The sequence below is a fragment of the Dermacentor albipictus genome, chromosome 2 (assembly GCF_038994185.2).
Source record: "Dermacentor albipictus isolate Rhodes 1998 colony chromosome 2, USDA_Dalb.pri_finalv2, whole genome shotgun sequence".
Classification (NCBI taxonomy): Eukaryota; Metazoa; Arthropoda; class Arachnida; order Ixodida; family Ixodidae; genus Dermacentor; species Dermacentor albipictus.
The window spans coordinates 152906196-153026011 of record NC_091822.1 but is presented as its reverse complement, the minus strand read 5'-3'; the positions used below and the strand labels follow the sequence as shown (position 1 = coordinate 153026011).

Below are 119816 nucleotides of genomic sequence, written 5' to 3'. Positions count from 1 at the left end.
TTGTCCAAGCCTGTGCTGAGCTTTCCCCCTACTGTTATAAAGTTGAAAAAAGCAGAATAGCTATGCATGCTTTAATTGGCCCCTAAACCACCTCAGACATTTTGCGCATGATTTAAATAAACATAGGCAATGAAAGCTTTGTTTTATTGTGGAACAATGGTGCTGCCTACTTATGACTGAAGTAAGGCATGTTGTTGGGCTAGTTGGTTCATAGATTCAGCAAAACTTTAAACTGTGCGAAGAAGACAGGATATGAACAGCAATGTGTGTGTGCACCTATATTTCTCTTCATGTCCTGTCTTGGTCGCACAGTTTAAAATTTTGTTGAATTCATGGCTGAAGAATGACCAGGAAACAGCTTGTTTCGATAGCATTGTTGCATTTTGCCTGTGTGGCTGAGAGCCCCCTTACATGGCTTCCGAGATTATTTACTCCACCAACTGCGCTGGCAATCTTGGAGGCCTTGCTTGTTCTTGTATCACGTCACAACCGCTAGGTAAGCACAAACCGGAGGACTCTAAAATTTAGCCATTTTGTCTGTTCCAGTTGGCTTACAGGGCATGATGTGCCCTCTTTGATTGGCTCAAAAGGTCAAGATGGCAGAATTTGTTAATGTGACTGAATTTAGTCTCCAAAATAGCACCAGGGGAGCGCTAGTCTGGGGTGTGTACTTATAACGGTTTGCTTTCTTTAGGAACCATTATAAGATCGCGCCCCCGGACACTGAAGTTCTGCCATATTGTCAACTTTGCTATCTTATTGACCCTGATTGGCTCACAGAAATGCCATGCTCTCTGATTGGCTCAAGGTGTGGACATGGCTGAATCATACATTGTCCGTGCAGACCAGCACCCCGGGTTTCCATGGGGACACAGGCCAAGGCCAAATCGAGTGCTCATTGCTCGTGTCTGAAAACATGTTTATTTCACAAGATCTTGTCATGCTGTCTACATATACGTTCCGTGTCTGTGCAAGACAAACCAATTCACGAAGTGAGCACAAACTGCAGTTAATGCATACAGTGGAGTTAAAAATACTTTGATTCATCTTGGAATCGATGTAGTCCACAAGACCTCACTGAAAACTGGGGTGAAAAAAACAAGGAAACGTGCTTGCTGCTGATCTACGTAATAGTAGTAGTAGTTAGAAACATCGGGCTAAAGCAGACACACCTCACAAAGATCGTTGTTGTGGCTGAGCATCTGACTTGCTTGCTCGGCCTGTCTTTTTTTTTTCCTAAGTTTTGTACAATATAATAATCTTTTGGCACTATCACAGATCAGAAAGACAAGACGTCACAAACAGAATCTCGAGCTATTAAAGTGCAACATCATTTTCATAACAAGCAACAAGCATACCATGTGAACACTGCTGTCACAACAAGAATCTACCTGCACTGTGCAAGAGATAATGGTGTGTAGTACTTACAGTCAACGCACATTAATTAAAACTACGGATGTGTACGGATTTTCGTCGGGATTATCACAAGTTGTCTAATAGGCGGTTCAAGACATAATTATTAGGTGCTTCTAGCAATCTCAAGGAATCAATCTGACCATCAAAGTAAAATGTGTTTCAATCTAATTATGCTGTTGTGCTGCTTCACCAGGCCACGTCACGTCACGTGACTGAGCGAGTGCCAAAACGTCACGATGTTCTCCTGCGACGTGACCGCCTTTTGCCTCATGACGTCATGACATACAGCCCCTTGTAAACGAAACCAAAAGTAATAATAAGAATAATAACTTTATTCGCATCGATAAAAAAAAGCTGAATTAACAGCTTGACCAGTTCCGTACTCTGGTTTGTAGAAAAAGTACAGTAAATTATTTATGCCGCTTCGAGGCTTGCCAATATATTTTGTGCTGTGTTGAGCTCCAGAACATTTATTTCACACAAGAACTAAAAAAAATCACAAAAATACACAACAATGTATTATATTTGAAATGTGGTGTCCCAATTGAAATTTGGGAATTCCTTTCAAACAGACCAAAATATTTCATCACTGTGGGTCGGCTGTACTCAGTTAAATCCATGAGTGCACATAGTTAGAAGTGATATTAGGAGGATGTATAATACAACAGCTGCTTGAAAAATGGAGTGAAACATTGTCTTTCTTGGAGCTTTTGTCCTGATACTACATTCAGATTGTCTTCAACTGCTTTCGACAGTCAACAAACTTTATTTACTTTTCTTTATATTAATATATTTTTTCATAATACAGATGCTTCATTACTCTAGTGCAGAGATGACCCTTGTTTAGGTGCTTCTTTAACCTAACCTTGTTAGTCCGAAACATGCTGTTTCGAATTTTTTCGTAAAGAATAGCATACATTATTATGAAGCTGTGTCAGCACTGATTGTCGAGAGGAAAGCAGTTATATTGTTTAGAATTAAGGAGTGACAACGTCCTTTCAAAATCTAGTAAGAAAAAAAAACATGGCTGTGTCCACCTCCTCTCTTCTATAGTGATCTTAATGTTTTGTAACTTACTTTCTATATACATGTATTGCAACAAATTATTTGAAGCGACGATACTGTGAAGAAATAATGTATTTGACAGCTGTGATATCTGAAATCTCAGAATACAATGGTTAAATCTAGTTTTACTTCAGAAGTCCAATTGCAGTGCCATATTTCGAAGAAATTAGTCATGTTTATTTTTATTCTCACCATTCCCGCATTCCAAGAAACTAATGCGAGCTATCATAACATCAACCACAGATCACGAATGTTAATTGCAGGTGAGCAAATGAACTACAATTGAAGCGATGCGAAGTCTACCGCTCTTACTCAGTTTACGAGTGGAAGTATCAAGAAAAGCTTGCAAAAATTGCTGTTTTCGATACCAAAAGTAAAAAAAAAACATGGCCGTTGCTGCTCACCAGGAGTGACACATGACCTAGAGCACGCAGCTCCTCAGCATGACCTCCAAGATCAGGAGGTGCGCGCTAGAAAATCTAGGAGGTAGTGAGCTGGGACTTATGTCATAGTCCATTGATCGCAACAACTACCAGTCTGCTTAGGTGCTGTTTGAAGGCTACTAATAAGAAAACCGCTATTAGCAGCTCCGCGGTCCTGCCAAGATTGCTTTGGTGGTATATATACCAACTTATAACAAATATAGCCAAAGTGAAATTTCATTGCATTGGCCTTAAACAGGTCTTTGTTTACTCAAAAGTCTGTACTAGCCCTATACATAGAAGGCGTGAACATTCAGCAGATGCAGCAGTGACATACAGGTGTTGTCTCAGTGGAGGTATAGCGTCAGGTCTTCGCAATGAGAGGGAATCGATCCCCCCAAAAACGCAAGTGACAGCGAACATGCAATAAGTATACCAAGTTGTACACACTCCTGACACATTTCTCTATAGAAAAAAGGTTTCTGAGCTCATAAACAGTGTAATGTAATTTGAGTATCTCTGGCGCAACAACATTCAACTTGTACCGTAATTCTCAGATAAATTGTCTATGACATTTCTCTATAACGGCTCTAAGACACCATGTTCACGGTTTAGAAGAGTTTAGTATAGAGGGTGGCTATGTCCAACAGCGGCTTTGGGAACTTTAGTGAAATGTGGCATAACGGCGCTCTTTTGAAAGTGGGGTACAGCGGCATTTAAATATATGCTGGACCACAGTGCAAGTTGATGCAGAGGGTGCCTTAAGAAGTACAGGTTTCACATGTGCGAGCGTCGGTCTTTGACGCATCCGGGCGCCATCTTGTTGATTGCGGTAAAGGCGGCAACCAGCACTGGGAGTGTTTTCTAACGGTCTAAAGCTCTAAGGTACAGTCACGAGAAAATGTCTGCAGACCACATGCATGCAGACCTAAGTCAAGTGGTACAGCCTATGCATGCCTGTTCAACCAACGCAATGCACTGAAACAATTCCATGTTGCACGGCTGAAATCTAATGTTCTTGCTGAAGCTGTGGTCTCTAGACATTTGCTCCCAACTTTATATACTACGTATACTGATCTGGCACTGACCAACCTTTTGCCATGATAGCAAGCATCTGGGAGATTATACAGAAGGTTACAAGATAGGTCGTTTCAAGCTCGTAGCACACATATCAATGAGAACCATTCGCTTCTGAAACACACACACATTCTTTTTCGAGTTAATTGACTCATATACGCATTCGCCATGCACTGTTTGCTACTGGGCGCTGAAGGCCAAAGTCGTAGATACGCAAGACACCGGTCGAGTTGATTGACTCCTCACAACAGTGCGTCGAGAGTGTAGTAAGGCCAAAATAAAGGGCACAACCACATGAACCACGTGACGTGGCAAAGACAGCGCACTAACGTACGCGAAAAAATTGTATATAGTATAATACGTGCAAACACAGCATTATCGTGAACAATTGAAACGCGAACAAGACCAATGAAATTGCGAGACCATGGCTAATTGGATTCAACTAATAGTGCAGTTCGTTTTACCGTATAGAATAAACTAGAGGGACGGAGCATGACGTCATGCGGTTAGCCACATCAAGGCAACAGCTTCTGACTCTGCTCTTCCCTCTTTGTCTCTCCCATCGGCACACTGACTCTTGGGAAACAAGCCTGCACATACTTGCCGAGCCTTTCAAGGCATTTTGATGCAGGCCGCTTTCCCGTGAGACTTCCTTTACATATTTATTACTAGGCACTAAAACATTTACGCGGCACTACAAAGAACGGAGTATGGCATATGGAATCTATATATATTGAGTCCACTGTTGTGTCTTCTATATACGGCAATTAAAACCTTGCGATTTTGCTTATGTAATCCTGTTGAGGTTCCATTTGTCCACAATAGTGCGGTGAAGCCTTATATAGGCTCTTCCGTCTTAACGTTGTCTTCCGAGTGTGCTGTGTACACAAAGTGAGAGATATGTTAGGGTTGAGGCGAGAAAGTGCCGTCTCAGCGCAAAGTGATGCTGGAAGACGAATCGAGAAAATGGAGGGGGGCGGTCATTTATTTAATGCTGTTTGACGTCGTCTTTAAGCGCAGACGTTCGATTAAGACATGTGAAGAAGGTGTCTGGAGTGACTAGGGCAGTTAATAAAACACTGTGTGTGAGTTATAAGTTAGTGTCCACGTTTCCGTCATGGTCTTACTGGGGACATCGCAGTTGGACATGCTCAGATCAGTGCACACGTCACAGGAAGCACATGGAATGAAGCGCATGCTTGTAAGCCAGGCCAGAACTCAAGTTTCTGCATTCCGCAACAACCCTGTATGTTTCGTCTTTGATGCGAGACCGTAGACTAGATCTTGGGGCCTGTATTTACGAAGTTCTTACACAGGAACGTTTAGTAACGATAGATGCTGAAAAAATGGAAATGTTGGTGGCATTGGTAGCGAAGGTGACCGGCAAATGGCAAGCAACACTCAGAACAAAAAACTTTGTGGATTCAGCCCCATATCCACGTTACTGTGCATTTGAATGTACATTGAATGTACAGCCACTGCACATTCAGCCATTGAAATTTCTTGGAACACTGTCGGAACGCTTTATTAAGGAATGGGCTAGTCTCACGGCTGGATATGTAAAAAGTAACGAAGCATAATATCATTAATTTTTTTCCTTTCTTTTCTTCTGTCCTCTTTACATGGCGGCAGCTCCATTTGTATATCCTGATGCGAACCGAATGCGCGTCTGTCGAATGTACGACGGTCCAGGTGCGGGCCTTGACAACCGTACGCTCACACGTCTGCGATATCGGTCGACTTCATCATTACTATCGTTTAAGTGTACTATCGTGGCAAAAAGAAAGAAGAATGGGTGCATAAGCGACGGAAGCGTGATGGTAAAATAAAAGACTTGCTTTATGTGAAGGAATGTGTGGAATTTTCTTTTCCTTTTATTTTTCAATGAAGTCGTCTGCTAGTAGTCAGTATACATCCCGCTATAGCTGTCAGAGAATTTCAAGGTGCCAGTTGTCGCCAGATTGTTTCAATTACACTTAATATATCTGGAGAAAAAGCTTTCCTTTCATTTTTTTTCTAGACAAACACGGCGATCTTGTAATTCCAACTTGGGTCACAGTGTCGCTCTTGTAGATACCCGTTCAAGGATATCACGTATTTGTGAGGAATTCCTCGTTCCTATAACGTCTCGGTAATAGGTATACCGATGTGCTTCTCGTTGGAATGTAGACGCAGCCCCTTGACGTTATTTGTCGTATGTTTGATGGGGCTGTGCTGTGTTTCGTTCAGTGTAAAGGGTGAGTACATGTTCGGAAAAAAAAGAGATAGAGAAAAAAAATAAGGGAGTTGGGGGGTGGCTCAGAAGATAAAGTTGATGACTCTCAAGTAATGGAGCACTCGAGAAGACTAGCGGCTGCACAGCAGGGAGAGAATAACAGATTGTCCGCGAACCATATAATCACGAGCGTTTGGAATGCTCGATTGCAGGGATCCCCAGGACGGGGGGAATGCAAGGGTTACTATGGAACGAGGACTGAGGACGGGGTGGGGACGGTGGGTTTAGACAGATGGAGGAGGAGCGAGGGGGAGTGGAGGGGGCGAACAAAGCATCTGTCGTGTAGAGCACTATGCATTAAAGAAATAAAATGTACTTTACAGTGATGTAGACGCGGGTTGCAGTGTGGGAGAATGTGCTCCTCGAGCGAATTGAAATTGACCCGCCTTTCCGTGCAGCTGAACACACACGTGCCATATATCAAACGCTCTCTGCTGGTGGGGGGAAAAGAGCGCGCGAACGCCGGAGTAAGAGACGTTATATCTAAGAAGTTTTAAAGAACAAGAAAATGCGGTAGGAAGAGAACGAAAGGTGCTCCCGTCTTACCAAGCCCAGTGCAGTGCAGCGAGCGATATACAGGTGCCATCCGCGAGCCTACAGAGTGTTCGCATCACGTGACGTACGCCATTTTGTAGCCCTATTCGCAGCTTCCACTACGCCGCTGAAGATAAGCGGACCTAGATTACGCGTCGCTTTTCACCGTGCTGGCTGTACTGCAACGTGGCGAACTCGATGACGTCATTGCATACCCATAGTACTGTTAATACTAGCAACTAGACGGGGCCTATTTACGACGTATATCGGGCGTTGCGTCACCCGCCGTCGAGCAAGGAGACTACAGATGGTTCGGATCGCGCGGTAACGACGTTGTTAGCGCGAGTGTACGCTATACAAGTGCGGCCGTTAAATGGGCGTGGCACGAGGCACTTGCGCCGACGATTTGTGACGCCACTGAACTAGCTCCTGCCAGGATTATGCTAGCAAGCGGTCACCCGCTCGACGTAAAAAAACTGACGCTACGCCGCCGCGCGGATGACGTCACGCAGGAAATGCGCGGCAAGCTAGAGGATGGACGTGCCCTTGACGTCGGTGCTGGGGGATAAGAAATCACTGAAAGTATGGACAGCCACCGACTAGCCCTTTTCGTCGCCCTTTCGTCCTTGATGTTCACGATTCTCGTTTCTACGTGGCGGACGCCTTTTCGGGAATTATCTTGCATGAAAAAAAAAAAAAACCTTCTGGTCGACTAGTGCAATTTACTTCTAACGATGTTGAAGATTTAGTAAAACTACTAAGACTTCATTTTAGACAGGCAGCATACTAATTAGCGGCGCCAGAAGGGCCGCCATATCAATCTTTTTAACAGGTACTTACAGGCCTATTGTTCATTCACGATTCATACAAAGCAGCGCACTAAAAGAAAGAAAAAAGCGGACGCATTTATAATAAGGACACGAATAAGCTCTTTTTGTGTGTTCTTATTTCGTGCTCGTTCGTGTCTTTCGAATGCCATATGATTGAGTGGGAACACATGCGACTGTACCGTGCGATCATGCGCGTGTGGATGCCACGCACATACGGGGTTTCATTGGACCTGATAGTTACGGAGCATATGGGATACTTCGATAGGGTTTCGCTGTCTGCTGCACAGAACTGACGAGAGGGAGCATATAGTCCTAGTTGTGTCGCTACGGCGCAGTATTGTATCCGTGCGGAGAAGACAAATGAACTGCTACATTGCTGGGCGGGTTGTAAAATCTGCGAAGAAACGTAACCTTTTTCTCTTCTTTCTTTATCTCCTACTTCGAACCGCGTCACAGAATCGTTACGAGAATGAAAAACGACTGACTCGCGCGCGCAAATCTGTAGATCGAACGAGGGCTCGAAAATTCGGGAAATCGTGCCCGAAAAAAAAGGGAAAGGAAAAAAAAAAGCAGGAAGTGGTAAACGAACAAGATTGCGAAGCTCTGAGCTGCATGAATACTGAACTGCGGAAACGATTTTGTTTCGAGTTTCTATTTTATTATTCATTTTTCTGTAAAATTTGAAAGGATATCTATATGGACGTGTCGGAGAAGAGCCATGGCAGGCGTTTCCCCTCAGGAGCGAATGCCCACCCTAAAGAAACGGGACAAGGTGCCGTTAATAGATGAAGTTAGTTTGGTCATCATCATAATCATCATCAGCCTGGTTACGCCCACTGTAGGGCAAAGGCCTCTCCCATACTTCTCCAACAACCCCGGTCATGTACTAATTGTGGCCATGTCGTCCCTGCAAACTTCTTAATCTCATCCGCCCACCTAACTTTCTGCCGCCCCCTGCTACGCTTCCCTTCCCTTGGAATCCCGTCCGGAACCCTTAATGGCCATCGGTTATCTTCCCCCGTCATTACATGTCCTGCCCATGCCCATTTCTTTTTCTTGATTTCAACTAAGATGTCATTAACTCGCGTTTGTTCCCTCACCCAATCTGCTCTTATCCCTTTGGTAGATAAGAGGATTGGTAGATTACGCTATCTCAAGTGCAAATGCTACTTTCGTCAGGAGAAGCTTTATAACCCCGTTAGGATGCGATCAAGAAACAGACAGGTGGCGACGCCTCCGTCACATTGCCGCACTGTCTCTGTGGTGACGTCATGAATTTCCGAAGCGCGACCGCTGAGCGCCGCGAAATCCTTCGTGAGCAGACAAGGATTGCATTGACGTTCTAAATATAGCGAAGTCTACTCACCAAGGCAACTTGACCTGGCAGAGAAAATGACCCGAATGCGCAAAAAAGAAAAAGCGAAACGTATGATGTCACGGGAGCTACAGTTTAAGTGAGGCAATAAAGACAAAATTTTGGCCTTCATTTTCTGAAATAAACTTATTGCTGCCTATGATACGTTTAAATTCAGAAAGGCTTACTGGTTACTTTACCGCATCATCATTGTGGTATCACCAAGCTATACCATAGCAATTGGAATTTTTCACTACCGATTAAAAAAAAATTCCAGTATTTCTTGGCATATACATATAATGCTTATAAGTTTCATGTGTTTATTGTTTAGTATTGAAAAGATTCTCTCTTTTGTAATTTCTAATCGCACTTACGCTGCATTCCACGCTTTTATTGCTTATATATAAATTCCAGACAACAGGTTCATTGCAGTCTTGTTTTCTGGTCTGGGACCTCCTCTTCGTTTAAATTTATGGTTGTACTTGTTTTTCTACCCATTAAAAAAATGCAGCCGTCTGTGTGATCGATTGACTCGCTTCACTAAAATCGAGCTTTTCCCGCCATGGAAGTACAAATACAACTTTTGAAATAGTACTCTGCTGTCTGAACTGACTGGGACGGTTTTCATTATAGTACCCCTTAAACGGATATAATAATAATACAATAAGAAATCTACAGTACAAATAGGCTGGAGCTCGGGGCCGCATTTCGGAATGGCTTTAACGCGGAATCGACCCGGGGGTACATCGCTTTGGGCGGTCAAAGAGAGGAAGGATAAAGAATGGAAGTGCGTGTATAGAACACAGAGAGGAGAGGGAGAGAAAGAGTGAGGGAGATTAGGGATGAGGAGAAAGGGAGAGAGAGGAGAGGGAGAGAAAGATGGAGGGAGATTAGGGATGATGAGAAGGGGAGAGAGGGGTGGGGAGTGGGCTGAAAGTGGCGACGGTCTTTTGTTTGGCTTGGACACCGCGGTCTCTTTCCTACCGGACGGTCTCTTGTGCTACGGTGTAACCGATCAAAGTATTCTATACAGAACGCACCCTCAACGGATGCTCGGGCCAGCAAGCGAGCGAGCGGCCGGTAAGTTCGATTTCGCGCACAACGGAGCGGTGTTCTCGTGCGCGGATGTCGTTTGCTTTTCGAAGGCATACGACTGTCGCTTGCATGCTGCACAGCCCGCGGGGATATCGTGCGATGTAGGGAAAAAAGGAAAGGAAAAAAGGAAACGCGTCGTCTTCGCCGTGGCTTTGTCGGTCAGACTAATTTAATAACGCGCCTAATTGGGAGAAGGGGGAAACGAGGAAAAATGAACTGTTCTCGACCTGAAAGAAAGAAAAAGAAAGAAAGGGACCGATGTCATTATCGCGATTCGATTCGCGTTGGCTTTTGTGAAAACAGAGGGATCGCGCGCCTCCGACTTTTCATCCAGATCCGGATTCTGCGCGCTCTGTGTTGAATACGACGCGTATAACGCGGGGAGAGGCTGCGTCGATTCCTTCTTTCTTTCTTTCTTTCTTTCTTTCTTTCTTTCTTTCTTTCTTTCTTTCTTTCTTTCTTCCTCTCTTTCGATTCTTTTCGCATGCGGGAGATCGTTTTGTCGCCTTGAAGCGATCGCGTAAATCGACAGCGACGCTTGCAGATTCGTTATCGACGATGATGACTTCCCGCCAATGTGGCATAAACCCGCACGCCATGAGGGTTAGACCAAGCAGTCGGGTGGTGGTCATCATCATCACCAGCCTATCTTTATGTCCACTGCAGGACAAAGGCCCCTTCCGGCGATCTCCATTTACCTCTGTCATGCGCTATCTGATTCCAATTTGCGGCTGCGAATTTGCTAATTTCATCGCCCCGCCTAATTTCCTGCCGTCCTCAACTGCGCGTGCGTCCCTTCGCTTGGCACCAGGGAGGTAGTAAGAGAACAACAACAAAAGAGGATAAATGAAACTACAAGAGAAACCGATCGTAAGTGAACTAAAGGAATGTGCAATACAGCAAAGTAAGCCTCGTGAAAGTGAAAGAAGAAGCAAATTGCCGTCGCTTTGATGGGTTGCCGAAAATAAGACTACGAGGAGAAAGATTTTAAAAAAAGATAGAGTTCGCACATTCCTGGAAACGAACATTGTCGGCTTTTTTCGGGAGCAAATCGTTTCGCCGGGGCGGTGGGAAGCTTCCCGTATACGCGACTGGGACGATCTACAGAGGCGCGGATACGATTTTGGTAGAAAATTGAGTGCCTTCGTTCTCTTCTCGCGAACAAACAAGAAAAAAAGAAATGGAAGTCAAAATTAACTCCGCACTGCGTAGCCAGCCGCCAGAGTCGCAACGGCGCAGACCCCAACGGTTTGGTCGATCGACAGCGATTGTCGCTTTGCGGCGTTAGCTCGCGCAGCGGCACGACTTTCCCTTGGTTGTGGAAGCAGCAAATGAAGTAACGCAAATGAAACAGCATTTTTGTGCAGGCTTGACAAGTTCTGAAAGCGTTCGCGCTGAGATTACTGCTCGCACACTTCACAGTATCTTTTTTTTTTTTGCAATGCACGGACATCCACATTTGTTTTGCTCAGAAATGCGTCTTGTTTTTGTGTACACCAAGAGTCAAATTATGCGTCCGCCGCAGTAAGCCCAGCGGATATATGGCATTGCGCTGCTCGGCTGAGGTCGCTGGTTCGATTCGATGTGGGCCTCGGTGGCCGCATTTCGATGAGGGTGAAATGAAATGCAAGAACGTTCGTATACTTAGATAGTAGTGCGCGCTAAAGAAACCTAATCCCCAACTGCGTCGTGCGGCGTAAACAAGAGCGTGGTTTTATGGCACGCAAATTTACCTCATATTTTCTTTTTACAGCGAAGTTGTATGTGGCTAGCCGATTCGTCCCTCTGTCTGTCGCCTGTCCGCCGAAAACTCCTCTGGCGCAACCCCCATGTGCATGCGCGAAGAAAAAAAAAGGAGAGAGGGAGAAGCGCACGATTGGCTGCGCCAGTAGTGACGTCGTTGCTCTCCGTCGCAGCCAAGCAAGCAAGCGCGCAGCAGTTTCTCTCCGGCTCCGTAATGGGCAGGCCACGCGTGATACGTACTTCTGAGGAGCAGGCAGCTTTCGATCAGCAACGCTGCGAGCAGAACCCGGAACGAGCTCGTCTACGCCGTACCGACGCTGCAGCCCGGGCACAAGAACAGGCTCGTGCAGCCGAGCGCAAGCAGCAACTGCGTACCGAGGATCCGGCAGTCGTCGTTTAAGGAACCGTCGGGATTAACCCAGTGATAAACACCGGGGCCCCACGTTTCAACTTCGCTGGTTAACCACCTGTAGGGAGTGCTTGGGCGGAGATATCTTTATTAAGTCGTATTATGGGGTTTAACGTCCAGAAACGAGGGATGCCATTGTGGAGGACTCCGGATTAATTTCGACCACCTAGAAACGTGCACCCAAAGCAAGGTTCGTGAGCATCCTTGCATTCCGTCCCCATTGGAATGCAGACGCCGTGGCCCTGAAACGAACCCTCGACCTCGCTGGTGCCCCCACTCAGAGTCATCAAATGGGACAACGCGATAGAGAGAACTTCAAAACGGAGTCAAAGATGAAAAACCTGTTGTTCGACGAGAACACAGTTTGTTTTTACGCATGAAGCAGTGGCGTAGCAAAGGGGTAGCACACCGTGCCCGCGCTCCCCCTCACCCCCCCCCCCCCGGAATATCTGTGTTGGATGGGGCCTGCCCATACTCCCCCTCCCTCACTCTGTCACTAGTCAAGTGACCAGCCACGCCTGACGAGATATTTAACTTTTAGTGCCTACACATTTCAAACACTGTGCCACGTACTGTTAGTCAAATGTTTGAGTTCAACTCGGGAGGGAAGCATATGGTAAATGACCCCACTCGACAGGAGGCATAACGCCGGCATTAATTATGACGACGTTCGCGGTGCCTTTCGCTATATAGAGGTGCGAAACTCGGCAAGTTCGTTCTAGACGAAACACGGGAGCACAAGAGAGAGAGAAAGAGAGCTCAAGGTTGATTGCTGAACTAAACCATAGCGTATTTCCCATCAAAATATTTAAAAAAAAACGTGAAGTCGCATATGCACATTCGCTTTTTCTTTTCTGTCTTTCACAGCATGACCACCTCATAACGATCAGAGCAGGGCGCCCTTTCTTCTTTTGTTTGTTTGACCCATTTCTGGAACACTCTTCAAACGCAGCAGCTATATAAATAGTCCCGACATTTATCAGAAGTCACCGAACTTTGTCCTTCGCTGAGACACGTCCGCTTTTTTGTCTTTTCCTTCTGCTTACATCGACCTCTCTGTCTAACTGTAATAACGACCTCTCGTCGTGTGTGTGTGTGTGTGTGTGTGTGTGTGTGTGTGTGTGTGTGTGTGTGTGTGTATGTGTGTGTATGTGTGTGTGTGTGTGTGTGTGTGTGTGTGTGTGTGTGTGTGTGTGTGTGTGTGTGTCTGTGTGTGTGTGTGTGTGTGTGTGTGTGTGTGTGTGTGTGTGTGTGTGTGTGTGTGTGTGTGTGTGTGTGTGTGTGTGTGTGTGTGTGTGTGTGTGTGTGTGTGTGTGTTCGCGCGCGCGCTCGCGTATGTGTGTGTCAGGGACGGGACAACGCGAAACAGTCTATAACATGTAGTGATGGCGATGCAGCTGCATGCGTCACTATAACGTCGTCGTTCCAGAGCACAACTGAGATATACATATATATATACTATTCGGACGGCGCTGTCGCGACAGGAAGAAACGGGGACGAAAGTTCGGCCCCTCTTTCGTTTTCGTTCCCCCCCGGGCTTCCCTCGGTTATTGCTGGTCGGCGGCGGCAGTCGTGGGGGTCGCCGGGGGGCGCTGGCTCAGCGGGTCCCGGGCCGTCGCGGCTCCTTCGGCGGGACCGCAGGTGGCGCGGCCCATGTCCGAATTGCGCAGACCGTTTCTTTCGCCGGAGGACGTTTGCCGGGGCTCCGGGGGAGAGGTAGGGAAACCGCCTTGGTTCTCTCCCGGTGACGCAGCAGTTCGGTTTGTTTTGTGCTCTGCGCAGGAAAACAGGGACACGATGATGGGTGGCAGCCTTTTGTATAGGATTACTGCGCACGTATGCACTTCTCGTGGCCCATCTTTCGACTATTCGCGTCTTTAATTCGCCCAGGTCATTCTATCATGGCGAGTTGCTAGTTCGTGTTAAAACTTGCAAAAGCGTGCTTATAGACGGGATAGAGGCGAAAAGAGATCGATGATTGATCAATCAGTGAATCCAACCAATCGATGGCAACGCAGAATCCATGAACGCGATATCAATAATTCATAACAGTCTCTACAACTCTGTTTAAGTTCATGACATAGAGTTCAGTTTACTCCGTTGCACCGTGGCGTCAAAAGATAGATGCAAGAATTCTGCGTATAGGGTCGTGTTAACTTCGTTAACTTGACGCTTAAGGGACGCGAAAATGAGCGCACTTTCCACAAAACACTGGGGGAATGCGCGGTAAGAATCCTTCATTTTTTATTATTTCTTTTTCCATGTAGGACGATCGGTAAACTTTGGACATACCACCACCGGTTTGAGGTGTCATGGTGGGTGCGTGTTCGGCAAATCAGTTCCGAGAGCATCACTTTCTGTGCGCTTTCATCGGGTAAACCAGCAAACAAGACGACCGTCGCTCCACTCGCACATCGCGCTGAACTTTACGTCACGGGAGGTTAAAAGTATCCTTTAAAAGTTATCGACGGAGAATACGGCGTCTACAGCTCTTGTTGTGCTGCTTTCCGGCACGATTTTCCCTACAGGTTTTTGTGTTCATAAAGATCGATAATTATGACAACTATAATGATTGTGACAGCTTGCCGCTTGCTTAAGCAAGTGAAACGGCAAACAGACGGCAACGGGCGTTTTTTCCATGTCGTGGTACGCTTAGCGCTTCGGTTACCTACTTCTTCGCGCGCTCCAACAAACTCCCAAACGTATCAGAACCGATCTCGAAACGTACTAGAGCTCGAAGAAATTGGCTGAAGGCTTAGCTTGGTTAAGCCTGGAAGATTGCGAAAGCAATACCCTTGGCTGCGCCTTGGTTCGGCTGATGGTGTGGACATGGTTGCCCTTTGTTTAACTTATGGCTATACATCATTCGAATAGCGCAAGGCAGCGCGCCGACCACTGCGAGGAGTCGAGCTGTAGCCCCATTTATCCTCCTAGCCTGACGTCACACCAGCGAGCGCCCTCTCTCGGTAGCGCCGCAGCAGCGGCGCGCAAGGCTTCGCCTCCACCATCGATGCCGCTAGCTGGGGCCCCGTCTCTCGGTCTGGCGTGACGTCACACGGTCACGTGACGCGCAGCTGCGTAAGGAGGCGCCACGACCACCGATGGGCCGAAAGTGCGAGCCGTATTGCTTACGCAATAAAAGGACGGGGCAGGCTGCCGCCGAACTAGCCTTTTTCGAGGCGGATGCGTGGCGGCCTCGCCGAGATCAGTGCTGGATGAAGACCGTGTCGAGCTCGGCGAGCCTCCGCTGGCTGCCCGGGTGACTCCGGTGCGAGGGCACGATGTGCGACACGATGCTGTGCGGCTGCAGCGCCAGCGGCTGCAGCGAGATCTTGGGCGACGGCTGCCGGGGAGAGCCGACCGCGGCCGCTGTCGGCAGCGGGATCTCCGAGGCGGCCGTCGAGCTGTGGATGCCGTACAGCAGGTACAGGGCCACGCCTGCGAGAACCAACCACACGCGCCATGTAGGAGGAGGAGGAGGAAGGAATAAACCTTTATTGTACTACAACCAGCACTTTACGATGACCGGACCTAAGCCTCCCACGAGGGGACGTCGAGGGCTTGCCTCGCCACCGCCTCGCGGGCGTGCTGGGTCGCCCATGGGTTTTGGTCGTCGAGGGCGGAGCTCCGCAGAGCCTCATGCAACCTCGACGAGAGAGTCGCGGTGTTAGTCTGTGTGTACTGTGCTGGGCACTCCCACAGCATATGCGGAAGCGTAGCCGGGTGAGTGTCACAGCACCGGCAGTTGGGGTTAGTGTAGACGTCTGGAAAGCGGGAGGCCTTCCAGACATCTTCCAGGCGGGAGGCGGGAGGCCGCGAATTTAATGGTGCCGCACGTGCTGTAGAGGGGAGGTGTTCCGTAAGAGTACCGCCTGGTGGACTATGCCCGTTTCGCCTGCTGCTGCTGAAGCGCTGATTGGCTGTCGCGCCTGCGTGGTTGCTGCGCAAGCGTAGTCGAGCCCAACCAATCAGAACTTCAACAGCAGACGAAGTGGACATGTACACTAGGTGGACGCTTGCGGAATACCTCCCCAGTTATTGATCGACATCGGCGCGAGCGAGCTTGCTAAAGGAGAAAATTATTTCAGCTGTGTGAGTAAATTAGACTTCTACAGTATCACAAATGGCACCCTTACTGCTGGAAGACGCTTGGTAAGCCATAAAAGAAGCATAAAGGAGAGACGGGTGGCGAAGCGACCTTTACGTTCCCGCAAGAGCATGTCGTGACGTCACATATTTTGACGACGTCTGTTTGGGCCTAAATAAATTTTCATCGGTAAAAATCGACTACCTATACAATGTTTTCTAAAGGAACCAAAGACTACTAAACGTTGAAGAGCTTTTACCAAAACACAACGGTCAAAATGTGAAGAAATACTCGAAGAAATTCGCGATGACCACTGACCCCGTCCCTAAGATTTCGGCGCGACATTTGAAAAAAAAAATGAAATTTGACCTACGTTTTCTCATCTAATAAACAACCCATCACCGCGAAATCAACGAAAATAGAGTTCTGTGCGCACACTTTATGAATATAAACTGATTTAGTGCTTATCTTTAGTGACCCTTTAAACGTGCTGCTCCATTGATTGTGACCCGATTGTGCGACCGACTGTGACTCTGTGACAACCTGAGGTGCTCTTTGCCTCAGAGTGGCACCTTGACAGGCTGCTTGAACGAGGGAAAGAGGTCACAGGAAGGTGTAGTCTTGAAGTGATAAGCATTCGTTAAAGAAGAAATGTAAACTTCAGCCTTGAACCAACGTTTTGACAAGGGGACTTGTCTTCGGCAGGGCTCCCTGACATAAGGGAATTATTTTGTCGAAACGTGTGCTCCCAGCAGAAGTTTCTCTTGTTCTGGCACTTGATTATTTCGGCAGACTGTGTGCCACAACTCCCACGTATAGCCCCGGACACCTTTCATCTTTAATGCCTCTATATACCAAATGGACAGGGTTGCGTAAAATGTTGCGCAATCCAACCTCTAATATACAGGGTAGCCATTCTGAAATGTTCTTCAGTTAGCATCCGTGTCTCTCCTTTCCTTATCACGTGCTCTCTTTCTTGGAAAGCTCCGCACCAGTGGACACGGGTATTACACGAAACTAGTAGCGCCGAGGCTCGTCTGGTTCAGATAGTTCTCGTAGTGTCAATTTTCAATGACCCCATGACCAGGACGTACTGGACAACTAATCTTGCACTCCCTCTGTACTCGTGGGCAAGCAAGCGGTTCTAGAACTCTCACTGTTCCGAGGCATTTTACATGTCATGATACTGTGTGACACGACCACTTCCCTCTAGGGTCTACCGTTAACGCCAACCTTGAGCAGCGTAGACTCATGCATAGTTACGGTAGGCCATGGAGAATCCTGGCATGTACCACGACTAAGTGAACCCGGAACCGATATTGCTCGAGAGCTGCTGGTGTCTTGTTGCCACGTTCGTAAATTCTTTTCTCCGAGTGCCCATCGACAGGTTCTGGAGCGAGAACGTTCTCAGTAACCTGGTACTGACCTATGGCCAGCCAGCAAACGAACATGAGCCAGGCCGAGACGAGCAGGTCGACCAGGAGGCAGACGTTCAGAAAGGCCCCGATGCAGGGCAGCCAGGGCACCATGGGCACGCGGAATGCCGCCCCCGCGTGCAACAAACTGGGACCGAGCTGGGCCTGCGGCTGCCGCGACAGCAGCACAAGTAGAGCGGCCACCGCGACCGCGCACAGCGTCGATATCACCGCGCAGACGGAGGTCGTTCGACCCTCGAGTCTCGAGCCGACCTCCATGGCCACCGAGAGGACCACGAGTGCCGCGACCACGCCCGAGACGGCCAGGTCCGCGCGCCGCGCCGTCGCCGACGTGGGCTCGCGCAGCGAGTTGCCGCCGTTTCCGGCCAGGAGTCCGTCGGTCAGCGCCGCCACGCGTAGTCGCTCGCGGTACTCGCGCACCAGGGCGTCGATGTCCTCCTCGTCCTCGGACGAAGACGAGCACGCCGAGGAGGTCGGGGAAGTCGTCGACGACGCCGGCAGCGAGCTGCCGCCGCCGTTGCCGGTGGCGGAACGTTCCTTGGCCGGGGGCGACTCGTCGCCGATCAGGTCGTAGGCAGTCCGGCTGGCCGGGTGGTAGCGGGCCAGGAGCAAGGCCACGCACACGGCCGCGTTCAGGGCCAGCGGCCCGACGGCCATGAGACCCAGGAGCCTGGGCACGGGCGCCACTAGCGCCGCCCCGGCGGCCAGCGCCCCGGCGGCCAGGATCGAGCCCACCGGTCGGCCCGCGTTCGACGTCTTGGCCAGACCGCGGAAGAGCAGCCCGTCGGCGGCCAGCGAGCGCACGGCGCCGCCCAAGGGAAGCAGGCCGTACAGGGCGAGTCCCACCAGGGCCAGGAGCGACGCCGCGCTCATGGCGGTGCCGGCCCACTCGGCCGAGCACGAGGCCAGCATGGCGGCCAGCGGGCGGGCCGTGTCGTGCCGCGCCTGGATGGTGACCACGACGGCCATGGAGAACGTGAGCAGAAACGTGAGCGCCGTGCTGAGACCCAGCGCCAGGGGGAGGTCCCGCCACGGCTGAGGGCTGTCGGGGGCGCGCCGCAGCGCCGTGTGCGGGCCGATGAAGGCGTACGTGCAGAGTGCCGCACCGGACAGGAGCTGGAAGCGAGAACGTACGCGGTCACTCATCTCTTGCAGCGAGAACGATGGGTGACTGCAAAGGCTGCAGACAACTATAAAAGAATGGCGGTAAGGCCGGGGGACGTAACCACGGGAGAGGGGGGTGCTCCCAGCCCGAAATTTATGTGTGCCGAATACCTGGCATTAGACAACACCCATGTTCACCTCCCACTACCTCCCCCCCCCCCCCGAAAGAAAAAATACCTTCTTGGATGCGCCACTGTGTGAGGCGCCATCAGAACTCTTGTGACAGCATTTTGAGTGCGCATGGAGCGCAGTTAATATAAGCTTCGGAGAAAAACTAAACAAGAGTTCGTAGGAGCATGGAAGCTCGACGTGGCAGAACAGTGGCAGAACAGGAACAGTGGCAGAACAGGAACAGTGGCAGAACAGGAACAGTGGCAGAACAGTGCTGAAGCTCCCCTGCTAAGGCTCTGTTCTGGAGGCTGCCCTTGTTCGGTCATTGTTGATCACCTGGACAGATGCACTCGCCTTCTTCCGAAGACGCATCTTCGCATCGCCTACAATGACAGGTCATGAGAGCACAGGTGGTTAGGCTTTTACTCAACTGACCCCCGTGGGCGCACTGTCGCTGAGCATGAGCATGGCGAAGCTCCAGGAGTTGCCCGGAGCGGCGGTGGCGCCCACGGATCCCATGGCGACGAAGAAGAGCGCCGACAGCAGTGACAGCGCGATGAGCGCCATGCCAAGCCACGTTGGCTCACGTGAGGAGGACAGCAGTCGGGGCGCGGCGGCCACGGAGGCAGCAACCAAGCCTAGCGCCAGCGCTACGGGGTCGTACGAGCCGAGGGCCTGACGGAAACGAATGAATAGAACACGCATTAGAATTACGTTTCCATTGGGTTGAACAGTGCTAATGAGAGAAGGTGAAAAAAAGAAACGTTCAAAGCAAACACTGCATCAAGCAAGGCTGTCCTACATTACCCTCCTGGTACTAGCTGAACGTATTGTTGTTTTTGCCTCAAAACATGGCTAGTACCTACAGGGGGGATTGGCCACACTGGGTCGATTGAAGAATGCATCTAATAAAATATCAAAAGCGAGTAAAGGCATACACTCAAAACGAAGCACTAGGCATGCCAACAGAAATTTATAGAGGGCATATATATATAAATTTACAATATAATGAAAATAAAGTAAAGCGTCCCACAGTCGGTACTCTAGCAGCGAAACCTTCCTGACGCTTCAATGAACTTGTGTACAGCAGGAATCATTGACCCTTGACTTGTGCCTAATTGACAGGCGCCGAAGGACAAGATGTCTGGTGTATTAAGCGCTAAGCTTAGCTTACTAGTTGGAAACAAGAGAAACATTCTGCGGAGGGCAGAGAAGCGGCGGCAAGAAAGAAAGAAATGGTCCATAGTATCATCTGGTTCAATGCAAAAAGAGCAGATGATAGTTAAGGACAAACCAGATCTATGGAGGTAAAAATTTAGGCGGGGAATTCTACAATGGAAGCTTGTTAATGTCACTTCGCATTGTCGTGAAAGGCATTTGCTCGTGTTCCATCGAAAATTTAGGTGTTGGAAATCATCTGCGGAAAGTAAGGATGACTCACTACAATTTCAAAATAACATACGTCTAAATCTAGCTCCTGTTATAAAAGTGAAACCAGGAATAATATTTAAGACTGGACCATTTAATGATAAGGATGCAAGCGAGTCAGCTTATTCATATAAAAAGATTCCACTGTGACCGGGTACCCAGACGAAGCGTATTTCATACAAAATGTTCGGGGCCAGCGTCGAAAATATGCTCAAAAGCTGTGACCGATTATTAGAAGTTAAATGAGTACAAACGGAGATCGCATCAATAACAACTATCACTTTAGAATTCTGCGGACCCAATTTTCTCATAGCTAGAATAATTGCCAGAAAGTCTGCAAGAAATATTAGGGTATAATCAGCGAGACAGAGAGCAAAAGATCATTAAGCTGACATGAAAAGATGTCAGCTTAATGTCGGCCTTCTCTAAATGTTGTGTTGCATCCGTAGAAATAACCGAGTGAGACGGAAATTTACTAAGATGATCTTGAAGAAGACCAAGTCTGCGCGCCGGAAGAAGTTTGGCGTGTTTTGGAAAAATGTCATAAAAAATCAGTTTCACCTTTAACGAATTTGTTTTTGAAGAAATCAGACACTGTAGCCGAACATCAAGTTTTGATAACAGCGTCTGAACAAAAAAACTTGTGGTTGTCGATAACGCCACCAATGTGTTCTGAAAAATTAATCGGGAGAATTGATGATGATGGATTGGAAACTGGAGAAGGGTGCATCGTATAGCTTCAGAAAGGTTAGCACAGTGAGTTGCTTAAATATGGACTGAAAAGGAAGAGTCCCTACCTCCAGATAAAGCACTTCGTTAGCCACAAAACGTGGCAGCCCAAGACATAGACGCAGGGCTTGCATTTCTATTAGTATTAAAGGTCTTCGCTTGTATGCAGCAAATCCTGAAAAAAAGAGCACAGCCGAATTCGAGAATTGGGTGGACGTAAAGCTTATAACTCATCAACAACGAAGCCCTACACATACCCGTCTTTTTATTACTGAAACGGCGCAACAATCCCATTGCACGTTCCCATTTACTTGTATTTGTTTCGATTTGCTACTGCCAGTTTAGCGTACCATCATATGCTTATCCCTAGTACTTCAACACTGCAACTTGCGGTGTCGGCTAATTTCGATAATGAACAGAAATGAAAACGGGATTTGCCAATGGAAACACAAGTAACGAGTATTTCTTGACGTTAAGGGAAAATGACAGTCCGTCCAACCAGGACTCGAGTACAGACAAACAAGAGTGCAAAATTTGGCGTAACATATTGATATCGCGCGAGGAGGAGAAAAATGCAATATCATCAGCAAAGAGATAAAGTTGCACATCCTGGTGAACTAAGATAGCCGATAACAAAATATTAGATAAGAGCGGAGAAAGAACAGATCCTTGTGGTACACCTCTCAACTGTTTATATGTACCCGATGTAACCCCATCTTTGAAGCAAAATAATTGTCTATCAAAAAGGAACTCTTCTATCCAGGCCACTAGATAGTCTGGAACAGCACAGCTCGCTAATCTAGAAATTCAAATTCCATGCTCGACACTGTCATTTGCTTTCGCAATGTCTAAAGTTACCAAAGCTGAAACTTCTGCTGATAGTCCTGCGAATTGAATGCGGCTTTCTAAATTGACGTGAGCTGACCATATGGAACATTGAGGCCTAAATTCTATTTGTCTCACGCACAGAATACCCTGGGAACAAGTGAATTCATTGAGCCGGGCATGAATTATTTTTTCAGATTTTTTTTTACTAGATTCGAAGTAAGGGCAATTGGCCAAATGTTGTCCAAGACATATTCGAGGTTTTGATTTTTAAGTAAAAGCACAATTTTTGTAATTTTCCAAGAGTCCGGGATTCATGTATATTGAAGTGAACAGTTGATTATATTCAAAAGCTCATTAGGGAAAGAGTTAAATAACAGTTTAATCATAGCTGTTGTGATACGGTCTGGTCCAGGAGCCGATCGGTGTCTTCAGTTCGTTATTTTGTTCATTTTTTGTTATTGCCACAGTTCTATTAAACAGAGCTGCATAGAGTTTATAGTCAATCATATTTTTTGGTGAATGATTATGTTGGAGACTTTTCCATGCTGCTTTTCTTCGCCTGTAAGCGCCTGTACATGCTTCATGCCACCAAGATGAGTTTGACGGCGAACTGCCAGACATAAACGTAAATTCAGCGGGCTGAATCGCAGAATTAAAAAGTAGTACCACTGAGTCAGGCCTCCGCTGATCATCATGAGTAGTCAAAGATGACACCCCTGAACTTATCGCTGACTTATAAATTTTATAATTAATGAGCCGTCTTTGCCGTACAATAGGAGCGTGACGTGAAAGCATAATTTCAAACGTTATGGGTAAATGATCGCTACTTGTTACATTGTCAAAGGTATCCCACGATGAAACAGACATCCGAGCAGACGAGAATGTCGGGTCTAATGCAGATGAGAATCGCCCACGTAGAAAAGCAATTCGACCTGAATTGTGACATTGAAAATGATTGTAATTCACCCAATTCCACGACCTTTTTTCCACAAACATCCGTTTTCTAAGCCCAAGAAGTGTGGTGAGAATTAAAATCTCCTGCCAGAAGCATTACAGTTGAACGAGTTACAGGTACAGCGAGTCCAGGTGATGAGTGCACTTGATTCCGTTCGGGAAGTACGCATTAACCACTGTAAACGCAGTGCAACCAGGCAGTAAAAAATCTAATCCGAATAGTTTGCAGTCTGGACACACACGTTTAAAAGAAACAGTTACATTATGATACATTTTTGGGGATGAAACTAAAGCTAACAGCCCTCCGCCTCTACCAGAGCGATCAAGAGGAAATGTTCGAAAATTATTAATAGTAAATCGCTGATGTGACGAAAGCCATGATTCCCGAAGTAAAATAGCATCTGGAATTAGCTTATGAACTAGATGAAGTCGGTCAACGTAACCGGAGGAGATGGAGCGGCAAATGCATTGAAACATTTTTACTGATGCAACGGTGATCCTAGTGTGGATGATTCCACAGCAGCACGCAACGCATCCTGCTTGTGGTGTTCATTGTTTTTTTTTCCTTTTTTCGCTTTATATTTAGGAGAATCAGTCGGAGACAGCGGGGAACTCTTGCATCTATTGTTAATGATTCCAAGCCTCATGTGTCCAAATGAGCGTATGGGTCCCGCAGTCGTAGATGGCGGAGTGCACAGGGAAGTACCGTACCCAATTCCTGTCGAACTGTCAAAGCTGGTTTCTTTTCAATGATGAGCAGAAATACCAGTTAAAGCTGGGGCAGCAGCAGAAGAGTGGGATTGTAGGAGGCTATTGAATTTGGCAGTTAGTATCTCGGTAATACCTTCGGCAAACGTATTGAAGAGACGCGCCATGACTATTGGCATTGCTTTGTCAACAGCTGCGGCTACAGCGGCCGAAACTGTGGCTTCTAGAGACGTGGACTGACGGGATGAAACGGCTGCGTAACCGACATCACGCTATTTAATTTCCGCTATTGCTTCCGCACGGGAACAATGGCGTTTATTGGCAATGTGAAGCACCTGAATCTCACGGCCTCGCGCAGGACAGTTATTATCCGTAGCCCTATGTGTTCTTTCACACAAGCAACGCATTCGTGCATCTACGTCGCAGGCTGATGCGGAGCGAAAGCCGCCACAGTTGCAGCATCTCACTGAAGATCTGCAGGCATTCGCACTGTGCCCATATCTCCAGCAGTTTCGGCACTACAGTGGTATAGGTGTCAACGCCTCCACGCGGAACAAATACGGCCATACATTCACCTCAGACGGGCGCGTTAAACCGGCTAACGATACAATAACGATCTCAGTTGGAACTCGGTTATCACCCACTGACCTATTGCATCTGTAGACAGAGACAGCACCCGCCGTAGAGAGCACCTTTCAAGAAAGCCTAGGGAGTGATATTGATGGAGTATATTGGAGTGATAATGCCCTTCACGCGTGCGAGGTGAGGTGGCACGAAAGCACGGACCGCGATGCTAGCGAATATCGTACAGTTAAGCAAATCGTTGAGGCACTGAACATTAGACGACTTACACAGAATGCCAGTCTTGCCAAAACGCCTCACCTCCGAGAGGTCAATGAAATGTTACGTCACAGCACGCAGCTCCTCCTGGAAACTTTCCGATTCAGTCAACCGAATGAATCGACCATCTGTGGGAACGAGCGCCACTAGCAAGGTGTTCACTCCATTCCGAAGGAAGCACCCCAATGGCATCGACTCAGTGGGACGGCTATCCGACCACTTAAACACACTCGACCAGACCATGTTGCAGTCTATGCCACAGGAAAGTGTTTCTGCGTCCGTACGTGAGGCAGTTAAGTTGCATTCACTTGTACGCGTGCCCCTCGAGTTTCAATTAAAAATATATATATATCGGGCCTTACGCGTCAAAAATCACTGTCTGATTACGAGGCACGCCGTAGTGGGCGACTCTGGATTAATTTTGACCACCTGGGCTTCCTTAACAAGCACCTAAATCTAGGTATACACGAGCGTTTTTACATTCCACCTCCGTCGAAATGCGGCCGCCGCGGCTGGGATTCGAACTGGAGACCTCGTGATCAGCAGCAGAAGGCCATAACCACTAAACCACCAAGGTGGGCCTTTGAGTCACTTACAATGGGCTTCATTTTCGGCATCATGACCCTATACAATCAGGTAGGGGGGGGGGGGAGGGCAAGCTTTCTGTTAAAAATTCTGTTCAGGACACTTATGAGCTCAGTATACATTATCCGCAGCATTGCAACTATAGCATGTTGTAAGGCATGTCGAACATAAGAATAGCAGTCACCGTATACAAAGTCAGCAGACGATTTCAGCATTGCGACTGCTTCTGACCGTTACCACAAGCGCACCGCACAACTGTATCAGCTTCGCACGCATAAGCACACATACTTGCACCTTGAGCGACTATGCAGGCAATGCGGGTAACGCAGGCAGACGGCCACGTCGCTGCCAGTATACGCAGGTCGGTGTTCTTAGGCTACAGAGCGTTCTACAAGAAAAGGAATCGCGACTCCGCGAACGTAAGAGAGAGAGAGAGAGAGAAGGGAAGACGGAAAGGCAGGGAGGTTAACCAGACTGAGTCCATAAGTTTTCCAATGGCACGCAGGGCATGTTTGTCGACGGGAGCGATTCACCTGCCAGGCCCTGGCGAGGGCGCCTCCGCTGAGTGCGTCGATGGCGCTGCTCTGCAGACGAGCCACGCAAGCAATGGCGGCCCCCTGGTGCAGGAGGGACAGCCAGCCGGCCGCAAAGGCCGCCGCTTCTCCCGCCCACCGGTAGAGACAGGCGTACAAGGAGTCCGGGCAGGGACGTTGCCACGTGACCAGCTCGATCAGGCACAGACCTGGTTGTGGGGAAGAGAAAAATAAGGAGAGCAGTGAATAAAGTCAGGCCTCTAAATAACGAAATCGGAACGGACACAGACCTGGCCGCGGGAAAGGGGAGCCGGGAAGGAGAGCAGTGAGTTGTCAGAGAGGGGCCTCTAAATACCGAGATCAGAATGAAAAGCGAAAAGGCTTCGATGTATGATACCCCCGGAATTAGATGTGCGCGAGCCAGGCGTCGGGCTGCGCCATAAACGGCGAGGGTAGAGAAACAGCGCTATATAGGATTTACTATCCATTATTTTTTTACGTTTCCCTTATCAGCCTGCGTTACCACCGGTCGGTCGCGGGTGCTAGAAGCTAGGAGAGGAAAGAAATCGAGAGAAAGGAACCGCTACGTTATGGTCGGCCAAAGAAAGCAGAAATCCGCAGCGACGAGGAACTGTGAAAGTTTTAATGACATTTCGCGAGCCAAAGTGCCGATGAAACATTTTAAACGGAAGCCGAAACATCGTCAAAATTTTTGCAGTTCTGGGTTGGTGCACATTTCTGCTTCCTTCTGCTTACGTGCTCCCTTTCCCCCCTGACAGACGTATTGCCGCCAAACCTCGCGTTTTATTTAATCGGCTGGTAGATCGCATATCTAGAGCCTGAAATATATGTCTCGAAAACAGTAGTGAACTGGGCGAGTTGATATCAGCTTGTTTTGGAAAAGGCTCGCAGATTGAGGGACGACGCTATTGTCGTTATCTAGTAAAAATATGGCTCATATGTGAGGGATTTGCCAAGAAATGGATGGATTATTCCAATTTATATGGGGAAAGAGTTTAGTTACTGATGTATAGAGTGAACGATTCCGTAAGGCGGTAAATTGCATGTAAAAGTTTGAAGAGTACAAAAAGAAAGGGGGGGGGGGAGGAATGATTCACACTTAACAAGTAAATCGGCTGAACTCAACAACGGACCGTTCAGCGACGGAGCAAGCATCCCTGTAACTCAATCCCAGCGTCGAGGCTCCATACGAGAGAACAGCACCTGTAAAGTCCAGACCAAGTCTATCAAGGGGTAAGGCGAAGGGCATATGCGCCGGTGTGCTGTCTTCCTTCTTCACATTGCGCTTCGATCCGCGCGCGTTTTCGCTAATTATTTACCTGTCTTATGGTGGCGCGAGGATACGGGAAACTGATAAGGACGTCCCGATAATATTCCCGGACCGTCTTTAGACCTGTGGCCTCACAGCTTTCGACAGTGTCTGTTCGGCACTATAGTTAGCTTCTTTCTTTCTTTCAAGTAGAGATATATTGGAAAGTGACTAAAAGCCCCAACCTGACTTTTCCGAAATGTTCCTGCATGAAAACATTTCCAATGCGCCAAAACATCGCTAAAATTAAAAAAAAAATTTAATGACGCCGTTGTGACATCGTCAGCGTGACGGTTTTGGGGCGAAATTCACGAAGAAAAAGTTTCGCCTCCGTTTTCGCCGCTAACGATCAACTTTGTTTCGACAAAGAGTTGGAAGGGTTTTCAAAGAACACTCTATCTGTCCGTACTATTTTATAGCAGTTCAGTTCGGCGGAAGCCCACAAGGTGGAGGAAGGTTCGTAAAAGAGAGAAATCGAGAAACTTGTTGTGAAAACTCTGTTTCCTTTGTAGCCTCGTGCAACACTCGGGTGGATGACAATTTATCCATTTCTAAACTGCTTTACGGCTTATCCTTAGTATCTTGCTTTCTTTGAAGTTCCCGCGCCAACTCCCTCTTTGACCTCACAGCGCCTTCTCGGCGCTCTCTTTCTTTTTAGTTCAACAAGCAAGCTGCCAAAAAGAGAGCGTTCTTCAGCAACAAATTGCAATTCAACCTCGCTGAAATAAACTAGGAAGAGAGCAAGATGAGTGTTAGTCGCAGCTCGAGGATAATTGCATATACTCTTTTTATGCGAAGCATATTACGAGAGCTCAACCCAGCTCCTCAGCCGCGGCGGTGTCGCCTTCAATGACCTTTGACCCATGCCATACCACGTGACACCGTGACGTCACGACAGAGGAGAAACGGGGCTCCAACTCGCGCCGTCGCCTTCAAGGCTGACCACGTGACGCCGTGACGTCACGACAGAGGAGAAACGGTGCTTCAACTCGCGCCGTCGCTCGCAGCGTCGCGGCGGTGTATAAGCAGCTGCGCTTGTTTCTAGGGCTTTGGCTCAACTCTTGCAAGATGGGCTGGGTGCGAATCGAACCAGGGTCTCCGGAGTGTGAGACGGCGACGCTACCACTGAGCCACGAGTACGATGCTTCAAAGCGGTACAAAAGCGCCTCTAGTGAATGCAATGTTGCCTTAGAAACGAGCTGTTTCTAAGGCTCAGGCGTGCGTCGCTTGCTCAGGCGCACATTGTGTTGCCGCGCCGAACGCTGCGTTGCTCGACGCTCACCGCGTCCAATGCGGGGCGCGTAGTCGCTGCGCCGTAGCCCATTGTCTTACACCCCTTGGCGGGTCGACGGGAACGCTGTCGCGTTCCACTCTTGAAGGCGAAGCAGAGTAACGCATGAGTTGTTTCTTCGTCTAGCCGAACCAAATATAGCCAAGCAACAGCAGTTCGATCACCAGGCTAAACAGTGGTTCAACAACTAAAATAAAGGCTAGTATGCTTCGCATCCTGGGCTTAACCTTAGCTAAGCCACAGCCATTTTTTTTCCTTTGAGGGGATTAGCCGCAGGCCACACGTAGTAAAAAATGACACAGATTTGACTTCAAATAAACGTACGCAGCCCTGTGGCACGCAGCTACTGAAACAACGAGTTTGAGCATTTGCGTCCTTTCAACGAGCAGTAGCCTGCAACATTAGTTTTGAGTCTGGCCTCCATGAGCATCTTGTGCCTGATATCCTTTGTCCCAAGGTACAGTCACGGCAGGCGATGAATGTTTGCAGTAGGCGCAGAGTGTTTCCAGAATCGTCCCGCATGTTGTTCACGTGTTTCAATATGTGTCATTTTCGAAAGAGCATTTCGAGTGTATAACGTACACCAGTGGAGCTTTGGGATACGGAGTAGACTTTATATGTACGAGGGCGAATCAGAGAGTCTTTGCCTCTATTTTTTAATTGCCAAATTACGGTTGTGAATGCAAAGCCAACATATCCATTCCCAGCGGTGGCCCTTTCTTTTACCGGCCTCGCCTTATCTGCCGATAGCTCCGCGCCACGGCGCTGCAGTCAATTCGTTGAAGATGCCGGTTGTGCTTCGCACGTCCACGGCGTACGAGCAGCGAAGTGCGATTCGTTTTCTATGGAGCAAGGGAACGAACGCCCACCGAAATCCACAGGGAAATGCAGCCCACGTATGACGAAAAGTGTCTCGCTTTGAGAAGTGTGAGGTGGCGGTGTTGTGAGTTCGCGAAAAGGCCGTGAAGACTTGCATGACAATGAGCGTTCGGGGAGGCCGCGTGCCTCGCCGACTGACGGCAGGAAGCACGTCAAATTTGGTGCTGCGACGGGACAAGTGTCTCAACCAGGTGGGGACTATGTGGAAATATGGTGCAAAAGGATCGACGAAGAATAGTGTGCATATTTGTAATTACCTGTATGTACCTTACTTTGACTAATAAAAACATAGGGGCAAAATACTTTCTAATTCGCTCTCGCATTCTCGTTCAGCTGTCTTAACAACTCTTAATACTCGTATATGTTGCTACATATACGCTCTCCGCATATACACTGCAGGAGACTCACGAGGCGGAATACCCGGCTTGGTCCTCAGAGGAACGCCCGTTCGAATCCGCAGAAAACGAACTCAATTAGTGCTGCACAAAGCACGTGGCATCCTATGCAACCTAGCTTGCGCATTACGCTGCAGTGCGACGCTGCAATGCCCAGCGCATCGTTCCCGTGGGCAGGCTGATATAAATGCGCAGATAGGATTCGTCAACTTTCGGTACAGAAGATATATTGCCGGTGTCGTTGTTGTCGTCCTTGTCCTCGTGCCGTCGTCGTCATACCGCACTCGTCGTGGTCGTCGGCGTCGTGCCGTTATCTGCTTTGCGCAGTATATATACGACTTTATGAGGTGCAGAGTATGTCTGTCTTTTTGTTAGGGTTGAGTTTTCTTTTGGAACTCACCCCATCTTGGACCCAAACTTGGACCCCAACTTGTATTAGCTTACACGTCAAACATGACACGAAACCAGTGACATAGATTATGGGTGCTAAAGGAAGAGTGAGTGAAAGAAAGAAAGAAAGAAAGAAAGAAAGAAAGAAAGAAAGAAAGAAAGAAAGAAAGAAAGAAAGAAAGAAAGAAAGAAAGAAAGAAAGAAAGAAAGAAAGAAACGTCGGGATATGTCCAGCCCTTGAATGCCGCGTCGCGTAAAAACTAACGTGCTCTCGGAATCATCTTAGGGACCCTGGACTGAGGGTTCCTCCCACACTGCTCTCGCCGTTCAAATATTAACAACAAAGATGTTTTACTCTCTCTCTCTCTCTCTCTCTCAAGAGCCAACGGCACCGAGCATTTCGCGCGTGCGCAATGAGTTGCCACATACTGCAACCTCATTCGCGTTCCGATCCGCGCGCCATGATTGGTTGGCCGCTGTGTCGGCTACCGACGACGTCAGACGCGTTGAATTCGCTCGGAAGTGGGTCGTTTCGAGGGATTGAACTGACGCGACCAGACGGCGGCGCGTTCTTGAACTCTGGCACAGATTGTCGTGCCGAGTTTGGCTACAGCGCATCGAGAGCTGACGCGCCATTCGGACCAAGGACGCGAATACTTAGCAGCACCTGCAGGCGCTCTGCGGGGCATAATGTTATGGCAGCTATTGCGAGAGGAAAGAAAAAGAAACACAGTCGGAAGAGCAGCAGCTGTTAGAGACAAAGAGGTCACTATGCATAAGAGCCGGTTTTAAAAGCATTGCGAATCAGACGTGCAAATAAAACGCAGTGGTCTCGCTATTTACGTGCTTTTTTTTTTAGATTTTCTATCTTCAAAAGATCTATGCACGCGGCCGCTCGGTTCGTTTTCAGTTATAAAATAGGGCAGAAAGTTCACTTCAATATGGCTGGCTGAGCGATTAAGTTGTATCAGTAGTGTGTGATGGCGACGATCTATGATTATTAATGGCATTCTCTTTAAATACGAGTATACCGACAAATAGTTAACTGAGCATCCGTGACATAGTCAGGTTTTAGTTATTGATATTTATCATTCTGCTAAATTACACGTGCCTGTGACTATCCCGTCCTTATCTCTTCTTGATTTTTTTTCTTTCCACAGGGACTCAAATCGCTGCCTTGCCGATATCCATCGCAGGCCAATTAGCGCTTCCGTCGACGCGAAACTATAGTGTACTAGATTAATCTAGTACACTATAGCGAAACCCAGCGCTTCCGATCGGCGGACGCTCCCTCCAGTACTGGCGACGTAGGCCTAACCTTAGCCGTTGCGAACGTTTGCTTCCCGCACGTTCTTGTCCTCGGGAAGGCAGATTGGAACTCGGAAAGCGATTGTTAATTCCCCCCCCCCCTCCGCCTTTGTGTTCACGAAGTGCAGCTTTGTGCTGCTATCGGGTGGATGACAGTTTTATAGATAGCCTTCTTTGGCTCTTCTGCCGCGTTTTGCGCAATGCCAGTTCCTGGCCGTTTGCTGCCAACTATACTGAGTGTCAGATATATATATATATATATATATATATATATATATATATATATATATATATATATATATATAGAGAGAGAGAGAGAGAGAGAGAGAGAGAGAGAGAGAATCCTTTAATGAAAGGCAGAGATTTTAGCCGGTGTATATAGAGCTTGCTACAATAGCCGCCCAAATAAAGTACCAGAGAAGTCGCTCTGTGTATGCTAACCCAAGTATGCCCACCTCTGTTCTGCGTAACAAAAAAAGAAGAAAAAAGAAAGGAATATTCTTCCCGAATAAAAGCTGGAAATGTAATGTCGGCTCACGGGTAACTCCGAACGCAAAGATCTGTTAATTTACTTTATTTTCGACGATTTAGCCATTCGGTATGTGCCAGGGGGTGGTGTGTGCTCGTTCTTGGCCAGTCCTCAAGAATGGGCATTGCCCCACATAAAACTCAAACCAAGCCAAGCCAGTAAACCAGTCATTGCATAGCATCAAATAGGCATCGCCAATAAATAAAGCTTTAATTCACGTAGACTCCAACTGGTGCGTCGAATTAATCGGCATACGATATTGACAGGCCCGGATAGAAGAGGTATCGGAGCGAAAAAAAGGAAAAAAACACGAATTTTTGTTGACAAATATCTCAACAACAGATAACGCTTTTAAAACCGCGTAAATTGCTCCTGCCTCCTGCAGCGTACCCCTAATTAAAATGCTAATTAATAAATCCTAATCCGTCAGCGAACGGAGTGCGACCGCTTTTCTACCATCCAGTGCCCGCCGTGCTGAAAGAACCAACAGTGAAAAAAGCACCATCGGATCGCTTAAATCCTAGTTTCAAGAAATCTGTTTCCGTTAATATGGATCACACGGTATACAGTTAAAAATAAGTGTTCGCTTAACCTAAATACATATTCACGAAAAAAAGGTTACCTTGTTTTTACAAAAAACATCTGCATTTTTCCAGGCTATTTATGTAAGTATACAAGAACCGTAGGGGTGTGTGTGTGTGTGTGTGTGTGTGTGTGTGTGTGTGTGTGTGTGTGTGTGTGTGTGTGTGTGTGTGTGTGTGTGTGTGTGTGTGTGCGTGCGTGTGTGTGTGCGTGTGTGTGTGTGTGCGCGTGTGCGTGTGTGTATGTGTGCGTGTGCGTGTGTGTATGTGTGTGACCTTAGCCACGGAATGCTTTTGCGTCGAGGTTTCGAAGCATGCAGCCAGTGAAGGTAGGTTGGTTAGGGTTTCATATTCCGGTGCGTACACAGCGAATGACTAGCATGTATGTACTACGACGCGCAGGAAAAGTCGCGCCCGTGTGTGCCAAGATGAAGGCCACATATACACGGCGACGCACAAGTCACCCCCGACGCCAGATCTATACAGCAGTATACTCACGACACCTGAACGACGCATATATATATATATATATATATATATATATATATATATATATATATATATATATATATATATATATATATATATATATGTATAGACAACACGCAATGCAGCCGTGCGGCCAAATCTGCCCCGCCGACTGCAAGTAACCCGTCGAACCCGGGATTACAAGCACCCAGCTGGGCCAGTTTTTGTACAACTCATTTCGTAATTGAATTTGTGCGCAAAAAAAAGACGAAAAAAAAATGCCACACTGAAGCGTAAACATAAACGATAAACTATAGCGATACACTCATGGAGAAATCGATAGGCGGGATTGTTAATTGTTGCAGGTACTTGAATATATGATTGATGTGACAAATCATTTCTTCGGAACCACGCTAGGTGAAGGAAGGTACATGAAAAGAAAAAAAGTGTCGTGCACCGGGCGCAGGCCACTACCACCCTGCGTCTGCTACGAACAAACATGTACCCTTCACCCGCCCGCCTCCACCTTATATTCCCAGACGTTTACACTACCCCAACTGCCGGTGCTGTGACACTCACCCGGCTACGCTTCCGCATATATGATGTGGGAGTGCCCAGCGCAGTACACACACGTCAACACCACGACCCTCTCGTCGAAGATGCGTGAGGCTCTGCTGAGCTCCGCCCTCGACGACCAAACCTGGGCGACCCAGCACGCCCGTGAGGCGGCGGCGAGGCAAGCCCTCGACGTCCCTCCATCATAAAGTGCTGGTTGTACAATAAAAGTTTATTCCCCACCCGAATGTAGCACTAAGCACAAAGGAAGCCCGCACAGGCCTCTCAGAAAGAAAGTTTCGCAGTAGAGGAAATATTCATCCTGATCCGAGATCCCAGACCAGAACGAACTTTTTTTACTGAATTGAGAAGCTTTCTTTCTGAGAAGCCCGTATACGGGTTTCCTTTGTAGCTTAGTGCTACATCCGGATGGATGACAGTTTTCCCCTTTCAATAATTTCAAGTATGTGCGTGAAGTTTTTTTTTCTTTCGCGGCAGCATTAGGGTGTAATTGGCGCGGCCTCCTATTCACCCGTGACTCCATGCGCCGCGATGACGTGGCAGTTGTGGCGTTCATGCTGCTCAGCACGAGCTCTCGGGTTCGTTTCCTAGTCGCGGCGGCCGCATTCCGTCAGGAACGAAATGCGAGAACGCGCCGTGCACTTGATTCCGGCGCACGCGTTAAGAAACCCTTGGGGGGTCGAGATTATTGCAGACTATGACCTTCGTCATAGCCGCAATGTTGCTTTGAGACATTAGGCCCCCGTAATATGATTAGATTTCTTCCCCCTCTCCAGCCACAGACTCAAACATTCTCCCCTTTCCCGCGTCATCAATCAATCATCAATGATATTTTATTATTTGACGCTAACACAATCGCAAAGTAAACGTAATACAGAAGGAGGTACCAAGGTAGGGCCAAGAAAGCCACATTGCTTGCCCGATTAAAACGTTTAATGCGTCAACCGAGTGTCGACGGTCGCCGCCAGGAGGCGTAGCGCGCGAGCGGCGGTGACGTCACGGGGCCGCAGCCGAACCCAACGTCTCGCTAGAAGGACTGCCAGTCGTACAGCTGGGTGGCCGAGCGCATCTGGTAGAGCAGCATCTTGAGCTGCTCCACGGTGTCGTTGTAGAACTCGGACAGGCTGGGCCGGCGCCGGATCAGCTCCATGATCCAGCTCATGTTCTCGTCCATGTTCTTCAGGATGTGGTTGGGCCAGTAGCGCAGGTCCTCCTTGGAGATGCGCTCCGCGCTGTAGTTGACCACCGTCGAGAAGTAGCAGTCCAGCTCGAGTTTCAGCATCACGTACCTGTGGCGTGTGCGCCGCGTGCCCGTTTTTACACGCAGATCGCAGTCTACATGCGTCTCTAAATAAAGTGCGCTTTTTCTAGCCAATTTACTGTCGTTCCAATTACATTTTTAACAAAGCTCAGTTTTATACACTGAAGCACAATAGTAACTGGACCGCCAATGTACTTCTTCGCAGAGATTGGAAACTGCGATGATCTAGAAACTTGCTTCATCCTGAGGATGCGTTTCAAGTGAATCCGCCTTGCGAAACTCCCCGGCTACAAATTGTATATTGCAAATACTTGTCGCAGTGTAATCATTCAAAAAAATTTGATTAATGAATTATTTTAAGTGGTCGATTATGCATTTCGGTTTCTCGTGCACGTCCGCCTCCACGAGTATAGAGGAGCTAAAGGTCTACAATTTGCGCAATCTGCCACAGGCGATTAAAAAATTACCGACGATTACGTTACTTCCTAATGCGAAATTTGAGCGCAGCAAATAAGCTGTTTCACCTTTTCGATAGATTGAGGCAAAGAAATCGAGCAACACATGTATGCGCTATCACAGAATGTTTTTTTTTTATTTTTCACACGTATTCCTTTAACAAAGACTCCACTAACAGTTCTTGACAGCCATGAAGGAAGCTTTGTGGTCGGAGAAATAGACTGATATATGTTCGACTTGGTACACCAATGCTTGATTCTCAAAGACGAGATCTATACAAGTGCCTCGCGAGGTTGTCACAGCCGTGGGACGCGTTACGATGGCTCTCTGATTGCCACCGCACAGGGCGAACGGCAGCGGCAATTTCGGCTCGGGCGGTCCACATATACAGATCCGCCGCCACCGATCTGGCTCTCTGATTGCCACCGCACAGGGGTTGCATTGGAGGAGGAGCGAAGAAAGGAATTAAGTTCGAGCCGGCGCTTTGACAACCGGAGACTCGCAGGAAGAGGGGGGAGGGGGGCGGCGTGTACACCCAGCGGCAAACGATGGGGGCAGAAGCGCGCGCAGCAAGCGGACAACACGATAAAGGGAGGAGGGAAGAGATAGCAGCGACTGACTGATGCCGCTGACGCCGATAGTGAGTCAACCCCAGCTGCGGAGTTGGTTTCAGGGACAACGCCGCCGATGCCGACACAAACAATATGATACCCTCGCTTCCGCAGCGCTAAGAACCAGGTCTAGCCGTGGGAAGGTGGTCACGTATTCGTCGACGTGCCGGGGCTTACGTGAAATAACCGGCGCGTCGGCAACTGAAGAGCACCCTATCCGCCACACAAGAACAGGGGGGGGGGGGACCCTTTCCTCCTCTTTCTGCATGGCGGCGACGGTGTTCTATGCAGTCACGTTATCTTGACTCTCTAGCGGCGTCAGCGGCATCCAGCGGTATCAGTCGGTCGCTGCTAGCGCTGGGGGGATGAAAGGGGGGCGGAGCTGGTTACGAGGCCGATGACAACGCCGACGACGACGCGAAACCCAGGAACGGACGCCAAAGAGCTGCACTCTAAAATGAAAGACTGTTTACCTTCTTCGCAGGGGCACCTGATATATTGGCGCTGCCAATAAAAATAATCTTTTACACAGCACAGAATGTAAGCACACGTTACTGCAAATACTACATGCTAGTCAATGACAGCATGTACGCTAAAAGAAAAAAAGAAGACACGAAAAGAACCGCTGCTATTTACAACTGCGTGACTCTGCACGATCTCGTCGCACGGTCGCGGTAGCTATATTGCAACACCCGCGAAGGCATGCACGTAGTGTGGAGGCCTCTCCCCCGGATCGTACCTCTTGAAGGACGCCTCGAGCAGCTGCGCCACCTCGGGCAGGTCCCGGGGCACGCGGTCTCGCATGTGCGCGATCATGGACTGGCCCTCGGTGTAGTAGCTGTACATGAAGTCCCGGAACTCTTCGAGCGAGCTGAAGGGAGAGTCCATGTTGTCGTGGGGCGCGCTGAACGCGATGGACGGCTTGCTCTTGGACGTCTCCCGCTTGTTCCCGTCGCTCAGCAGGCTGTCGTACATGTCGCGCGGGGTGCCCTACAGTCGGTTGAGGGAGAGTGAGCGGGTCATGTGACTGAGTGTAAGACTTTATCGAAAAACAGGGCAATAAGGTGGGTGGGCCTCGTGTTTAGGCGGACAAGAACCCCCGGGAGAAAGCTTTCAGGTGAAGAGGGATCGTGAATGGCGCGCGGAAACAGTGCAACACCATTAAGCATACTCAGTCGGAACGTCAGAGTATATATAATCTATCCAGCGACCAAGTGTGGGAGTGGTATAGGCTTGACCGAGGCGTTTGTTTTTGAGGACAGTATATAGGGGAAGCGTAAATGAAACTGCAGGTCCGTGGAGCCTATAGTGAAAGACTGCTCGAAGATTGGCGACACAAAGGAAGAGATAACGTACGTGTAATAAAGCGAACTTTCCTGCTGTGGAAAATGTAACTCACTTAAGTACACTTCAATATATTTCTATGCACTAGAAAGTCGGAAAGAGCAAGCTTGGTGGTGTTTGCCGCCACTCCGCTTCAAATAGGTTCTTCATGTAGTCGTAATTATCTTCGTATTGCTCGTGGCAATCGGGAAGAAACAAACAGTGAGCTGTGTCATTTGTCCGAATGTCGCACAGCACCCATCCAGAGTCAGCCTTCCAAAAATCAAGGTCTTCAATAATTCAATAAGACAACTCCAGCACGTGCCTCTGCGCATAAGCGAACATAAAGCTGAGACCTCGAACAACAATGATCGATACTTTAAAAATGGAGTGCGTGTGTCATGTTCGTGCGCAAGCAGGCTTAACGGACTTCTTTAAACTACTTTACACCACTAAAATACACCTACTTAGGGCAGGTGGTCACTGCGGATCCGGATCATGAGACTGAAATAATCAGAAGAATAAGAATGGGCTGAGGTGCGTTTGACAGGCATTCTATGATTATAACAGCAGGTTGCCATTATCCCTCAAGAGAAACGTGTATAATAGCTGTGTCTTACCAGCACTGAGCTACGGGGCAAAAACCTGGAGGCTTGCGAAAAGGGTTCCACTTAAATTGAGGACGACGCAACGAGCTATGGAAAGAAGAATGGTGGGCTAACGTTAAGGGGATAAGAATTAAGGGAGCAGATTGGGTGAGGGAACAAACGCGAGTTAATTACATCTTAGATGATATCAAGAAAAAGAAATGGGCATGGGCAGGGCATGTAATGAGGAGGGAAGATAACCGATGGTCATTAAGGGTTACGGACTGTATTCCAAGAGAAGGGAAGCATAGCAGGGGGCGGCAGAAAGTTAGGTGGACGGATGAGATTAAGAAGTTTGCAGGGACAACATGGCCACAATTAGTACATGACCGGGGTTGCTGGAGAAGTATGGGAGAGGCCTTTGCCTGCAGTGGGCGTAGCGAGGCTGCTGCTGCTGCTGATGGTGGTGACACCACTATTACAACGTTTTGGGCCGTCCCCAAATAATAATCGTCACCTAACTTGCATATATTTCCTATCTTTAACACCCTTCGCATGCTGCACAGAACACTAATCCAACTCAAATTACAGGGAGAGCCGCGCTGAACAAAGAAAATGCACGCAAGGTAGATGGCTAAAGTTGTTTGGGGACAAGGTTAGTTCCGACGGCTGCAAACTTTTCTTAAGAGTGTAGCTTTTGCAATTGGAGTGAAAAGGAATCGCCGGTGCCTCCTTTCTTAGTGTACCCATATGCGTTAACAAGGTAATTTTTGCGACAGGAGGGAATAAGACACCTACGGAGAGGTCTCCAAGCTTATAGCGATTACATCCTGTGTACTTACAATGCCCGCTTAGGCGCTCTAGTACCTTGGGAGGGTGCCACCTTCGCCCACGTTGAATACAGTTAATCCTTACAGTCACGGTAATCTATTTTTGTTGTTCGGGTACATTGGCGATATAAATAAACCTGTGAACACATATGCCTGGGCGTAAGAGTCACCTTCTGCAAATGAAAGAAAGACAGGGAAAAAAATCGTCATAATTCAGTTATCTGCGGCGAGTAGCGCCAAACAACGCTTTTTTTCAACAGACGCCTACCAGGTGTGACGAGAAGAGCGAAGAGTTTCTCTGCGTTAGTGCTGCTGACGGGTGTTCTTTCCTGTATCACGAGGGCCCTCTACCCATTACTAACGGCATATCAACTGGTGGCGAATATTTTACTGCTACTCGGGGAAATTAGTCTGGGAAAACGCCGCTGTCGCCGTGCACTCGTTTACACCAGCGCATCTGGACGCGACTATAGGCAGACATTGTCGAACAGAGACTGGAAAAACTACGACCGAGCCTTTTAGGCGCAGCGCGTCCCGGCGGCGATGCGGTGCATACGTTCGAGTGCGTGCGCATACCGCCTCCGTACCTGGGGAAGCTGTATGGACTCTCGGAAGTGGGTGCGGCGGCTGCCGGGACCCGCGCTGCTTCCACTGCCGCTGCGGCTGCAGCCGCGGGGGCTGGTCGTCATACTTGACGACGCACTGCTGGTGGAACGACGGACGGCTGCTCGGGGACGCAGCGGGTGCGAAGCGAGGCAACGCTGCTGCTGCTGCTCCTGCTGCCAACGATGACGATGGCAGTGGCCGTAACCCTTTGTCACTGCAGTTCGAGCGGCTACACAAGGATGATGACGGTGATTTCGATGCCGGAAAACGAAGTTTGAAAATGATGCGGATGCGCCAACATGGTGACACGATCGAGTCGAGATTTGGTCCACACAGTGCGAAGTGAAACTGCGTAACTGAGGCTGCATTTTGCGGGGAGAAAGAAAGAGAAAGACGATGGTAACTGATACGAAACCAGTGGAACTGGTATCAGTTACCACTGGAACTGGTCTCATCAAGGACATTATCATCATCACTGGAACTGGTCGTAAAGGTCTGTTTTTTAACGAAACTGCCGATTCACTGGCAATTGCATCACTATCCGGCCCTGTTCTTACAATTCTACAGCACAGATCACGGTGGCAAGATTTCGGATGCGATCAATAAGATTAGCCTTATCAAAGCCACATTTGACTGCTTCTCCGGAGTATAAGCACCTGGTATTTCCCTGGCACAGCGAATCCTGTGACACAAAGATGCTTGACGTCTGCCTCGCCAAATTACGCTGCCGCATTCCCTCGCTGAATTTCTATTTACACAGGTCGGGTTTGGTTCCCTCCCCGCTCTGTTCTTTTTTGTAATGAGGAAGAGACGATACAGCACTTTTTTCTATTTTGCCGCCGCTTTACTGCGGTGAGAAAAAGATGGTTGGAAATACCTTTTCGAAGAATTGGCGTGCACTTGACAGAACCTGCAATTCTTTCTTTCGGAGCCTCCACTTTGGGATTCAGCCACAGGGATGCATGCTTCACTGTCCAAACATTCCTTACAGAATCTAAACGAATGCACTGCTAAATTCTTTTCTTGTTGTTTTACATTTAAATTAGTTATTACTCTTTCAATATGACCTTCCTCATTTTATTTAACAGGTAATTCTGCGGTATTCAATGCTATCTCAATAGCTATTGAGAAAGTTATGCTCCATATTAATTTCGAATAATCCACCCATTTCTTGGCCAATCCCCCATCGTGGGTAGGAGCCACACGCTTCAAAACAACAACAACAACAACAACAACAACAACAACAACAACAACAACAACAACAACAACAACAACAACAACAACAACAACAACAACAACAACAACAACAACAACAACAACAACAACAACATCACTCCGGCCGTTCGGCAGAGCAGTTGTCTCTGTGATGTGCAGCGTGCTTTCTACGGAATAACTACTTGGCATATGACAAGTTGCGAATGCGAGGTTGTGACAAATCATGTAATATTTGCGGAGAATTGTCGTCGCCCTCGTCGTCCATATTTCTCGAAGAGCCAGATACCACCGCGCTGGGTTGGATCTCCAAACTGTTCTGCAAATGACCATCCGCAATCAGCGAGCGATAAAAATATTTATCGCTCGGAGGCCATGGTCGCTCTATATGAATGGTAGAAACGCTAGCAAAAGGGGTTTATGTTTTGAGTTTCCGCGTAGCAGAGTTTTGTTTCCTCGTATATTCAAATTGCAGTCCGCCGCTATCATGTCTGAACGTTGTGTGTAAGTCGTATTGTACGATTTCAACGCGATAGCGTAGCGGGCGCTATGTCGCGTATAATCGGGCGTCGTTATCCCGGGTCTAGCGTCAACCGTCGTTTCGGCAAAGAATCATTTCGAACGACGCATATCGAACCACGCAAGTCCTCCATGTAGCGCGAAGAAGTTACAGAAATAATTGAATTTATCAAAGTAACATACGTCGAAAAAATCGTAAAGTACGACTTGCATACAACCTGCAGACATGATATCGTCGGATTCTAATTTGAACATACGAGAAAACACAATTCTGTTACGCGGAAATTCAAACACAAACCCATTTTCCAGTGTTTCTAAAATTCATAGTGTGGCCATGGCCTCCAAGATTTGCGCGCGATGGCGGGCGCTAATCTCAAAGGCCATAAAGAGGCACAACCTGTTCTTTGCAACAGCACCAGATGGCACTCGCCTCCGCCGCCTCGCGGTCCACGCAAGAGGCCGCGCTTCTACCAGAATGCTCGCCTTCATCCGTAGCGTTCGCCGCCAACGTTCCCCGGTAGAGATTACGGTTACATAAGCTGCAGTTGCCAGAAAGCGTGCGAAGCAGTTTGGGATTATGATTGCTATCGCGTTCCACTCTTGAAGGCGAAGCTAAGCGTCCTCCACAATTTTTTTTCTCGCCTATTTTACCTTGATAATTCAATTAGTTCGGTAACCTCCTTGCGCTACATGGAGGGCTTGCGTTGTTGGGTATGCTTGGTTCGACATGATTTTTGCCGAAAAGCCGGCGCGGGACGCCGGCTTTTCCGCGACACGGGGCCGTTAACGTTATCGCGTTAAGAGAGGACTAGAATTTCTCTCCGCTATTGTTGTGCCATACAAGGTTCTATTCCTGACGTTTGCGAAGTCTTCTCCTTTGTTCTGCCACCATCGTCATCGTTACGCTTTCACCATCGCTGTCGTCATTCCTTCGTCGGCCGTCAAAGTTATGCCGTCGCCCTCGTCGTCCTTGTTTCTCGTCGAGCCAGCTATACCAACGTCCAGGGTTGCCTTTCCAGACTTTTTTTTGTCACTGACCATCTGTAATCCTCGAGCTATAAATACGACGTGTTACTTCTTCATCATCCTTACGAGTTCCAGTGGTGTCGTGTCAGTTACCCCTTCGTCTTTCTCTTCCTTTTTCCCCGCAAAATGCGCCTTCAGTTACGCAGTTTCACTTCGCGCTGCGTGGACCAAATCTCGACTCGATCGTCACCATGTTGCCGCGTCCGCATCATTTTCACTTCGTTTTCCGGCACCGAAATCACCGTCGTCATCCTTGTGTAGCCGCTCGGACTACCGTGACAAAGGGTGCGGCCACTGCCATCGTCATCGTTGACAGCAGGAGCAGCAGCAGCATCGCCCCGCTTCGCACCCGCTGCGTCCCCGAGCATCCGTCCGTCGTTCCACCAGCGGTGCGTCGTCAGGTATGACGACCAGCCCCCGCGGCCAGAGCCGCAGCGACAGTGGAGGCAGCGCGGGTCCCGGCAGCCGCCGCACCCACTTCCGAGAGTCCATACAGCTTCCCCAGGTATGGAGGTGGTATGCGCGCGCACTCGAACGTATGCACCGCATCGCAGCCGGGACGCACTGCGCCTAAAAGGCTCGGTCGTAGTTTTTCCACTCTCTGTTCGACAATGTCTGCCTAGTCGCGTCCAGATGCGCTGGTGTAAACGAGTGCACGGCGACAGCGGCGTTTTCCCAGACTAATTTCCCCGAGTAGCAGTAAAATATTCGTCACCACTTCACGTACCGTTAGTAATGGGTAGATGGCCTTTGTGATACAGGAAAGAACACTTGTCAGCAGCATTAACGCAGAGAAACTCTTCGATCTTCTCGTCACACTTGGCAGGCGTCTGTTGAAAAAAACATTGTTTGGCGCTACTCGCCGCAGGTAACTGAATTATGACGATTTTTTTCCCTGTCTTTCTTTCATTTGCAGAAGGTGACACTTACGCCCAGACATGTGTGTTCACAGTTTTATTTATAACGCCAATGTACCCGAACAACAAAAATAGATTACCGTGACTGTAAGGATTAACTGTATTCGACATGGGCGAAGGTGGCACCCTCCCACGGTACTAGAGCGTCTAAGCGGGCATTGTAAGCACACAGGATTTAATCGCTATATGCTTATATACTTCTCCGTAGGTGTCTTATTTCCTCCTGTCGCAAAAAAACTTTCATGTTAACGCATGTGGGTACTCAAAGAAAGGAGGCACCGGCGACTCCTTTTCACCCCACGTGCAAGAGCTACACTCTAAGAAGAATTTGCAGCCATCGAAACTAACCTGGTCCCTAAACAATAGCAGTCATCTAGCTTGCGTGCATTCCATTTGTTTAATGCGCCCCCAGCTTTATGTTGGCTTATATGCAGAGGCCCGTGCTGGAGAGATGTCTTAAACAAAATTGTTGAAGACCTTGATTTTCAAAAGGCTAACATTTACCTCTGGACGGACGCTGTGCAACACTCGCACAAATGACACGGCTCTCTGCTTGTTTCTGTCCGATTGCCACGAGCAATACGAAGATGATTACGACTGCATAAAGAACCTATTCGAAGTGGAGTGGCGGCAAACACCGCCAAGCTTGCTCTTTATGACTTATCTAGTGTATTTAAGAACTTTTAAATATCTTTATACTCGAAGTTACATTTTCCACAGCAGGAAAGTTCGCTTTATTACGAGTTATCTCTTCCTTTGTGTCATTAATCTTCGAGCCGTCTTTCACTATAGGCTCCACAGACCCGCAGTTTCATTTGCGCTTGCCCTATATACTGTCCTCAAAGCCAAACGCCTCGGTCAAGCCTATACCACTCCCACACTTGTCGCTGGATAGATTATATCTACTCTGATGTTCCGACTGAGTATGCTTAATGGCTTTGCACTGTTTCCGCGCGCCATTCACGATCCGTCGTCACCTGAAAGCTTCCTCCCGGGGGTTCGTGCCCGCCTAACCTCAAGGCCCACCCACCTTATAACCCTGTTTTTCAATAAAGTCAGTCACATCGCCCGCTCACTCTCCCTCAACCGGCTATAGGGCACCCCGCGTGACATGTACGACAGCCTGCTGAGCGACGGGAACAAGCGGGAGACGTCCAAGAGCAAGCCGTCCATCGCGTTCAGTGCGCCCCACGACAACATGGACTCTCCCTTCAGCTCGCTCGAAGATTTCCGGGACTTCATGTACAGCTACTACACCGAGGGCCAGTCCATGATCGCGCACATGCGAGACCGCGTGCCCCGGGACCTGCCCGAGGTGGCGCAGCTACTCGAGGCGTCCTTCAAGAGGTACGATCCGGGCGAGGCCTCCACACTATACGTGCATGCCTTCGCGGTGTTGCAATATAGCTACCGCGACCGTGCGACGACATCGTGCACAGTCACGCAGTTGTAAATAGCAGCGATTTTTTTCGTGTCTTCTTTTCTTCTTTTACGTACATGCTGTCATTGACTAGCATGTAGTATTTGCAGTAACGTGTGCTTATATTCTGTGCTGTGTAAAAGATTATTTTTTATTGGCAGCGCGAATATATTAGGTGCTTCTGCGAAGACTTCAAACTTTCACTTATTTTTTATACGCCTGTTGCAGGTTGCGCATTTCGAGTACTTTAGCTAGTCTACTTGAGGAGGCGGACATAAATGCATAAAGAAACAGAAATGCATAATCGACCATTGAAAAATAATTCAATAATCGGATTTTTTGAGTGATTACATTGCGGGAAGTATTTGCAATATACAAGTCATAGTCGGGAAGTTTCGCACGGCGGTTTCACTTGAAACGCATCCTCAGGATGGCACCAGGTTCTAGAACAGAGTTTTCTAACTCTGCGAAGAAATACATTGGCGGTCTAGACAATTTCGTGCTTGAAAGTGTAAAACTGCGCTCTGTTAAAAATGCGACTGGAACGGCATTATAAGCTCGCCAGAAAAAAGTGCGCTACTGAGAAGCATGCAGACGGCGATCTGCGTGTAAAAACAGGCACGCGGCGCACACGCCACAGGTACGTGATGATGAAACTCGGGCTGGACTGCTACTTCTCGACGGTGGTCAACTACAGCGCGGAGCGCATCTCCAAGGAGGACCTGCGCTACTGGCCCAACCACATCCTCAAGAACATGGACGAGAACATGAGCTGGATCATGGAGCTGATCCGGCGCCGGCCCAGCCTGTCCGAGTTCTACAACGACACCGTGGAGCAGCTCAAGATGCTGCTCTACCAGATGCGATCGGCCACCCAGCTGTACGACTGGCAGTCCTTCTAGCGAGACGTCGGGTTCGGCTGCGGCCCCGTGACGTCACCGTGACGTCACCGCCGCTCGCACGCTGCGCCTCCTGGCGGCGACCGTCGACACTCGGTTGACGCATTAAACGTTGTAATCGGGCAAGAAATGTGGCTTTCTCGGCCTGACTTTGGTACCTCCTTCTGTATTGTATTTACTTTGCAATTGTGTTAATGTCAAATAATAAAAGATCATTGATGATCGATGACGCGGGAAAGGGAGAACTGCTATGTTACCGCGGCGCATAAAGTCGTGGGTGAATGGAAGGTCGGGCTACAAATCCCCGAATGCCAGCCAATGCTGCCACGAAAGAAAGAAAGAACTTGACAACGGGATATAGCTGGTCGCACATACTTCAAATTATTGAAAGGGGGAAAACTCATCCATCCGAATGTAGCAATAAGCTACAAAGGAAACGCGTACGTCCTTCTCAGAAAGAAAGTTTTGCAGTTGAGCAAAAGATCCCTTCCGATCCGGGATCTCGGATCAGAAGGAATTTTTCCTCAACTGCTAAGCTTTCGTTCTGGGAAGGCCGTATGGGCTTCTTTTGAAGCTTTGTGCTGCATTCGGATGGATGATGATATTTCCCTTTCACGAGCATTCCTGCAGTTTGCGGGATTCTGCAGACGCGACTTGCCACTTCAATTATTCAAGCATGCGCAAAAAACAAGCCCGCCTATAAATTTCTCCATGAACATATTACTAGTTCATCGGTCCTTTGCCTTTGTTGTCTTGTGCGTGTATGCTTCAGTGTGGCATTTTTCTCATACATGGCGAATGCGCACCCCCTTCAACCCATTATTTTTCCACTGTTCGCTATGTAATAATAATAATAATAATAATAATAATAATAATAATAATAATAATAATAATAATAATAATAATAATAATAATAATAATAATAATAATAATAATAATAATAATAATAGAATTCACACCCTGTGGTGCTTATATATGTAGTCTCCAAACAATAAACGTCACCTAACTTGTGTGAATTTACTTATTTTTTTTAAATCACTCAGTGCTCGCAACTTACTCGGTTATCGAGAACGATATGCCACGCTGATATGCGCATGTTGGCGACCTAAATGTATCGAGCGCGCAGCGTTAGAGAAAGGAAAGACGGCCAAGATAGATAGCGATCGCCATCTCGAAGAAAAGATAAGCCGCAAAGGGCGCAAAGTTTTCTGAGAGTTTGGAGACATTATACAGCCGCAACAGAAGCTGCCACTGTAGAAAGGCTTTGTTTAGCGCAAGATGGTTATACCTCAGCCACACCCTACTTCAGGGCGATGTGACAGGGTGTGCGAGCTGAGCCAGTAATTACTTGTTTTATTTGTATTTTTTGTGGTATACACAATTAAAATTAATTTGGACGTGGCCGGATAGCGTGATTATAGTCTCTAAGTTGGATTACTCAAAGAGGCGGACATTTCCTGCACGAGGAAGCGGGATGCACAATCGACTAATTAACAGCAATAACAACACCACCCCCACCGAAAATCGCGAATTAGGTTTTTAAGCTATCCAGTAATTACTTTATAGAATACATGCTGCAATTTACGCATTGCAGCCGGAGAGGTCGTAAGGGATAACCACTGTACCGAATTTTCGGAATGACACGCTGGTTTCGATACACTCATTCCCCAACTCCGCAAAGAAATACATGGGCGCTCCAGTTAATCTTGTGCTTCCATGCATAAAACGGTGGTTTGTTAAAACAAATTAAGTGAATTCTCGTTACTCAGTCGAATACGCATCTTGATATTTTTCGTGCAGGTATAGTGAACGTCTCTTCGGGTAATTGGGCTCAACAACCTAGAATTGTGATATTGTAAACGGAGGGACACGGAGGACGGACGGACGGACACACACACACACACACACACACACACACACACACACACACACACACACACACACACACACACACACACACACACACACACACACACACACACACACACACACACACACACACACACACACACACACACGCACACACACACACACACGCACACACGCATACGCACACGCACGCACACACACAGGACGATGCGCCTTGTTCGCACAATCTGCGATGGCGTGGAAAAAAAGAATGAGCGCAAGGGGGATGCTCGACGAAAAGTCGATCGCTCATTCGAATGTCGCAGCCCTTTATGCACACGTCGGTAATAAGTGCCGGGAGGGGGAAAACGCACACAAAAGAAAGGAAGAGCTCAGAAAATAATGCAAACCTGTAACCAAGGGAGATCAGTCATGAGTTCAGCTACTGACGTTTTAAAACGTCACGCACTTTTTTTTATGGGACAGCGCGACTGGAGGTCGCAGCTTACCCGTGCGGTATATATGGGGACTACCTAATAGCACGCCTTTCGTAATAAACAAATCAGTCAAAACGGAGCGCTCGCCTAGTAGTCTGTTTCTTTCTTGTTCTTCTTTTGCCTCTGTATTTTTTTATCGCGTTCTTTTTATTTAAGATAAACAAGATCGACTAGCCTAATGGGACTCTAAAAAGCTACCCTATAAGGCTGTCCTCCAATAATCGCTGTAAACGGCTCGATAGACAGCTTAAGCGGACAGCGGCCATCTTGAGTCTCGTTATACTTCTTACAAAGTCGAAAAAAGACACAGTTTTGCGAACACAGTATCGTAGCAAAAAATGAAAAAAAGAAACGATGCAGGCTGCTTTGTTTGTCCAATCATGATGGCGGCTGAGGAGAAGGGTTGGGAAATTCGAAGGGCACGTATTTCTGGCTCACAGCAAAACGTATCCACGTTTTCAGATGCGCTTAATGTGTAAGCAATGACGTGTTTCTCGTACGTTCGCGCACGCAAAGTGTTAAAGCACAGCGATAAACTGTGTGCTTCTTGTCGACGCGAGGTGGCGTCATGTTCGGAGAGCTGGTTGCCCCAGGACAAAAACATGGCGGAGCAAATATTCCCAGCAAGATGAGGTATGTGTACGCTGCAGCAAAATATCCGGAGACCACTCGGCGCATCCTATAATGAATGCAAACAGATTAACCCAGTGAGACCTGTGGGCAACGCACCCTTTCCAGAAGCACTTGGATTTAATGTGGACGGAAGTATCAACCGATCGGCATTCGAGATAAGCAAGAGACCTTTAGAATATGGGTGGAAAGAAAAAAAAAATGGCTGTGGCTTAGGTAAGGTTAAGCCCAGGATGCGAAGCATACTAGCCTTTATTTTAGTTGTTGAACCACTGTTTAGCCTGGTGAACTGCTGTTGCTTGGCTATATTTGGTTCGGCTAGACGACGAAACAACTCATGCGTTACTCTGCTTCGCCTTCAAGAGTGGAACGCGACAGCGTTCCCGTCGACCCGCCAAGGGGTGTAAGAGAATGGGCTACGGCGCAGCCACTGCGCGCCCCGCATTGGACGCGGTGAGCGTCGAGCAACGCAGCGTTCGGCGCGGCAACGAAATGTGCGCCTGAGCAAGCGACGCACGCCTGAGCCTTAGAAACAGCTCGTTTCTAAGGCAACACCGCATTCACTAGAGGCGCTTTTGTACCGCTTTGAATCATCGTACTCGTGGCTCAGTGGTAGCGTCTCCGTCTCACACTCCGGAGACCCTGGTTCGATTCCCACCCAGCCCATCTTGCAAGAGTTTTGAGCCAAAGGCACTTCTCCTCTGTCGTGACGTCACGGTGTCACGTGGTATTCAAGGCGACACCGCCGCGCCTGAGGAGCTGGGTTGAGCTCGCGTAATATGCTTCGCATAAAACATGGCTGTGGCTTAGCTAAGGTTAAGCCCAGGATGCGAAGCATACTAGCCTTTATTTTAACGCGACAGCGTTAAGGAGCTCGTGTCGCAGAAAAGCCGGTGTCGTCGGCGTCGGCTCAGGCGTGCGGCGCTTGCTCAGGCGCACATTTCGTTGTCGCGCCGAACGCTGCGTTGCTCGACGCTCACCGCGTCCGATGCGGGGGGCGACGGCGCTAGTTGGAGCGCCGTTTCTTTTCTGTCGTGACGTCACAGTGTCACGTGGTATTGAAGGCGACACCGCCGCGCCTGAGGAGCTGGGTTGAGCTCTCGTAATATGCTTCGCATAAAAAATGAAGAAAGAAATAAGAACGAATCCGTTGCAAGCATAGGTAGCGGTGCAAGATAGATTTAAATGCATTATGTAACCGCGCAAACGACAACGGACGAAGAAGGAAACACACAGGACAAGCGCGGAACTCAGATTTACTCCAGGAAAGCCACACATTTATACACCTATCATAATCACGTAATGATACATGTATAAATGTTACATAATACATTCCAATATCGACCATCGTCTAGTCCGCCTCCCCTTTTAAAATGGTAGATTGAGAAGTTCTGAGGAAGTGACAAAAGATGGAGGAGACGTTTACGAAATTGCAAGAATGAAAAGCATGTACGGCATACCTGATTAGCTGAAGCAGGCTACGTGACTATTTGTCACAGCCCCGTTTTGAAGGGGATGCGAATAAATCGTCATGATTGTCTTCCAGACGCGGTTCCAGATGCTTTCCATTGCTTGGGCTCGAAGCTATCTTTTTAGCTGTCGACGTAAACTGCTGATACCACATTGGCCAGAATGGAAACACACCTTAAACCACTTTAGACGGCTAAAGTATCGTTTCAGGATCCGATTTTCGTTCACTTAGCGGGAAGAAATAGCGTGAATATTACTGTGTAAATAGAAATCCAGACTTGCCTTTCATGAATCACGCGCCGAAATATCAGCCGCAGAGTGGCGGAATGTTCTAGTAATTAAAATCTTACAGCGGAATTGTACGAATATGGAGTCTTGAAGAACATTCCTTTTCAGTCTGAATCGATTTAGTGCTTCTAATTAGTTACCACGTAAAGTCAGCTTTCCGTCAGAATGCATAAACCAACGCGTTTGCGAAGCAGGAGTTCAACTCGAATGCTTGCGCGAGCGCCTTAGCCATGTTTCCCAGCCTGTTCTCCATTTATTCGCGTATTCACGGTAACAGTTCCGTTATGTGCCGACAGAGGGCATGATGGGCGTCAAGCCCTCGCTATGCGTCACCGTTGCTCAGCTTACACATCATCCACACTTTCGTTCCGCGCTCACCGAGTAACTACTGTATTATAAGCTCCGAATGGAAAAAAAAAAAAAATGTTCGTGAGCTCCAAGTCTAGTCGAAATAAGTGAATTCCGAAGTGCAGCTTTGACGCGTCAAAACCTAGTTATGGCAATCAGATTGTTACTTGAGTCTAAGGCTACCTTTTTTGTTTTCTGTCGTTTTTCCTTGTCTTTGTTTTTTGCTGCTTACTGCTTTTGGTTCACAACTATAACGCCTCGTTCCTACTGTAGTTCAAATGCCCGGGGTAATAGTCTGCTTGAGGCTGCAGGGAGTTCCAGCAAGCAGCGACCTGCGCCAACAGCAGGGTGCTAACGAGTGGTACTGCAGCCTCATCTCCGTGGCGGCGAGCGTCTCTGTGACCAAGCCTTCCCTTGGAACGGCGCCACGGACTCGAAGTCCACTAGTCGGGAAGACGTCGGCACCGAAACCGGAGCGGCGGCACCGACCCCTTTGTTAGCGTCCTCTCAAACCGAAGTCTGGTCGCCAAGCGTTTGAATTCGGCTCGTTGCGGCTCGTTACGAAATAAAACGCGCCGCGAGCCTCGAGTGCACGCACAGGCGAGGCGCCGCAACGAACGTCCTTCACGACTTGTATACTATTTGCATAGCGCACGCGCGAGCCCTCTCTCTCTCCTCGTCGTCAAGGGTTTCCCAGAGTGCAGTTTTGAAAACGCAGTTGAGATAGAAGGGAGAAGTAGAGCAGGGCGGCCGCAGGTGCTTGTGCGCATGTATGTGTGCCTGTGTGTGTACACACATACATCATCCTGTGTGTGTGCGCGCGTGTGTGTGCGTACGCGCGCGTTGCGGCGCTTATGCAGCGAGGCGGCCGCTGACGTGGGAACACTTGCAGCTGGCAGCAGCTTCGCGGCTGCGACAGTTCTCAGCAGGCACGCCTGCATCGCGCCTACACGGCGCGCGGTTCGTGGCCGTCGTCGTCGCTGGCCGCGCGGCGGCGCGTTCGTCGGCGGGGCGGCTCAGCGCGCGCCGCACAGCTGGCGGCCGCTCACGCGTCTAGCAGCGCGCGAGCGCCTGCAACGTCACCCAAAAGCCACTTGTTGCGGCGCAGGCAGCAGCGGCAGGGCGCCTGTCGGCCGGACTAGGCCGGACCGGTTCGCGGCAGTGTCGCATGTAGTTACATGCCGTGCGGACGCCCGTAGCGAAACGCGCTGTACCGTCGAAGCGGTGCAACCACATGGAGCGTATTGCAGGCGTACTCTCGGCGTCGCCGGGCGTCGGCGCGCGTCCACCTGGCGGTTGCAAATTAATTGTGTTTCAGTCGTTACGGCGGCAAGCGAACGCGGACGAAGGAAGACACAAGGGCGTGCGCGCACTTTAAAAAAATTGTGGGGTTTTACGTGCCAAAACCACGATCTGATAATGAGGCACACAGAAGTGGGGAACTCCGGAATAATTTGGACCAGCTGGGGATATTTAACGTGCACCTAAATCTAAGCAAACGGATGTTTTCTCATTTTGCCCCCCCCCCTCGAAATGCGGCCGCCGTGGCCGGGATACGATCATGTGCGCGGATGTATCTCCAGGGTGCTGAAGTCCGGCGCAATCGCTCAGGCGGCTGTGGCTTTCTGCTTCCGAGCAAAAAAAGTCCACGGTTCGATTCCGGGCGCTACTGGCCGCATTTCTAGCACCGCGCCATTACGGCACCTATAATAGCAAATCAATCAATCAATCAATCAAAGCGGAGGAAGATGTACGAGGCAAAGCACGAAGATAGATATACTTTACGTCACACAGCGATAGTCATCAAAACGTTATCAGCTGATAATCGCCAACCCACCAATGCACTTAAACACATAACATGAAAGCAGTATATATATATATATATATATATATATATATATATATATATATATATATATATATATATACATCCTAAGAGAAAGAGTCGTTACAGTACTCACTGACGCAAACAGCTGCGACAGGAAGCAACCACGAAATAAAAACGCCTAGTCGAAGAACCTAAAGTCGGCAGCAACAAATGAAGTGTGATACAAGCAAGCGGCCTCGCAAATAAAACGTACAGGAAGAGTTCGGGAAACAGCAAAAGAACACACACTTGCGGATAACTGCACTCACGTAGACCGGCCTAGAAGCGACCGGACTTAAGTGCTCCTTCCCCTCGCGTCTCTGGCGCGTGGCTCCAGCCGTGGGCGCCTTCGCGGCGCCATACATAATTTCCTGCGCGACGCCAGGGAGCCTGCCGTGCTAAATTTCTTAGCGTCTCCGGTCCGTCTTTAAGATTCAAGGAGGCCTTCCGCGCTGAATTCTGCAGTACTGCGCCTCCGGTCTATGTTTAACTATTGCAAGCTACTTTGCGGCTTGCGAGCCTGACTGCTCGCTCAGGCACTCCATTTGCCACAGTGCCACTTTTTAGTGTGAGTAAATTCTTGATCTAACGATCGGCCGATTGATTGATTGACTAATTGATTGATTGACTAATTGATTGATTGACTGATTGATTGGATTGATTGATTGATTGGATTGATTGATTGATTGGTTGATTGATTGATTGATTTAACGTGCGCCATAATTTAAGTACACCAGCGTTCTGACACTTCGCCAACACATATATATGCTGCCGCCGCGGCCATGTGATGAACCTTCGGCCTTTCTGAGCAGCAGAGATTGCACTGTTGAGCTAAGAGTAGTGTATAACGGGCTTTTTTTGAGCAGGATCTGTGTGCAGAGACCGAGAATGCGCGTCATAAAGGGGCCGCGTGCTTGTTAAAAACGCTGCTCGGCTACCCCCTTCGATTGTGTGTACGCGCTTGACGTCCTTTTCCCTCTCTCTCTCTCTATCGCTCCCTCTCTCTCATGCACCTTGCTTTCTCTTCCGTGTAGGGTGCATGCCTAAACAGAAATAAATCTGGCCAGGCTCCGCGGCTTTTCTGTGCATCTTTTCTCTGTTCCCCTCTCCCGACGTATGGCAGCCAACGATACGATTTTCTGGTTATAGCGTTCCCTGGCTTCTGCCTCTCATCTCTCCCGCTCTCTCTCTCTCTCTGTCACTCGAACCTTTCCTGCTCATCGGTTCTTGAGCAACCTTTCGTCGCATCTGCTGCTTCGTGGCTTTCTCTCTTACGTTGTTGCGTCACTGAAGATGAAGTCCTCTATTCGACAGTTTCATCGTGTCGCAAAATGTAGTGCCTTCACAAGCACCTCCAGAAGGGCACGGTTGGACGGATGAACGGATATAGATAGGGTGTCCACGCTAACGTTGGCGAAGCTCAGCAACAATCAGAGAAAACAATAAATACAGAAAAATAAAGAACCAGATTAAAAAAAAACGCAGTGCAAGGTACGACTTCAAGACCTATACGGTGTTCGGTCGTCAGACCTCTGACGACCATACCGTAGGTCTTATAGTTGCATCTTGCAACGTGTCTGTTTTTTTTAATCCTTTTCTTTTAATTTTTATTTTTATTTCGTTGAACAGCTTGCTAACGTTAGATGCAGGAAACTCTACATATATCTGTAAACTGATAAAAGTGCAGGTGCACGTAGAAAAGCAAGTCCGGTCTTCATCGCTCTCGATGGTCATGGCCGTGCGTGGGGCCAACTAACGCATGTAATGCTCCTGAGGTTAGCCGTCTATTACACGTACAGCCGACAGTAAAAGTTTGAAGACCATAGATGGCGCCAAATACCTTATTATTTTGTTAATCAAGTTGCGCAGCGTACGCGTGCCTTTTTGAGCAATGTAAGGAAGCGAGACAATTTCACGGTTGCAAAGCTGTGCTGCAAGAAATTAAGAAGACAAAAAGATGGAGGAGGAGGAGGAGGAAAAAACTTTATTCTTGTCTTGTACAAGGTGCTGCCACCTGCCTGGCTAGTGCCATGTTGGGACCGGGAGGTCAAGCCTTCTAGCCCTATCACGGGCGTACTGGACAGCATGGACTCGAGGGATATGATCTGGAGATCTGATCATTCCTAAAAACCGATTCCGGAGATGTTCAAGCGTGCATATCTCCTTTTTGCATGCTTTGCATATAGTATATACAAAAAAATGGGCTGGTGCGGTGTATTGTAGACCTAGGAAACTGGACGGACTACCCAAGCCGCGCTGCCGCCGTAGAATTGGTTATAGAGGGTAGGTCACGTCATGCGAAGATTGTGGGTTGGAATCCTTCCGGCAGTACATTGTCTTTCCCCCCACTTTCATTTTCGTTTTCCTTTCGAACAATTTGAAACACACCGGAAATTTAACTCTCATTGATGAATAACTATGCGTCTTAAGAAAAAAAGTATATTTTGCTCTATTAACTTTCAGTTGTTCGTTCTAGGGTTCCCGCACTGCGAAAAAAAAAAAAAAACATTGAAGTTCGGAAAAAAGACCGAACAAGAAGAGCGACGCATTTCACAACACGTGTTGAATATGTATTCTCAGAAATGGTGCTACAGTCGCAATCCTTTTTCTAGAAAAACCTTACGCATTGAGTGCGTGGCTCGTTTCTTTCCTACAGTCGCCACGTGTCACCTAATTTCATAAATAAAAAAATATTTAGTGAAATGTACTCAATCGTGTAATCGCAATGACGATTATCGCGCCAATTCTTGCGTCCGCCACTGCTTATACACCAAGGCTTGATCAGCAAATATCATCACCTTTTCCCCAAATCCAATGAAATTATGGGGGTTGACGTGCCAAAACCACTTTCTGATTATGAGGCACGCCGCAGTGGAGGACTCCGGAAATTTCGACCACCTGGGGTTCTTTAACGTGCATCTAAATCTAAGCACACGGGTGTTTTCGCAATTCGCCCCTATCGAAATGTGGCCGCCGTCCCCGGGATTCGATCCCGCGACCTCGTGCTCAGCAGCCCAACACCATAGCCACTGAGCAACCACGGCGGGTTCCCAAAATCCAGTGTTTTTATTAGTGCAGTACAATCGTCGTAGAATTGCGCCGCAATCTTCAAGAGAACAAAAATAAAATATGATTGACAAGACTTAATCGAGAGGTTGGCGCGTCCGGTGGTGGCGCCGGTTGCTCCTAGTCGCAGGACAAACGAAACTAAGAGCGCAAGAAAGAAAAAAAAACTACAAACAAACAGGAAAACACCGAAGACAGGCAAATATCGCGAACATTTAATGAGAGCGCGGCATGGGCCAACTACAAAACCGTTGTCAAGTCTTCGCGAATTCCGCCGCAGGTCCATTTATTCTTATTTTTATTCGTTCTCTCAGTCTTTTATTTTAATTCCAATTTCCGCCCACTTTTTTATGCTCATTCAGCATATTGCAGCGAAGCATCGAATATGCGCCGTGCAACCGTTCTATGCACTTTTATAGCGCGTTCGACAACGTCTTGTTGCTGCTGCGCTGACCCTGCAGTATACGAGGCTTGGGGCAAGCGACAAAGCAGCAAGCGACGAAGTTCGCGTGCTGTGAAAAAAAAAAAAACGAAATCGCTTAACCCTTGCATTGTCCTGCGCTTTGACAGGGCGCAGCTGTCCCGCTCAAAAAGCGCGAACAGATCGGCCATCTCACCCCCTCTTCCCCGCTATAAACCCACCATTTCAGACCGCCCTCAACCCCCCCCCCCTTCTCCTTACTGTGCTCGACAGTACAGTGCTGCCCTACCGTTGTGCAACATTATGCCCGATGAAAAATACCCGGTTTATACGTCGGTCGATTGCGGGGAATCGAAACGGCGGCGCGGCTGAGTCCCTCCGGCGTTTTGTTCTCTGTGCGATCCTTTCCTGGGTCTTGCGAACCCGACTTACTTCTCTTTTTTTCAATTCTGCGTGGCATCTGTCCAACTGTCTTTGTCTCGTTGTTTCCATTTTTCCGGCCTTCGGTTTGGTCTTTCTACGATACTTGCGACTAGCGAGCTTACTTACGCCATTCAATCATTCCTTTTTTTTTGCAGAGTATGATTGTAACTTTAGTATATTTGACGGTCGTATCAAAGAAAAGCCCTGTTATATTTCTACGCGGAAGCCCAGTAAGAAGGAAAATATTTCACATTGGTGAGGCCAGCAAACAGGCATAAAAGTGGGTCGTCGATCGTCTTCGCCTATGCCTATGTATAACCTGTGCCTGTAACGGTTTCCGTTCTAGCGGATTCCTTCCCTGCGTTTTTACTACAAAAACTATAAACGCCTCTTGTTTATCTCAACTACCAGACCGGGTAATACTTCCATCCGCTTTGAATCCTGGTGCTTCTGGAAAGTGTACATTACCCACTGATCTCACAGGGTGAATAGGGCTCTTCGCATACCATTATATAGATGTGCTCAGTGGTTCCGGGAATTTTGCCGCAGCAGACACATGCATCATCCTGTTGCGCATACTTGCTCCGATATGTTTTTTTGTTGTTGTTGTTTTTGTCCTTCGGCAACCAGCTCGAGCCTCAAGTAGCAAGGCACTCCCCTTTACGTTATTTCACCGTCTATATTAGTAAACAAACTGTAACCCCAAAATATTGTTATTTCTGTTCTCAGTTTGTGTAAACTCGTGTATAATGTGTTAAAATATGTAACGTTGTGTGTGTCCGCTCACTGCCAATGAACTACCACTAAATAATGCATAATAAAAGCGTATATTGGGGGTACAGGGGCCCCTCTCAGGCGCTGTGCGCCTTTTGCCCCTGCACCTTTCTTGAAAGTGTATTCAAGATGAAATAAACATTCATTCATTCATTCACGTAATATTTCCCTCCCGATTTCTTTCTTGCCGCTTTTTGTAAATATCCATGGTCTTTTTTTTTGTCACCGTCCTTTGTATCCAATTTACATTCTCTGTTTCTCTCGTTTTCTTTCTTTAAGACCACTGGTTGTCCGTTTACACTTTCCATTACCCTGTACTTGGTCGCCAGTTTTCTTGACCTCTTCCCGGATGGATGTTATGAGCGTCCCCTTTGGAACGGGGCGGTGGGTTGCGCCACCAAGCTCTTGCTATTATACTGCCTAATGTCCCACCCAAGTTAAAGAAAAAAAAAAGATTACAAAATATATTTTGGCATCGTGACTCTGGATAACCACAGGCGCCGTGGTGGCTCCTTGGCCTTGGCATTCTGGTCGCGGGAGCGACTCCCGGCTCTGGCGGCCACATTTCGCTCGGGGTGAAACGAAAAGGAAGAAAAGAAAAAGAAAAGAAGGAAGCTTGTGTACTTAGATTTAGGTGCAAGTTCAAAGAACCCCAAGTGGCCGAAATTAAACCGGAGCCCACAAGTCTACATGTCTCTCAGAGTCTCAGTTTTGCTTTGTTGGGGCGTTGAGATTCCCATGAGTAAATAAATCGGTCGCTTTGGAAGCAGTTTTTTTCTTTTTACTTTTCTTTATGCCTCTGAATTATGGTATTGACGCATTAGCGAATATTTTGCATGCTCACGTTTTAAGAGATTCCTGGGTGTTGTCAAAACAAACACAACACTTAGCGCTGTGTTTGTTCCAACAGCACCCAAAAAAAGATATTTAAACGTGAACCTGTATAATAGTGAAGATATTGCCGAAAGAAAGAAAAATATACAACGGACGCCTGACATCTATACGCGACGTTCTTGCTGTAATAGGACGCCGCTCAGGTTTGTTTGTTTGTTTGTTTGTTTGTTTATTGATCTATTTATTTATTTATGAGTACTGTCAATCGGATAGTAGGATGGTCATCGTCAAAAGAGTAAAAATTCAGATTATGTGGAATGCAACGTTAGGAATTGCGATAGGGTGTACAAGTGTAGAAGCGTTAACTGCAACGACGTATACAATATCGAACTATATGATAAATTAGAACATAATGAAAATATGTAGTTATATAACAAAAGATACAATACAACATCGGTGCACTTCTAGAAATTGCAACATAAGTGAGCGTAATCTGTCCTCAGCTGTTGGAGAAAGTTTTCTAGTGTTGAGCTGTCAGTAATCGCGTCGGTAAACAGTTGTTGCATTGTCAGGGAAAATGACGAATGCTTGTAACGCTTTGTGTCAAACACCTGTGTTTATTGAACGTTCTTGGGCGTTTATGGCGTGACTCTCTCGTTTATGATTTATTGATGCGCCATGATCTGTTTGTAGTTTAGGTTAGATTAGGCGCATCAGGCGTATGTTAAGTGTATGTTATCAAGCGATCGATCGATCAATCAAATCAATCAATCAATAAATCAATTATTCAATCAATCAATCAATCAATCAATCAATCAATCAATCAATCAATTAATCGCTCGACCAATCAATCAATCGATCAATCGGTAAATCTTTATTTTCTCTCTATCAGAAAATATGTCTACGTTATGATACGGCTATTAGGTGCATGTACCGTGACTTCTTTGAGTTTAGGTTAGGTGTGTGAGTTGGTACATATGAGTTTGAAACCATTTGTGGAGCCCGATGCAGCCAAAATTTTCAACTTCTAAACGCACTTCTCGCAGTCGCCTGGAGCTGTGAAATAGCCTCCTTGCTGGATTCATTTCTCGCGCTGCTATAATGCGAAAGGAACAAACGACGGTTCCGCGCGCAGCAAACCCTAAAACACCGGACACACGCATTATCGGTCGCAGCAGGACGCGAAGCACGAAAGTTTCGCCATAAAAAAAAATAATAATCACAACGACAACAACAAAGAAAAATACGAATTCCTTCTCAGCCAACGCATATACGCTCGGCAATTGAAAAGTGCGCAGTGTGTATATACAGACTATATACGTGCTCTTGCACTAAGCAGCGCACATCTTGAATCCAGGCAGCGCGAAAGCTGGTAGTAATTTTATAGCCTTTCTTTAATCCTTTCTTTTTTAATGGCAGTTTACCAGCTCCGCACGAGTTTGCCGCCGGGTTACAGAGACAGATTGTGCGCCTAGCCCCTATATTCACAATTCCACGCGCGCGCGGGGGTCCGAGTGCATGAAATATTTTACTGTTCCCGTTTTTCGCCTTCAGCTCCCCGCAGATCTGCCGGCTGTCCTCCTTTTCGATCTAACTGCACACAGGTGGTGCGGTATCGGCTCCGCATTTTCGATTTCCGAGAGTCTCGTATCTGTGAATACCTCCTGCTGTAAATACACTGTGCACCGCGTACGGTAAATAAGAAAATAAAAAACGAAGAGTACTGCGAAACAAAAATACAAAATTGCGTCGTTCCCTCTGTTTGCCTGCGCGTGCGTGTGCATGTGTGTTTCTGAACTGCAGAAACTGTAGCTGTTGCTACAGAGGATACGTTTAATAACTATTCAGAAAACCAAGCTATCCACAGAGAGGAGCGACAGAACGCTTCCGGACGCTCGCGTCTAATCGGCTGTTCGTCAGCCCGCAAGTGTTTTACAGCGGAGCGAGCAAAAAAAAAATAAATAAATAAAAAAAGTACGGGACAAACATACGGATGATGATGCGGGAGGAGAATGACCGGATCCAGTGCAAGAGAATATATATATATGTACAAAACAGGAAGTGATTCGAGAAGTGATAAAGCTGGCGTATAATAAAGGCAGGGCAGAAACAGCGCAGTCGGGCGCTGAAAATAGAAAAAAAAAACACGCAGGAACACACGCGTACCCCCCCTTCCCCTCCCATACAAAAGCACAAACGCACGCAGACACGCGGTCATAAAACACACAAATATTTGGCAGTCTTATCATGTCCGTCGTGTACATATTGCAGTTTAGTATAACAGTAGTATAACACCGCAAGCTTGGACGGCAGTAGTGATAGTAACTACATCTTGCGGTGGTATGTTGAACAACAAAGCCTCAAAAACGGTTTTGTTTTCAGTGTCATTTCTCGTTGGGGGAAAAAAAAAAGAAGCCACGAGCCATTAATGCTTACCTCACTGCAAACGCCAACAGCTAGGTTAGAGGGAGCATGTCAGTGCAATTTGTAACTTTATGCGCTCCGGCTGAACTCAGTGAACAAGCTTTGCCGTTGACCGCCACGTCACTAACATTTGGGTATTCTGGTGATAGTAGTACGCTTGTGGGAAAGCTAAAACTCTCCGTTACAATCATAGAGAAAGAAAAGAGGAAAGAAAGAAAGAAAGAAAGAAAGAAAGGAAGAAAGAAAGAAAGAAAGAAAGAAAGAAAGAAAGAAAGAAAGAAAGAAAGAAAGAAAGAAAGAAAGAAAGAAAGAAAGAAAGAAAGGAAGAAATGAAATGAAATAGATAAATAAGGAAAGAAAGAAAGGCGGTGTTTGATTCTGAAAGCAGCTGCAGTAATAACGATGATGCGGGCACACATGCGGAGCGTTCAAAAAAAACGAGAGCGCCTGTCTTGTTTCACTAATCGCACGAGATATGCCTATTTCTTTTGTTTCTGTTGCGCCTGTACGTCTGCTCGCGGAACTTGACATGTGGCACTGGAGTTGCACGCGGGAGCAGAAGAGCCGAGATTTACGCGAAGCGGTCGACGCCGCCGGTTATGTGGCTGCAATGTGCAAAGCTTCGTGCTGCGCGTAACGTATACAGCGTCGCAGTTTCAGGATGCAGCGAGCGACGACTGGAGTCGAGCGAGTGTGCGAGTCATTGTGGCACGCGGAGCTACGGATACCCTCCATCCAGCCTCCGGTACCGCAGATTATGGAGCAACTTAATGTTGTACGTTATAGGCTCTACACGTCGGGCTTCTTCCCGTGTTCAGAAGTCAAGTCGACAGTAGTGCCGTCACATGACGATGTTGCATCCTAACCGAACCGCCACCACAGTTCGCGCCAGACCAATGTGCTCTGTCTCACTGCGTAAAGCATCGATCAAGAGGGACCGAACGAGGGAAACCTTAGAAAGCTGTAGCCTTTGCGCTACGGGCCGGAGTTGTCTTCCTCAGCGCCCTGTTCCGTGTTCTATTCTTGTCAATCAATCAATCAACCAACCAATCAATCAATCAATCAATCAATCAATCAATCAATCAATCAATCAATCAATCAATCGATCGATCGATCAATCAATCGATCGATCGATCGATTGATCGATCGATCGATCCGTTGCTAAATCGTTTGGCTAGAGCCCGAGGTTTTCTCTGTTCTCCCACTACTGGCGTACACATTAAAGTATTCATGATCCTGGGAGAACCTTCCTCGCCTTATTTGCGTGAAGTTTGTTGTTATACGACGAGACCGCGGGAAGGTATGCCGCCGAAGGGCGCGGTCTACATACCAATTATTAAATATAAACTCCCGCGATTAAGGGATGCAGAAAAAAAAAGAAACACGAAAAAAAATACGAAGAAATCGCGGAGGAATATATGGAGCATCACTTAGGTCTGGCATACACTGCTATACAGAATGTATATGATCAGAGCTCCCTGTATCAGCGACGTGCGAACGTCCAGTCACATAGCGTATGTTGCCAGAGACGATTTTCATCTGAAAAGTCGTTGCATGAAAAGCAAAAGACAGCGAAGGATAAAGCAGGCGACAAAACTACAGCGCAAGTTCACATAATCGGACGCGAAGTCACATACTGAGCACACTGGCAATAGATCGTCTTTCAGATGAATTGCATAAAGTCACTGTCTATCAGAAAGTCACGAAGAGTTGTGACGGTGTACGTAAAGGTGCATAAGGCATCGATCATTATACAGCAACGCAAATCATAAGGTAAATCATCTTTTACTGAACCACAGAAACAATTATGGGTGGTGCGTTAATTTGGGATAAAGGTAACACCGTCAAGGATGGCTTGGTGGACTAGTTGGTATAGCTGTCTTAAAGGGTTAACAGCGCACACAAGACGGGGACTGAGTAAGGAACAACAGGACACGTTCAGCGCTGTGTCCTGTTGTTCCTTACTTAGTCCCTGTCTGTGTGCGCTGTTAACCCTTTAAGATGTTATACCGAATTGAAAAGAAAAAAGAAAAAAGTTGTAATCAAAGTGGAAGTAACTAACCTATAGCTGGTGGGAGTTGAACCCACGACCACTGCACAACGCGTGAGGCGCTCGCTCTGCATCATTCCGGCTTTACGGCTACGGCTGTGCTCCCGTGGAAAGTGTAGCCCGGTATATAGTGTGTGTGTGTGTGAAAACTTTTATTGTACTGAGGTCCGGAGGCTCGACTTCTCAAGCCAAGGCGGGCCGCTCCCCCGTTGGCGCTGTCAGGCCAAGCCTTTCAGCGACATCATGGGCCCTCTGGACTGCCCTTAGTTGGTCCTGAAACAATGGGCTTTGAATCCTTTTCTCCCACTGTGTCCATTCTTCAACGAGGTTGGGGAGAGTCGCGGGACACCCCGCTAGCATGTGTCTGATTCCAATGATGCCATTACAATCATTGCAGTCCATCTTAATCTCCCTCTCTGGATATATTTTATTAATGGTATACGGTGTGGGATATGTACCCGTTTGCAATAAGCGCAGTGAGACTGCCTGAGCCCTGTTCAGTTTTGAATAGTGCCTACACGCATTTATAAACTATCCTCGTATGGATGGATGGGTAGATGGATGTTATGAGCGTCCCCTTCGGAACGGGGTGGGGGGCTGCGCCACCAAGCTCTCGCTATTAGTATACTGTCTAATGACGCATAGGAATGTCAGCCAGCGCCACTGACGGTCATGGCGGGAACTTGGCGACCGGCGACGTAACGAAGCGCCGCATCGATTATCCTTAATTTCCACGTTGCCTCCGATAGGCGCGGGCTTGCTACGGTCGCGCAATGTTTGAAAATTAGCGAGGTTGTAACTCGTGAGGCCTTTGGCGCGCGCCTTCGTTATAGCCTGCGCTCCTTCGCTCGTTCGTTTGTCTTCGCGCCGCAATTCCGTCGATTCTGAGGCCGCGTTTTTTTTTTTTTTTTGCTTGAGCGTCAGACGCGCCAGCCAACAGCTTGCGGAGTCGGCAAAAAACGTTAGCGTAAGGGCAAAAAAACAAAAAAAAACAACGGATGTTGCCACAGGCTTTATAACGATTTCTCCAGCCTCTGGCGTGTATACACACGTGAGATGTGCGCAGTCGGCGGCGCCGGCAAACTTCACGAGCGCTAAATTTCCTGCCTGTCAAGCGGGCGCCGCTAATTCGAGGGAAAAGAAGGGACTCCGCGAGTCGCTATTAATCAGGGCTCCTCTGGGTCGCCGCTTTTTTATTTTTCTTCCTTTTTTTTTTCGAGCCGTGGCCCGACACAATTTATGTGTTGTAATATACTGGCGCCAGTAACAAGGACCTAAATTGCAGAAAAGGCACGCGAGCGCCAGCAGGTTTGCCTTTGTTTTGTTGCATGCTGTTGTTGACTTCCGTTAGTATTTCAAAACGGGCGCAGACTCGTACCGGAAGGCCGGCGGGTGGGGGGGGGGGGGGTGCTGCTGCTGCCAGGGTGCTGGAATTTATGCGATTAATTTTGCGCCGTTGCGAGTAGGGGCCTTGAGGTATATATATTATTAAACGAGCAAGTCGATGGGCCCTGTCTAACCTTTTATATATGTGCTCTGATTACGTTGAAGCTGGCGTGCACTGGTGGTGCGGGTGTCCCGTACCACCTAGCTGGGAAAGAAGGGGGCGCGCCCTTAACCAACGCGCTGCCTCTTGTATGTGGGTATAGCGCGTCAAGAAATAGCGTGCGCTTTCTTTGTGTGACAGAGAGAGAGGGGAGGGGGGAAAGGGGACGGTTGGCTACTCTACGCTGGGGAGAGAGGGGAGGGGGAGGTAAAGTGGTAACAAAGTAGAGATAAGGAAAGGAAGGAAGCACGGGATGCTTATATAGGTGACTTGGGCTGCTTTATAGAAAGATTGCATCTCGCAAGATGCCAGGAACCCTTATTGCGCAAAAAAACAGATGACCGTGCTCTAGTGAATTAGCGGGAAGGTTAACGTGCGAATGGAAACGCTGACAGGAGCGGTGAAGCGAGGATCGGGTTAAGTAACCAGGCACTGGCGACATTTCTCAATACAATAAGCGTGTGTGCGTGTGTTTCTTTTTTTTTGTGTAGCAGCCATTGTCTGGGATTTCGGGGCTAGACATGGTTGAACTTTGACTTTTGTTTGCATCTATAGTAGCACTTTATGTGGTTCGGTAGGCCCGACCGCAAATGCTGCCGTAAATTGTACGAACTTGTTTGAAAAAATAAGTTCATTCATTCATTCATTCATTCACTCATTCATTCATTCATTCATTCATTCATTCATTCATTCATTCATTCATTCATTCATTCATTCATTCATTCATTCGGCGGAAATTCTAATTAAATGGATATGAGTACGTTCGACCTAACATAATGTAGTTAGGACAGTTTCCCATTGTTTTCTCTGTATGAGAGGATTTAGCCCCGAAGTGGAATAATTAGACTGTAGATGACGACAATTGTAATAATTGTGACGGCGATGATGGTGGAGAGAATGAGAACGTGAAGGAACGTGATTATTGGAAGTAATTGTCTAGGTTTCTCGCGTATGCTGACATCAGCAGACTTCACCCACATATCTCCCCGCATTTATAAACAGTGGAGACTACCCGCGAGATTTGAGCCGGAGAGGGTGAACAGACAGACGTCTTGGTTAAGCAGCGCACTTGAAAAAGAAAAGGAAGAAAACATGGGCGCGCAAATATGATTAGGACATACAGAAGCGGACAATAAGCGCTTGTGTATGTCCTCATCATTTCTGTGTATCCGCGCTTCTTTCTTTATTTGTAAGGCACTGCCTAATCTTTTCAGGAATTACAAGCTAGCCGATCAGCAGTTGCTAAGGAAAGACACGCAGTGGCGATATCATCATCATCATCATCATCCTGGTTACGCCCACTGCAGGGCAAAGGCCTCTCCCATACTTCTCCAACAACCCCGGTCATGTACTAATTGTGGCCATGTCGTCCCTGCAAACTTCTTATGGCGTTTTTCACTGGTCGATTTGGAGCAGCCGCCTGAATCCTCGAGCGAGCGCTCGGCTTTCACCAATCCGAGTCTGCCAGTGGAACGCACGAACGCTCCGCGGGAGATCACACAGGAAGTCTGCGTGCACGTGACACAAACCGGTTCCGCAAACTATGCCCAACACAATGTTGTGCGATGGTTGTGCGTACCGACCGGGTACCGATTTCGCTTGAAGACGGAAGTGACGCCATGTGACGCATTCTATTTCCGCCCGAATCCGCGCCTCGGCGGCGGAGCAAGTGAGAGCGATCCGGCGCGGAGCGAGTTGATCCGAAACGACCAGTGGAACGCGCGAACCCGCTCCAGATCGACCAGTGAAATTCGGATTCGTTGCCGCGGAGCAAAAAATCCTGCTCCGAATCGACCAGTGAAAAACGCCATTAATCTCATCCGCCCACCTAACTTTCTGCCGTCCCCTGCTACGCTTCCCTTCCCTTGGGATCCAGTCCGTAACCCTTAATGACCATCGGTTATCTTCCCTCCTTATTACATGTTACATTACAGTGGCGATATATAAGCTGCAAATGGGAGAGCGAAGAAGGGGAAAGTTAGGCAGATCACAAACAGTGTGGGGGGATCAGTGTCACAAACGAAGCGTTTTACAGGTAGCCGTCTATCTAGCCTCGTGTGGGGCTGCGAAAAGTGTTTTGCCAGATGGTGCAACGTGTCCGTGTGATGCGAGAAATTGTGCGCGATGTGCGTGACCTGCGTGGGACAAGAAGATCACGGCGTGAGTGGCACTCTTCTGTTCTCCCAGCCTGCCGGCTAGACGCGGCTAAGCCAGGCAGACAGACGCCTAACGATACCATACCGCGCATCGCTAGAAGTCACCAAAGACGTTTCGTATTAAAACGCTTGTTTTGGTCAAACCTCAACAGCTGCGCGCATAATAGCATTTCAGCATATTGCGACGCACGTCACTTTCGTGCGCCCACACGCCCACTCAATCTTCAATGGAAGAAAAGAAAAAAATAAATAGAGAAATGTAAGAAAGGAGGAAGGAGAAATGGGCAATCAAACAAGCGCGCGTGAAAACAAGTTTGCCACTGTTAGCGCCAGCTACGAACATGGCCGCATGCTGTACAAAAAAAAGGAAATAACAAGAGAGAGCTAGAAAGAAAAAAAAAGAAGGAAACAATCAGAGAACCAAACAAGCGGTGCAAGCACTTTCCACGGCGTACTGGCTGCAATGAAGTCGACGTTCGCCGCTATTATCGCGCGGGCAGGAACCAAATAGGCCAAAAAACGAGAGAGAGAGAGAGAGAGAGAGAGAGAGAGAGAGAGAGAGAGAGAGAGTAATAAGAGGACCATCACTCAAACAAACAAGCAGGCAAGCACACTCGCCACGGTTAGTGGCCTCGCCAACAGAGGCTGACTTTGCACGGTCGCGCGGGCAAACAAGGCGCGGTATTTTGGCTCGCGAACAAAAGCGGCGCGGAATTGGTTTAACGGCGTACGCGGGAAGGCGACGGGAAAGCGCGCGCAACACGTTACGGCTGCGCCGGAGCGAGCGACGAATTACGCTCCACCGCGACAACTCCGCGCAGCGCGGGAAAGGCCACGGGTCGCGTCGGACCACTTGGAGAGCAAGAGAAGCGTTATGAATTAACCCCGGAGAGCCCGAAGCATGATTTTTTTTTTTTTTGGTGCGCTGAAGTTGGCTGCCTCAAAATCCTGAACGAAGCGCGGGAAACTGAACGCAAGACCCATAGTGCTGTCTTTGGCACGCTGGATCAACGTTTCAGTTGTGGATAGCTCGTCAAACGATGCACTAATCGGTTAATTATTTAATATACTAATTAAATAATACCCAAAGCAACATTTTTTTTTGTACGAATGCGTTTTCCGTGGTGAAAAATAAAGATGATCAAGTTTAGTAAAGCAACGAACGGGGCTAGTTGGTGGACGTTCAGGATTATGTTGCGCTTTGCATTACATTGACGGAATAACTAAGAAACCAACATAAAACAACAAAAGTAGACGGGCCACGTACGTCTACTTTTTGTTCTCTTATGTTCATTCCTTAGTTCTTCCTTCAGCGTAATACTATACGCAACACGAATCGCGCATAATACAAGTTGCTCTAATTTCCGTTAATCTGGAACGGTGTTTCGGCTTTGTGGGGTTAAGAGTCCCCTCCTATGTGAGCCTCATATCGCACTCCGCGCGACCCCTACTGTGTGTAATGAAGCTTCACGGAATGTCGGTTCACTCGCAGGTCTTGGCAAGCGCACAATTTGAGACACGAAAAAAGAAGGTACGGGCACTGCACCAAGCACTATTTCCTTTAACATAAATAATAAGATATGGGGTTTTACGTGCCAAAACCACTTTCTGATTATGAGGCACGCCGTAGTGGGGGACTCCGGAAATTTTGACCACCTGGGGTTCTTTAACGTGCACCTAAATCTAAGTACACGGGTGTTTTCGCCCCCATCGAAATGCGGCCGCCGTGGCCAGGATTCGATCCCGCGACCTCGTGCTCAGCAGCCTAACACCATAGCCACTGAGCAACCACGGCGGGTCCTTTAACATAAACAGATCGGCAAAACGGCGCAAGCGAGCCACAAACATTAGAGAGCTTTAGTTTAGGGGACGCAAGCGGCTTGCGCACGCAAGAACTAGGGGCGTCGGTACTGCGCATGCGCAGATGTAGGGGCCTGAGCATGCGCTGTACCCGTCGCCCCTAGTTCTTGCGTGCGCAAGCCGCTTGCGTCCCCTAAACTAAAGCGCTCTAATGTTTGTCGCTCGCTTGCGCCACCTTCTGAGGCGTTTATATCAAGGATGTTGCCGTACTAACTACAGCTTGGATTCAGAACTTAGTGAAGCGCTTTCCTATAGCGCTGGTCCCATGTTCGATTTGTTTCCCGTCTCGCCTTAAGGAAACACTGACATAAGATTATCGACTTCTAATATTCTTTTTCCCGTTGATTGAGAGTTCTATAGTCGGATACAACTTTAGAAAAAAGGGGAGGCCCCGCCCAGATGACCGAAGCGGCGAAGTCACCGGCCGTCCGGCGCATGACGTCGGTCCAGAATGCGCGCCCATTGGTGCACCCGCCTCGGAGGAGTAAACGCCTCCTTTTTTCTAAAGTTGTATCCGACTATAGACCGCCAAACTCCCGAACGAACACTGGCAAGCCTCAGATCGCGTAAATAATTGACCGTATAATAACTTTGCTGCAAAGAAGTTGCAGTTTCCTCCCAGGAGGTGTATTTGTCGTGACGCAGAACGTGGGTCAAGCGGGAGCACAACATCGTGCACGTTTGGGCGCTCGCTCAGCCGTCTGCTATACTGGACCGCAGCAGGCAGACCGAGAGAGAGCGGGAGCTACTGCCGAAACGTCACGATGTTGTGCTGCGGCGTGAGCGCCGTACGCCTCACGACCTCATCACGCGTACATGCATCCGTACACTTCCTAGAAAAGGAAGCTAAATTTCGTTCGTGGAAAAGCCATTTCGGGCACTACGAGGACTTCCAGTGTTTATTCTAGGGTTTGGAAGTCCAGGACCTTATGCCAACAAAAAAAGGAAAAGTGCTCGCTTGTTAAAACCTGTGGGCGTGAACCGACTGTATCAGAAATACGTTCCAACGCTCGTCCTGCCTTCTCTGGTGCATACTGCCGCCTCTCTCGTTAGTGATTGGCCGACGCGAGCCTTGTAGCCTTAGCTGCACTGCATGGAACTGCACGGTGAGGACAGAGTATAGGAAAACAAAAAACAAAAAAAAACCCCAAAGAGGCCAAAGAGAACCGTCCTCTGTCAACATCCGCGGCCGCCGCCACCAAATCGCTGTTTTCTTCGAGCAGTGGGCGGGGCGTAGCGCTGCGGCACCGCGACCAGCCACAATGAATCCAATTAACATGGAACGCGCAAGCACCGTCGAAAATAGGAACCAAATGCTGCCGCGCGGGCGCAGTGCGCTCCCCTCATTTTCTTTTTAATAGAGTCGCTCTTTTTTTTTTTTTGAGTCCCCGTTCGTTTTCCTTAGAGACACAGAACGGAAGAGCAATTTCCCGCCCGTCGATGCAGCCATGCCGTGAAACGCGAACGAATTTGCATTGGCCCGCTGCGGAGCGTACGCGTTTTTTTGGTGGTGGTGGTGGTGGTGGTGGTGGTGGTACAGCGTCGGCGCCGCCACGGCGTTCGCTGGGTTGCGCGCGGTCACCCCTAAGCATTAAAACTTCTTTCTGGGCGAGTTGGTGCATACTTGACATAAAAACTGTTACAGCGCAAACACATGCGACCACAAAGTATAAAGAACAGGACACAAGCGCTTTCAGCGCTTGTGTTCAGCGCTTGTGTCCTGTCCTTTATACTTTGTGGTTGCATGTGTTTGCGCTGTAACAGTTTTTACACCCCTAAGCACGCCGCCGTCGCCGTCGTCGAAGTTCGTGCTAAGACCCAATCTGATCGGCGCGCCGAACGACGTTGCTTATTACTTCGCCGTCTCTGTTGGCCGCGCCGAAAATTGCGCGTCGTTTGCGGAGTGACCAGAGATATATAGGAATACGATGCGGCGACTAAAACCAAGAAGAAAAAAAAACGGTGCTTCGAAGAAACATTTTTTGTTTATTTTATTGATTTACGATAGCTGCAGTAGCACAGAGAGGCATATACAGCAGAGGGGCCAGTAGAAACTGCGCAAGATTGCAATGAGAAACAGCAACGTGAGCAAATACAGGTACACCGCAAGAAGTGCGAAAGGCGCACATTATAGATTGAGCGACTTTGTAATATAGAGACGGTCTTTTCTATCTGTCTAGTCTGTTTTTTTAACCTGACTTCATAATTCACGATCGCTTGCGCCGACTCGATCATTCTGTGTAACGGAGCTCGTTACCTGGCCTTCCTCCACCAGGAAAAAAAAAAAAACACTACACATTGTGTCACTCACGTACATCCAGGTATTGCGAGGCTCTGTGGTTGCTCAGAAACCCTAAACTCCTTCCACGCTACTGCCCTTCCATCGGAGATAAAATATATTTGAATATATTACAATAGCCTATGGGAGAGTCCCGAAGGCTCTGTTGTGAAATATTCAAATGTCAAGTGTGAAAAGTTGCATCTCTTAAAGTACGGAGCAGGAGAACATCGAGGCACCCTAGCAACAGCCTCCGGAGAAGAACGACCCCTCCCGCCTCACCTGACGTCACTTCCTCGCGCGCGACAGGAGAGGGCACGCTTCCGGTCCGCGTTCCTCGCTCGCGCACGCGAGATGAAACCGCGTTCGGCTCACGTGACATCGCACGCTTTTCACTCGCACACGCAGCATGCGGCGCGCAACGACGATTTTATCGCCCTAAGGCTTTATACGGGACCTCACGGCGACGGCAGGAACGCGCCCGGAGTCTCAATATAATCGCTATAGCAATAAAAAAAAAAAACTGGCTGTGGCTTAGCTAAGGTAAAGCCCAGGATGCGAAGCATACTAGCCTTTATTTTAACGCGACAGATTTAAGGAGTTCGTGTCGCAGAAAAGCCGGTGTCGTCGGCGTCGGCTCAGGCGTGCGGCGCTTGCTCGGGCGCACATTTCGTTGTCGCGCCGAACGCTGCGTTGCTCGACGCTCACCGCGTCCGATGCGGGGCGCGTAGTCGCTGCGCCGTAGCAAAAGCCACCTAGAAAATCAGTCTCTGTAGCACGCCGCAACCTTCGCTTCTCATTCCAACTAGCAGCTCTGTCTCCAGGAGGCATCTCACCTCGTGAGTGTCTAGCTGAGGCAAGCGCAGCTGCTTATATACCGCCGCGACGCCGCGAGCGACGGCGCGAGTTGGAGCCCCGTTTCTCCTCTGTCGTGACGTCACGGTGTCACGTCGTATTGAATGCGACACCGCCGCGCCTGAGGAGCTGGGTTGAGCCCTAGTAATATGCTTCGCATAACAAAACACACAATAAAGGTTGACGTGTTCAGAGTGCATAACTCTTCATTCCCGCGAAAATGCGCGCAGCGCCCCATAATTTACCTTCTCTCCGTTTCTGCACAGGACGGTAGTTTATCTGTTTCATTCTGGGTTTCCGCGCGGTCTGTCCCGCGCCGTTGCAGCAGTCGTCGTATGTATAGCGTGTATACAGCGCAGTGCAAAGGCGCCCGAGTCGGCGACGGCGCCTGTGCGAGAATGCGTATGCAATACACTTCACGGCGCGTCGACGCGCATATAAAGGCCCGCGCGTCTCCGGCTACGCGCCAGCCGCGGACAGATGACGCCTTCTCGGATTCTCTCGCACGAGACACACACATGGAATGGGGAGAAGAGAAAAAGGAGAGGAGAAGGAAAAAAGACACACACACACGCAAATAGAAGCGAGCCGCGCTGCGTGTGACACGACGACGCACGGCACGGAAGACGATTACACGCAGCCGCGGCGCGAGAAGATGAGTCTGAAATGCGCCGGTGCCGCACATTCAAAGACAAACACAGATCACGCCACCCACAGAGCGAAATAGACAGACAGACAGAGGGAGAGATAGAGAGAGAGAGAGAGGGAAATAGAGACGACGACCTATTCACAACGGCATCAGTTCAAGCCGTGCAGGCACATCGACTACATCGACCACTCCACTCTATCGGTGCACACCAGAGAAGAAAAAAAAGAAAAGGGGGGGGGGCGTGTAAACGACGGTGTTTGCATGTGTGCGCGTGCGCGTATGCACAGTCACCGCATTTGCGGAGAAAGAGAGACGCTGCATCGACGCGGCGCGACCACAACCGTGTCGGCCAGCGTCAACCGCATTAACACTGCGTACTGCTGCTACACGCTGGTACTCTTTCGCTCGCGCGCTCCCCACCAGCCTCCGCGCAAAAGTTCCAGCAGTAAGACAACACCAAAGGGACTAGCAAGGAGTGGAAGGGATGCAGGGAGGGGTACGGGAGGGAGGGAGGTGCAAGGGAAGCGTGCGCGGAAGAAGTGGGAGCAACGCCAGCGGTATTATAGCGGTGTCTACAGCCGCGTGGGGATGTAGTTCGCCGACAGGAAAGCCGACTTCCGGGGTGAGGAAGGCCGGCGAGACGCATAACCTTCACGGCTTCCCATTGTTCACGCACTATTGAGCCGATCGGTAGCGGGCGACGGCTTGCGAGAAGAATGGCGACGCCGGTGGGCAAAGGGGAGGGCGCATTAAGAGCAACGTGAAAGTGCACAAAGAACAACATACAAGCGCTGGGGAGGTATAGGCGTGGCCTCGACGACTACGTGGTGGCGGTTGGTGGCCGAGTGGCAAGATACAGAAGCAGCAACAGCAACAATAAGAACAACGACGACAACAACAACAGCTCTCTCTATCTCTCTCTCCTACTCGAGTGGCCTCTCTCGTTCGCTATTTATTCTCTCTTTCTCGGCATCCGCGAAAAGCTTGTCTGGGAAGGCGCGGCAGCAAGTGTTGTTTGCGTTCTTGCTGCTGTGGGTGCTTTGAGCACAAAGACGCTCTGCCCGACGACGTACGCACCGTTACCCCCCCCCCCCACTTCCCCTTTCCCTCGCATCGTCGCCGCGGCGGCGTTCGAATCGTTGGCTACCGCGATCCCGGCATCTCCGGCCCCCAAGCTCGGCGCCGGCTCTTGTTCGACGAGATAGCGCGTGGAGTACGCGAGAGCGACGGAAGCAAGGGTTGGCTGTGGGGTTGGCTGATGGGGGGGAGGGGGAGGGGGGTGATGTAATTCGGAGCGAGGAAAGGAATCGAACGCGCCGCGTTGTGTGCGATCTGTAGGGTGCAGCGCTGCGGAGAACAGCGGAGAGATGGCGTGTGTACTCGCAGTAATGCGGAGAATCAAAGCCCGAACAGCTGTTCGCGCTCGTTAAAGCGCCTCGCGGCTGACTGACCATTGTGTGTCGCGTGTCTCTGGCTGTCCTACAGCCTATAACGAGCGAACGCGAGAGGAGCTCTTGCATGGCTGATCTTGGGCCCGGATGGCTATGCTCTGCGTTCTGGTCACTTCCTGCAGTTTAAATAGCTCGACTGTTACGTGTATAAGCTTGTCGAAGTTTTTCTTATGTTCAGGGGAGCTCTTGTTTTTTTTTTATATTCGTGACTTCAGGTTCTTCTTACATAAGAAAGACCCCCAGGATTCAGAGAACAAGAGTGATGTGACAAAAATAGAAAAAGAAATAGTCCTGGTGCGGTGACTCGCGAGATATAGCCTTGTGATCTGTTCACTCTTCTAGTAACCATTGATTGGCTGCCTTAAGTGTCGATCATTCTAATGCATCTTTCTTTTAGGCGCGTTCACAATACGCAAGAATCGCCCGGTACGATTTCTGTCTTTAATTTGTGCATGGGTTTTGTTTGCCTCCCTATTTTCTGCCTTAGTTGTATGCGTCTCCTCGTTGAACCTGATCGCTGTTTACTGCATACCTTCCTCTGTCATGTGTCACGACGTGTTTCGTTTTGCTGTGGCGTGTTGCGAAGAACCAAGGTGTTTTAGCAGCAAGCTTTATTCCCCATCGTTTGCAGCCGCCGTCGGGTTCTAAACCACAACACGCCTGATTCCTTCACTGGTCGATTGACTAACCGATTGGTTAATTGTCAGTGTTTAATGTCCAAATGCGACAAAATGGTTACGAAAAGTTTCGTCGTGGAGCACCCGGGATTGATATCCACCACCTGGGGTTCTACAAATGTTGCCCCGTGCTCAGTACACGACAACAACATGCATAAAAAAAATAACTGTGAAGTGGAAATGGAAGTGAAGCCGCACAGCCGCCATCGTAGGAAGGACACGGTAAAACGTTATATATTATAGTGGAAAAGAAAGAAGAGCTTTCCTCACAGTCGCCACAAGCCTTCTCTCTCTCTCTCTCTTATTTTTTTAACATCTCCTTCTTTGCCTTAGCCGCCTTCCCATCATCATCATCATCATCATCAGCCTGGTTACGCCCACTGCAGGGCAAAGGCCTCTCCCATATTTCTCCAACAACCCCGGTCATGTACTAATTGTGGCCATGTCGTCCCTGCAAACTTCTTAATCTCATCCGCCCACCTAACTTTCTGCCGTCCCCTGCTACGCTTCCCTTCCCTTGGAATCCAGTCCGTAACCCTTAATGACTATCGGTTATCTTCCCTCCTCATTACATGTCCTGCCCATGCCCATTTCTTTTTCTTGATTTCAACTAAGATGTCATTAACTCGCGTTTGTTCCCTCACCCAATCTGCTCTTTTCTTATCCCTTAACGTTACACCTATCATTCTTCTTTCCATAGCTCGTTGCGTCGTCCTCAATTTAAGTAGAGCCCTTTTCGTAAGCCTCCAGGTTTCTGCCCCGTAAGTGAGTACTGGTAAGACACAGCTGTAATAAACCTTTCTCTTGAGGGATAATGGCAATCTGCTGTTCATGATCTGAGAATGCCTGCCAAACGCACCCCAGCCCATTCTTATTCTTCTGATTATTTCCGTCTCATGATCCGGATCCGCCGTCACTACCTGCCCCAAGTAGGTGTATTCCCTTACGACTTCCAGTGCCTCGCTACCTATTGTAAATTGCTGTTCTCTTCCGAGACTGTTAAACATTACTTTAGTTTTCTGCAGATTAATTTTTAGACCCACTCTTCTGCTTTGCCTCTCTCAGTGAGCATGCATTGCAATTGGTCCCCTGAGTTACTAAGCAAGGCAACATCATCAGCGAATCGCAAGTTACTAAGGTATTCTCCATTAACTCTTATCCCGAATTCTTCCCAATCCAGCTCTCTGAATACCTCCTGTAAACATGCTGTGAATAGCATTGGAGAGATCGTATCTCCCTGCCTGACGCCTTTCTTTATTGGGATTTTGTTGCTTGCTTTATGAAGGACTACGGTGGCTGTGGAGCCGCTATAGATATCTTTCAGTATTTTTACATACGGCTCGTCTACACCCTGATTCCGTAACGCCTCCATGACTACTGAGGTTTCGACTGAATCAAACGCTTTCTCGTAATCAATGAAAGCTATATATAAGGGTTGGTTATATTCCGCACATTTCTCTATCACCTGATTGATAGTGTGAATATGATCTATTGTTGAGTAGCCTTTACGAAATCCTGCCTGGTCCTTTGCTTGACAGAAGTCTAAGGTGTTCCTGATTCTATTTGCGATTACCTTAGTAAATAGTTTGTAGGCAACGGACAGTAAGCTGATTGGTCTATAGTTTTTCAAGTCTTTGGCGTCTCCTTTCTTATGAATTAGGATTATGTTAGCGTTCTTCCAAGATTCCGGTACGCTCGAGGTCATGAGGCATTGCGCATACAGGGTGGCCAGTTTCTCTAGAACAATCTGCCCCCCATCATTCAACAAATCAGCTGTTACCTGATCCTCCCCAGCTGCCTTCCCCCTTTGCATATCTCCCAAGGCTTTCTTTACTTCTTCCGGCGTTACCTGTGGGATTTCGAATTCCTCTAGACGATTTTCTCTTCCATTATCGTCGTGGGTGCTGCTGGTACTGTATAGATCTCTATAGAACTCCTCAGCCACTTGAACTATCTCATCCATATTAGTAATGATATTGCCGGCTTTGTCTCTTAACGCATACATCTGATTCTTGCCAATTCCTTGCCGCCTTCCCGTTTCCTCTCAATATCCGGCGTCAGCAGCTTGAAAGTCAGATAATTAAGTTAATTAGCGTCGAAAACACAATCGCAGAGAGAGGAGGACATAAAACAGGACGAGCGCTTAACTTTCAACCGTTTATTTTTGCAAACAGTGAGTATATATAAAAGCTATTCTATTTTTGTTTGATTCAGGAATTCGTTACTACATCAACTCAAGGCTGTCCAGAAGGCCAACGACGCGGCAGTGAGGCTTGGCCTTCCGCCCCTACGTGGGAGCGGCCCGCGATCCTCCACCTATAAAGCAGAGCGGATTCCTTCAGGACCTCAATAAAGCGCTCTCTCTCTCTCTCTCTCTCTCTCTCTCTCTCTCTCTCTCTCTCTCTCTCTCTCTCTCTCTCTCTCTCTCTCTCTCTCTCTCTCTCTCTCTCTCAATCAATCAATCAATCAATCAATCAATCAATCAATCAATCAATCAATCAATCAATCAATCAATCAATCAATCAATCAATCAATCAATCAATCAGAAATTCGTCGACTGGAAAGTGTTAGTTTTGCTGGTGTTAAGCGAGGTACGAGCACGTGTACAATGCCACCGCATGCGTTGAGGAAATAGAATAACATTTATATATGCCCACTATCTGCAAAATTAAACAGTTTAATGTTAGGCGCTCGCCCTATCTTTATGTACACTCCTCTCTGTGATCGTTTTCTGCGCTGAATTCATTATTATTTGACAAGCACCAACTAGGTGAACAGCAATTGCACTACTACTATGGAGCCTGCAAATGTTTGCGAACGCAAGTTGGTCAACGTGCAACCGAAGCGGCGAGTGAGGAGCCAGAGGCATCGGAACTGCTTCGATTGCCCGGGTTTGACGCAAATAACCTTTTGGTTCCTCGTTTTCTTTTGTTCATTCGTCCTCTTACGCCATCGGAAAAGGACTTGAAAGTAAGTTTAAATAAGGTTTCTTTCGCAAGGCCGGGATGGCGAGTTAGTTTTCTCTTGTGATCTTGCAGAGCTGTTCGCCGGAGTATGCAGTCGCGCTTACTATATTGGTAAGCTGTAGAGTATTATCAGTGCGTCCATACAGCTAGTTTACACAAAAACAGTGTCACCAGAGGATTACGATGACTGTCATCGATTAAGCGCCGTCTTGATAGCCTATAGTTCGTGCTTGGCAAACGCAGGTGAACATTCGCACCGTAAGGATCTTAAGTTTCCTGCCTTATGTTTCCGTCACCGGTCACCACCGCCACCAGCGCTGCCACTTGTGTCAAGTTTCGTCCCATGACGTACGTGTCAGTGTCACGTTTTACGTTGTCAGTGCCAGTGTCATGACGTACGTGTCAGTGTGTTCTCCATCGCCTTAAGCCTTATTCCATCTCGCCTGGCTGTGGTCATTCTTACTGATAGCACTGATAGCAGAACAGCATAGGTTTCAATAAAGAACAAGCTCTAAACAGGCATCCAAACCATCAATACAACATTTCAACCCCCCCCCCCCCACCCCCCACCCTTCAGCAGTTGCAGTGATGGTTTTGCAACAGCTTCGCTATAGATTAACTTTCGCAGGGCCAGCATGGCGAGTCAACTTTTTCTAAAAAATGAACAGACGTTGTCACCATTAACATAAACTTGTCGATGGTCACAAGCCCGCTTCTGTCATTGCATTGTAGACGTACATGAAGCGTTGTTAACTAAAAGCAAAAAAATTGGAACATTGAGATGAAATAAGCTGTTTGTTCGCGCATTTAAGACTCTTCGATGGGTGTAAAGCGTTTTAGCCAGAAAAAAGTCTGGTTCCCTGAGCAACGCACAGCGGGCGCCATTACGTAACTTCTCGTGCTTTACGTCCGCTACAGCGGTCGGGGTTACATTTATCTCACCTTCGGCTTCAATTTCATATTCAATAACGCGTAGCCGACGAGCTAGGATATTCGAGAACGTATTCGTAAAATATCCGCGTTAGCGAATATCGGCCATTCGGTGAGAAGGCCTAATCGAATCGGACAAAATTCGATCCCTTCTTCAAAAGTTTCGAATGTTCGCAGAACCGGCTCAATTGCAACGTAAACGACAAAGCGAACCGTTACAAAATACAGCCTCAGCCCTTTAGCTTTAGCGACGATGCGAAAGGTGTGGTGAGAGGGTCTATACTTGTGGTGGCCGCTTTGATTATTTCTTCTGGTGCTACGTAACACGAAATGACTGGGAAAAAGAATTGATGTGGCGATGTATGCGTGAATGTCGATGTATGTTAAAGCGAATCTCCCTCACTTGAAAAAAAAAGAAAGAAAAAGCAAGAAAAAGAAAGAAAGAACAACGACCGACATATACAAATGGTGCGCAAGATTCGTCTGTCCGTTTTTCTTTCTTTTTTCTTTTCCCAGTCGTTTCGTATTATGCCTATAACGCAAGAAGAAAGGATGTTCAGCAGCGACGTTTCGGCGATGCAGACGACGGGACAGTGGCAGAGAATATATGGGGTGGGAAAGGGGTGGCGTAGTGAGAAGAAAGTAAATGGCGAGGTGGAGGAGAGGGATTCCGCGAACGAGAGAGAGAAAGAGTGAAATATCGTACTGACAGACGACGCTGTAGCTCAGCCAGCGGAACATGTAGCACGTATGGCGGTTCTTGGCGCCGCCAGTCGCTGCACCACTCGAACGCGTGACGGGGGCTTCCGGGCAGGAAGGAAACGAACCGAGAGATTAATGGGCGGAGAAACGGAAAGGAGGGAGGGAGAGAAAGGCTTTGTTTTCCTTCAGTTTTCATTGATTTTTGCGTCCTTTCTCTCTCGGTTAAAAGGGAGGAGAGAGACAGAGACGACCCGGGCGTCTCCTCGCCGGCTTCGAAGAGGACGGAGATGGCGGCGCTGATCGTGAAGGGAAAAGATAGACCCCCCGCCCGCCCTTTCCTTCCAGAGTTCGCGTTCGATGGGGTGACGAAGTGTCGCTGCTCTATGACCTTTGGAGCTCCTGTTCATTTGCTGCGTGGCCATGCAAAACGTGAGGCAAAGAGACGGCGAAGCGCGGCAGTCAAGGTATACCTCGGTCGAGCGTAATTTTTTTTTTCTACACGGCGGACTCGTTGGGCGACTGAAGGAAAATGAAGAAAGAGGGAACGAAATCAGGGAACACAGAGAGAACGATATAGGTACATGTAAGGAAAAAGAGAAAGATAGAGACAGGATATATGGATAGAAGGAGAGAGGCGTAAATGTACATATACATCGTTGCCTTATGTGCGCAATTCGGTGTGCATGAGAATTATTAGGAGCGAAGATAAAATGAAAAAAAGAAAAGCTTTCTTCTTTTCTTGTGAAGTAAACGAAAGAAGAAAAGAAGACACAGAAATAGTAAAACTTAGAAAGAATAGTGTACACGGATATAGGGAAGCCGAACGCAAACGACGCGTGACCGAGATATTCGGTGGGATCGATGACGGCGTTAAGCTAACATCTGTAGAGGAAGGTTGCTTTCGAATGGGGCTTGACGTCATAGGCGGGCTCTAAAGAAAGATGGTGATTTGAAGCAAGGCGGCTTGCCGCAGCCCGTGTCAGATCGAAATTTGAAATCAATTACAGTGACGCTTCTAAAGAACAAAGCCTGCAAAACTAGACTGAGAATATACAGATATATATGGACTGGGGGCATAAACTGCATAGCCACCCAGTATGGTTATTCCGTCTTTATATACATAAAGCATGGACATGCAGCTGACGATGGTTGTTTAAAAGTTTGAGGCCCTAACGCTATTAATTGTTTATAGGAAATCTACAGACTTACGGCGCCATAACCTATTTAATTTTCATTCGCATTTCATTTAACACATTTATTTTCTGAAAGCGCCCAAGAACAGCTTCCTTAATATTGGTGCACTTGAGTTACACAAAGAATATGAAACCGAAAAAGAAAACATAACGATCAGAATATAGCTTATATAGGCAGAATATAGTGATCGCTCGTAGGTAATCTATCGTTTTCAGATAAATGTTTGTATAGTGCCGAAACATAACATCGCACAAGGGATAAGTTTTTGTAAAAATATTCGAAGAGTTTTGCCATAGGCCTAACATGTAGCAATAGGAACTAAAATTTTTAATAAAGATGTAAACGATAGCCGATGGAGTGATATTTACGAGAGAGAATGCACACGGCTAATAAAAAATAGAAACAGGCTAGAACTATCTATCGACAATATAGGGGTTGTGGCCCGTGCCGAAAGGGCTAGGGTAATTCCGGAATGGGAATGGAAAGAATGAGCACATGAAAAAAAAAAAAAAGACGGAAGGCAGTTCGCTACCATTCGTCAGAACATGCCTATAGTCCAACTGGGGCACGGCGAGGTTGGGGAGAAAATGTGTGGGAAAAGGGCTCGTTAGCTCCAGAACCTCAGATCTCACTTAAAGCAACGGGCCTCGTACTCTCTATGAACGAACAGAGCTCTTGAGAAGTTAGCGCTTCTTTGTACGGACTAGCAGCCTACCTTTTAACCACATTTTCGGGAGTTTTTCTGCTCTGCGATGTGCGAGTTTGGGAAACCTGCTCATGGCCAAACTGAGAGCACGTATTTCACAGGGGAGTGGAACAACTCGTAGTGATGAAGTTGAATACAGAACGAAGCAGCGTCTCCCGCTGAACGATTTCAGCAAATCTCTCTGTCCGCAGAGTGTGAGACACTCCAGGAGAGACAGGGAGTTTTCTTGCTGTGCGATCGAGTACGATCACCCTACTTGTGCGTGCCCACACCGAGTGCTAAGCTGCCTTTCTGCTGCGGATCAGAAGGGCACCTGTAGATGGAGTTGAACATGCAATGAATATAGAGCGAGTAAAATGCTTCCCGCAATTCCTTTATGCTTATAGTGTAGGAGAGAGAGAAGGAAGGGAGGAAGGAAAGGCAGGGAGGTTAACCAGACTGAGTCCAGTTTGCTACCCTGCACGTGGGGGAGGGGAATGAGCGAGTGAAAGAGAAAACACGAGTCTGTATCGCACTTTCACATGCACTAAGTTAGGTGCAGGATGTCTATAGCCGGACACCACTTACGCCTGTTGCCTTCAGGTAGCGAAGGAGCACTGGAATTGCACTGCTGGAATCTATACCGCGAAACTGCGTTGGAGCGCCACAGGAAGAGTTCCTTCCGACGCCGCATCGACCAACTTAGATGCTAGTCGAAATTCCGGCTCACATAAATAATGCTGGCAGACATAGAGAAAAAACAACAACATCGTTTTGGTCTGCCGCGAACGAGCGTTCTGTACACGCTGTCGCACCGATCGGCGCTTATGATACACCCGGCGACAAAAGTTTACGGACCACGGCATCTCCGAAAACGTTCGATTCCCGAGCAGCCTGTAGCAGTAGCCAGTAAAACTGCACACGACAACGTCGTTAGCATACTCTAGTCGAGGTCCGATATGCAAATACCAGACTGCGTTTTGAGGTTGCGGAGATATTAAGCTTTTTCTCAGAGTTCACGGTCCGTAATATTTTGTCGCCGGGTGTACAAGTGCCGCTGGCGTACGCCTATGCATCTGTGTCCTTTCGATTCTGCACTCGATCTTCGGACAGCGACGATTAGTTGTCGCACGGTTTTAAGCGAGCATCTTTACTTCCAAATGAACCGTGCCTCGAAGCTCTTGTTGTATACTCTGGACAAGACTTGAATCTAGCTCTCTAACTTTATATATCCAAGGCTGCTGTCAACCTCACGGCGTTGTCTCGCGAACACCACGACCGTACACACGAAAGCTCCATTTCTGGTATACAGGCTGCGGCCAAGCGTACGGACACGGCCGGTTCACGTGCCCGATTCGTGAAGAGAAGGCACCCTCGATAACGTCACTACGCGTCCAGCAGGCGTGACGGGGTGTCTCGCTGAACGTGTAGAATAAGAACAGAAAGAAAGGTGAGAGGAGAGCGAGACAAGTCTTTTGACCTTTTTAAAATATTACGGCACGTGTATACCCCCGCTAACCGCGACTTTTACAGGCCCCATCCGCGCAGGTGCGTGCGAAGGGCGTCGACGTTGAGTTAAGTTAGCTCATCAGCGACTTGCAAGCGGTTAACCGCTGACGTCACGTACAGCCTCTCTCAGTCTCTTTTTTTTTTTCTTTTTACGCAGGACACCTCTTACGACATTTCTCTCCTGCGCAAGACAATCGGCGTCATCAAGCGCAACGGGGAGCACACTCGCGCTGTAGTTTCGCGCAGTTTTTCTCACCCGCCGCGATGGTTCGGTGACCGCGGGTGACGCATCTGCTCGCGAGCCAGAAGGCCGCGGGTACGACTCCCAGCCGCGGCGGTCGCACGTCAGTTGGGGGCGAGATGCAAAAGCGCTCGCGTATACCCAGCATGAGTATACGCGTTAGCGAACCTCCTGGTAGTCCAAAATAAGCCAGAGCCCTCCCCGCCACGGCACCTATCACAGGCCAAGCGTCGCTTCGGAACGTTAATTAAACCTCAGGAACTGACGGATCAAACAACTTTCTGCTTCGAACTTCGCGTCCTTACTAGCGCTGCCGCTTACGTAAACTACATCTATATGACGCTAGGGTTGAGGATGGGGCGAGTTGGTATCGCATGGTAAAGCTGGTACAGCGCAACATAGAAAGGAAGAAAGAAGCCCAGCCGGCCAGATCAAAGAACAGAGTTGCGTTCTATCATCTGGCCGGCTCGGCTTGTTTCTTCCTTTCTGTATCGAGCGTGTGTGTGTGCGTGCGTGTGCGTGCGTGTGCGTGCGTGTGCGTGCGTGTGCGTGCGTGCGTGCGTGTGCGTGTGTGCGCGCGCGCGCGCGCGCGCGCGTGTGTGTGTGTGTGTGTGTGTGTGTGTGTGTGTGTGTGTGTGTGTGTGTGTGTGTGTGTGTGTGTGTGTGTGTGTGTGTGTGTGTGTGTGTGTGTGTGTGTGTGTAATGTCCTCCTTCAGTGCAGATACACGCGTTAACCCTGCGCCTAGCAGACGCCGCACTAAGATCCATCCCGTCCCGCGGGTAGCTGCATGTTGCGGGAATTTCTAGGTGGCTTTGCCACGAGTCCTCGGTTTTCTTTTCTTTATTTTTAAACCTTTTCTGGCTTATCATGCTTCAAGTTCATGATAATGATGACCTGCTTAGTATTTCCGTGAGCGTAATCTGCATAACTGTAGCGCCACTCATCGTATTTCCCTCTACATTCAAAGCTTTGTCCACGCGTTACATTGGTCGAACATGCACGCGTGTGCTACACCACTTGATTTTAATTAATTATGGGGTTTCACGTGCCAAAACCACTTTCTGATTATGAGGCACGTCGTAGTGGGGGTCTCCTGAAATTTCGACCACCTGGGGTTCTTTAACGTGCACCTAAATCTAAGTACACGGGTGTTTTCGCATTTCGCCCCCATCGAAATGCGGCCGCCGCGGCCGGGATTCGATCCCACGACCTCGTGCTCAGCAGCCCAACACCATAGCCACAGAGCAACCGCGGCGGGTTCACTTGATTTCAGCCCGCATACCCAGACTACGACTAAAAAAAAAAATCGCGGCATATGTAATTCGTCTCCAGTCTCTTGCTCGCGACTGCAACGCATTCTTGCGTAGTTACCATGCATGGTGAATGTATGCATCGTCCGCGTATATTAACCAGCATTTGCGCTCGTGCCCAACATTTTTTGTCCGTCGTCCGCGAAGACCCTTTCTTACCAGCGCAACCGGTCGCTCTGTTTTCGGAGAGCACTTGCGATGCGCGGGCATTCTCGTTTGTAGCGTCGAACAAACGCCAGCGAGGTGCAAATGCGAGCAAGTTGGTGACACTTCCGTCTTCAGTCCGTTGCGCATCCTCATGAATAAACGCGAGCGTGCGAAATTACCCTGCAGGCGGCTCTTTGCCACTTTCCCTGCAAGTTGGACGCATCTGCATTTTTTTTTTGTGGAACCTCGCTATACGTGCCGCCGGCTAACGTTCCGAGACAGCAGGACGAATTAATTGTTCTTCTTTCTCTTTCTTCTTGCGCGAGTTTCGACTCCAGGGACACAACCTACTCGACAGTATACACACCGCCACAACTCTGTGACGTGGCGTGACTCCCGTATGCGTGGCTGATGGTCGTTGTCATGCGCTCTCTTCCAAGTTCCTCAGCCTGTGCACCAGCCCTCCCCGCTCTTCCTTTTAATTGTTGCCATTATTTTTTTTATTGCCGCTTTCCTAGGCTGAGCGTGATGCAAAAGGATAGAAAGTTGGGCGAGTTGGTACGGTAACGTGGTCTTGGATTGTAGCGCGAAGGGACACGGACGCAGACTGGAAGTCCCGTCCTGTCTGCTTTTAGTTTGTGTCCCTTCGCGCTACAATACAAGACCATGAGTGTGATCCCCATAAGCCGCAAGACAGAAAACGGGATGCCAACAGTTATTCCCCATATCGTCGGCGTATGTATGTATGTATGTATGTATGTATGTATGTATGTATGTATGTATGTATGTATGTATGTATGTATGTATGTATGTATGTATGTATGTATGTATGTATGTATGTATGTATGTATGTATGTATGTATGTATGTATGTATGTATGTATGTATGTATGTATGTATGTATGTATGTATGTATGTATGTATGTATGTATGTATGTATGTATGTATGTATGTATGTATGTATGTATGTATGTATGTATGTATGTATGTATGTATGTATGTATGTATGTATGTATGTATGTATGTATGTATGTATGTATGTATGTATGTATGTATGTATGTATGTATGTATGTATGTATGTATGTATGTATGTATGTATGTATGTATGTATGTATGTATGTATGTATGTACGTACGTACGTACGTACGTACGTACGTACGTACGTACGTACGTATGTATGTATGTATGTATGTATGTATGTATGTATGTATGTATGTATGTATGTATGTATGTATGTATGTATGTATGTATGTATGTATGTATGTATGTGCGTTCGTGCACGTACCTGTTCGCGTGTGGTGTTTGCGTGTGTCCTTCACGGAACACGTTCACGTGCCTTTTCGCGACGACTGCGTGGGGAAAGGGCGTAAGGATAACGCCGAGTTCCACGTTAACCGCGGGGAGCGCTAGCCTCGTTTCGCTCGCGTCTGCGCTGCTTCGTTTTTATTAGACCACCCGATGTGCTAATACGCGACGAGCCGTAGTCCCCGGAAATGCTTCTCTTCGCGAAAGAGATGCGCTTCTGCTCAGTCGGCACGAAGCACTAGGGAGAGCAGGAAAGCATTAATGGTGTGAAATGGGAAACATAAACACAATCAGGTATAAGATAAATGGGGGGGGGGGGGGAGTAGACGATTCGACGTTGCTAAAGCTACGTCAGAATGGGCCACGGCATGTATGTGGCTGCCATATCTCCAGAGACCGAGTTTCCAATACGAGTCGATGCTCTCCTTTGTTTGTTTGTTTTCTTTCGTGGACCCTCCGGGGAAATTTGGCCGCCAATGTTTACAGACCGGAGACTCCTCTCACGTACGCACCGATGGGCCGAGAAATAAAAAAAAAAACAAGAATACATACTTTCAAAACAGAAAGACGGAACTGAAGAAGACTGCCCAAACAGAAATGAAGTTGCGAGAGAAGAGTTTCGGGAAAGATTAACAATGTTGCTGGAACAAGCTAAGTGAATTGCGAGCGTGCCGGCGACAGCGGTCACGAACGAGCGTGTATCGTATAATTCACGTTTAACTTCCGAACGCGGAGATGGGCTCCGGTCTTTACGAAACCGACGGCGCTGGTTGGTTCAATACAGCAGCGTATACGCATGCACTTACGCATAATCGCGGCCGCCAACTCGATGTAGACAATACGATGAAGGAAGTGCCGCGTCATCACGTTACGCTAGCTTTGACCCCGGCTTTTTACGGACAGCCGGAGATCTCCCACTGTCTGTGTCACACGTGCTATAGCTCGGCGAGAAACGAAAGAAAGTCGCAGTTTCACCCGAAAGGCGAAGCATCATTTGCGATAGCAAATCAGTAGACATCCATACGAAATAACGATAGCAGTTTTATTGGCCGTATATAAGCTTGTAAACATTCGCTTACTAACTAAATTAACAAGCATGGCGTCAGTGCGCACAGGCAGGCGTGCACACATCACACTCGATGACTGCGGACACTCGCTGTCAGAACGTTGGCGCGAGGAAGCGCGGCAGCAGTAGCGAGCGCGCTGTCTATCGCTTCAACGCAAACTCAGCGGCGAGAACACAGCACACGCAAAGCTACGAGCCGTCGGCCCATCTAGACTCTGCCCCCCAAAGAAGATCGCTTTCAAGGTAAAGGCCGCGCGCAATCGCGCGTTGCCGTCGAAGTACGACGCCTCCCGCACGCCCCCTCTCCCCGGTTTCTTGCGCGTGACGGAAGACGGCGCACTTCCTCCCCACTTTCCTCCCTTGCTTGCGCGAGATTGAGGCGCGATCGTCACCTCACCCTCGCACCCTTTTACTCGCACATGTTCCGCTTCTCAGTCTCTCACGCTCTCTAGAGAATACGGCGTACAGCGACAGCGTTATCGCGCTAGGATTTTATACGGAACATCACGGCGGCGGCGACGGCAACAGTGCGCCTGGAGTGTGCATATTATTGCTATCGCAATAAAAGCCGAGAAACTCAGACGCCCCCAACGTGACATAGCGGCGGCGCTATTCCCGCTTACACGACTGCGCAACATTCAATGACGGGCGCAATGCTTCCTAGCGATGTTCAAGTCGACCCGCCATCTATGCGAAACGTCACGACTCTCCCACTGACCCTACCGGGTCGGGGAAGCTTCCACGAAGGTTTTGCATGCAGTGGTGTTACAACGTGGGGTCGCGGGAAAAGAGGATGCTTGCGCCCTTCGGGTATACAAGCGTGGCGTCTGCTCCGTTTAACGCCTATAAGAACATCCAGAATGGGAAAGTGGGAAACAAGGTTGCCTTTTTTTTTTCTAAGGCTTCGCAATCGAGCGAGTCGATCGGTCTCCGCGAGGCTCTCGGACGGGATTGCAACAATCAATGGCGCCAGAGGACGTTATAGGCGAAGTCCACGGAGCTCTCGTTGGAAAGGTCTCTCCTCATCGACACACAGAGAGAGAGAGAGAGAGAGAGAGAGAGAGAGAGAGTCGGTGCTGCCTCTCTCGTCCGCGCTATAATTCCGAAGCCGCGACGGCAGCGTTCCGCTCTGCTCGGAAAATTACGCCGCGGACCTCGCAAAGACAAACACACACACACACACACAAACGCGCACGCAAGCAGGACAGGAGGCGACCGTGGGAATAAAGAAAGGGGCGGAGGTCGCTCGATCGCTCAAGGCAGCGCCTCCCCGTTACTCTCGTCATCGAAAACAAAAGGGGGGTGCACGACAACGACAGTCGATGGACGGAACAGTCGGAGCGAAAGGAAATAAGCACTCGGTGTGACCCGAGTGCAAAAGCATCACTACACTGGTGCGCGCAGCTGCCGCTCTCCGAGCAGCCCGCGCCGGGAGGTTGTACGTATGGTTTTGTAGTCCGCACGCGTACGCGCGGTTGCGACTCCCCTCCCCCTCCCCCCATCGTCCTCCCTACACACACAGAAACCATCATCTCAGGCTTTCTCTCTCTCTCTCTCTCTTTTTTTTTTCTGGAATGCTCGCCTTTGGGAAGGGACCCGTTACGAGCTAGACGTGTTCCGCGTACCAACGCTGTTCCCCTTCGCGTTGCTTATAGCTTATTTTTCTTTCCCGTCATTGGCTCGTATACACGTGCCTCTCTTCTTTGTTCTTTTATTTGCAATTTCTGAAGGCTGCAGCGGCCCCGCTATCTTGCCACTCTCCGAAAAAAGTCGCGCGGAAGAAGAGCGATTTCTCCTCTAAGCCCCGTCTCAATGTGTTTTCGCTTTCAAAGTTTCGCTTTTTCGCAGTATATATATGTATATATATATTTATCAACCCTGTATAGTGTCAGTATAGTGGGACTCGCGTGAAATGACGATCGCGGTACATAATATAAATCGATGACGCTGTCGTTCTGCCCGAAGTGCACTACGCCAATGTTATAGGGCGCGTCGAGTAACGCACCGGCATTTACGAATAGCGACATGAAGCCGACTTCTAGACGCAATTCTCTTTCTTTCTTTCTTCTTTTCTTTCTTTCTTTCTTTCTTTCTTTCTTTCTTTCTTTCTTTCTTTCTTAAAGGTCTACCAGAAGGGAGACGAATGACGTCGTAATGGCGGCGTTGTAGAATGTCGAACGAAAGGGAAAGAGAGAGAGAGCGCGTGTTTGTATCTGTAAACGCGTAACACAACTGCCTCGGCGGTATAGCTATCACAGCAAATGGAAGGAAAGAAGACAGTCGGGGCCCGCACTCACGACGCGGTCTTTACGTTAGATTAGGTCGTACGAACAAGCACTAGCCAATAGTGGAAGCGAACGGATCTCTAGCGAAAGCCAGCCAGGAATGACAAGCCGTATACTTACGGACGGAAAGCTTTGGGAATTCGGCCTCTGACGCGTTCTGTGGGAGAAGGCGTATGGCAAACTGCGGTACGGGCGACAGAACGAAAAAAAAAACGAGAAAGAACAACAAGAACAACAACAGAAAGACGATGGAGTAGGTAGCGTTTTCAAACATGTTCAAGTCTGCAGTGGTTCGACCAGGGAAGTAGAAAACCGCTTGCATGCAGCTACGGTTAATGACTCCAGAGTATTGTTTTTTTCCCCGGCGATACTAGTTAACATATTGTACTAAGGCAGTAAAAATCGAAATAGTGAGTGCGTGACAGGATTTTATTGAAACGAGATAACGGGAACGGGAAAGCACAGGTATGTTGGTCAAGTAGGAGAGCGAATCCGGTTAGCTACCCTACATAGGCAGTAAGGCAAGGATAAACGGAGTAAGGTGGGCGGAGGATGGGTATAAAAGAATGCAAACTGGAGAGCACAAGCAGCTGCACTCGGTCGCCAATGTTTTCCAGCGCACCAGACATGGACATAGTAGAAATGACACAGCGCTGAACTAACTGAAACGTTGTTTTTCTCAGCGCAAGTATATATACACGCTTCACATCAGGGGGAAACAAAAAAAAAAGGAAGAAAAGAGGAAGGGGTGAAATCTGCGGAAGCAACCCGCCGCACGCGACTGTTGCGGCGCGATAGGAATACGCACTGACACACCTGTGACGATCATTTCTCTGGCGAGTCTTTTGTCTTTTTGCTTTCGCGATTACATGCGCTCGATCGAAAAGGGACTGGCAACCACCATCGCGACACTGTCGTGCCAAGACGCCCACTAACAATATCATTTCGGCATTACGTGCACCTACATATATGTCGTCGAAGTCGTTCGTTTAGACATCGACGAAGTTGCCTTACATACTCACTCTCGGCCAATAATGGAACAGTGTAAACGATACGCGCCTTAGCCACGCGCCACGAACCTGTCTTTACGGTCAGTTTCACAACCTGAAAATTCCAGTACGGAGCTTCGTCCACAGAACCGCACTGCACCGTTCCAGCCTGCGCTTCTGCGCTTCGGAATAACTGAGCAATTTATTTGAATGAAACGAGAAATGTCGGCAACATATTGTGCCGCGTGGCTAATCTACAAGCTATAAATTATTCGATGATCAAAGGATGACGTGACGTGATGTGAAATAAAAAAGACAATAAAGCACATTTCGTAAACTTGCTTTAACAGCCAATCCACACAGAGAAAAAAAAAGCAGCACGACTATTTGCATTAGGCACGCATGTCAGTCGATCAAATCAATCAAATAATAGAAAATAAATTTACAAAACGCACAACGATATACTAAGTTACAATTAGTGGTGGAAAAAGGAACGTCGCTGGAGCCTAGTATACGGTTAAACAAGGAGACTTGTCCTTCATCGCCCTGACGATGACAAGTTGCTTTGTCATAATGTTTACTCCAGCGACGCTGCTTGTTCTACAACTATTCATCACTTGAAGCCTCCACCTTCCTGCCAACTTCTATATCGTAAGGACATACTAAGTATTACATAGAGAGAGATAGAGATACAAGCTTTAATGATACTCTAGAATGCGCTCTGACATGCTACTAGACAAAACATCACATTCCATAGAGAAGTACACGGACATACCCCAACTGTCAATACAGAGGTACGATATATGGTTCCCCGGGGGACTCCGGTATTAAAAGAAGGTCGCCTACGCCACGACGTCACCGAAACGAGCGAACGCTATTGACTGGCGCATCACTCCAAGTTCTTCTTTAGAGCTCGACAGAAGTGTACTTACTGCCACTACAATCTTAATTTGTCACCGATTCATAGATCGCATGAAGTGCCTTGACCGACTGCTGTTGCGAAAGCCGTGCAAACAATATACATGTTGGAAAACAAACAAACAAACTTTCCTAAACCTGCCAACTACGTCTCTCAATCTCACTTCTGAGAATGTGTCGATAGCGCCGCTGCATTTTCGTGACGTCATGCTCTGAAGCAGGCTCCACGAGCAACCGGCGGGCATTGAAACCAAATAACGCGGTCGCGAGCACGGTAGTGAGCACTCCATGGTTGAGAGCAAGGAAAACGGCAAAGAAGGTGCTCGACGGCTTTTCTCGCGCCTCAGAAGTCACAGGTGGCGCTGTTGGCCATTACGATATCCGACGCAGTAGGCGAAAGCCCATTTGTAAGACGTCGTTTCTCAAGAACGTAGATGTTAAAAAAGACGCCGCAGAGGAGCGTTTCAGACTAAAGGTCAACTGCAAAGAAATTTCACTCTTGCTTAAATGTGTAACAAATTAACATAAATTAGCGTCTATTTTGCAAGACTCCGTCTTCAATCTACGTTACAATATATACTACCGAAACGATCTTGCCGAGGCTGCAGTGCGGGTAACTGTTTAATTATTTTATTAACAGCCTTCAAATTGCGGCTTAGCAGGCGATACAAGTATTTGGTAGTCAGCGGCAAAAGAAAAAATAAAGAAAGAAAGAAACTAGGAGGGAGGGAGCGTCACGAGATAAAATTGATGCCAGAAATAGTCGGTCCAGCGGCGCTCTGCTGAGAAGGCAAGGGGGTGCGACAGGCAACTTGCGGTTTCCACACTCACACGCTTGCAGCAATGGCGATAAACGTTACACGTAGCAATAAACGATCACGCAAAGTCACGCAAGCCCGGTCGTTCACTCCCGCAGCGTTAAGATTCGCACCGGAGCCGCATTGACGTCAGCTGCCACCCGCCTATGCGCCCCTGACCGCCCGACCAACCAACCTTCGGCGCGTCTTGTCCTTGCCGTCCTTCGCCCAGCTGCTCTCACACGCACGCTGGGCCTCCTGCGGGGTTGTCCTGGACTGCGCTCACCAAGGCGCCACTACCTGTCGAAAGTGGCGCCCCGCCTGAGCTGCCCACCTGACTGCCATCCTTAGGTCTACAGTCCACACCATGGGTCTACGCTGAGCTTCATTGAAAAGACCGTCCTAAAAGATGGCCGGTATTAAGCGACTCGAAAAGCGGAGCCGCAGACTTTAGAATCAACCTTGCAGCACGGACCACACGAACAACTGGTGTTCGAGATCAGAGAGCTCTTGCATACCTTAACGGAGAAAGGGCATTATGGCATTATGGGTAATGAGCACGCCGATAACGCCGCTCGAACAAGCTCTTCAAGACAGGACGCAAGAATTGACACCCATGCCCCGCTAAGATGCAGCTATAGTAATACTTCACGTGCTGGTATACGAGACGTCACGCCATCCAAGTGGCACGAACGAAGTTTTGAAAACAACCAACTGCGCCACTTCGACTCTTCGCTCTGCCTTTCCATCCTCGCAGGACTCCGCCGACGCGATGTTACCCGGCTTTGTCGGCTATGCATGGTTATAGGAGTTGCCTTTGCAAAATATTGTTACGTAGGATGACGCAGACGAAAAGCTATGTACAAATATATTTACAAGGAAAATACGCTGCGCAAGGCCAAGAGGCAACAGCCCGCGCTAGCATCTAATCGTCGTCGTCGTCTTCACACTGCTGGCCTTTCGTGATCGCACATATTGTGCCGTAGCACTACCCCCGGCTGCAAAAGCGCCGTCCCGGAGCGACTAAAGATCGGACTCGGAAGCAGTGTAGTAGGCCTTGAGCCTACTGACGTGTACGACATCACTAGATGCCACAGGAGAGGACGAGGTTGAGCCCACAGGAGCAATTTCGTAAGTCACAGGCGTCACCTGGCGCAGCACGCGGTAGGGCCCTGTGTATCGCGAAAGAAGTTTCTCTGAAAGTCGGACGTGACGAGAGGGAGACCACAGGAGCACGAGCGCACCAGGTGAAAACTGTACGTCACGATGGCGGGCGTTGTACTGACACTGCTGAGTGGTCTGTGAGGCCGTAAGTCGAGCACGGGCAAGCTGGCGTGCATGGTCGGCGAGGGCGATGGCGTCGCGCGCATACTCGCTTGTTGAGACCGCAGCATGAGGAAGTGCCGTGTCTAGGGGCAAGGTAGGTTCGCGACCGTACAGGAGATAAAAGGGAGAAAATCCGGCGGTGTCGTGCCGGGAAGAATTGTACGCAAATGTTACGTAAGGAAGGGCAATGTCCCAGTCGTGGTGGTCCTTGGAAACGTACTTGGCCAGCATATCGGTAAGAGTACGGTTTAACCGCTCTGTCAGGCCATTGGTTTGAGGATGGTATGAAGTAGTCTGTGTTGAATGGAGCAGGAACGCACAATGTCAGCGATAACTTTCGAGAGGAAGTTTCGACCACGGTCAGTAAGCAGCTGTCGCGGGGCGCCATGAAGCAAGATAATGTCACGCAAGAGAAAGTCCGCGACGTCAGTGGCGCAGCTGGTAGGGAGAGCCCGAGTGATAGCGTATCGGGTGGCGTAATCAGTCGCGACGGCTACCCATTTGTTCCCAGAGGATGACGTGGGAAAGGGACCGAGCAGGTCTAATCCAACACGAAAGAACGGTTCCACAGGGACGGTGATCGGCTGGAGATGACCGGCAGGTAGCACCTGAGGTGGCTTCCGACGCTGGCAGGGATCACAGGCAGCAACATAGCGTCGAACGGAGCGAGCGAGACCAGGCCAATAGAAGCGGCGGCGGACGCGGTCGTACGTGCGGGTTACCCCAAGATGTCCTGCAGTGGGTGCGTCATGCATCTCAAAGAGCACAGCCTGTCGTAGATGTTTTGGCACGACAAGAAGAAGATCAGCGCCATCAGGGAGGAAGCTCCTTCGGTACAGAATGCCGCCCTGGAGGACATATCGGCGAACGGATGCGTCGGTAGGTGTAGAGCGCAGACGCTCGATGAGTACGCGCAGCGATAGGTCTCGGTACTGCTCATCGGCGATGTTAGCGAAGGCAGACACAGAGAAAATGCCGTCGGCGGTACTACTGTCGGCGTCGTCAGGCTCGTTTACCGGGTAGCGAGAGAGGCAGTCAGCGTCCTTGTGTAGTCGGCCAGATTTGTAGGTGACAGAGAACGAATATTCTTGGAGGCGTAAGGCCCAGCGACCAAGTCTTCCTGAAGGGTCTTTCAATGAGCATAACCAACAAAGCGCGTGATGGTCTGTGACAACGGAAAAGGAGCGGCCATATAAGTATGGGCGGAATTTCGCAACCGCCCAAACTAGGGCCAGACACTCACGCTCAGTGATGGAATAGTTGCGCTCCGCGGGTGAGAGGAGCCTGCTGGCGTAAGCGATAACACGGTCGTGACCACGCTGGCGTTGTGCTAGTACTGCTCCAATTCCGTGACCGCTGGCATCAGTACGGACTTCGGTAGGCGCAGAAGGATCGAAATGGGCCAGAACGGGAGGCGTTGTGAGAATGTCGATGAGATGAGAGAATGCAGAGGCCTCGTTATCGCCCCACTGGAAAGGAGAGTCTTTTTTCAAAAGGTCGGTTAGTGGTCGTGCTATGGTGGCGAAATTCCTCACGAAACGGCGGAAGTACGAACAAAGGCCGATGAAGCTGCGCACATCCTTGACACACGTCGGAACAGGGAAGTGCGTAACAGCATGGATCTTGCCTGGGTCCGGTTGCACTCCGTTCGCGTCAACGAGATGTCCAAGGACGGTAATCTGGCGACGGCCGAATTGGCACTTCGATGCGTTGAGTTGCAGACCGGCTCGCCGAAAAACGTCCAGGACTGCTGAGAGGCGCTCGAGGTGCGTAGCGAACGTTGGGGAGAATACGATAACGTCGTCCAAGTAGCACAAGCACGTGGACCATTTGAAACCGTGAAGAAGGGAGTCCATCATGCGTTCAAAAGTGGCAGGAGCGTTACATAGGCCGAACGGCATCACCTTGAATTGATAAAGACCGTCGGGTGTCACAAAGGCAGTCTTCTCGCGGTCGAGATCGTCCACGGCAATCTGCCAATAGCCAGAGCGAAGGTCAATAGAGGAGAAATAGCGAGCACCGTAGAGGCAGTCAAGGGCGTCATCAATCCGAGGTAGGGGGTACACGTCCTTTTTGGTAACCCTGTTAAGGTGCCGATAATCCACGCAAAAGCGCCACGAGCCATCCTTCTTTTTTACCAGCACAACCGGTGACGCCCAAGGACTACATGACGGTTCAATAATGTTCTTGGCAAGCATTTCGCGAACTTCTGCGTGAATAACTTGACGCTCAGCTGGTGACACTCGATACGGGCGGCGATGAATAGGAGGGGCATCGCCGGTATTAATGCGATGTTTGACAGCTGTAGTTTGGGCTAAAGGACGATCGTTAAAGTCAAAAATATCGTGGTAGGAAAACAGAACGCGGTAGAGTTCACGAGCGTGCTCGGAGGGCAAGTCGGGCGCAATCATTTTCCGTAAGTCAGCGATGGAACAATTTGTCGACTGCGATGGTAGAGAAGTATCGGATGAAGTGTCGTCTACTGCAATGGATGCTACTGAGTGATCCTCGAACGAACAAAGCTGGGCCAAAGACATCCCACGTGGCAGCACTTGTGTCGTCAAGCCAAAGTTGACCACTGGCAGGCAGACGCAATTCGCCGTAATAGATAAAACTGTATGGGGTACTGTGATCCCGTGTGTAAGGAGGACGTCTTGCATAGGAGCCGCGATGTAGTGACCGTCGCGGACTGGTGGGGATGACACTAGGTCAACGTAGGTCAGTGCCGAAGGTGACAAGCGAACGAAGTCGGCGGAACTGAGGCGACTGGGGTGTGGTTCAGTAGGATCCAGAACAGGCAGGTCAAGGCGGAGAGTACTGGCGGAACAATCGATGAGAGCAGAATGTGCGGAGAGGAAGTCTAAGCCGAGGATGATGTCGTGGGGACAGTGGGCGATGACTGTGAATAGCACGATTGTTGAGCGATCGGCGAAGGAGACGCGGGCGGTACACATACCAATTACGGGGGCTGTTCCGCCATCGGCGACACGGACAACAGGCGTCGTGGCGGGCGTGATAATTTTCTTGATGATGATGATATGTGGTGTTTAATGGCGCAAGGGCCAGGTTTGGCCAAAGAGCGCCATGACAAGTGGTGATGTTGACGATGTATTATGGAGATGTGACTTGGCTGTAAAGTGGCCTAAAAAATTGTCGCTGTAAAGTGCGTAAAGTCTATGTGCTATAAAATTATGGCGATGACTAATGACGAATACTCTAAACACTAAAATCCATCGTAGAATAATGATGCAAAATATAAAATATATAAGATGGTAAAATTACTTGGAGCACTGCTGCCTCGCCTGTGCCCTTGAACCACAAGGGCCTAGAGACATGTGCTATTTAAAATAATTATCGCAGCGGCATCCTCTGGAGAGAGGACCCGCTACGAACACGTGGGGCTAAAAACATGCAAGACAACATCTTTCAGAAAGCTTAGTACTGCGTTGGTGTCAAATAAAGGTTCTGGGCCGAGTAACATAACAGGATGAAGGGGGATGTGCTGTCGGTATGCTAAGGGAAAATGTTTCTTTCTTTCATATTCGGCTTCCCGACACTCCAGGAGGACGTGGAGGACGGTCAGCCTCTCCCCGCATCTACCGCAGGTTGGAGGCTCGTTTCCCGTGAGTAAAAAGTTATGTGTGCCAAAAGTGTGTCCTATTCTTAGGCGACAAAATAGGACATCTGTCCGGCGGGATTTTGTTACAGGAGGCCAGAAACCTAATTGTGGTTTTATTACATGGAGTTTATTATTTATTTCTTCGTCCCACATGCGTTGCCAGTGGCTTCGTAGTTTCCTTCTTAAGAAAGGCTTCAGGTCTGTGACAGGGACCGAAGCAGTAGGATTAACTGCATGCAATGAGATTGATGTGGCCATCTGGTCAGCTAGAACGTTTCCCTCGATGCCCCTATGTCCAGGCACCCAGCATATGATCACAAGTTGGTTAGACATATATGATTTGCACAGTGCGGAGTAGAGCTCATTAAATACTGGATTTTTGTGATTACAGAAAGACTTCAAGGCCTTCACAACACTGAGGGAGTCCGTGTATATAACTGATTTCTGGAGTTTTGATTTATTTATATGCTTTACGGCCGACAGCAGTGCGTAGGCCTCAGCCGTAAAGATACTAGTTTCCGGGTGCAGTACGTCAGATTCCGAGAAGGATGGACCGACGGCTGCATAGGACACCCCGTCGTGTGACTTTGATGCGTCTGTGTAGAACTCCGTGCAGGAGTATTTGTGCTGGAGTTCCCGGAAATGCATTAGGATTTCAATCTCTGGAGCGTGTTTTGTAACTTGCATGAAAGATATATCACATTGTATGAGCTGCCACTCCCACGGAGGCAGTAGCTTGGCTGGATGCATTAGGCGAAGCTCGAGGAGTGGAACGTGCATTTCTTCGCTAAGCTCCCTCACACGCAGCGAGAAAGGCTGTCTTACGGAAGGACGATTACGAAATAGTGTGGCACGTGTCATGTCATTAATGGTGTTAAAACAGAGATGTTCGGGATTAGAGTGGACTTTCAAAAAATATGTTTGGCTGATGTATGTTCTCTGGATATGAAGTGTCCACTCATTCGATTCTGCATATAAACTTTGTATGGGACTCGTTCTGAAAGCTCCTGTGGCTAAACGGATACCCAGATGGTGAACAGGGTCCAGCATCTTTAGTGCGCTTGGGGCGGCAGAGTGATAAATGACGGCACCATAGTCTAGTCGCGATCGAATGAGGCTTTTATATAGATTCATTAAACACTTCCTGTCACTACCCCACGTAGTCTGGGATAGAAGTTTCATTATGTTCATTGTTTTCAGACATTTTTCTTTAAGATGTTTAATGTGGGGGACGAAAGTGAGTCTGTAGTCGAGTATGACACCTAGAAATTTGTGTTCTTTGTTTACAGGTATCTGTTGTCCACACACTTCTAAGCAGGGATCCGGAACCAGGCCTCTTTTCCTTGTAAACAAAACACAAGAACTCTTATGAGGATTGATTTTGAATCCATTTTTCTCTGCCCACCCTGACACCTTGTTCAAACCATGCTGTACCTGTCTCTCGCACACTGCGAGGTTACAGGATTTGAAACCTATTTGAATGTCGTCCACATAGACGGAATACAAAATGGCCGGTGGTAAGGAAGTACGAAGTGTTGTCATCTTAACAATAAAGAGTGTGCAACTGAGCACGCCACCCTGGGGTACACCGGTTTCTTGTGCAAAAGGACGTGACAGCACATTGCCTACTTTCACCCTGAAGGTACGATTGGACAAGTAGCTTTTTATTACGTTTAGCATATTACCATGAATTCCCATTTCTGACAAATCTCTCAAGATTCCGTAGCGCCAGGTCGTATCGTACGCCTTCTCCATATCGAGGAATATCGATAAGAAGAACTGTTTGTGTACAAACGCGTCACGAATATGTCCTTCAATACGTACAAGATGGTCGGTTGTGCAGCGCCCTACTCGGAAGCCACACTGAAAGGGATCAAGCAATTTGTTTTGTTCAAAGAAATGTATGAGTCGCCGATTTATCATTTTTTCAAATACCTTACACATGCAGCTTGTGAGGGCTATCGGGCGGTAACTTGCCACTGAGGAAGGGTCTTTCCCTTGTTTCAAAACAGGGACCACAATGGCTTCTTTCCATGCCGTTGGAAGGTACCCTGCATCCCAGATAGTGTTGAAGAGTGTAAGTAGTGTAAGTTGCGTGTCATTGTGTAAGTTTTTGAGCATTTCATACATGATTCTATCGGATCCTGGTGCGGAACTCTTGCATGCGCTCAAGGCCGCTTTCAACTCGGCAGCACTAAAAGGGCAATTGTACGGTTCATTCTGTCGGCATTTATTGGTGAGTGGCTTGCATTCTTCTATGTGTTTATATTTCAGGAATGATTGCGAATAATGATTTGAGCTTGATACACTTTCAAAGTGCTCCCCTAGTGAGTCTGCTTGTTCAAGTAGGGTATCGCCTTGTGTGTTTACCAGGGGGAGCGAATAAGTTTGTCGTCCTTTTATCCTGTTAACCCTGTTCCAGACTTTTGATTCCTGTGTATAAGAGTTGATGCCCGATAAAAACTTTTGCCAGCTTTCTCTTCTGGCCTGACGGCGGGTTCGCCTGCCTTGTGACTTTACTTTTTTAAAGTTAATAAGATTCTCCGCAGTGGGGGAGGCGCGTAGCAACCCCCACGCTTTGTTCTGATTTTTACGTGCGATCCTACAATCGTCGTTCCACCACGGAACACGCGGTTTGCACGACAGGCCATTTACTTGTGATATACATTTAGATGCGGCATCTATTATGAAGGCTGTAAAATATTCGACAGCAGCGTCAATTTCTAGCGAGGACATCTCATCCCACGAAATACAAGATAGAGTTCGGAATTTTTCCCAGTCGGCAGTGTCAATTTTCCACCTAGGAGCCTGTGGTGGATATTCCTTTACTTCAGGTGTTCTAAGCAGGATTGGGAAGTGGTCGCTTCCGTAAGGATTCTTGTTAACTTGCCATTCGAGTTCAGACAGAATTGACGGGGAAACTAGGCTAAGATCAATTGAAGAAAAGGTTCTGTTTGCGAGACAGTAATAAGTGGGTTCCTTCTTATTCAGCAGACACGCACCGGACGAAAAAAGGAATTGTTCAACGAGACGACCTCGCGCATCGATACGAGAGTCTCCCCACAAACTGCTGTGTGCATTGAAATCACCCAGAACAACATAAGGTTCTGGCAATTGATCTATAAAGGATTGGAATTCATGTTTCGTTAATTTGTGATGTGGGGGGATGTAAAGAGAGCTAATAGTGATAAGTTTGTTTAGAAGAACAGCTCGAACTGCCACTGCTTCGAGAGGCGTTTGTAGCTGTAAACGTTGACATGCAATGCTTTTATGGATGACGATGGCAACGCCACCCGATGATGCGACACCATCATCGCGGTCTTTGCGAAAAGTTATGTACTGTCGGAGAAAGTTTGTATGTTTTGATTTTAGGTGTGTTTCCTGTAAACACAGCACTTTTGGATTGTGTTGGTGGATGAGCTCTTGTACATCATCAAGGTTTTTCAGAAGACCTCTGACATTCCATTGTATGATTTGTGTATCCATATTTAAAGTCAATTTGTGCTGTGTTTACGGAAACGGAAGTGATGCCTTAGATTACAGAGCTCTTGCGAGGCCCTGTAACCGGGGTTCTGCCTTTTTTGGAGCGTTCGAGGGAGCCTCGCCGCTCCTTGGGCGCTTGGGGCGCCGTGGGGATAGGTGCTGTGTCCATTGCCTCTTGTGAGGCGCTGGACACGCGCTCTTGAGAGCGAGAAGTTTTTCGAGAGAGTCTCACCTCGGAAGGAGAGACCCCTGCGCCCACCATCCCGGAGGTGGATGGGGCTCCTTGCGGGATTTGGCTGCGCCGGCTGTTGCCAGCGCTGGAAGGGACCTGGGAGGTTGAGGCAGCCTCGGCTGCGCCCACCTTCGGGGTCGATGATGCCTTCTCCTCGGTTGACGGAGCAGCGCTAGCTGCAACCGCCGCGGGGGCAGATGGCGTGACTGCCGACTCACTGTTTGCGAGTCGGATAGCCGCCGGAGGCCGTTGTGGCGCTGCCCCCTGACGCGCCACTTCGGCAAAGCTTTTCTTTGGCAGGTAAGCTACCCGCCTTCGTGCCTCTTTGAACGATATGTTCTCTTTTACTTTTATGGTTACAATTTCTTTCTCCTTCTTCCAGGAGGGGCACGACCGCGAGTACGCGGCGTGATCCCCGTCACAGTTTACACAGTGGAGAGAGTTATCACAAGCTTCAGTGGCGTGTTCAAGGGCACTGCATTTTGCACATGTTTGGCGGCCCCGGCAGCTCTGCGAACTGTGGCCGAAACGCTGGCATTTGAAGCATCTTAGGGGATTTGGCACATATGGTCTGACGCGGAGCTTGATGTACCCGGCCTCTACAGACTCGGGCAGAATACTTGAACCGAATGTAAGTATCAGGTGCTTCGTTTGAATTTCTTTACCATCCCTTCTTATTTTAATTCTTCGGACATTGACAACATTCTGCTCACTAAAGCCCTCCAGGAGCTCCGCCTCTGTCAGCTGAAGCAGATCGTCATCCGAGACAACGCCGCGGGTGGTGTTCAGAGTGCGGTGTGGAGTTACTGTCAATGGAATATCCCCAAATGATGCTAGACTGGGCAACTTTTCGTATTGTTTCGGATCATGGAGCTCTAACAGGAGATCACCACTTGCCAGCCTTGATACCTTGTAGCCTGGACCAAGGACGTCAGTTAAGGACTTGGAAACTAGAAAGGGGGAAATGTTTCGTACTTGTTTATCAGATTTTTCTGAATGGATCACATGGTAACGTGGAAAGTTTGGTCTCTGACGTCCAAGGAACTGGAAAACTTCATCGGTGCGCCCTCTTTTGTGAGGGCGATCAGGAAGTGGAGGGAAAGAGGTTGCCATAAAGGGATTGAATTTTCGGTAATAACGCCAGCCACCCACCGTGGAGTCCTACAAGGGGACGCTACAGGGACTGTAAGAACATGTCCTGCAAACGCCAGCTGTACGTTATCACTATAACCAAATATGAGATAACCTAGGTTGGTTATTCACACAAGGTTAACCCTTGCTGCCTGGAAAAATCGGAAGTAAGCGGAAGCTAGGAGAAGACAGGAAAGATGAAAAGTGAGAGAAAGACGAAGACTAGAGCAAGAGAGAGACAGGAAAAGGCAACTACCGATTTCCCCCGGGTGGGTCAGTCCGGGGGCGCCGTCTACGTGAAGCAGAGGCCAAAGAGGTGTGTTGCCGCCGCCGGGGGGCCGTAAAGGTCCAAACACCCGGCATTGGCTCAACCTCCAGGATCCCCTTTTCCCCGGACACGGCTAAGCCGCGCACGGCTACACGCGGGAGGGTCCAACCCTCATGTGCTCGGGTCCGTGGTGTCGCAACGCACCAAACGCCTGCTGACGCAGACGCCCCTGCGGGGATAATTTTCTTGAGCCGGTTACGAAGGTCAGCGCTCATTACGGACAAATGTGCCCCAGTGTCTATGAGAGCAGACACGGAAACACCGTCGACGTGCACGTCAAGAAGGTTCAGATGAGTGGGCAAAGTCAGTAGAGGATTTGGCGGCGTAGGGGGCAATGCAGCGTCACCTCGAGGCGCTGCATCGTCTAGTTTTCCGGCTGGGAGCGGCGCCCAAAGGGAGTCGGCGAATAGGAGCGACGGGGCTGGGGAGAGCGAGATTGTCGTCGTTGGGGCGAAGGCGAACGAGAATAGGGGCGGTTCGTTGCAGGAGAATCAGTGGCGGCATTATCGGAGCGTGCGGCATAGGGACGAGAAGGGCCACCTGAGGGGTGAGAGGAGGCAGTATAAGTAGACCGGATCGGGGAACTCCAGCGACTACGACAGTGCCGAGAAATGTGCCCGATGCGATGGCAGTGGAAACAAATAGGCTTGTCGTCAGCAGTGCGCCACTCAGATGGGTTGCGGAAACGTGGTGGGTAAGAAGATGCGGGACGGGGCGAAATCGAAGAAGCCGGGCGGGTATCAGGGCGATGGGCCGGGCGGGTATCAGGGCGATGGGCCGAGCAGATGGTGTGAAGACCCATGTTTTCAAACTCCTGGCGGACAACTGCCTGGATCAGTGAGACCGTGACTGCAGATGTGTTGGTGGGACTGGAGTCGAAGGCAGCCGGATAGGCGGCCTCGATCTCACGCCGGACGATCCTGGTAACATCGGCAGTGTTGTTGGGACGAGGAGCGTCGGCACAGGAAGATGTCGCTGGGGTGTTGGGCAGACGGGCAAACTGCTGGTCAATACGTCGGCTTTTGGCGAGTTCCAGGCGGCGGCACTCTTTTATAACAGCATCCACCGTGGCTACGTTGTTGCAAACGAGCAAAGTTGAAGGCGTCATCGGCAATGCCTTTGAGGATGTGGGAAACCTTGTCTGACTCAGTCATGTGGGTGTCAACTTTGCGGCACAGAGCCAAGACGTCCTGAATGTATGTGACATAGGGCTCTGTTGACGTCTGCACACGGCCGGAAAGCGCCTTCTGCGCGGCAAGTTTTTGACCGTAGGGGTTGCCGAACAAGTCTCGAAGCTGTGTCTTAAGTGAATCCCAACTGGTGAGCTCATCTTCGTGCGTGCGATACCAAACTCGAGGTGTGCCACCGAGGTAAAAGACTACGTTGGCGAGCATAATAGTAGGGTCCCACCGGTTATTGCGGCTGACGTGTTCATAGAGGCTGATCCAGTCATCGACGTCTTCCCCATCGTGGCCCGAGAATACGCCAGGATCACGGGTAGCGGGGAGAGTGATGTAGGTCGTCGAAGGGGCAGCAGGTGTCGGAGCCGGCGGAGTCGGGTTGTCGTCGCCGGGAGCCATGAAGGAAGGCTCGACGTACCGTCCACTGCGAAGCTCCGTGACGAGGTACAGGGAACGTCCACCTTCACCAGATATGTTACGTAGGATGACGCAGACGAAAAGCTATGTACAAATATATTTACAAGGAAAATACGCTGCGCAAGGCCAAGAGGCAACAGCCCGCGCTAGCATCTAATCGTCGCCGTCGTCTTCACACTGCTGGCCTTTCGTGATCGCACATATTGTGCCGTAGCAATATGTTGCACTCTGTATTAGAATGGCTGACAACGCTGCCTGCGATAACGTGTGGTCTCGAGGAAACACTTGAACACGTCTTGCGCGACTGTCCTCGACGCCGTGTACATGAGACAAACCCTCGCGGCTGCCCTGTAGCTTATACCGACAACAGACCGTTGTCAGAACGAATAAGTTTAGAATACCGACCTCACAAGCCGCCGCAGCAGAGGGCCACGAATGCCTTGTTGCAGTTCTTGCGGAAAACAAACCTACACGAGCGACTCTAGCACTGGCGAGTGTGTTAACTGTTGTGCTGTGCTGTGGACGGCAGTGATTGTGTGCGTGCACTCACTTTCTCTTCGTTTGCAGCATATTTTTCTAGTCTCATTTTGTTATAATAAATGTTTTGCGAGCTTTCACGATGTCTCTTCTGGTATATTTATTTCAAAAGTAAAATTTTCGCTATTTGAAACGAAGTTCTTCACTCAATTCAACATTCCGTGCAGTTGGGCCCTTTATCAGCCACCTGGAGTTCAACTATGCGCCCCGGTGCTGAGTGCACGAACAAGCGCTCTACCAGAAAGCAGTTCCTGGTGAAGAACCAGAGACGACTCGTACAAAGCAAATATAGCTTACGAAAAAATTTGCGACGGTTACTCAGATAGTCACTCGCGTGTAGTAGCTGCTCCACTGTACTCGTACGTTGATGCAGATACGTGAGTTCGACTCCCAGGGGCGGCGGTACATAGGTAAATCTTTATTGTAGACGTATGGTGAGGTTATATGATGATATAAGTTGATTGGATACATAGCATGTAATATATGAAGAAACTGCTAACTGCAGCACCGTTCTTTCCGTGAAATGGCAACCCTGTGCTCCCACGAACACGCTCGGCAACGTTGTCTTGTTCACCTCAAACCATAGAGTTTCTATGCCTCAAACGATTCAGTCACTTCTTTTTTCGCCCACCATAGTGCCACAGTTTACCCAGCACAAGGTAGCCAGCCGGTACTTACACTGGCTAACCTCCCTGTCTTTCCTCCCCTTTGTCTCCTTCTCCTCTCCTTCCTCCTCACATACATAATCATTTATAGGATGACGTGAACATGACCCTGATCATGACCCTGGCCATGATAAGGAAATTTACAGAAGAATAAAAGTGGGTTAGAGTGCATACGTTAGGCGTTACCAAATCTTGTCAGGAAGCCTACCACTGTCGTTGAAAAGGAAAGTGTACAATCACTGCATTCTACCGGTGTTAACATGTGGGGCAGAAACGTGGGGGTTAATAAAGAAGCTCGAGAACACGTTAAGAACCGCGCCAAGGGTGATGCAACTAAAATTGTTAGGCGTAACGTTAAGAGAGAGGAAGTGAGCGCTGTGGTGGTGGTGGTGGTTATAAACTTTATTGAAAGGGGGAAGGGTAAAGAGGGACGTGGCTGAGGGTTAGGGCTCAAGTAAGGCCCTGGGCCTGCTTGGCCTTTTCCGCCCAGTCCACCAGTTCAAGTTGTCGGTCGACGTCCCCGGAACTGAGCCAGGCTGTCCAGTCAGTCTCGCTGCTGACGGGGGGATGAGAGAACGGGAGCGAGGTGCATTCCCACATTATGTGTGCGAGTGTTCCTGTTTCCGAACAGAGCCTACATTTGTCGCTTTCCCTGCCCCCTGTGATTTTGTTGATGTATTTTGGGTGTGGGTATGTATTTGTCTGAAGTCGCCGAAACGCGACCGCTTGCGTTTTGTCGAGTTGCTTGGCCTGTGGACCAGAGAGAAAACGGCGATAGCAGATATTCTAGATGACATTAAGAGGGGAAAAAATGGAGCTGAGCAGGCTATATAATGCGTGGGGCAGATAACCGGTGGACCATTAGAGTTGCAGAATGGGTGCCAAGGGAAGGGAAGCGCAGTCGAGGGTGGCAGAAAATTAGGTGGCGCGATGAAATTGGGAAACTTGCGGTCGCGAGTTGGAATCAGCTAGCGCAAGGCAGGGGTAATCGGAGATCGCTGGGAGAGGGCTTCGCCCAGCAGTGGACACAAAAAAAGAAAGGCTGCTGCTGCTGATGATGATATAGGATGGTATGATAAGGATAATAAAGGATATAAACTAACGACGACCACTTGACCACAGCTTAGTGGACAGGACAGACTCCCACAGGAGACCCGGTTTTCTCGCTATTAATGGATTTCGCACGTGTAAAGCAACGCAGCTAAATGGCTGCGCACATCATGCTAAAGCGAAATAGCGGTGATGGTAAAGTTAATGGCAAGCAAGGAAGGAAGCACTACGTTTAATAAGTCAGATAACTGCCCTTCTTCGCCCCAAGTTAAGTTTCTAGCAAATAAACGAGGGCGAACTAGTCCTTCAATGAAAATACCGAGCACTTGCAGTCAGTGCCTCTCGACTTGTTTGCTCACGCCGAAGACTACAGACATGGCTGCTCCGAGTTTGAGATTCGAATCAGTTCAATACGACTCGATTCCGTTCGGCCCCGCTTAATTCGATTATACGCGTCGACTGTATACAACGGCCAAGTTGGACATACTGTGCGCTGCTGGCGTGGGCTGAACGCGAAATCAAATACACGGACGGTCTACACATGCGCTCACTTCGCATTTCACTTGGACTTAGCTATACATTTGTTCATTAGCTAAGTGCACGGTCTGATTTATTGTGCAAGTAGTGCCTAGTTCTTCAATTAGTCCAGCTGGAGAGGCAAACTATCAACGGTTAACACACACACACACACACACACACACACACACACACACACACACACACACACACACACACACACACATATATTTATATATATATATATATATATATATATATATATATATATATATATATATATATATATAGTCATATCATAAGAAGCCAACAGACACTGACACCAAGGACAACATGGGGGAAATTACTTGTGCTTAATAAATGAAATAAAGAAACGATAACTTAATGGAAATTAAAGTGGATGAAAAAACAACTTGCCGCAGGTGGGAACCGAACCCACAACCTTCGCATGCGAAGGTTGTGGGTTCTTATGATATGACTAATAAAAATCGGGCCCCTCGGTTAACCCCCTTTCTTCTCGTTATATATATATATATATATATATGTGTGTGTGTGTGTGTGTGTGTGTGTGTGTGTGTGTGTGTGTGTGTGTTAATAAGTGCCAAAGAATAAGAAAGAATGAAAGAAAACGCTTGAAATAATTACAGCATGCAAAGCGGTGAATCTATTCATTGCGTGAAGCTTCGACTTCGTAAAGAATTGCGGGCTATCATTGCCATAGTTGCCTGTGATTTGTGTCCGATCTTTTGTAACTTATCGTAAACCGAATGAAAAACATTGTTGCGTTAGGGCCGTCGACAAAACGTTGCCAACGTTTTTGATGTGACTAAAACATAGATCAAATCAAATTCCAGAGCACAGCGCTTAATTTGGAATTGTCATAGCCACGACTTTTCTGCGGAGCTTCCGTAAAGCGGAGGAAGAACACAGGAAGGACACATTCAACGTTAGTTCCGCGTAAGGTCACGACGCAATAAAAGTGACGCTAAAAATAAGCTCATTTACAGGAACCCTACAAAAACGGTGCCTAGTTCGCTTGTCGGGCAGATATGTATTTTTTTTTCCTGTTGGAGTCATGTAAACGCTATAACCGGTACCGTTAACCCCCCCCCCCCGCCCCCCCCCCCCCCCCCCGCCCGACCACGTCGAGTCCGACTGTCTCAGCCCGACTGCTTACCCGACCCGCTCCTGTTTGGGGTCCTGTATATGTAGCCGACGAACTCCTGTTTATGCGGACGATTCGTACCCATTTAACACGTCTCCGTTACATGCGTGGAGGTTTAATCTACAACTACTTACAATCTAGAAATTGGCAACGCCGCTACACTGTTGTTCAATAAAGTGCCACTCATTAAGTTATTTACTAAAATTCAATATTTTAGTAGTTGCTATCATACAATTTTGGATGTCCACCATCGGCACGAATTTTCGCCAGCCAGAAGAGTCTATCGTCTTGCCTGAAATTCCCTGTTCTTTGGATTTTTCTTTGTTTGCAGCAGACAAGGTGTCTAAATAAATGAAATAAAGTAACTAAATAAATTAATTACTTTTAAATGGAGTACACGATATAATGCTTCCTACAAGAATTCCTACAGGAATCTCTGGCGTCGGTGTTAACGGGAACTGCAAGTATATGTCGGTTCAGCCAGCGTCGAATTGATGGCTAGTATACGTGAATTTGCGCTAATTTCATCCTTCTTGTTTCAAACTGCTTTGTCAAAGGTGATCACCAAAGAGAAAATATTTCCTCATAAATGCAACAATTAGGAATGATTATGCGCGTGTGCAAACTTACTGTCTTCGTGCGTTTAGAAGAAATACGATTTCTTGGAGATTCCTGGAGACATTTCTTGGAGACATTCCCATCATACAGGGGGCGGCAGAAAGTTAGGTGGGCGGATGAGATTAAGAAGTTTGCAGGGACGGCATGGCCACAATTAGTACATGACCGGGGTTGTTGGAGAAGTATGGGAGAGGCCTTTGCCCTGCAGTGGGCGTAACCAGGCTGATGATGATGATGATGACATTCCCGTCGTAGATTTACGATCGCGGCGTCAGGGTTCCTTCGAGAAGAGAGAGAGAGAGTAATATAGGAAGGCAGGGATGTTAACCAGTCAATAGTCTGGTTGTCTACCCTACGCTGGGGGAAGGGAGAATGGGAATTTCGTAGGGAACTCTATAATGCAGAGTTGAACCCATTTATAATCGAACGGGCTTATGCGCTAAAGAGCAGCTCGATATGTAAGGTAATTAGATGCATGAAGCGAAGCTGCTCTATAACGAACACGTAAACTAACTTTGGCGATGCGTTCGTTTTTATTCCGATTTATTAACTACGGTGGAGAGAAGAAGCAAGCGAGAAACCAATTTATCGATAACAAAAACTACGAGCAGTAGGCAATAATTTTTTGCCTGTGCCTTGCAGTGGTCTTCAGTGTCGCTATGGATGGCGTGCAAGCGGCTCTATGGCCCTTTATATATATATATATATATATATATATATATATGTATATATATATATAGTGTGCATTGTATATACAATGCACAGTTCGTTATAATGAGTCACTTCACACGAGTACCGGTGAGCAAGTTTTCACGTGTTCGAGATAGAGAATAATTCGCTTTATCCGGGTTCGACACATTCGCGTTCTCGGGCGAGACGACATGTCGCCAGCCCCTACAACAGGCGCGCACAGTAACCACGGAGCCCGTCACGTGTGCCTGACGGATGACCAGGTGCGCCTGCCTGTCCGGCCTGGAAATGAGTCTTTCGTGCGGAGTACTGACATCGCTTGACCGAAGCTCGTGTGTTCGACCGTGGTGGCGCCTGCGCAAGCAGAGACGTCGCGAAATGTCACCGGCGTGTCAAGCGAAAGTGACGGCCATTCCGCTTCCTCACTTTTTAAATCACCCCCCCCCTCCTTTTTTTTTGTTACAATATCTCAGTCACTATTTTTTGCGAACGCGTTCCACTGTGGGTGCCAAGCTTCAAACGTCGTCGCAACTTTGATTCGTGGCTCTTTTGGTATAGACGAGTCGAACCGACAACCACAGCTTCCTTTCGGCATTGGGCGTCGGGGCCTTTTCAAGCGCAAGAATGCATAGGTCGGTATAGGCTTTGTCGGTTGCGATTGAACACGACACAGTTTCAACACGGCGCCCTTTTAGTTGCAGGGAGCAGAAGAAAACAGCCCAGAAACGCTATTCGTTTTACGTCTGAGTGAAGAGACAGCGAACAATAATCGCACCGAGCGCGTTTAACATTACGGTTGCATAAATGTTGGGATGGGCGGTTCGCGGCCTTTTGAAAGATGCGAGGGTGGCGAAAGAACAAAGTGTCGGAGACCTGGCGAAAGACCGCGTGTATAGCAGGAGTTGTCAGTATGTGTTATAAGTCATGAAATTGATCGTTTGACGACATATCGTCTGGTCGGGTAGCAAATTCACGTCACACGGCAAAGAACATCGTCTAGTATTGACACCTCTTGACCGTCGTCTTTAATTTTTCTTGTGACGTAAATCTGCCATGGTGGCTGAAAACTACAACGTAAAATGTCGTCGTTGCTGGACCTCGTCCGGCAAGTTACATTGAAGGCTGAACCACGTATCCACCATATAGTCGATGACTGCAATGGCAATACACTGGCTGTCCCAACTCAAAGATAATTTGTACAGATGCGGCAGCCAATCGCGTTCGTTCGTTTCCGTGACGTAGTGACCGGAGGCGATCTTCTGCTCGGACGTACACAGCGCAGGTGGATTGCGTGGGCGGAGCTTGTACCAGGTTTCTTACATCAGGTTATCGAACGTTCTCCACTGAATGTAAACCTTCGAATGTTTTCCGCACACAACGCTCTTTCCAGCGATGCCTTACGCTAAAGAGGGGAAAAAAATAACATAGAAACAATGAACACGACTGTGTTAAAAAAGAACGTGGCTCAATTTCTACGCTGTCACGTGCCTAGCGCACGTACGTGCTAACACTCGCGTCTGCTCACTCCCGCGGCAGCTTGACCACTGTTCATGTAAACAAACGCAGCTCGTTGGCAGCACCTGTCACAAAGGCTGGGCTGAACTTTCGTCGCATTGGCGCGTCAGCAGTACGGATTGTTCTCTCGATAGCCTTTTACGAAAACGAAGAGCGATGTTGCGCCCATGTCATAACGACATTCTCAGCTTGCGTTGTATGACTAAGGAGAAATATAGGCCTGCGACTAAATCACGGGCTGAAATTTGTAAGTTCCACCTCCTATTTCGAGGACGTTTGCGAGCAATTAGATGACGAATAACGAGAGACGTGAGGTGTGGGGGTAATGTCCCCTACAAGCTGACGCGCCTGTTATTACAGTACTGTAGATGTAAATTACTCAAGCTATTCCATGCATTTCTTCTCTGTGCCTGACCTTTTGGAACATTTGCACATTTAATTCGGTGCCTCAGTGTAATTGGCGTCTAAGTTGATGTTTGCTTCAACTTGCAACTCGCTTGTTACTTTCCCCAGTAGCTTTTTAATGACCACACGCCAGCCATGATGTGGACTTAGTGTCGCATCTTCTGTCGCACCATGGGGTGACTTCCATCGCGCCATGGACCGTTGCGGGATTGCTTTTGTTGAATCCACACCGGCATCTGCTCAAAACGGGCGTGTAATTTTTATTTATTACTTACTTATTTACAGGCCTTCGAGAAGGCATTGTGTAAGGGGGGAAATACGGTAACATATTAGTATGGAATCGGGAAAAAGAAACATCAGTATAATGAAAGGAGTATGCGCGCAACATGGAAATACGATGTTTGTCTTTTTTTTTTCAGAGAATCGCAGTAGCAGACGACACGTTCACGCCACCTGTTTCTAGATCGTAGTGCTGGTTAATGACGGCAGTAACTACGAAGCGGACAAGAGCTTAATTCGTGTCGCGTTACTGTGCCAAACGTTGCTTCTATGCGCATCGCGAGAGACAGCGGGTGAAACCGTGTTTTCGATCGAAACTTGTCTCACGGCATTGCAAAAGAAAAAAAAAAAGTATGTTCTTTACGTCTGCAAAAAAGAAAACGAAAGGAAGATGACGTCTTTTTTTCTCTCTTTTTTTTGCTTCATCACAGTCTTCTGCTTACGGCTCGTCCTACTTCTGGCTCAAGTGCGTCAGACGATTGATTGCACAGCTCTACTACAGCTGGTGCGAGCAACGCCTGGACACTCGAAAACGAAAGCAGTTTATATCCCGCTCACGCGCGTCGCGTCGCGTATAAAGTTCAGCGCGTGACACAGTTTACAAAGGAAAGCCACCTGATTAGTACTCGTAAGAAATTTGCCTACGCGCTCCATCATTTGCGTTGCATAAAAACAACATGCCAGTACGACGTGTCGGGCGAGATGTCTATCTTTTTTTTTCTTTTCTTCAATAACGCTAGTCCGCAGGTCTGTTCCGAGCTATAAATTTGAACTCACTTGCACTCACTGCTGCAATAGCAAGAGCCGTTCTGTCTCCCGACTGTGACGCCCACAGACAGCAACAACAGCAACCGAAAGAAAAACGATGTCCGAGCTTACCGGCCAATAATGATGCCACGGCAGCCACGAGCAGGGAAGGTACCACTGCCCCCGCGGACACTACGGCCGCGGCGTTGCCCACGACGACGAAGACACCGAACGTCAATCCCGGCGCAATCGCCGACACTATGAGGCACAAACGAGCCCGGGACGGAGACTTGGACGACGACGCGTTGGACGATGACGACGACTTTTCGCTCGACTTCTTGGAGGAGGCTTTGGATTTCACTCCGGCCGAACCGTTCTCGGTTCCCGAGGAAAAGCGACGCACCTGAAAACTGTGCGGCGACTTTATCCGGGTCATCAGCGACCACAGGATCTCCCTGTTCCGACGACGTGCCATTGCTCGGGTTCCGCGGATCGCTTCGTCGGCGCGTATCTCTGTTTTGCCTAAGACATGCTAGAAACACGCACAAACACGCAACCGAACTTCTTCTGCTAGCGCACGCTGAAAAGAGCTGCTACTACGTTAGCGAGGCAGAGCGCAGCGCGCTGGTGACGCGAGCCGAAGAAAGCGCGAGTTCATGTTGTGTCCGGAGCGAACTATCATCGCTGCTGGCGGAGCAGCTGCGTCTGCGGCTCCTGCGGCGGCAGTGGCGGTGGCGGCCATCTTGATTTGCTGCGTCGTCTGCCAGTCGAGGGGAAATTTTTCGTCTGCTTCCGGCGCCATCCAATCGTGCTTCCGCACCGGGGCACGTGACTTGCCTCTCTCTTCAGGGCGAGGAACGAGAGAGAGAGAGCAAGTGAGAGAGCTCGGGCTCGCGCTGGCGAGCGTAGATCGATACATACACGTCGCTGTTTCCTTCACATATTTCTGTCATTTTTTATTTTTTGCCATTATTTTTTCATACCTGTTTTGGCATTACAATTTCTAATTTTTGTTTTTGTGTACAAGCCCTGGCCTAGTCCCGTTGGAAGCCGCTTTGAACGAAGAAAAAAAAAAGATCAACTGCAGAGAGCAGTTGAAGCGCCTCCTTGTTTGTAGCTTCGCGCTTACCGGGATTCCCCGTAGAGTGGTAGAGTTCACCGAGCCTGGTGCCGCCATCTGTCGATCGAGTGTAAAACGCTTTCGTTGTAAGACGCGCTACGCGAATGGTTCAGCGCGCGTCAGAGAACTGTGCCATTTTTTTCCCCTTCCATCATGGCAACTTCAAGCGCCGAGAACAGATGGAGAGGGGAAATGTTCGATACCTGCCGCGCAAGGTTCTAGGACACGGCTTGGTACTAAAGTTCTCCCAGCATTCGCGTCGTGGTGTTATTGTTCGCGTTGTTTTCATTTCTTTAGCGCAGCATAAGCTTGGTTGTTTTTTTGGCTCGATGAAATACCGCATGCTGGCTTGAATATGTCGGCAGTTTCTCAGGTGTTCGTATAATGAACTCCCAGGCTTCAAAAGCGAAGCAGCCTTTCGTGACATTAGAACCAGTCTTTGTTTATTCGTGAAGCCTTTCCGTTCGAAATTATTTGTTTTATCGTCTCACGTTACACCGACGTCGTGCCTCGATTGCTGCGCCCACTTGAACTGAATAACACGGCCTTGCTTTTATATATCTATATATGTACACATATACATGCCGACGAAAAGTAGCATTGCAATCCAATGCGATTATTCATCTCGGGAGCACAGCGTGGTGCGTCGTATCGTCATGTTCGCAAACAGCGCGTAAGAACGGGACGTGCAGAAAGTCGACGCAAGAATGCGCTGCACTATCGATTGATTTTAAACGCGTAAGCGTTTCTGTGCTTACGAGAAAACCGTCCGTCACGGTAACACGATCGCTTTCGAGACGGAGCCCGCAGCAGCGAGCTACTTGACCTTCGTGCTGCCTGTCGCTTCAATATGCGAACGAATCGGCTGGAACACAGCGCTCACGAAGCTCTTTGCAAACAACGGTGGCGCCGACATCGTGAATGCCCATCATGCTTGGGACGCTAGATGGCGGCGTGACGTGCGGACGTGTCTGCATCAGCTCCGCCAACCGAAGTTGTCCTACTTGTTCCAATGTACTTTTTCCTCACGATTTCTGCTGCAACGACTCCGGGAAGTTACAAGGAGCAATTGGATGGCGCATCTAACACGGTAGGTCCACTGAAACCTTTTTTGTGTGTCCTTTCTCCGACACCAAGGGTTAAGCCTATTTTGGCTTGGCACGACATCGGTTCCGCCGTAGCGCGGGAAGGTGCGGCCGCTCGCTGAGCCGACGCCCAAGAGCGTTCTAAAACATTCCGCCATGCCTTACGAGGCAATGGTACAGGGATAGCAAATCTCCAAAGAAGACGCCGAGTCCAACGGCTGGATTACCGCTCACAGAAAGCGGAACGCGGACAAAACCTGCGTCGAGAACGAGACGCGCAAGGCAACGCAAAAAGGCACCCGCGTTGGCGCCAAACAAGCCAGCCAGCTAAGAAAGGTTGCCGCAGCCTCCAGGCTACCGCGCCTGCCTAAATCCCACTTTCGAGTTGTCGTCCGCCCGGGGGGAGGGCTGGACGTGCGAAAATGCAGTCAGATCAAAGTCACGAACGCCATTTTAATGGCGGCCAAGCTGCCCCCGGTGGCAGCCGAGGAGGATATTGTGTGTGCGAATGCAATGCAGAATATCTTTGTTATAAGCACACCCTCCGAACTGAACGCCACTGCATACTCCCAGGTCCGAGAGATTATCTTGGCGGACAAACGGCACCCTATCGCGGCATACATTACGCCTCCGGGTAATACCTGCAGAGGCGTGGTCAGAGGCGTCGATGCCGATCTGCCCGAAGCTGCACTGCAAAGCCTTTTTGTCACACCCAGAAACCCGATGGTGCTCGGAGTCAGGCGCATAAAAGAGTCGACTACCGTGATCATACTGTTCAATGGCATGAAAGTGCCCAACTATGTGCGCTGCGGCCCCAACATGGTGCGCTGCACGCTGTACAAGAGGCAAATAGACACTTGCCGCAACTGCGGACGGGTCGGTCACAGGCACGACGTTTGCCCCAGACCGACCGAAAAAGTGTGTGAAAAGTGCGGAACTTTGCAAACCACAAACGGACACGAATGTGTGCAACCCAAGTGCGCGCTTTGTGGAGACGCTCACCTCACCGGCGACCGAACTTGCAAAAACAGGTATCAAGTTCTTTATGTCGTGAGGAGACGACGCAGAAGAGGAAGGAAACGCGGCAACAAGAACAACGCAACGAGCAACGCTGGGGGTCGAGGAACCCCAGTTCCAGCCACAACGCCAACTACGAACGCTCCCAGGAACGCCACCGCGGAACGTTCTAGATCGAGATCCAGGAGCAGATCCCGGGTCCGGATCGACTCACAACCCACCTGGGCGGAAAAGGCAGCCAAAACAGGTGAGACCCGTGCTCCCGCACAACAAGGGCAACTCCAAGAGCAAACGCTAGGCAAAATTCAATCACTCGAGCGCGAAAACGCGTCTCTTAAAAAGGAACTGTCTGAAATTAAGTCACTATTGCAGGAAATGCAGCAGAGAGAACGCGCGATCGGCGGCCAAGCTGTCGCAGCAGCCGCCTCTATTAACAGAGGCGCTAAACGCAGGGCGAGCCCCGAGCCCATGGACGACGAGGAGACGCTTAACGTCTCGGGGATTAAGCAACTGCTTGACCAGCTAAGATCGGACATAGTTTCTGAAATTAGCCCCATCAAGCTCCAACTGAACGAGCACACAGCGAGGCTCCAAATTTTAGAATCCGACAGACAGCTTGCGCTGCTCGGTACGCCCCCACTACGTAAGTAAAATGGCTAACTCAAGCAATCTAGTTATCTGGCAATGGAATTGCGCCAGCTTCCGCAAAAGGAAGGCAGTCTTGCAACAACTACTTAGCTCTGCTAACGAAAGGCCGTCAGTAATCCTCCTCCAGGAAACACTCACCGATGTGATCGCTCTTCGCGACTACCATGCAGAAGCGCACTTTTCGGAGGGCAAAAGAGGAATAGCGACACTCGTCTCAAAGAGCCTCGCCTATTTACGTCACGACGTTAGGCCGAACTTAAAAGTCGAACACATCATGATCGAGCTCATCCAAAACGCTAAACTCAACCAATCCGTTTTCATTCTGAACGTGTACAGCTCGCCAGCCGACAGAAGGGAGACGTTTAACGCTCTCTTCCAGAAGGCATGTCAAATTGCAGGCGATCATCCGCTTATCATAGCAGGGGACTTTAACGCACAACACCAAGATTGGGGTTACATCAAAGATACGGCCAAGGGCAAGGCCCTCGCGGCACAGATAGCAGCCTGCGGTCTCACCTTGGTCACCGATCCAAAATACCCCACCAGAATTGGCAACTCAGTCAGCAGGGATACCACGCCAGACCTGACCATGGTTAGGAATGCGGAGGAACCGGTATGGACCAATTTACAAGAGAACCTCAGCAGTGATCACTACATCAGCAGCCTCGCGATAAGAGTGTCATCACCACCTCTCAGAAAATTCAGAGTAACGGATTGGGATCTCTTTAGAGCTATCAGAAGGAAGGACGAGACTAAATACAGCTCGTTAGAGGAATTATTCGCCCGCCTCCGAGAAGACGTTGCTGCTTCCACAAAGGAAATAGAGACGGACAAAGAGGTAGAGCGCATGGACAGTAGATTAGCACACCTGCTAGAAGCCAAAAACGCGCTACAGGCACAATGGAAAACACAAAAGTTAAATAGACGCCTACGCAAAAAGATTGCAGAACTTAATAAGCAAATAGATAAACATAGCCAAACCCTCGCTCGGCAGCAATGGGACGAAGTATGCAACGCCGTCGACGGGCAAATGAGGAGCGGAGCAAAATGGAACATCCTCAAGCATCTGCTTGGGGACAAACAATCCAAAGCCAATCAGAGGCTCACTATTGATAGGCTCATCCACAACTTAAAAAACTCTGGTATGACCGAGAAACAAATTACGGACGAGTTGGCCTCGAGGTACCTCTGTATCGAACCCGGCTCAAACAATGACTACCTCTCTGCGACGCACGAGAACGAAACGGACCCTCTGGGCTCCCCCTTCACGTACGCGGAGGTGAGAGAGGTATTATACGAACTCAATTGCAGATCAGCACCGGGTCCCGATGGGATCACAAATAAACTCTTAAAGAATTTGGATGATGGGGCCATCGAGCTCCTCACAAATAAAATCAACGAGGTTTGGGAGACAGGCGAGGTACCACTGGAGTGGCGTAACGCGACCGTAATCCTCATCCCGAAGCCAGGGAAACCCTTAGAGCTTGACTCGCTACGGCCGATTTCACTCACTTCCTGTGTGGGAAAGGTCGCCGAGCACGTCATTCTCAATAGGGCCGCTAAATTCACAGAGGAAAGAAATCTATTTCCGTTTAACCAAATTGGATTCAGACCATCCATGTCCACACAGGACGTAATGCTGCTTCTAAAACATAAGATTATTGACAAGGCCTCCAGAGACACCAGGGCCGTCCTGGCACTCGACCTAGAAAAGGCCTTCGACAAGGTAACACACTCTCACATCCTCGAATCGATTAAAGAAGCAGGTCTAGGACAAAAATTCTACAAGTACGTCAGCTCCTTCCTAAAGGATAGAAAAGCCACTATTTGCCTAGGAGCTCTGGGCTCGAGAACATTCGATCTCGGACCCAGAGGCACCCCGCAAGGGGCAGTCCTCTCCCCTTTTTTATTCAACTTATCCATGAGAGCTCTTTCCCAAAAGCTGGCCGAGATTGAGGGTATCGGTCACGCCTTCTACGCCGACGACATCACAGTCTGGTGCGAGGGAGGTAGCGACGGGTACATCGAAGAGAAATTACAAACAGCGATCACAGTCGTTCAGGAGTTTCTCGCGAAGGCAGGACTCTGCCTGTCGGCTAAGAAATCGGAACTGCTACTATACCGACCCACAATCGGTGCAAAGAAAGGGACACCTCCCGATATCTCTATCACCACCGCGACCGGATCCGTCATTCCGGTAGTACACAGAATCAGAATCCTGGGCATGTTCCTGGAGGAGGACGGCAGTAATGACTACACATTAGAGCGCATCGCAACCAAAGCCGATTCCATGACAAAGTTAATCACGAGGATGGCCAACAAAAAAGGGGGGCTATCGGAGGATAATCTAAGGCGACTCTTCCACGCCTTCCTAATCAGCCACATTAACTATATAGCCCTGGCTCACAAATGGAGCAGAAGGGACGCAGCTAGAGTAGAAACAATCATTCGCAAGAGCATAAAAAAGGCACTGGGTCTCCCACAAAGCACCAGTACTGAAAGGCTGTTGGAGCTAGGTGTCCACAACACCTTTGAAGAGATAGTCGAGGCGCAGCAGATGTCACAAGTTGCAAGACTGGCTTCCACGGAAGCCGGCAGGCAGCTACTAGCGCATATCGGTCAAGGTTCGTGCATCACCAAACAGAGGGAGTGCGCGCTCCCCGTCAAAGTCAGAGAAATGTATTCGGTATCCCAGATACCTAGAAATATGCACCCTCAGCACAATTACGGCAGACGTAAAGCGAGGGCCAGGGCCCTCCTTAGCCTGGCGGCTAAGACTGAGGACACCGTCGCCTTCGTCGACGCTGCGCAATACGCTGCTTCCAATCATTTTGTTTCGGTGGCTACATCGCTGCGGGGGGAGCTGCTGACGTCGCTTACGCATCAAAATGTGAACGCCGACAAAGCCGAACAGGTGGCTGTAGCCATCGCCATGGCCACCACGAACCGTTCCACTATTTTCACAGACTCGCGAGCTGCCGTTCGAGCATTCATGAAAGGCTCGGTATGCAAGGAAGCCGCTCGCGTTCTCTCTGCAGCATCTTGGACAGGCAAAAAACACTTAATCTGGTTCCCCGGTCACATGGACAGCGATGCTCATGAAGCCGTCCCCAACGCCAACGAACTTGCTCACTCCCAGGCGCGAGATCTCACCCGCCGCGCCGGAAGTGGGCAATCGGAGGCTGGGGGATGGCAATGGCACAGGGACCCTCTCCTTACTTTTAACGAGGTCTGCAGGCACTATCAACTAGGGCGTCGGAAGTTTCCACTTCCACACCCACACCTAAACAGACCACAGGCAATCACCCTGCGGATGCTGCAGACGGAGACGTATCCGTCTCCATTTATTTGCTCAAAGTTCCTAGGTGGCATCAACCCGGGCTGTCCGCGCTGTGGACATCCCAGATGCACTCTTAAGCACATGCTCTGGCAGTGCCCCGACTTGTGCGGGGGCTCAGGGTCTCCCTCTTCGGAGGAAGACTGGCTTCGGCTCGTCACCAGCTCCGCCAAGGAAGAGCAACTCAGGGCTGTCCAGAGAGCCCGCGATATCGCCGAGAGTCTCAACCTCCCGGCTCCGTCGTGGGTGCGGCCCGCAGACGCTGCCCCCTAACGGGGACACTCATCGTCTTCTCAGGACCAAAATAAAAGTTCTTTGTCTGTCTGTCTGCCATCATGCTTCTGCATAGTTGCTATGGTAAAAAAAAAATACAAAGAAAAGCACTCTACCCGCCCAAATGCTAAGAAACAAAATGTTTTAGCCGATGGTTGCCGATACCGACCGGCTGACTTTTATTTCATTTGAATTTTTGATATAGCGATGGACGGTTACGTTTTTTTTCTCATGTGTACAAATATAGGCACCAGGATAACAGGATTTTGCGGCGTGTGGAACTACACGTCGTCGAGTGTGTACATTTTCCTATACATAAGTACTGGAATAGGGTTAGAAAGTAAATTGCGAAGGTAGCCAGAAAAACTACAGAGGTTACAAGACGTTATATTATCGTGTCACTGCTGCACCCATTGCCTCCCATCGCAGTTCAGTAGTTCAGTTAATCCTTCAATAGGGGATTTAGCAGAATGAGTAAAAAAAAAACACTGCAGTTAAACAAGGACGCTATCACAGTAACGGAAGCCTCTAAGCTAAGGCGTCCCTGTTTCCTTCACTCTCATAGATGTCAGTAACGCTCCACTCGGCCGGGAGGCAGAAAAAGAAAAGAGACGCGAAGGCTAACTAAAACAGAAAATGCAGTTTCTTACCTTACCCTAGGTAATGGACCAGAGGGAGGTACAATGAAAATTGAATAAAAGGGAGAGAGGGAAAAAGGGAAAGAGTGAGGGTACTGACACGCGATCACAACCGGCTGCGATCACAGTACACTATATTGCAGCACAGAATAATGTACAGCTGAAGCCGTTCTTGCAAGTTCGTTGTGCCCTATAAGGGCAATTATAAGGACGCAAGGTCTTCGAAGCCCTCTGCTGCGATGACTCATGAGGTCTGATTTATTTATACAACGTAACAAGAGGTGCAACAACGCACCGATCTGGCTTGAGGGTGGCTTGGCTCGTACTAGATTTCACCGATCATGATCAGCGCGAGGTTGATCAGGTTGGTCGATGCTACATGCTTATGCATGTCTGACAAAACATTACTCAGCAAAATTATTATTTCGCCCTCGGCACGTAGCTGTGTTGTTGTTTAAGGCCTGTATATTAACCATGATGATGATATCATCATTATCACCACCATCATCATCATTACCGCGTTATCGCACTCGTCGATAAATGCATCCAGCTAAATCGATTTAGGTCATTGCGGTACGGTAATACGGGACGGTAATACCGTACCGTATACCGCAGGTAAGATTTCACTGCTAGAACTCTCCAATAACACGCATATAGTTGCTTTACGTTTTCGTATATTCGTTAGCCGTGCCGAATCTCAATGTAATTGTTTTTTTTTTCATATTTATAAAGGGCGTACTTATCAGTCCAAGTGAGGGCGTCAAATTTAGCCGTCTTGATCAGACATGTTGTTCGTCTATGAGGTGGCCCACGGCGTTACACATTGAACAAAGGCTCTTAATCATGTGCAATGTTCCGCGTCGCAAGAGTATAACGGGCAACATTCCGTCATTTTCTGCCCGGTCTTTCTGCATTAAGGGCTATTTATGGGTCGACTCCAAAAAAAGAAACAAAAAAGAAAAAAAGAAAAGCATCTAATAAGTATTCTCCCTGTAGTGACATATTTCAGAGTTGATTTCCTGTGTTTTGTACAAACGTATATAATGATGTTGCGTTAACTCCATGCTACAGTCGTCTCTTCGTTTTATATTTCTCTATTTGTTTCTTTATCTCTCATTGTTTTGTCTGCCACATTTGTCTTCTCTGTACATTTTGTCTCGCGTATCACATTTTAAGGGCACCAGTATGAAGGCTCCGTAGCTACAACAACAACAACAACAACAACAACAACAACAACAACAACAACAACAACAACAACAACAACAACAACAACAACAACAACAACAACAACAACAACAAC

At 48.6% G+C, this 119816-nt stretch overlaps 3 protein-coding genes across 3 annotated transcripts; 1 reads left to right on the top strand and 2 right to left on the bottom strand.

The window, feature by feature from the left end:
- Positions 1-13400: 13400 nt before the first annotated feature.
- On the bottom strand, positions 13401-112364 carry LOC135899865 (cationic amino acid transporter 2-like). Its single transcript, XM_065429259.1, has 6 exons — positions 110531-112364; positions 25624-25832; positions 19454-19693; positions 17734-18859; positions 15390-15658; positions 13401-13994 (listed from the first exon to the last, which is right to left on the bottom strand). The coding sequence occupies exons 1-5, from the start codon at positions 110871-110873 to the stop codon at positions 15426-15428; spliced, it is 2151 nt and encodes a 716-aa protein (XP_065285331.1). The 5' UTR covers positions 110874-112364; the 3' UTR covers positions 13401-13994; positions 15390-15425.
- Positions 34255-42169, bottom strand: LOC135899873 (uncharacterized). Its single transcript, XM_065429268.1, has 4 exons — positions 42076-42169; positions 39026-39258; positions 36438-36688; positions 34255-34659 (listed from the first exon to the last, which is right to left on the bottom strand). The coding sequence occupies exons 1-4, from the start codon at positions 42167-42169 to the stop codon at positions 34398-34400; spliced, it is 840 nt and encodes a 279-aa protein (XP_065285340.1). The 3' UTR covers positions 34255-34397.
- Positions 41975-45263, top strand: LOC135899866 (uncharacterized). Its single transcript, XM_065429260.2, has 3 exons — positions 41975-42306; positions 43815-44065; positions 44779-45263. Exons 1-3 carry the CDS (start codon positions 42205-42207, stop codon positions 45038-45040), a joined length of 615 nt encoding a protein of 204 aa, XP_065285332.1. The 5' UTR covers positions 41975-42204; the 3' UTR covers positions 45041-45263.
- Positions 112365-119816: the final 7452 nt, after the last annotated feature.

Excerpts from the sequence above, each read along its gene's own strand:
- LOC135899873 (XM_065429268.1), bottom strand. The coding sequence starts at position 42,169 with ATGCTCGGGGACGCAGCGGGTGCGAAGCGGGGCGATGCTGCTGCTGCT. Across the intron at positions 39,259-42,075 it reads TGGCCGCACCCTTTGTCACG|TGACAAAGGGTTACGGCCAC; the intron begins GTAGTCCGAGCG and ends CTCGAACTGCAG. Across the intron at positions 34,660-36,437 it reads CTCGAGGCGTCCTTCAAGAG|GTACGTGATGCTGAAACTCG; the intron begins GTACGATCCGGG and ends CACACGCCACAG.
- LOC135899866 (XM_065429260.2), top strand. The coding sequence starts at position 42,205 with ATGACGACCAGCCCCCGCGGCCAGAGCCGCAGCGACAGTGGAGGCAGC. Across the intron at positions 42,307-43,814 it reads AGTCCATACAGCTTCCCCAG|GGCACCCCGCGTGACATGTA; the intron begins GTATGGAGGTGG and ends AACCGGCTATAG. Across the intron at positions 44,066-44,778 it reads CTCGAGGCGTCCTTCAAGAG|GTACGTGATGATGAAACTCG; the intron begins GTACGATCCGGG and ends CACACGCCACAG.
- LOC135899865 (XM_065429259.1), bottom strand. The coding sequence starts at position 110,873 with ATGGCACGTCGTCGGAACAGGGAGATCCTGTGGTCGCTGATGACCCGG. Across the intron at positions 19,694-25,623 it reads CCCTCGCCAGGGCCTGGCAG|GCCCTCGGCTCGTACGACCC; the intron begins GTGAATCGCTCC and ends CGTTTCCGTCAG. Across the intron at positions 15,659-17,733 it reads CGTTTGCTGGCTGGCCATAG|GCGTGGCCCTGTACCTGCTG; the intron begins GTCAGTACCAGG and ends TGGTTCTCGCAG.